The sequence below is a fragment of the Budorcas taxicolor genome, chromosome 6 (genome assembly GCF_023091745.1).
Source record: "Budorcas taxicolor isolate Tak-1 chromosome 6, Takin1.1, whole genome shotgun sequence".
Taxonomy (NCBI): domain Eukaryota; kingdom Metazoa; phylum Chordata; class Mammalia; order Artiodactyla; family Bovidae; genus Budorcas; species Budorcas taxicolor.
The window spans coordinates 71,714,402-71,858,580 of record NC_068915.1 but is presented as its reverse complement, the minus strand read 5'-3'; the positions used below and the strand labels follow the sequence as shown (position 1 = coordinate 71,858,580).

Genomic DNA, 144,179 nt, shown 5'->3' with positions numbered 1-144,179 from the left:
TGCCATATCAAAAAAAGAAGAAGAAAGGAAAACACTATGAGATCACCTCAGCTGAAGGAGAAAAAAATACTTGACTAAATTCAACACCCTTTCATGATAAAAAAAAAAAAAAACTTAACAAAATAAAAGTAGAAGAGAAGAAAACCATCTAAACATAATAAAAGTTATATATTAAAAACCCACATCAAACATCACACTCAAAGGTGAAGACTGAAAATTTTCCCCCTAATATCAGCAACAAGGCAAGGATGTCTGCTTTCAGCATTTCTATTCAACCGGATTCACTTCTATTCACCTCTCATTCTACTGGAACTTCTAGCCAGAGTATGAGGCAAGAAAAAAAAAAAGGGATCCAAATTGGAAAAAAAGATGTAAAATGATCTCTTCGGGGGACTTCTCTGGTAGTCCAGTGGTTAAGACTCCAAGCTCCCAATGCATGGGGCCCAGGTTCAATCCCTGGTTAGGAAACTAGATCTCACAAACCACAAGTAAGAGTTCACACACTGCAACTACAAGATCCTGTGTGCCGCAACTAAGACCTGGTATAGCCAAATAAATAAATAAAAATATTCTTTTAATTATCTCTTTTTGCAAATGATATGATCTTAGATGTAGAAGACCCTTTAAAATCCCACCCTAAAAGCTACCAGAACTAATAAGTGAATTCAGCAAAGTCATAGGATACAAAGTCAGAACACAAAGATCAGTTGTATTTCTATACACATATAGTGAACAATATGAATACAAAAACAACTCCATTTATAATAGTATCAAAAAGAATAAGATAAAATTAACTAAGGAGGTGTAGACTTGTACCATGAAAACTATAAAACACTTCTGAAAGAAATTAAAGATATAAATAAATGTAAACACATCCCATGTTCATGGATAAGAAGACTTGATATTGTTAAGATGTCAATACCACTCAAAGTCATCTACAGATTCAATGCAACTTCTATCAAAATTCCAACAGCATTTTTTGGCAGACATAGAAAATTCATACGAAAATTCATGTCTCTAGGAGCTCCAAAAAGCCAAAAAGATCTTGAAAAAGAAGAACAAAACTGGGAGATTCACAATTCTTGATTTCAAAATTTACTACAAAGTTATAGTAGTCCAAAAAGTGTAGTACTGGCATAAAAACAGACAGACAGACCAATGGAATACAATAGAGAGCCCAGAAATAAACTCTTGTATATAGGGGCAAGTGATTTTTGACAAGAGCACTAAGAACATTCAATGCAAAAAGAACAGAAGACTGTTGGGAAAACTTGATACCCTTATGTAGAAAAATGAAGTTGGACCCTTTCCTAACACCATACACAAAAATTAACTCAAAGTTAATCATGGGACAAAATGTTAAGACATAAAACAATAAAACTCTTAGAAGAAAACATAGGACAAGAGCTTCACAATACTGGATTTGGCAGGGATTTCTTGGATGTGACACCAATGACATAGGTAAGAAGAGAAAAAATAGACAAATTAGACTTCACGAAAATGTTTTAAATTTTGTGCATCAAAAGACACTATCTACTCAGTAACAGGCAACCATGGAATGGAAGAAAATATTTGCAAATCATGTATCTGATAAGGGACTGATAGTCAGAATATACAGAGAACTCCCAAAACTCAACAACGAAAAAGCAAACAATCTGATTCAAAAGTGGGCAAGTTCAGTTCAGTTCAGTCGCTCAGTCGTGTCCGACTCTTTGCGACCCCATGGACTACAGCAGGCCAGGCCTCCCTGTCCATCACCAACTCCCGGAGTTTACTCAAACTCATGTCCATTGAGTCGGTGATATCCAACCATCTCATCCTCTGTCATCCCCTTCTCCTCCCATCTTCAATCTTTCCCAGCATTGGGATCTTTTCAAATGAGTCAGTCCTTCGCATCAAATGGCCAAGTATTGGAGTTTCAGCTTTAGTATCAGTCCTTCCAATGAATATTCAGGACTGATTTCCTTTAGGATGGACTGGCTGGACCTCCTTCCTGTCCAAAGGACACTTAAGAGTCTTCTCCAACACCACAGTTCAAAGTTATCAATTCTTCAGGGTTCAGCTTTCTTTCAGTCCAACTCTCACATCCATACACGACTACTGGAAAAACTACAGCTTTGACTAGACGAACCTTTGATGGCAAAGTAATGTCTCTGCTTTTTAATATGCTGTCTAGGTTGATCATAGCTTTTCTTCCAAGAAGCAAGCATCAAGAGTGGGCAAAGGATTTAAAAAAATATTTTTCCAAAGAAGATAACAGGAATGGCCATAAGCACTTGATCAAGTCTTCAGGAGGAAGGGGGGACGACAGAGGATGAGACGGCTGGATGGCATCACCGACTCAATGGATGTGAGTTTGAGTTAACTCCAGGAGATGGAGATGGACAGGGAGGCCTGGCGTGCTGCAATTCATGGGGTCGCAAAGAGTCGGACACGACTGAGCGACTGAACTGAACTGAAAGTGTTCAACATAACTAATCATTAGGGAAATGCAAATCAAATCCACAGTGAGGTATCACTTTATACCTGTCAGAATGGCTATTATAAAAAAATAAAAGACAACAGGTATTGGTGAGGATGTAGAGAAATTGGAACCCTTGTTCACTATAGGTAGGGATGTAAAATGGCATAGCCACAGTGGAAAACAATAAAATTGTTCCTCAAAAAATTTAAAAACAGAATTACCATGTGATCCAGCAGTTCATTTCTGAGTATATACCCAAAAGAATTCAAAGTAGGTTCTCAAAGAGGTATTTATACACCCATGCTTACAGCAGGATTATTTACAATAGCTAAAACATGGAAGGAACCCAAGTTTTCATTGACAAATGAATAAACAAAATGTGGCATACATATACAACAGAATATTAATTGTTACAAGCAATCACCAGTGAAGCCGTGGAGAAACTGAAACCCTTGTACACTGCTGGTGGGAACTTGTATATGTTATAGTTCTAACATTAAAATGGTATAGTTAGAGAAAGATAAATATCATGCAGTATCGTAAATATCATGCAGTATCATTTATATGCAGAATCTAAAAAAATGAGTACAAATGAATATATTTACAAAACAGGGATAGAGTCACAGATGGAGAAAACAAACAGGGTTATTACCAAGAAGAAACGGGGGGAGGATAAACTGAGCGATTCAGGCTGACATACACACACTGCTGCTGCTGCTACTGCTGCTAAGTTGCTTCAGTCAGAGACGGCAGCCCACCAGGCTCCTCCATCTCTGGGATTCTCCAGGCAAGAATACTGGAGTGGGTTGCCATTTCCTTCTCCAATGCATGAAAGTGAAAGTGAAGTCGCTCAGTCGTGTCCGACTCCTAGGGACCCCATGGACTGCAGCCTACCAGGTTCCTCCATCCATGGGATTTTCCAGGCAAGAGTACTAGAGTGGGTTGCCATTGCCTTCTCCCACTACTATATATAAAATAGATAACCAATAAGAACCTACTGTATAGCACTGGGAACTCTAATCAACACTCTGTAATGACCTATATGGGAACAGAATCTAAAGCGCGGATATATGTATATGTATATCTAATTCACTTTGCTATACAGCAGAAACAAATACAACACTATAGACCAACTACATGCCAATAAAAATTAACTAAAAATAAAATAAAATGGTATAGTTAGTAAGTAAGTAAGTGTAAGTCGCTTCAGTCATGTCCAACTCTTTGTGACCCCATGGACTGTGGCCCTCCAAGGCTCCTCTCTCCATGGGATTTCCCAGGCAAGAATACTAAGTGGGTTGCCGTTTCCTTCTCCAGTGGACCTTCCCAATCCAGGGATCAAATCCGGGTCTCCTGTACTGCAGGCAGATTGTTTACCATCTGAGCCACCAGGAATGCAACAATGTCGATCAACAATATTCCAAAAAATAAAAAATAAAATGTTATAGTCCCCATGAAAAACAATTTGGCAGGCCCTCAAAAACTTAAACAATGAATTACCATACAATCCAGCAATTCCACTCCTACCTACATATCCAAAAGAAAAGAAAGCAGGGACTCAACCAGATACTTATGTAACATGTTCATAAAAGCATTATTCACAGTAACCAAAAGGTGGAAACAACCCAAACGTCCATCAACAGATGAATAAATTTTACATACATTTTATACACACACACACACAGTGGAATCTTCTTTAGCCATAAAAAGGAATGAAGATCTGATATATGCTACAACATAATGAACCTTGAAAATATTATTCTACGTGAAGTCACTCAGCCATGAAAGGACAAGCATTGTATGATTCCACTTCTGTGAGGTACCCGGAATTCACAGAGAGTTCAGAGACAGAAAGTAAAATAGAGGTTCCCAGGATGAGGAGTTATTGTTTAACAGAGACAGAGTTTCTGTTTGGAATGTAAAAAAGTTCTGGATGTGGATAATGGTAATGGTTGCCAACATTCTGAGCGTACTTAATGCTAATAAACTGTACATCTAAAAACAGTAAATTCTGTTGTAAATATTTTACCATAATAAAAATATTTTTAACATTTGAGGGAAAAAATAGAATATTGAAAATTAATGTAATATAATGAGCAAATTAAATATATACATGACCTATTAGTACAGTGTCCACATAGAATTTCCTTTCTTCTTTCCCTCCTTTCCTTCCTTCCTCTTTCTTCAGCTATACCAAACAACTAACCATTCTCAGGAAGAAAGATTCATAGGCAAGTATAATGAGAATTTAATTTTAAAAAGATAAATCATATTGTAAGGGACTGGCAGAATGAGGTAATCCAGAGCAGGGATTATAAACAATCAGCAGGCAGAATGAAAGACCAGGAGGTATTTCTATCTTCAGTAAAAGAAAATGAGGAAAAAACAAAAATGTGCAAGCCCCAAATTTGTAAGTCGTTTAGTTCTAGAACAACTCTTTACAATTATCTTAAGGATAAGATGAGTTAAATAATTCAGGTGGGGCCAGTCTCACTGGCTGTGAACCATGAGGCAAGGAGACAAGCAACACCCTGGATTCCATGCCAGCAGAAGGCCAGGGATCACATCTTACACCATCTCTGAAGGTACAGTTTATCACTCCAGCTTCCCAGCTCTGTAGACACAATTTGTGGGAAATCAGTTCAAAACTGTATGTGGCCACAGGGGAAAGGGAGGGGGATGGGATGAACTGAGAGACTGATTGACATATATACACTACTGATGACATGTGTAATATAGATAACTAATGAATACCTACATTATAGCACAGCGAACTCTACTGAATACTCTGTGGTGTCCTAAATGGGAGGGAAATCCAAAAAAAGAGGGGATACGTATATATTTGCATAGCTGATTCACTTTGCTGTACAGGAGAAATTAACACAATATTGTAAAGCAACTATACTCGAGTAAAATTTAAAAAAACAAAACCTCTATGTGAATGGTCCTCAATAAATGGTAAATCCAGATTTCCCAACCTCATGGTTCATGTTCAAGAACAAGCCAGTCATAAGCACCCTCATCTGCAGATTATTGCTCAGCTGTTTCACATCTCCAAGAAAAAGGTTTAGGGTCCAAGAAGAATGTTTGCGTTCTTCTGCCTTTCACTTGATTCAACAAAAATCATCTATAAAATAAACTTGAAGACCTCAGGAAAGACCCAGCTTATTAAGTAAGGCTTCTTTAAAAAAAAAAATCATAACGCCACTGTTATAACTGGCAGAAATGGTCTCCTAAGATGCATTCCAACTCTAATTAAAACAGAGCTTTCCCAGGGCTCTCACTTAATTTTAATTTATATTAAAATAGAAGAGTCATTCGATATATTGAACAGCCATCCTAAATCTACTGGCTTAAATGCCAAGCATCTTCCCTTGCCACAAGCTTGGAGATGGATAAAGGGCTGAGGGATAACATTCAGGATTACCCACCCACACAACGGGCTTTTTTCCAGAATATGAAGAAAACTGTTTCCTAAAATGAGATTATGCTGTGCTTAGTCAAGCTTTTTCAAAGATGCAAAGCTAAAGAGTCTTCCCATCAAGAGCCATACTTGTGGACCTAAATGAAACTGTAAGAACAACATCTATTTGGAAACTGACTTTAATCAATGTTAAAGAGCTAACTTTTCACTTAATTATACTGATGATTTGAGCTCTGGAAGAAATGCCATGTTGTTCCAAGGCTTCTTCTACTTCATTCAAAGTTTTCTAGGTTTCTCTGTCGAGAAACTTCTCACTCCACTCACTCAGCCTGACTTCCTTTTAGCACTTATCACAACCTGACACTGTTATATACATATTTGTATACTGCTTCTTGTCCCTCTCTCCCACCAGAATGTCTCTGCAGTTCAGGGGCCCTGCCTGTAGGTTTGCTCTCATATTCCAGCACCAACAACAGGACCTGGCACAGACCAAACCCTTGGAAGCACTGTCTTTGTTCACTGTTTGACTGGATAACTCTTGCTCTACGCTTTTATTTGTTGTTGTTGTTGTTCAGCTGCTAAGTTGTATCTGACTCTTTGAGACCCCATGCACTGCAGCACGCCAGGCTTCCCTGTCCTTCACCATCTCCCAGAGTTTGTTCAAACTCATGTCCATTGAGGTGGTGATGCCATCCAATCATCTCATTCTCTGTTGCTCCCTTCTCCTCCTGCCTTTAATGTTTCCCAGTGTCAGGGTCTTTTCCAGAGTCGGCTCTTTGCATCAGGTGGCCAAAGTATTACACGAAATTATTTGAGGCTCAGAGGAGTAAAGTGACTCGCCTGTGGTCACTAGGCTAGAGGGAAAGTTGGCTTTAGAACCAAGCTTAACTCCCAGTCATTCTTCCAAAGTAGATGCAATTATGCCACTCCCTGCTTTTGATAGCTCCCCAATGCTTAAAAAGTGTCAGTACTCTCTGGCCTTTCAAATCTCTCCAAATGTTGCCTGATCCACATGTCTGGTCTGGCCTCCTGCCATTCCCTTCAGTGCCTGAATGCTGCTGCCACCTCCATGTCATGGCTTCATGCTTGCTGTATCTTTGCTCATTCTGTTCCCTACCTCTGGAATACCCTTCCACTCCCTCTCCATCTGTCAAAATTCTACCCCTCCTTCAAGACCCAGATCCAATATCACCTCCTCTGTAAGCTACCTCCTTGCCTTTCCTCCTTCACCAAAACAGTCACCCCTTCATCTGAGTCCACAGCACTGGGACGTTCTCTCACAGCACATTTTACATTCTTGTCTTTCTTCTCTGCTAGCCTGAATTCTTCACATTTATATTCACTAGCACCTCCACAGTACCTGGTATGAACAGCTGGGTCAGGGAAAGGAAGAGGAACACAGGGCACATGTACTACCCTTCCATGTTCAGTATGACTGTCAACATGACCACAAGCCTTCTGGCATACTAAACGACTGTCCCAATGACCCAAATTTTAGAAAAAAATCAGTTACTGCTAGAAACGGGACATGACATCAAACACGACACATGAAATCAACTAGTGACTTGTAGATCATCATCATGTGTTCATTCATTCTGCAGCAACGTTAAAATGCTACATTCTTTTCTCAAGCTAGAAACTACAACAAAAGTTCTCATTCACGTGACCTGTATTCCCTCAACCTTTGTTCTTTTCCTGTTATGTCCACGGTGCCTAGTCCACAGTGCCCAGCCCACGGGGTGCAACACTTAACACACATTTGCTGACGTGAGATCAACTGAGTTTGTACAGTGACTCAGGCTGCACAGAACGTTGGTGGTTATGGGGCTTTTCATTAAACTTCATACTGCAGGACATTGTTATTTATTTTTGGTCTATTCCAAGGTAACCATTCAAAGATCGCTATCCTGTTTTGATTCTAGTACTTATCCTCTACCCAGGTTGTTTGTAACAGACAAAAAGCACAGAAAAATGATAATCTGGAATTACGTTTATAAACCACCCTTCTGGAAGTAACTGTGTAACTTCTCTCAAACTCCAGAATGCCCCTATTAGAAGGGTAAGCTCACGCACATTACTACCTAGTATGGGTGATCAGAGTAATCGAAGTGTCAGAGGTGGCCTGACAAAGTTGTTGTTCACAAGTTGTCACTGATAACAAACTGATAGTGACTTACACCTCTGAGCGGGCTGGGGCGGGGTGGGGGAGAATAGATCTGAAGCTACATAATGTGAACTTCTTTAAGATGGTAATCTGAGCTGCCTATGTTGATTAGGAAAATACAAATCTCAACTAGAAATAACAAATTGGGTCCTGAGGTGTTTTTTTTTTAATTTTTATTGTGGTATATTGGTTTACAACGCTGCATGAGTTTCAGGTGTACAGCAAAGTGAATCTGTTATACAAACACAGATACCCACTCTTTTTTAAGATTCTTTTCCCCGATAGGCCATTACAGAGTATTGAGTAGAGTTCCCTGTGTTAAGTAGGTCCTAGTGATATATTTTATATATAATAGTGTGTATACGGCAATCTCAATCTTCCAATTTTCCCCCAGTTTTCTTGCTTTCTATCTTTGCCAATTAAAGACTATTATGTCATAAAACTGACAGAAAGCCCCAATAGGAGGCCACAACCTTAACACCACCCAATCCTGGCTATTTCTTTTTCGATTGGAGTATCAGGCACATCCATAATTAAGAGAGGGAAACTAACAGCCTGTAAGTTCTTCCTTAGGAACACAAAAGGAATACAGCCCTAAAAGCTTGCTGCTTGTCCTCAAGGGTCATTCAAACTATCTAAATCTTCACAATAAAGTACCCATTTGACTGATCACCATATCTTATTTATCCCAGAGTTACAACTGTTAATGTCTAATTTAATGTGTTTTTCTCAGAACTAAATAAAGCTATATGGCCTCTGACCTATATAGGAAGGTAAAATAAAGCCTAAATATCAGCATTATAAACAAGGCAAAGCCCCCCTCCTACACACACACACACCTGGCATAATACCTAAATATGCAATGACTCAGGCATAGACCTTGCAACATTTGATAACTGTCAGGCACTAAATGGTCTTCTAATGGTTCAAAGAGTTCCCATCTTCCTGAACACCTAACCTATTAGCAGGGAGAGGTTACAGGCAATGGAAAGAACTCAGCTCAGTTACTTAACCTCTGAACTTGGGCTTCTCATTTGTAAAACGAAGGGCTGGTCTAGAACACTACCACCCAACAGAAATATAATGCAAGCCACATCTGTAGCTTTTATAGTCAACACAAAACACAAAATTTTCTAGTAAACACATTTTCAAAGCAGTAAAAAAAAAAAAGGTAAAATTAACTTTAATAATGCTTAAGTTAATCTGATATAGTTAAAACATTATTTCAACATGTTAAAGTATTTTTAAAATATCAATGACATATTGCCCTTTTTTTTCATACCAAGTGTTTGAAATCTGGTATGTATTTTATACTTAGGGCTCCTCCCAATTTGGACAGGCCACATTTCAAATGCCCATGGGACCAGGGACTGTACGAGACAGCACTCGTCTAGATGATCTCAGATATTTCACTTGACACTAGACGTAATTTTAATAAAGGGCATAAGAGATTTATAGATAAAGTATGCTTAGAAAAACTATAAAGTATTTTCCTGGATATTCTCAGTCTATTCATTCCCATTCAAAAGGGTGTTTTGCTTTTTTAACTTTTATTTTTTAACTCAAATGGGGTCAGATCTGCAAACGACTGAGTAGGTGGTCTGTTCCACTGTAAGCCTTACCCTTTTCTCACTGAATCACTGGCCTACAAACGTACAAGGAAGCTAAGAACATTCAAGACAACGTAAACCTGCTGACTGAAATGAGATTTCCAAAGCCCCAGAACTAGAAAAAACAACTGTTAAAAATGGGAGTTCAACAGAAGTGACAAAGAAAATGATGTGACCACCTCATTATCTTACACATATTAAGACAATGCTAGGAAACACAAAAGTACGCATGCTTTTGTAGTTGATTCTCTTAATTACTCAATATCCACTGAGGAAGATCCAGGCTGCTCTTCCCACACCGTCCTGCTTATTATTAGTCCCTTTGTGATCAACGATCTGCCTTCGCCAGATGGCTAGTCCGGGTTAAGAGCACAATATGAGATCAGAGAACAAAGCAAAGCTAACTGGCCTTCCCAGGAATTGAACCTGTGACCCTGACCTCATTAACTCTAGAAAACAGTTAACCCATCACAAACATGCCCAGGCAGCTGCATCGTAAAGAGTGCCAAGCAAGCCCACAGCATCTGTCACAATGATACTGTGGTAGAGAAAAAGTCACTCTACATTTATTAAGAACTTTTCAAAATGAAGAAAAGACAAAATGCAGTCACTGAGGGCAGCCTGAAATCATCAGCAGTGTCTGATCAGCTCGGCTGAATTCATCACAAGCTTCCCTAAGAGTATCAGCTGTGGCCCTGGCCTGAGACCACAACTGGCTTTGACAACGGGGTCCTCATGCTTCCTCTTCCAACAACAGTGGTCTTGGGGCCATGGGCTTTCCTTTTTATTTCTCCCCGGGGGGGGAAGCTGTGGGTTAACAATTACATATAAGAATTTTCACAGATTATTTATTGAATTCAGCTTATCTCAGATTTAAACAATAACTGAGTTTCTCTGTTGCCCCCCGCGACCCCACATGCTCCCCTTTTCCCCTGTTAGTGCCAGCCAACCCCTCTCCAAGGGAGTGGAGCGAGGCCAGTGGACCTCTGGGTTGGGTATTCCTACCCTCCCTAGTAAAAAGCCTTTTTGTTTTTGCAAGTGTTCCCTCCTTTCTTGTTACTGAGAATACTTCTTAGCAGCTGGTAACTACTCTAAATTCTAACAACCTGTCCCTAGTGAGCTGAGTGCTTACTTCCAATTTAAATATTTCCCAAAGTGTTTCGGGAATGTGGGTTCTGTATCTTTTCCTCAAAGACACATTTTTAAAATAGTACCAGCTTTGGAAGTAACTTTATTAAAATTTCCACGCAAACTTCAAAGTATACTGTTTCAAAAACTCTACAAACATCTGGAAGAGCTGGTGAAGATTTTAAAATTGGATTGAAACTATTTCTGCACTTCATTTTTGACATTTTATACAGAATCACCTTTCCACATGCAAACTCAACATGAAAGCTTTATATATGGATGTTCTATTTGCTTTCTTAAATATTTCTGATAACATGTGACCAAAAGCATTCAACGCACTTCCCGGGTGGTTCAGTGGTAAAGAACACACACACACACACACACACACACACACACACACACACACACACACACACACACACACACACACACACACACACACACACACACACACACACACACACAGCATTCAACATCTCTTAAAGGTTTTTACTCAGTTTTTTCATTTCCACAAAGTTACTTAAAATTAAGAGTTTGTAACCATGCACTTCTCATGTAACTGGAAATCATACATATACGTAGATACAAATTTGTATATGTATCTGCCTCGAAGGCACTAGCGCAAGTTCACATCTAAATTGATGTTCCTCTTTTTATCTCTAAGAATGTTCACATCAAGAATAAAAGTAGTACAAAATGTAATGAGAACCCAATTTGCCTGCCTGAACATAAAAAAATTAGTGACCAATAGCTAGAATGTTTCTTGATCCTCACAAAAACTATGCCAATCCACTAAGAATCAAGAGTTACACAAAAGGAATAAATTAATAAAATAAGCATAAAATATAAGCTTATGACAATTATACACAATTTCATTAGAAGCAAAAGGAATTTTTGAGGGTTCGTCTATGGATAAAATCTGATGTCCAACAATAACGGAAACAATATACTCACTTTAATCTTAATAGAAAATGATGGTTGAGGAAAATATGTGGTTTCACAAAACCACGAAATTGCTGTTCTTTGTCCAAAATATCATCATGATCTATACAAACTCTGATTTTAAAAACCTGTCAGTTTTGAAAACACCAACCTTAGTTCAACAAGTAAACTAGTTAAACATACCAGTGAAAGTTTAAAGCTCCATGCATGTGGAAGCCATATTGCAAAAGCAAGCGTGTATTTATATATCTTTAAGCCCCTTGTAATTATCTTATTTATAAGATACAACCCTATGCATCCAATCAGACAACAAAAGAGCCTGAATCTGTCAGACATAAAGGGGAAAGAAACAGTGATATCTGCCTTTCCATTGTCAAGTGTTTCTAAGTACTATTTATAGAATATATTTCCTTAATTCTTTCTCACAATATTTTTAAAAGAGGAGAAAAGTTCCAGGACCACCAAAAAAATTAAAATAGTACTAAAATTTTAAGAAACATTTGCAAGGAACTGAAATACAAAAACAAAAAAATTAATAGTACAGTTAGTGGTGGTTTCTTACAAGCACTTTACAAAATAAATACTTCAACTGCCTGGTGAGTTTGAAACAAATCAATATACTATAAAGTACTCTTTGTAGCTCTTAAGTCTTCATTTTGTGCCTTAACAAAAGCCGACATTCATTTGTAATGAAGTCTTTTTATAGTTACACGGCTATTTCATGTCTCTTCCAAAGATATATTAAACCTTTGGGTGCTCAATAAAACTGACCAATTAATTGACTCTATCATAAAAACCTGAGAAGCTATATCAAAATGTTTACATCAAAGACCAGCCAAAGTCAAAATGAAATACTGGTCTATGCAGTATGCTTTCTTACTTACTAACTTGAAAATTTTCTTCAAATGAGTCATTTCAGAGGAAACTGCAAAAGATGTACCACAACAGGTAAGTTCTCAATATTGCCATTCAAATTCATCTAAGAGAAGGAATACTACATCTTCAGAAATCACTGGGAGAACCTGAGAACAGAGGGTTGGGGCTGGAAGAGCAGAGAGCTTTGGGGTCAAAAAGAACCCTGAACTCGTGCTTCATCTCTCACTAACTTTATGACCTTGGGCAAGTTCACAAAACCTTTTTGAGTCTTAATTTCAATTATCAAATGGAAACAGAAGACCTTCTTACAAGGCTGTTACAAGCACTAAATTAGATAACGTACAAAAATAGACTGCTTAGCACAGTATCTAGACAGTAATAAATACTCAATATACGGTTATAATTACTAAGAAATGTTTAAGAATCTGTTTTCAGTGTAATTTAACATTCAAATTTCAGAAGATGTTGTAAATAATTAGAAGGAAAAATATAAAGGTTCAAAAAAAGACTTGTCTTTAATGCACTCATTAACCTGATTATCCTTAACACTAGTGCTTTTCAAACTGCAGGTCCTGGTGCATTAATGGGATGTGAAATCATTTAGTGTATTTCAACCAGCATTTCTAAATAAAACAGAATGAAAGATATAAAAATGCACTGCACACATAGGAAGTCTAAGCATTTTTTACCTAAACCTAACTTTTTTACCTAAACACATCTGTAATGTATCTGTATTATCAGATGGCAAAGTAAAACATTTTATTGTGCAAAAAAAAAGTTTAAAAGCCACTGCTTCATTACAATAATGAGAATAAAAATAATCAGCTGACACTGAATGCTTAGTTTCTACTAGACATTGTGCTAAGCATTATGCTAAGCTTTATGCTAAGCACATTATTTAATTTGATCCTGCCTCAAATCCTATAAGGCAAGTAGGTAGTTACTTACACTATTTTACAGATGAGAAAACTGAGATTTAGACATATTAAGTCACTTGCCAAAGATGCAGAGCTAACAAGTGGTAAACCCAGAGTTCAAATTTAGTCACCTGTCTCCAGAACTTTCCCAATCAACCATTCCACTTAGCGGGTGGTAAGATATAACTTTTCCTTATGTAAAAGTTATTCAAAAGGTAGACTTTTTCATGAGGTCTAATTCAAGGGAGATTTTGTGGAGGTGCAGCATATTGGGGAGAAGACAATGTGATTCAGAGATGAAAGCACCAGGCATGAGGTCCCCTTCTGTCCCTGGCACTATTGCTTCAGTGGTGAGGAGCTGGCAAGTCATTTAATCTCGCCGTGTCTGGATTTCCTCACCTACAAAACAGGAATGATAGTATCTGTCCTGCCTCCCCACAGGCCATTGTGAGAAAGTATTTGTACATATAACAAGTGAAATGTTCTACTGTGCTATTCAGTTATACGAGATGATCATTAACATGACCCAAGGGGCCCCGGTCTTCATAGAAACATACATCACACATAATCAAAACAGGAAAGTCACCAGGCTTTTATAAACTGTATGTGCAAACAGTCCATACAGTTCTTGGCACACAACAGGCCTTCAGTAAATGTTCATTAAACTAAAAGAAGTAAACCATATGCATATTTTATCTATTTGCATTTTATTTTTCATTAATTCATTCTTTCTTCAACTATTTATTGAACACCTGGTATGTACCAGACCATCCCTTACCATGGAGAATTTTTTTTTTTTTGGCCATGGCGCACTGCTTTCAGAATCTCGAGTTCCCTGGCGAGGGACTGAGCTTGTGCCCCTGCTGTGGAAGCACCAAGTCTTAACCACTGGACCACCAGGGAAGTCCCCTACCCTGGAGAATTTCATATTAATTTCAATTAATTTTCCTGAAACTGTGTAAGGGAAAATTGTAAAATACAACTTCCTCATCTAGCAATAATAATAATAACTTACATTTATTACGGTGCTTTATAGCTTGCAAAGAACTATGTGAAAGCTTTCTTTTTTACTTTTAAAAATTTTATGTTTAATTGGAGGATAATTGCTTTACAAGTTGTGTTGTTTTCTGCTGTACTACAACAATGGTGAATCTGCCGTAAGTATACTTACATCCCCTCCCTCAGTGGAAGCTTTGTTTCTCAAGCCAACTGCCTAAGTATGTCAAGTCAGTATTATCTTCCCAACTCCAAATTCAGTGCTAAGTGACTGCTAAGTCTTTAGAGTGAAAGTTTCTCCATTTCAGAGGTGACTGTAAATATAGGGGTTTGGAAGAAACTACGTTTTAATACTGGAAAAGGGCAATCTAGTAGCCTTGATTTTCTTCCCTTCACATATCTGAGCTGAAGTAATGAAACCATCCATATCACTTATGTAAGATGCATTTTTCAAAAATGTTTCTTAAAAAAAACCTGCTTTTGAAATTTTTTTTCTTACAGGTTAATTTTTTGTTGAATATATTCAACCAGGATTCAGTTTTCTCAGAATAAAGGAGGGAGTGGTGGAAGCATCTTTCCTTTGTTGATTTTTTAAAATTACTCAAAATTGACTGTTGTTTTCAGATTCCTGAGTCACATTACAATGCCAAAAAATCGTTAGCCATTTTATATATAATTCAACAACTACTACAGGTGATTTTTACAGAAGAATGATGATTTAATGACAACTTGATGAACTGAAAATTTGCTACAGGATATTGACTAAGAACCTTTTACTGAAATTGCCTTATTCTTTGTATTCTAACCACTCCCTCTCCATCAACACCACCCCTCCTCACACACGCACTCCCTCACCTACACCAGATCAGTTTCCGGGCCATTATTCTTAAAACCATATTAAAATTTCACAACACATGTTCACAGTTATTAGGTTTTCTGCCCCCTGCCACCCCGCCCATCCACTGAATCCATGTGTCTTTTAAACATTTTTTTTTTGTATTGTCTCTTAAAATGTAGAATTACGATGCCTCTATTCTGAGAACACCTCAAATGTAACCCTCTGCCCTTCTGTTTACTGATAAGCAGGAATAAAAACCATTCCCCAGCCACCGTCTCGGTAGGGTTAGGAGGTCCAATCTCGCCACTACAGAGCTCTGCAAGAAAGAACGGTTATAGAACCAGGAAAACCATCTCAAGAACCCGGGGGAGAAGATAAGGAAAACACATTTTTACATCACTGGCAGCGTGCAGTGTCCCGGCTGCAGCCCTTGTAAACAGGGAAAACCTTTGTCTTGCCTCAGCCATCAAACTGGTGGCTCATCAGAATTGGAGCAACAAGAGTTTGTGTGAAATGGCTCGGCAGAGGTTAAACAAAGCAATGCAGTTGCGGGGGGTGGTGGCGGTGGGAGGCAGGGCTGAGCCCCGGTCAGCGCCCGAGATCCCAAACGGCGAGGTCTCGCTTTGACCCCCGCCACAGCCGGGACCCGAGCCGGAGACCCCAGGACCGGATGCCGCGGCGCGGGAAGGACAGAGGGAATTTAAAGGTCCCACGCTTTCGGCAAGTTACCGGGGGCGCAGCCGGTCCGCAGGTTCCTCGCGTGGGATCCAGAGCCGCGCACACCACGCGCCTGGTGCCTCGGGGAGGGTCCGCGCCGCACGCGCGGGGACACCGCCCCGGAGTCCACGACTCGCCCAGCCGAGCCCACTAACCCAGGGCAGGGGCAAGGTCGGGAATCCCGGGCCGCCGCGGGGGCCTGGGCCGGGGGTCGCCAGGGAAAGGGAGAAGCCAGCCCGCTGCACCCATTGTCTGGCTCCGGCCGCGGGCCGGGAGAGCGCTCACCTGACGTCCCGGCCGGGAGCCGGGGCTGGGAAAGTGGCTAGATGGCGGTGGCGATCCCGCGCGGGCGGCGGGCGCCAGTGCAATGCCCGTGGCGCTCCCGCGGCACCAGCAGCCTCCGCAGCAGCACCGGCAGCGCACCCGCCTCTCAGGCGGCCACGGCCTCCATTGCTCTCCCCGCCGCCGCCGCCGCGCGGCACTGCGAGCCCGGCCCCGCGCGGCGTGGTCACATGCTCCGCCCGCGCCTCGGGCGCTCGGACCCGCGCCCGCCGCGGCCCCGCCCGGCTTCGCCCCTGGACCGCCCGGCCCTGCCACGGGGACTGGAGAGCCCGGTTTCCTTTCGAGCCCTCCAGAAAAGAAGCCGCGGGACGGCTCCCTTCCCCTGGGCGTGGTGGTGCCCAGAAATCGGAGCTGATCACAGGCAAGGGCGTGGGATTGGTCAGTGTCCTCTCCACCACTGCCGGGGATGGCCCGGCTGACCTGTGGGGTCTGAGGTTACTGTGGTGGGCTCACAGGGAGGCTTACGTGGGATAGGATCTCGGGACCATCAGTTATCACCCACCACGGGGTGCAAATCCGGCCCCCGGTACCGGGATGAGCGAGAGAGTAGGGGAGCGACCTGGACTCCCTAGGGAGTTTTCCCCTGCAGAGCCCCGACCGTAAGAATGGCATGGGGACTCCTGAAAGTCAAACAAGTTGCAAGATGCCACACAAAAGTAGAAAGGCTCGAAATTGCTTTGCTGAGTGGCTGTACATCTGAACAGAGTGACGCTGACATTGGGCGTTATTGTTCTCAGCCAGAATGAAATTAAACATTGACTTTGATATTTTAAGAAAACTATGTTTTCCTTTTGTGGCTTAACTGGAAGCACTAATAAGCCTTTCTTTTTCCCCCCGTATGTTTTGCTATGACTATTTCGGTGGAACTTGGAAATCCATTTCTGGTGATCCTTTCCTTCACAATGCATGCAGAGATGCTAAAAACAATTTTGTATCACTATTAATAAAGAAATTGAAAACAAAGCAAAAAATAAGTCCTCTGTGACAAAAGATGCAGAAGATGAGGGGTAATGCGAACAGGTGCTCAATCTTGAGTCAGATGTCCCAGTGCCAAAAACAGGACTGCTAATTTTAATATGGGTGCCTGACTTAAAGGAGCAGCTTTGACAGTGGAAAAATCTAGTGCATACTGCCTCATCCAAATGGATTGTTCTAGATGAACATTTTAATTAACTACCAGAATATGGTTGTGTATTTTTGTAAATATAGATCATTGTTCAGTATTTGCATATTCTAAATGATGTCTGCTGCTGCGTTCTTGCCTGGAGAATCCCAGGGATGGCGGAGCCTGGTGGACTGCTGTCTGTGGGGTCGCACAGAGTCGGACACAACTGAAGGGACTTAGCAGCAGCACTTCAGTCGTGTCCGACTCTGTGCAAAGCCATAGACGACAGCCCACCAGTGTCCTGTGTCGATTCGCCAGGCAAGAATACTGGAGTGAGTTGCCACTTCCTTCTCCCAAATGATGTCTGCTTTATTCCAAATAAGCACAAGGAAGAGTTTTGTGAAGGCTTGAGCAGGTTCTCCTTGATTTGATCTAGTAGCACTAGAAGCCAAAAACCAAGTCTGTGTAGAACATATAACTGAGGTCTTTTTCTTGACATATTATAATCTTGCCAAGGACATGAATACACATGCTATAAAAATTCAATTTTACATAAATCAAGTGTCGGTCTAAAGTATTTTAATTTTGCAGAGCAAGGAACACCAGATTATACATTCATAAATTATTGAAAGTGTTCTAGAGAATTTATACTAATATTAGAGCATTCCTAGCTCTAATGGATTTTGTGTCTCATGGGCCTCAGAAATCAGAAGCTATCAGGCACCACTTTTGATGGGTGCTGTTTTTTCCCCTCACTTTTCAAACATACTGCTTCCTAATTACTACATTCAGGGCTATAGAAACAGTGGTACATCAAACAGGGTTATCAGCCTGCTGTTCCACTTTTGACATGTAACACGTGGATTTTCAGAGACCATACTGCAATACAAACTAAAGGTGCAGAACAGTAAGAATTTTAAAAATACTTAACCATTTATTTAACTGCTATATTAGAGATTATAGATTCAAGAATATGAGAATGAAATTATATAGTTAAACCCATAGTTCTCAGTTCAGTTAAGCTGCTCAGCCGTGTCCAACTCTTTGCAACCCCATGGACTACAGCACACCAGGCCTCCCTGTCCATCACCAACTCCCAGAGCTTGCTCAAACTCATGTCCATCGAGTCGGTGATGCCATCCAACCATTTCCTCCTCTGCTGTCCTCTTCACCTCCTGCCTGCCATCTTTCCCAGTATCAGGAAAGATGCTTGTTTTCCAAGGAGTCAGTTCTTTGCATCAGGTGGCCAAAGTATTGGAGTTTCAGCTTCAGCATCAGTCCTTCCAATGTATATTCAGGACTGATTTCCTTTAGGATGGATTGGTTGGATCTCCTTGTAGTCCAAGGGACTCTCAAGAGTTTTCTCCAATACCACACCACCATAGTTCTTAGTTGTGGGTAATTTTTCCTCTGGGAAACATCAGGCATTTTCTGGAGACACTTTTGGTTGTCACAACCGGCTCACAGGTGCTACTACTGGCACCTAGTGGTTAGATGCCAGAGATGCTTCTAAACATCCTACAAGGCACAGAACAACCTTCCACAACCAAGAGTTCTCTGGTGAAATGTCAGTAGCGCCAAGGTTGAAAACCCTGAGGTAGACCATGGGCTTCCAGAGCCTCAAGATTTCATATTCCATCATTTCTGTGTTAGCCTCCCTATTCCTGTGTATTTACATGGAATTTTCTTCATGCTCAAGAAATGAGTACAATAGTCAAATCTTTCACTAAGAGGAGACCAATGAAATAAATAGGAGAATAATTGTGCAAATAAAATTTATACAGGTAACAAATAAAGATAGGAAGAAGCTAAACTAGTAGAAATATTGTGGTGTAGACAGTGTCTTGATTGTCCCTGGCAACTTCTTCAGAACCTTGTCATCTTCCCAACAGCCCATTGTTCTGAAAGTTTCCATTAGTCAACCATAAGGTTAGTAATTCCCTCTTGACCACTCCAAGTCAAGGGCTGCTGTGACTATTCAGAGTTCAAGGTGAATGAGGGGGACGTATTTAAATGACTCAAAGGGCAGGCAGTGACTTGGGATGGGATGAGACTTAGAAAATGCTTATCCTATCAATAGTTTTTCAGTCGCTAAGTCGTGTCCAGCTCTTTGTTATAGTACTGACTTTCTGTTCTGTGCATGAGTTTGTGAGTAATTCACTTAATTTCAGACTTTTCCACAAGTCTGTAAAACTGAGGAGAATTGTTGCATGTTACATATCTTCCATCAATTACAAAGCTATTCCTGTGATAAACCTTAATGGAAAAGAATATGAAAAAGAGGCCTTCCCTAGTGCCAATGGCTAAGGCTCTTCAATTCCAATGCAGGGAGCCCCGGTTCAATCCCTGATCAGGGAACTCAATCTCACATGCCCCAACTAAGAGTTCACATGCCACACCTAAAGATCTTGGATACCACAACTAAGATCCAGAGCAGCCAAATAAATAAATATTTTTAAAAGACTGTGAAAAAGAATGTGTATATATATATGTATGACTGAATCACTTTGCTATAGAACAAAAATCATCGCAACATTGTAAATCAAGTATATTTCAGAGACTTCTCTGGTGGTCCAGCAGTTAAGACTGCACTGCCAGTGCAGGGTCCAGGGGTTTGATCCCTGGTTGGGGAACTAAGTATATCTCAATAAAATAAAAAGTAAATTACAAAGTTATAATGATCTTAAAAACTAATGACAAAGTATAATAGGCAAATACTAATAAAAAGAAAGCACATGAAGACAACTGAATATTAATACTTCTAGCAAAACAATGTTCCAGCAAAACAATGAAGCTAGACCACTATCTCTCACCATATACAAAAATTAATTCAAAATATAGATCTAAAAGTAAGAGCCAAAAGGATAAAGCTGCTCAAACAAAGCATAGGGAGTAATCTTCACCTCCCTGGGTTAGAGAATGGTTTCTTAGATAAAACACCAATAGCAAAGGCAAAAAGGAAAAATAAAACTAGACTGCATCAAAATGTAAAGCTTTTTAAAATTTTTTTGAAGCAAATAGTATCAAGAGAGTGAAAATATGGCCCTTAAGGTAGCAAAAAAAGAGACTTCCTCTGCGTCTGAAAGCAGAGCATTCCTATAAAGCTTTCATATGCCACAGTGGTGTAAAGCAAAGCAGCGCATACCTTAGGACACATTTTGCTAACGGATGCACAAGATAAATCAAGATAAAGGAGTTAAACAACAAAGTCCTACTGTATAGCACAGAAAACTTTATTCAATATCCTATGATAAGCCATAATGGGAGAGTATATTAAAAAAGAGTGTATATATATTAACATGTATAATAACACTTTTCTGTACAGCAGTGATTAACACATTGTAAATCAACTATACTTCAATGAAAAAGATAAAGCACAGATAATCACAGACACAGTTCAGACTAATGCAGCTTGATGCCAAGATACGGTGTGTAGTTGCTGGGGAAGGATCTTCGCAGTGCCACTCGCACTGCTTGGAATGCACATCTTTTCCGTAACAGCTAGCTATAAAAAAAACGCTGAATGTTATTTTTATCTTTGCCTTTTTTTTTTGTAAAGGTGAATATCCTCTTTGGATTTCTTTCAGTCACCAAAAGCAAGTACTGATACAATGAAGTGGCATAAATCAAACTTGAAAATCAGGGGATACACGTATTTGCAAATTATATATGTATCACATAAGGGACCCGTATGCAGAATATATAAAGAACTTGTACAATTCAATAGTTTAAAAGATAAATATCTCAATTTTTAAGTGGGTAAGGGACCTCAGACAATTCTCTGACAAAAATATAAGCAAACAGCCAATAAGCACATGAAAAGATGTTCAATGCTGTTAACCATCAGGGAAATGCAAATCAAAACCACGATAAAATACCACTTTATACCACCAGGATAGCAATAATAAAAAAGAGAGATAATAACAATTGTTGGTGAGGATGTAGAAACACTGGAACCGTCAGACATCACTGGTGTAATATAAAATGGTTTGGGAAATAGTTGGCAGTTCTGAAATATGTTAAATGTGGAGGTTGCCTGTGACCCAGAAATTCCACTCCCAGGTACACACCGAAGGAAATGAAAGTATATAGCCACTCAAAACATGAATGTTTATAGTAGTATTACTTACAGTGGCCAAAAGTGGAAATGATCGAAATGTCTGTCAACTAATGAATGGATTAAACGAAAGGTGTTATTAGCCATACAAAGGAATATTTGGCAATAAAAATGAAGTACGAATACACGCTACTACACAGATAAACCTTGAAATCATGCTAAATGAAAGAAGCTAGGTGTAAAAGACCACATACTATGATTCCATTTATATCAAATGTCCATCCAGACACAAATCTATAGGGACAGTAGTAGATCATGGTTGGTGGGGAATGAGAGGGGAGAATGGAGAGTCACTCAATAGATGTGATGTTTCTAAAATTAATGATGGTAATGACTGTACAATGCTGTGAGTATACTAAAAATCATCAAATCATACAATTTAAATAGGTGTACTTTATGGAGATATATAAATTATATCTCAATAAAGCTGTTCAAAAAGAGAAGCAAGAGTAACTAACATTAATATATGACAAAAGAGATTATAAGGTGACAAGTATCGAATGTTATAAAGTACGAGCAAACAACAGAAAATAACACTCTTGAAAATTTATCTATCTAACAATAGAAATTTTGAATTATTTAATCTAAAAACTGAAAAAGAAAAGGAAAAGTTAATAATCTACAGCAATAGTGGGAGAGCTTTAAACCTTTCTTAGAAATTGACATATCACATAGACAAAGATGTGTGTGTGGTAAGTCACTTCAGTCGTGTCCAACTCTGTGCGACCCTATGGACTGTAGCCTGCCAGGCTCCCCTGTCCATGGGATTCTCCAGGCAAGAGTACTGGAATGGGTTGCCAGACCCTTCTCCACGGGATCTTCCTGACCCAGGGACCGAACCCACACCTCTTCTGTCTGCTGCATGGGCAGGTGGCTCCTTTACCACTAGTGCCACCTAGCAAGCTTGATATAAAATATATCAAGAAAGGTGTATCCAACAAACAGAAAGTATGCTTTCTGTGCAAAACCATTTGGCACAGCCACAAAAATGTACCAAGTTTTAGCACTGCCTCACAGAATCTCAATAAATTTCAAAAACTGAAATCCACGTAGGCCACATTCTGTGATTAAAATTCAATAAATTAGCAGTCTGTAACAAAATCCAACATGAAAAATTTTAAACTTCCTTTTAAATAATTCATGTTAAAAATAGAGTGATCATGCTTTCTGGTTTACCCAAAACAGTCCTAGCTTACACTTACTGTCTGGACATAATATGTATATTTCACTCTAAAAGTATCCCAATTTGGATGGTGAATTATATAATAATCACAGTTAATGAATAATCCTTAACTGAATTTGGAGTCTATTTAGAAAGCAATAACAAAAAGAAATGACAAAATACCTTGGAGGGTATAGCCCAGCGTTCTTAGAAGAAATTTAAGAAAGATTAAAAGTACACTATGACCAACCTAGACAGCATATTGAAAAGCAGAGACATTACTTTGCCAACTAAGGTCCGTCTAGTCGAGGCTATGGTTTTTCCAGTGGTCATATATGGATGTGAAGTTGGAAAGAACAAAGCTGAGTGACAAAGAATTGATGCTTTCGAACTGTGGTGTTGGAGAAGACTCTTGAGAGTCCCTTGGACTGCAAGGAGATCCAACCAGTCCATTCTGAAGGAGATCAGCCCTGGGATTTCTTTGGAGGGAATGATGCTGAAGCTGAAACTCCAGTACTTTGGCCACCTCGTGAGAAGAGTTAACTCATTGGAAAAGACTCTGATGCTGGGAGGGATTGGGGGCAGGAGGAGAAGGGGACAACAGAGGATGAGATGGCTGGATGGCATCACTGACTCGATGGACGCAAGTCTGAGTGAACTCCGGGAGATGGTAATGGACAGGGAGACCTGGTGTGCTGCGATTCAAGGGGTCGCAAAGAGTCAGACACAACTGAGCGACTGAACTGAACTGAACTGAAGTATATAACTCCAGGCTGAAAAACAAATAAAAGCAAAGAAAGCAGAAAGATGGAAGGTGTGAAAGCAAGAGTTAATGAATGAAAAACAAATCAAACAGTAGATTTGATCAGCAAAAAAAAAAAAAAAGATTCTTAGGAAAAGGTCAGTCAGTGAAGAGATACACAAAAAATAGGCATTTCACAAAAAAAGAGAAATAATTACAGTATGGATTTTTAAAAACATAGATGAGATTTTCCATAAAAAAATCTGAATTTCCAAAGCTGATTTGAGAAGGGGAGAAAATCAGGATAGCTGAATAATTTTTTTTAATAGATGAATATTTGTAGGAGAAATTTAAAATGTGGTCCAATGTTTTCTGGACTGGATGAAGCACAGTCTGGAATCAAGATTGCCAGGAGAAATATCAGTAACCTCAGATGTGTAGATGACACCACCCTTATGGTAGAAAGTGAAAGAAAACTAAAGAGCCTCTTGATGAAAGTGAAACAGGAGAATGAAAAAATTGGCTTAAAGCTCAACATTCATAAAACTAAGATCATGGCATCTGGTCCCATCACTCCATGGGAAATAGATGGGGAAACAATGGAAACAGTGACAGACTTTATTTTGGGGGCTTCAAAATCACTGCAGGTGGTGAGTGCAGCCGTGAAATTAAAAGATGCATACTCCTTGAAAGAAAAGCTATGACCAACTTAGATAACATATTAAAAAGCAGAGACATTACTTTGCCAACAAAGGTCTATCTAGTCAAAGCTATGGTTTTTCCCTTAGTCATGTATGGATGTGAGAGTTGGACTCTAAAAAAAGCTGAGCCCCAAAGAATTGATGCTTTTGAACTGTGGTGTTGGAGAAGACTCCTGTGAGTCCCTTGGACAGCAAGGAGATCCAACCAATTCATCCTAAAGGAGATCACTGGAGCCTATTATACAGAGTGAAGTAAGCCAGAAAGAAAAACACCAATATAGTATACTAACACATATATATGGAATTTAGAAAGACGGTAATGATAACCCTGTATGCGAGACAGCAAAAGAGACACAGATGTATAGAACGGACTTTTGGACTCTGTGGGAGAGGGAGAGGGTGGGATGATTTGGGAGAATGGCATTGAAACATGTATACTATCAGGTAAGAAATGAATCTCCAGTCTATGTTCGATGCAGGATACAGGATGCTTGGGGCTGGTGCACAGGGAAGATCCAGAGAGATGATAAGGGGTGGGAGGTGGGAGGGGGCTTCAGGATTGGGAACTCATGTACACCCGTGGCTGATTCATGTCAATGTATGGCAAAACCAATACAGTATTGTAAAGTAAAATAAAGTAAAAATAAAAATTAAAAAAACAATACAGTATTGTAAGGCAAAATAAAGTAAAAATAAAAATAAATAAATAAATAAAAGAAATCAGTCCTGAATGTTCATTGGAAGGACTGATGCTGAAGCTGAAACTCCAATACTTTGGCCACATGATGCAAAGAACTGACTCATTTGAAAAGATCCTGATGCTGGGAAAGATTGAATGTAGGAGGAGCAGGGGACGACAGAGGATAAGATGGGTGGATGATATTACTGACTCAACGGACATGAGTTTGAGTAAACTCCAGGAGTTGGTGATAGACAGGGAGGCCTGGTGTACTGCAGTCCAAGGGGTCACAAAGAGTTGGACACAACTGAACAACTGAACTGAACTGAATGTTTTCTTCTAAAAAAGACACCTACCCAGGTGATTTCATGAGTCAGTTCTAACAAATTTTCAGGGAGCCAACAATGCCGTGTAATCCAAAAGTTTCCAGGGCATGGGAAGAAGGCAATTTCACTACCCCTTCTAGGAAGCTAGAAAAACTATAACATCAGAGCCAGACATTGCTGCTTTCACACAAAAGATGACTAAAAGCCAGATAAAAAATCCAAATTTAATACTAGAAAATTAAGACCAGCAGTGCATTAAAAGTAATGTTACAGTTCTGGAAATGGATGGTGGTGATAGGTCTACAACATTGTGACTGTACTTAATGCCTCTGAACTATACACTTCAAAATTGTTACTATGGTACATTTCCTGTATATCTTACCAGAATAAAAAAAATAGGATTACAAGTGTTGGAGACAATTCTCTATAGAGCTGTCATTTCTGCATGTCTTTTATCACTGAGGCACAGACAATTTTTGTTCTGAACAGTCTTTTCAAGGATGCTTGTATAGGCTGAATGGTAGAAACAGTGTCACCCCAGAGCACAGGGCAGCTTTGTTTTCCATCCAATATGAGGAAGACAGGGCTTCCCTGGTGACTCAGTGGTAAAGAACATGTCTGCCCATGCTGGAGACATATGTTTGATCCTCAGGTCAGGAAGATCCCCTGGAGAAGGGAATGGCAATCCACTCCAGTATTCTTGTCTGGGAAATCCTACAGACAGAGGATCCTGGTGGAAATAGTCCATGGGTTTGCAAAAGACTGAGCAACTAAACAACTACGTAAGGAAGGTAACATCTTCTTCCAGGACAAAGGTTTACAGGTTTGCTTGAAGTCCCTTAATAGAAGAGGCTTCCTAAATCCCCATTTCTCAGCTGGGCTTTATTGTCCACTGCACGTGCAATATCCATCTGGGTCTGCCTGCGTGCTTCCTGGGGGTTTGGGGAACATGAGGGTTTGGTATAAAACTCACGCTGCCTGCTGTGTAGTAATAAAGACCTTTGTCCCTGACCCAGGAGTCTCGTGCCCTCTGACACTCAGAGAACTTGTGGTAGGCCACATACCAGGCTGTGAGCAGGACAGAGTCTCAGACCGCTTACAGTGCTCCAGTTTGGGCAACAGATGGATGGGAGCTGGGATTCCCTGGTGACCCATTGGAAAAATCCGCTATCCAATGGAGGGGATGCGGGTTTGTTGGGGAACAAAGATCCCACATGCTGGCAGTGCAGCCAAAAGAGAAAAAATTTTTAAAAAGGATAGCTGGCAGACTTGGCTCTCTGAAGAGAAAGGGTGAAGTTAGGGGACAGGCGAGATGGCACAGGAACTGATCAAAGGGAATGCTCTCACCCAAGTGTTGGGTGAGTGCGTGAGTGAGTGAAAGTCGCTCAGTCGTGTCCGACTCCTTGCAACTCCATGGACTATACAGTTCTTGGATTTCTCTAGGCCACAATACTGGACTGGGTAGCCTTTCCCTCCTCCAGGGGATCTTTCCAACCCAGGGATCGAACCCAGGTCTCCCACATTGCAGGCGAATTTTCTTTACCAGCTGAGCCACAAGGGAAGCCCCAAGTGCTGGGTGAAGGGGAGGAAATGGGAGTCCTGGCTTGCCCTTACCTATTAATACTTAGAAGCTGCACAGTGATTGGTGGGATTGAAACAAGATGTGGGACGGTATTCTCATCCTCAGTTGGGACAAGAAAGAGATGTCTTTGTGACAACGGGTGGGCAAGCCCTGTGGCCCACTCAAAAGGCAGTATATTGTAGCTGCTGGAGTAAATGCTGTTAGTGGTGACAACACGGAGCTTTGGTTCAGCCACTTGAAGTCAGAAGTCAGTGCAAAGCTTCACCTACGGGGGATATCGACTGAAAAAAAAAAGTACAACCTAAAAGTTGGGAATTATGTTTTATTTGATGGACAAAACTGAGGACTTACACCCAGAAGACAGCCTCTTAACTCATAGGGATTGCTCCACAGAGGTAAGAGAAGTGCCACAATATATAAGTTTTTGCAACAAAAAGCAGGTAGTTGGAACATCAGTAGATTCCTATTAATTTAAGAAAACCTGACATAAGTGAAGGGATTTAGTGCTTTTCTGTGCAGGGGGAGATGCAGGAGACTGGGCTCCCTGAAATTATTCCTTTGATATACATCTTAGCTCTCTAGGGCCAGCATCCTGCTTTTGTCCATCCTGAATCCCCTCAGGGTGCACAGTCCAGGGCGACTACAGTGGCAGATGGCTTGATGGCCACAACATCCTTTGCTTACTGTCATGGGGCACGTGACATTCCTGGTCCACAGGGAGGAGCTGCTCTCTCCCTCTGTGCCCTCTGATCCCACCATGCCCTAACCCTGCCCTTTTTCCTGACCTCAAGAAAGTCCTGATACTCTAAGAAACCAAATTATTGAGTCACAGTCTCATGGTCCCCAAGAAGGATTGAAGGCCCTACACACTCTGCACAAATATACCCAGGAACTTCAAGGAGTGAAGAGACTCACATTTCTCTAGCTTCTTTGAATATAGGCACCCAAGTCACCATCCTATCTGGTCCAGTGATGCTCAGATTTAACTGATGGGATTTGAGCCAGGATCTCAATGGGGAAGAGAAGCTAATTTGACCTTATGAGTGGAACTAATTCAGTGTGCCGCTGTTGCTTGTACATCTGAATGAATAGTAAGAATTGAGACGCTATATGCTTATACTGCCAACCTATAAGTGTCAAGGGCTTCCCTGGTGGCTCAGACGGTAAAGAATCCGCCTGCAGTGCGGGAGACTTGGGTTCTATCCCTGCGTTGGGAAGATCTCCTGGAGAAGGGAATGGCTATCCACTCCAGTATTCTGGCCTGGAGAATTCCATGGATAGAGGAGCTTGGCGGGCTATAGCCCACGGGGTCGCAAAGAGTTGGACATGATTGAGTGACTAACACTTTCACTTGTAAGGGTCCTTGGAGATTATCCCAGTCACAAAAGTGCAGAAAATAAAGACATGCTTATGATATGAGTTCCCTATCATTTGTCACATGTAGGTGAGCCAGGATTTAGCATGGGTGCCTTTACCCTCTGATTTCAAAGTTTTCACCCAACAGATGAAGCCCTGTTGGTTGGCAAGTCAGAAGGCTTTGTTTTAAGGTCCCTGACTAAGATCATGGCATCTGGTCCCATCACTTCATGGGAAATAGATGGGGAAACAGTGTCAGACTTTATTTTGGGGGGCTCCAAAATCACTGCAGATGGTGATTGCAGCCATGAAATTAAAAGACACTTACTCCTTGGAAGGAAAGTTATGACCAACCTAGATAGTATATTCAAAAGCAGAGACGTTACTTTGCCAACAAAGGTCCATCTAGTCAAGGCTATGGTTTTTCCACTGGTCATGTATGGATGTGAGAGTTGGACTGTGAAGAAAGCTGAGCACCAAAGAATTGATGCTTTTGAACTGTGGTGTTGGAGAAGACTCTTGAGAGTCCCATGGACTGCAAGGAGATCCAACCAGTCCATCCTAAAGGAGATCAGCCCTGGGTATTCTTTGAAAGGACTGATGCTAAAGCTGAAACTCCAGTACTTTGACCACCTCATGTGAAGAGTTGACTCATTGGAAAAGACCCTGATGCTGGGAGGGATTGGGGGCAGGAGTAGAAGGGGATGACAGAGGATGAGATGGCTGGAAGGCATCACTGACTCAATGGACATGAGTTTGAGTGAACTCCGGGAGTTGGTGATGGACAGGGAGGCCTGGCATGCTGCGATTCATGGGGTCTCGAAGAGTCGGACACGACTGAGCAACTGAACTGAACTGAACTGAACTGACTATCATACACACCAGGAGGTGGCTGATAAATTCACAGGCTTGCTTTCTAAGTGAAGTTTCTTGGACTTAAATGCGCAGATTCACAACCCTCTATTTTTCTGGCACCCCAGGAAAAAGTGCTGTGTGTCTGCTCCACTTCCCCACTCCCTGCAGCCAAAAAGATTTCGCGTCTTGGACTTTGGGGGAGCTAGAGATAGTATGTGCTTCACTTGGGCATTCTATTTGGTCCTTTATATCAGCTAACCCACAAATCAGCATTTTTTGAGTGAGGCCCAAACCAATAGCAATGAATGCTCTCTTTGTCCCCTACAAAGAGCCTACATTGCAGCCTGGCAACAAAAATCATATGGTCTGCCTGCATCAAGAAACTGCAGTGGCTGGCAATCTGACCTGTTGCTGTGCCTGTCATCCCTGTCCACGTGCTATGAAAACAGAAAAACTCACCCACTCCTGAACCATTTATTTTGCTATGCGTTGATGGCAGCTCCCAGGCAGGGACTCTGCCTTGTACATGTATGAACACACAGACGAGCACAATCTTTTAAAAATGAGATCGATACAAACTCATATGCTTCTCCTGGCAGCTGAGCGGCCTTGGGTTGCGCCATGTACAACTCTCAAGTCTACCACAACCCAATGACAGAGCCCATGGTTCTCAACCAAGCAAATGTGATCCAAATCAAGGTTAATAACAATCCCCAAATGGGAGTGACTTGTGATCTTTGGGCTGTTTGTATGTAGGGGAGAGATAGCCATCCACTCTCCATTGTGTATGAAGGTTGGTTTTTTTGCTCCTCAATTGCCCATTGGCAATGACACTAGAGATAAGCCAGTCAAAACTGCATGATTCATAGTGGATAATAGAATGACTTTAGACCACATCCTCCATGTCTTAAATAACACCCTCTGCTCCCTGTAATAGTTAACAGTTAGTTGTGTCTGGGATCCTGGGAGGTATGATTGAGGTCAGTACTGCTGGTTAGCCTCTTTCTTCCACTTTTGGAATCTTATTGATATTAGCCTTAATTAATGCTATCTGAAGCACATTGAACAGGTTTGGTCCCAGGGTCTTTTGGGCAGTTTAAGCAGGTGGTCAATGGAGTGGCATACTCAAGTTTGGCCAAGAATATATGGGGTGAAGGGATAGAATAACCTGGGAGAGGAAACTTGCCATGGACCCCTGTGTGTCCCTTTGCATTCTTATTGAGGGTGGGCTTGATTGATCTTCACCCAGGTCATTTCTCAGCACTGTGTTTACAGCAACCCTGGGCGATGAAGTGATGTATCTTTCTGGAACAAAGAACAGGCTTACCAATTGCTTGCTATAAAAGAGACTGGTTAACTAAGTTCAGCACGTTCCTAAGTGTTCCTTGGTATCCCACTCCTATAAAAGAGATAGGTTAAGTTCAGAGTTCCCAAACTGCATGCTTAGCACTCATCTGAGCCCCTCCATGTTTACCTCATGAAACTTGGGGAGGTAAGGAGAAACTGAAAACATGATGCTTATGCTGCTTGCTGCAATGAGTAATAAAGGCCTTTGTTTCTGATCCAAGAGTCTCCTATTTTATTTCTGTGTCTCAGTTCAGTTCAGTCACACAGTCGTGTCCGACTCTTTGCGACCCCAGGGACTGCAACATGCCAGGCCTCCCTGTCCATCACCAACTCCCAGAGTTTACTCAAACTTGTGTCCATTGAGTCAGTGATGCCATCCAACCATCTCATCCTCGGTCATCCCCTTCTCCTCTCACCTTCAATCTTTCCCAGCATCAGGATCTTTTCAAATGAGTCAGCTCTTCGCATCAGGTGGCCAAAGTATTGGAGTTTCAGCTTCAACATCAGTCCTTCCAATGAACACCCAAGGACTGATCTTTAGGATGGACTGGTTGGATCTCCGTGCAGTCCAAGGGACTCTCAAGAGTCTTCTCCAACACCACAATTCAAAAGCATCAATTCTTCGGTGCTCAGCTTTCTTTATAGCCCAACTCTTATATCCATACATGACTATTGGAAACACCATAGCCTTGACTAGATGGACCTTTGTTGACAAAGTAATGTCTCTGCTTTTTTTTTTAATATAAATTTATTTTAATTGGAGGTTAATTACTTTACAATATTGTATTGGTTCTCCCATACATCAGCATGAATCTGTCATAGGTATACACGTGTTCCCCATCCTGAACCCCCCTCCTTCCTCCCTCCCCGTACCATCCCTCTGGTTCATCCCCGTGCACCAGCCCCAAGCATCCAGTGTCATGCATCAAACCTGGACTGGTGATTCGTTTCATATATGATATTATACATGTTTCAGTGCCATTCTCCCAAATCATCCCACCCTCTCCCTCTCCCACAGAGTCCAAAAGACTGTTGTATACGTCTGTGTCTCTTTTGCTGTCTCGCATACAGGGTTATCATTACCATCTTTCCATATATATGCGTTAGTATACTGTATTGGTGTTTTTCTTTCTGACTTACTTCACTCTGTATAATAGGCTCCAGTTTCACCCACCTCATTAGAACTGACTCAAATGTATTCTTTTTTTTTTTTAATTTTTTAATTTACTTTGTGCCTTCTGGCTTTTATTTTATTTATTTTATTTTATTTTATTTTATTTTAAAATCATGTAAGAATTAAAGATTTTAAAATGTATTCTTTTTAATGGCTGAGTAATACTCCGTTGTGTATATGTACCCCGGCTTTCTTATCCATTCGTCTGCTGATGGACATCTAGGTTGCTTCCATGTCCTGGCTATTATAAACAGTGCTGTGATGAACATTGGGGTACACGTGTCTCTTTCAATTCTGGTTTCCTCGGTGTGTATGCCCAGCAGTGGGATTGCTGGGTCATAAGGCAGTTCTATTTCCAGTTTTTTAAGGAATCTCCACACTGTTCTCCATAGTGGCTGTACTAGTTTGCATTCCCACCAACAGTGTAAGAGGGTTCCCTTTTCTCCACACCTGTCTCTGCTTTTTAATATGCTGTCTAGGTTGGTCATAACTTTCCTTCCAAGGAATAAGCGTCTTTTAATTTCATGGCTGCAGTCACCATCTGTAGTGATTTTGGAGCCCCCCAAAATAAAGTCTGCCACTGTTTCCACTGTTTCCCCATCTATTTGCCATGAAATGATGGGACCAGATGCCATGATCTTAGTTTTCTGAATGTTGAGTTTTAAGCCAACTTTTTCACTCTTCTCTTTCACTTTTATCAAGAGGCTCTTTTAGTTCTTCTTCACTTTCTGCCAGAAGGGTTGTGTCATCTGAATATCTGAGGTTATTGATATATTTCCCGGCAATCTTGATTCCAGCTTGTGCTTCATCCAGCCCAGCATTTCTCATGATGTATTCTGCATATCAGTTAAATAAGCATGGTGACAATATACAGCCTTGACATACTCCTTTTCCTATTTGGAACCAGTCTGTTATTCCATGTCCAGTTCTAACTGTTGCTTCTTGACCAGCATAAAGATTTCTCAGAGGTAGGTCAGGTGGTCTGGTATTCCCATCTCTTTCAGAATTTTCCACAGTTTATTGTAATCCACACAGTCAAATGCTTTGGTATAGTCAATAAAGCAGAAATAGATGTTTTTCTGGACTCTTGCTTTTTCGATGATCCAGCAGATGTTGGTAATTTGATCTCTGGTTCCTCTGCCTTTTCTAAAACCAGCTTGAACACCTGGAAGTTCACAGTTCACGTATCACTGAACCCTGGCTTGGAGAATTTTGAGCATTACTTTGCTAGCGTGTGAGATGAGTGCAATTGTGCAGTAGTTTGAGCATTCTTTGGCAATTTCTGCGTCTAGGAAACACCAAGAGGTTAACTTATTAGCTTGCAACTGAGGCTTCCCTGATGGCTCAGATGGTAAAGAATCTGCCTGCAATGCAGGAGACCTGGGTTTGTTCCCTGGGTTGGGAAGATCCCATAGAGAAGGGAATGGCTACCCACTCCAGTATTCTTGCCTGGAAACACCATGAACAGAGGAGTCTGGCGGGCTACAGTCCATTGGGCCACAAAGAGTCGGACATGACTGAGTGACACACACACACACACACATTCACTTGCAACTAAGGTAAAATAAAATCCCGACCTTTACATAGTATTTGACTATCCATCAATATCTTTAACACATGTTGTTCTCATTGAGTTCTATATTCTTGCACCAAATTTCAGCATTTAAAATTTCCTTGAGTTAAATGCTTGCTTGTGAACAGTTTTATTTCCTGATTAACATAATTAAAATAACAGGTTTTCCTCTAATTACTCATACTTTAGCTGTGTCCCACATTTTTTAGTGGTTTAGTACATGATTATCAGTCTAAATTGTTTTAGCACAGGCAAGACTTGCCCATGGATACTTAAATTATAGAGAGAATAAAAGAATAAATGAGAATAAAAAGTATATGGTGGTTGTGGCAATTAAATGATTTAATATATGTAAAACTCTTAAGAAAGTGGTAAAAATAAAGTTCTATATGTGTGTATAAATCATGTTGACAGTTGCTTTTTAAAATTTATTTATTGAAGGATAATTGCTCTACAGAATTTTGTTTTCTGTCAAACCTCAGCATGAGTCAGCCATAGGTGTACATATATTCCCTCCCTGTTGAACCTCCTCTCATCTCCTGCCCCATCCCACTCCTTTAGATTGATACAGAGGCCCTGTTTGAGTTTCCTGAGCCATACAGCAAATTCCCATTGGCTATCTATTTTACATATGGTGATGTAAGTTTCCATGTTACTCTTTCCATACATCTTACCCTCTCCTCCCCTCTCCCCAGGTCCACAAGTCTATTCTCTATGTCTGTTTCTCCATTGTTGTCCTGAAAATAATTTCTTCAGTACCTGTTTCTGGATTTTGAATATATGCATTAGAATATGATATTTATCTTTCTTTCTTACTCACTTCACTGTATAATAGGTTCTAGGTTCATCCACCTCATCAGAACTGACTCAAATGTGTTCCTTTTTATGGCTGAGTAATATTCCATTGTGTATATGTACCACAACTTCTTTATCCATTCATCTGTCAATGGACATCTAGGTTGCTTCCATGTTCTAGCTATTGTAAACACTGCTGCAATGAACAATGGGATACATGTGTTTTTTTCATTTTTTATTTCCTCAGGGTATATGCCTAGGAGTGGGATTGCTGGCTCATATGGTGATTTTATTCCTAGTTTTTTAAGGACTCACCATACCATCTTCCATAGTGGCTGTATCAATTTACATTCCCACCAACAGTGCAAGAGCATTCTCTTTTCTCCACACCCTCTCCAGCATTTATTGTTTGTAGGCTTTTTGCTGATGGCCATTCTGACCAGTGTAAGGTGATATCTTATTGTGGTTTTGTTTTTCTCTAATAATGAGCAATGTTGAGTATCTTTTCATGTGTTTGTTAGCCATCTGTATATCTTCTTTGGAGAAATGTCTGTTTAAGTCTTTTTCCCACTTTTTGATTGGGTTGTTTGTTTTTCTGGCATTGAGTTGCATGAGCTGCTTGTATATTTTGGAAATTAATCCTTTGTCAGTTGTTTCATTTGCTATTATTTTCTCCTATTCTGAGGATTGTCTTTTCACCTTGCATATAGTTTCCTTTGCTGTGAAAAAGCTTTTATCAGGTCCCACTTGTTTACTTTTTATTTCCATTACTCTAGGAGGTGGGTCATAGAGGATCTTGCTTTATGTCATTGAGTGTTCTGCCTATGTTTTCCTCTAAGCGTTTTATAGTTTCTGGTCTTACGTTTAGGTCTTTAATCCATTTTGAGTTTATCTTTGTGTATGATGTTAGGAAGCGTTCTAATTTCATTCTTTTCCATGTAGCTGTCCCGTTTTCCCAGCATCATTTGTTGAAGAGTCTGTCTTTCCCCATCGTATACTCTTGACTTCTTTGTAAAAAATAAGATATCCATAGGTGCACGTTTATTTCTGGGCTTTCTATCTTGTTCCATTGGTCTATATTTCTGTTTTGTGGATAGTTCCTCTTAAGAAATGTATTTGTGTTATCCTTTCTTGCTGATTTCTAAAATACCGAGATTTGCATTTTCTCCTAACAAGTATTTTGCCTCTTCTCATGTTCTTTTCTTCTCTTTCTCTCCCATCCAGAACATTGGTGTTATACATTCTAAAATTTTTAGCCTTAATTTTTATATATTTTCTTGTCTTTGTCTCTCTTCCTTTTATTAGTAAAATAAGACTTTACCAAGTTATTTGATTATCTTTAATTCTCACATCTCTCACAGCATATTCCATACATACTTCTCTAATTCATTACTTCCTCCAAAAGTTTTTCAATGTTGATCTTCACTTGACAAACCTTCTGAGACTTTTTATGACTAAGAACATCTTTATCACACCTTCAGATTTGAATGGTAGCACAGTTAGCTGTAAAATAATAGGTTCACAATTCATTTCTTTATATATTCTGAAAATACTATGTTGCTTGTTTCCAGGGTAGTTATTGAGAAGTTTGATGTTATCTCAGTCTGTTTGAATTGCTAAAATAATTTACCAATAACTTACCATTGTAAACAATAGAAATTTCTCACAGTTCTGGAGGCAGAAGTCCAAGATAAGGGTGCCAGCATGGTTAGGTTCTGGTGAGAGCTCTTTTTTGGTTACAGATGACTAACTGACATGTTGTGTCCTCATGTGGCATAGAGGCAAGAGAGCTTTTAGGAATTCCTTTTACAAGGGCACTAATCCCATTCATGAAGGCCCTATCCTCATGACCTAATTACCTCCCAAAGGCCCCCCTCCCCTACTATCATCACATTAAGGAATAGGGTTTCCACACAAGAATTCCAGGGGATATGTTTGGTCCATAACAGATGTAAATCTGATCTTAATCCTTTTTAGGTGACTTGTTTTTTTCTCTTGAAACTTTCAAAATTATTTTGTCTTCAGTATTGTATCTAAATGTGCGTTTCCCTTCTCTACTTGGCTTTCTCTGAGCTCTTTGAAGACCTCAAACTGTTTTCCTAATTTGGGGACATTTATCTCCATTATTTCTCAGGGGTTCAAAATAATGTAAAATAATTTGTTTTCTACATTTCTTTCTACTATTTTTCATTTCTAAGGCTCATTATTACCTGTATGTTGGCACTCCTGTACATACCCTCCATAATGGTCTTTTTACATTGTTGATCTCTTTTTCTGATACCTTCTGGAAGAATCCTCAATCTTATCTTCAAGTGCACTATTTTAAAGATTTATGCCCAATCCTTCCTCAAAGAAAAATAGCAGTAGTATCAGATATCAAAACCTAACAAAAAAGCACTAATGGAAATATTAGGTATGAAAAAGGTCATAGTGAAATAAAGAAAACATGGGGATTGTTGGTACCTTGACAAGAACGGTTTGACTGGAGCAATGGGAATAAAGTGATTAGAATAGTTCAAGAAGGAAAAGTGGGATGAAATTATAACAGAAGACTCTTTTCAAGGAATTTTTGCTGCAGAGTACAAAAAATGGAATGGTAGGGTTTGCAAGGGATTTAAAATGAGAGATTAAAAATGAGAGGTATGTATACAAGTGGGAATAAGGCAATAGAGCAAAAATGACTAGGAATGAGGGCTTAATTGCAGGAGTCTTTCGAGTAGTAGAAGGAATGAACACTGGTCACAACTACACGGAATAGCTAGAGGATTGAGATGGTTCATAGATATAACACAAGAGAAGGGAGTTATATGGACACAGTGAAAAAAGAAACAAGCTGAGAGTGAGACAGAAGGAGGATAGAAGGTCTGAAATACTTGGGGGAAAAGTGTGAACTGATTAGGAAAATGTTTTAACTATTCTTACAGGGTGTTGTGGGCCTTGATTTTCAGGGCCATATTTCAAGTGAAAAGAGTCAGCATCATTGTTTTTTTCTCCAGGCATTTTCAGCAACTTAGGTACAGTTGCAGAGTAGTTAAAGTAATTTCATGTGCACAAGATTTGAGTTTTCAGTTCACAGGGACAAGGGAATTGAGAGAATATGCAAGGAAAATAATGTCTATGCTATACAAAGAGGAAACTGAGTGATGGACTTGTAGATGGGGGATAGCTGACAGAATCAACTGTCACAAGATCCTGTTAAGAGTCAAAGAATTGTCAGGATAGACATAGTAAACAGAGTTACCTAGAAAGAGGAGGAAGTAGGATGCTAATAGTTAACAAGAGTTTTGGAGGTAATGAATGACAAGATCTAGAGCTGTGTTTTCAAACTATAGGTTGAGTCCCACTAATGAGTCATGAACTCAATATGGTGGGTCAGTTTCTCAACTGGCATTTTAAAATCCGGGCCCCATATAAGAGTCATCTAGAGAAACTAAAGCTTAAAAAAAGAGCTCAACACCTCAGTTACAGAGATTCTGATTTACTTGGGCTGATGCAGGATTCAGAAATTAGTTTTTTATTAGAAAACGTCAGGTAACTCCAATATGCAAGCCTGGTTAATAACCACTGTTCCAAGAAGATATTGACATAAAGACCGAGGGTAGAAGTAATGGAGTTAAGACCGTAAGCCAGGAACTAAAATTTTCTAAGATGAAAAAAGAGAGGGGTATGAGATCAGATGTCTGATAAGTTGTAATAAGGTGAGGTAGCAGGTGACATATTCAATGATAATTAATGTAGTCAACAAACAGTATTTACAAGAGAGAAAACTGTACACACACACACAAAGCCTGTTCAACCATTTTGTAGATGGATTTCAAACAGAAACTTTGACTTCATTTCTTGTATTTTGAACTAAGTGGAAATAAATGTAAGTCAGCTAAAAAAAAGGGCCTGCAATCTGAGTTCAGAAATTTCTCCAAATCCCAACATGATAAAATTTGATTTGAATAAATAAATTGTACTTAACTTTAGAATTAGGAATATTGCTATCATTATAAAAAATTATTTGTAAGAAAGAGAAAATAAATTGACTGGAAAGTTTATTGGAAAATCTATGTCAAGCTCCATAATTTAAAATTTTTTAAAACAAATTAAAAACATCTATAAAATACATTCAGTATTTTAAGATAAAACTACTTAAAAAACTGTAATATCATGGTTATGAAAATAACAATTATGGCGAGCTATACATTTTTAATTACAGAAAACATTAAAAATAAAATATTCAACAAAATATGTCTTGCTGTTGTTTTGGGGGAAACGGGACAAATATTTAAATATTATTTACATATATTTATTAAAAGATTTTTCTTATGACATTGTAAGTAGTCCCATTTCTATGGTAGTTTGGTGTAATACATGAATTCACACACAGGAGATAGAATACATAAAATTACACAGATGGTGGAAAAGCCACATCACTCTCCAATACATACTGAATTATTGCAAAGGGCATAATCCAAACATATAGGGAATATTAATTTCAGAAAAAGAGCACTGCTCACCCCTAGGTATACACAAACATTTACAAACTTCACTTTATTAAACCAGAGGAAGAAATAAAATGTATCATAAATAACTGGTCTTCCATTTTATGTTAGTTTTTAAGTTCTTTTTAAATCATAATGAAATCTATTAAGAATAGGATTTTCTTCAAATGTGTATGGTTCAAACACGATTCATTTTTGTATGACAATCTTTTTACTTATGTTCTTATGTTAATATCTGTATATATATATATAAAGTTACAACTTTGAAATTGATTGTAAAAAGCTGCTTTCTATTTAATATGCCACAATAGGTCAGTGTTTACATACTATTCTGGAAGACTGATAAATCACAACACACAGATTTAGAAGCAGAAAACTGAGTACTATTGAATGTATATTGGAATCTTAACAAAATGTTTTACTGTATTTACCCCATATCCTTTTGCACTCAAAGTTTTAGGTTAGTACAGTGAGGAATTTTATTTACTGAAAAATATCCCAAATTTCTGTTCTATTGTTATATAAAATTCTAAATACAGCTTTTAGTTTAATTTTGATAGCATTTGTGTTATATGAAGAGTTCATGTGATAGCCAAAATAGTATAATATTGTATGTAATATATGAATGTATTTTTGCCATCATAGTTCTAGTTGGTAATGACAAATTATATATGATAACCATTATTTTATCAAGACCTCTGCTATTATAAGAATAGACCTGAATATAATCCCCTCAATGGCAGACAGCAAATTGGCAAATAATTGATTTCACATTTAGAAGAAAAGAGTTAAACATGACAGCCTAGCATCAAAGTTGATCATCCTTTGTGAACGCATTAACAATATGGGTTATAAACACAGACACAGAAACCAAATACACTTTAAAAACAAGCACTGTAAGAATATTTACATACACATATTATGGCTCACTAAGAAAAAGATTATTAAAACATAATGTGAACAATAAATTAATTCACAGTATAAACACACTCTGAGGAGTAATTTAAGTCAGGAATAATAAAAATACAGATATAACATCAGTTAGCACTATGAACATATATTCTGTTCTGTCATACATATAAAAATTTACACATAGGACAGCTCTTTTAAACCAAATTTTTTACAAAAATATTCACTGATTTAAATAAAAGTTGACAGAGGTAGAATCTGTGTCAATGTTCATGATTTTCAGGAACAAGTAATTCAAATATTTCATTACTGTTTGTCCTTTCCAACTCACGGAAAGCCAACATTCTGAAAAAGGGGGGAGAGGAAAGATGGATTAAAGAAAAAAATGATAAAATTAGTACATTCATGAAAAACAAATTCAGTAATGTTTTAACTAAAATTACAGTCTCTAATAAAAACTTGCCCACAATCAAGTTATATTTAAAAGTTAAGAAGTATTGTTCTCTATTTTAAAAGATATTCTTCTTAAATTACAAAAGCATGTCAAAGTATGAGTACTAAAAGAATGATATGCAGTGAAAAGAATGGGGTAATAGAGAATGTTAATTGAGAAAACTCACTCAAAACAAGAGCTAATATGATGTCTAGGTTTAAAATTACAAACAAGTATTGTGAATTATGTTGTCTGAGTCTTAAAATAGCATGTTTTAGGGAGAATCAAATATTTTTACAAGTATCTTAGAATTTCCCCCAGAACAAAACAAAAAAACTGATAAAAACTTATTTTGATAATTTCTATAAGAATTATATATGTATGACTATGCATGTGTGCATATTTATTACAAATCAAACATAAGAAAGAAGTATATACCAAAACGCTAATTGCTTATTTTCTCTGAGTTACAGTATTAAACATGTACATCTGGGTTCACAGCAGCATTTTCACAACAGCCAGAAGGCAGGAGCAACCCAAGTGATGAGCGGGTAAACAATTCAGCCTCAAAGGAAGGGAATTCTAAAACATACTCCCAACTTGGATTAAATCTGAAAACATTATATAGTAAGTGAAATAAGTCAGTCACAAAAAGAAACATACAGCATGATTCTACTGACATAAGGTACAAACAGTAGTCAAACTCAGAGACAGAAACTGTAACAGTAGTTGCCAGAGGCTGGGGGAAGGGAAGACTGAGGAGTCATTTAATGAGTACAGTTTCACTTGGGAAAGATAAAAAAAAAGTTCTGGAGATTGATGGTGGAGTTGATTTTTGTACAAGAGTGTCAATGTACTAACTGCCAGAGAAATATATACTTTAAAATGGTCAAAATGATAAATTTGATCTTATGTACATTTACTTCAATAAAAAAATGTAAAAAGAAAGTGATTTTGGTTTTCTTCTTTATATTTTTATATATTATGTTTTCTCAGTGAGCATTTTTTTAGATATAATAATAAAAACAGTAAAAGCAAAACTGGATTATATAATTTATTAAAGAAATTATAAATATGGCTTAATATGAATACTTCTATTCATTTATGTGTATTTATGGGGAAACCCCTTAAAATTAGCTTTGGTGACAACATTAGAAAATATGAATGGAAATGTGTTAGCAATTAACAACATCACTAGGATGCTTTGGGAATTTGTTAATGGTTGCAGATGTTTTCTGAACTACATCTACTAGAACAGAAAATGGAAAAAGTCTGGCAGGTACTCAAAAAGTTAAACATAGAGCTACCTTATGACCCAGCAAATCCAGGTACTCCCAAAGATATGAAAACAGACTAAAACAGACTCTTGTACACAAATGCTCACAGTAGCATTATTCAGAATAGCTAAGAGGTAAAAACAACCTATGTGTCCATCAACTGATGAATGGAAAAACAAAATGCAGAATAAACACAAATGAGTATTATTTAGGGATGAAAGGAATGAAGTTCTGATACACGCTACAACACAGATGAACCCTGAAGACATTACCCTAAATGAAATAAGACCGATGCAAAAGATAAATACTGTATAAATTCACTTAGATGAAAATCTGGAATAGGCTGATTTTTAGAGATAGAAAGTAGATCAGAAGTTATCAGGGGCAGGGGAAGTGAAGATGAGACTGGAGAGTTACTGCTTAATCAACAGTTTCTATTTGGGGTGATAAAAAATTTTTGTAAATAGTGCTGATGATTGTACAACATTGTGAATTTAATGCCACTGAGTTGTACACTTTACAAAATAGTGAAGAAGGCAAAGTTCATGTTATTTATATTTTATCATAAGTTAAAAAAAAGTTTTCTAATTCATCCCAGGTTTAGAGATGGCTGGTATCCACTATGTTCTAGATCAGTGGTTCTAAGTATAGTGTGGAGATCCCTGGAGTCAAGCCTCTTTTCTTAAAACTAGGGAATTACTTGCTTTTTCACTCTTATAATCTCATGAATGTAAAGATAAGTTTTCCAGAGGCGACATGATGTGAAAGGCGAGTTAGTAAATATTTCAGATCGCTGGGCTCCAGGGTCTCTGTCACAACTACTCAATTCTGCCACTGCAGAATAGCAATCTTAGACAATATGCAAACAATTGGGTGTGGCTATGGTCCAATAAAGCTTAATTTACAAGAACAGGCAGTGGGGTGGATTTGGCCCCTAGGCCCTAGTTTACCAACCCTTGATCTAAAATGCAGCTGTGATTCAAGCACAAAAAAATGTTTGTGACACAGCTGCCAAGAGGCTTTATAATGAAAAGCTGAAGCTCCATCTAATCACATTCAAATTAATGCAGCAGCTTAGAAGTTGTAAGGACACAGTGATTGCAGCCAGCACTGGGAAGTGGTCCTCAAAATGAAAGAAGAAAACACATGCTTTAATCAAATAAATAAACACAAAAGCACAGCAATCTGAAATCATTTAAACAAAGGCCTTACAAATACTAATAGACCTGGACATCAGTATATTAAAGAACAGAACATAACTAATGTTCTTATGAGGATCCTGAGTCACTAAGGAAACAAGTATTTTCTATCTATTTCTACTGAAAGAGGCCAAAAAATATAATTTTTAAAAGGACTGAGGATTGACTTTACTACTTCTTCAAGATAAGACTTGACTACCTACCTTTCACCTACCTTTCACACTCTGGGTCTGACCCATTCATTCCCATGTCCAATGTATGAGCACATCACTTTTACTCTTCTTCAAATATACTCCAGCTCTTTGCAATCACTTAGGAAAACTGACTTGCCAAAACTACTCAAGCCTGAACATATGTGTGCCCAGTGTGACCTAACAATTTCATGCCTAAGAGTATACCCCAAAGAAATGTACGGTATCTATAAGGTGCTAGAATGCTTATCATGTTTGTCTATAATAGCCCAAACTGGAAATGATCAAACGCTCATCAAAAACAGGACGAGTAAATGGACTGTGGTTAAGTTCACACAATGGAATATAATACAACAAGACTGAACCATCTACAAGTACACAGCAGTATAAATGAATCTCACAAAGGTACTGTTGAGGAAGAAAAGTCAGAAATATATTTCATTTATAAAATGTCCAGGAACACAGAAAAGGCATTTATGCTCCGAATAACCAAAACAGCTACTTTCAGAGCAGGGATTACAACCAGAAGTGAAGTGCAAGTTGCTCAGTCATGTCTGACTCTTTGTGACCCCATGAAGAGTCCATGAAATTGTCCAGGCCCAAATACTGGAGTGGAGTGGGCAGCCATTCCCTTCTCCAGGGGATCTTCCCAACCCAGGGATCAAACCCAGGTCTCCTGCACTGCAGGCACAGATTGTTTACTGTCTGAGCCAAGTATGACCAGAAGGAAGCCCAAAAGAGAGGTTATGCTTTGTTTCTTGTTCTGAGTGCAGGTTGCATTGGTGTGTTCAATCTGTAAAAATTCACTCAGCGGTATATACTATGATACAGCACTTTTCTCTATGTATTTCTGTATGTATAATTTACTTTAAAAAAATCTGTCCTAGCTTTCAATATTAAATAATATTTTCTGTCTTTGTCTATACTTTCACTATCTGTTATTTGTACCTTGAGTCTGGGACTCTATCAAATATTACACTGTGAGATTTCATATTGTCCTTTAATTTTTAAAGTAAAGTATAATTTACATACAATAAGATGCATGGATTATAAATGTTCAGTTCAATGAGATTTTACACTGATATACACTCATGTAACCATCACCACCACAATACAGCACATTCCATTACTTCCAAAAGTTCTCGACTACCTTTCTAGTCGAGACTACTTTTCCCCACTGACTCAGAAAGCAACTCTTGCAATTGTTTTAACCAGAGATTATTAGTAGTTTGCTTGTACTTGGTGCTATATAGATACCTTTCTGATAATCAGTTTATATGTTCAGGAGAATGTAAAGGAGACCTCATAGTAGAACTAAGGGGTGGCGTGCGAAGACCATGCCGACGCATCTCTTGAATTGCGCGTTCTCTGTCAGGAAAGACAAAATAAGAGATTACACCAAAAGTGGTATACAAATAAAAGGCTCTGTTATTGTTATTGGTTACATAATTTCTACTCAATTAATTAGTATTTCTACTAAATTTAAATCATGTCTTTATATAATTTTTAAGTTGTGGATAAAAGATTTCAATTAAAGGAGGATGTGCTTTAAGAGATTGTTCAAAGCTCCTCTGAATATAGATTTTTCAAAGCTGAATGGCTCCCCTCTCTGCTCCTAGTTCTCCCACTTCTTGCACATAAATCTAGCTCTCTTCCTTCTTCCTGTGTCAAAATGCCCAAGTGTTACAAGTAAAATCATCTGTGTTCTTTTATGCCTTCCTTCCCCATGTCTGGGTCTGTCCCACAAAGCATAGTGACTACGTTGCCAACTCTACTGTGGGCTGTTCAGAGTGCCTGGACTAGACTTTCTGACTTGAACTTTTCAATATCTAGGATTTCTACGTGAAGAGGAACTAAAAAGTCTCTCGATGAAAGTGAAAGTGGAGAGTGAAAAAGTTGGCTTAAAGCTCAACATTCAGAAAACAAAGATCATGGCATCTGGTCCCATCACTTCATGGGAAATAGATGGGGAAACAGTGGAAACAGTGTCAGACTTTATTTTGGGGGGCTCCAAAATCACTGCAGATGGTGACTGCAGCCATGAAATTAAAAGACGCTTACTCCTTAGAAGAAAAGTTATGACCAACCTAGACAGCATACTGAAAAGCAGAGACATTACTTTGCCAACAAAGGCCCGTCTAGTCAAGGGTATGGTTTTTCCAGTGGTCATGTATGGATGTGAGAGTTGGACTGTGAAGAAAGCTGAGCACCGAAGAATTGATGCTTTTGAACTGTGGTGTTGGAGGAGACTCTTGAGAGTCTCTTGGACTGCAAGGAGATCCAACCAGTCCATTCTGAAGGAGATCAGCCCTGGGATGCGAAGAGTTGACTCACTGGAAAAGACTCTGATGCTGGGAGGGATTGGGGGCAGGAGAAGAAGGGGACGACAGAGGATGAGATGGCTGGATGGCATCGCTGACTCGGTGGACGTGAGTCTGAGTGAACTCCAGGAGTTGGTGATAGACAGGGTGGTCTGGTGTGCTGCGATTCATGGAGTTGCAAAGAGTCGGACACAACTGAGCGACTGAACTGAACTGAACTGAAACTTTTTTTCCTTATAATCCCCTAAAATTTATTTTTAGATGTCTCCTTAAGATGTCCTACCCTCCATCAAATTTTAATACACAGATACACTGTTAATGTACTGTGGTCCTTCAGAGGGCCACAAATCACTGTTAACACCTAAGGTTTTTTTGCCACTCCTTCTTCCCCCAAGAACCCATATTATCCCCTGTGGCAATGATATTTTCTCTTTAAGAACCCATGGTTTAGCTGGATGGTAAAGAGAAGGAAAGACACAGCTACATGGGTAGACGTTTCTTTGGGGACCATGGGCAAGGAAAAGGAGAGGAATTAAGGGGGAGTCTCTAATCCAAGGAAATAAAGAGCTTGGTTTAGGACCCTTGAATTGAAGAGAATTTCAACTGTCATTAATAAATGAAAATCATCATACACATTCAGTTTAGCATACTCAGAAACTGGATCTTTTAAAGTATAAGAAATTAACATTGCTTTCATGACAAAGATGCAATCTCAGGCTTCATCTCTCTTTGAAATCATAAATATTCATTTCCTAGCAAATTTTATCTATCATCTAAATTACATACTATTTAAAAGTTTTTGATATAAATGGGTAAGAGTAAGATTAGAGAACCCAAAAAGTTGATCTAAATAAGCAATCTGACAACTACTAAAGAATGAAATCTTAGATATATTGATGTCTATGATATTAATATGGTAGGAAAGAATAATGGAAGAAAAGTTAACTTAAATTGATTCGCAAATTAGATTTGGATTTTAACTGTTAAACCAGGTCTCATTTCTATCTGTAACACTTAAGATTAAATTTTTCAACATAATAAAGCTAATGAACTGACATATAAGTGTGAAAATTACTAGCCTGCAACCAGTCCATTCTGAAGGAGATCAGCCCTGGATGTTCTTTGGAAGGAATGATGCTAAAGCTGAAGCTCCAGTACTTTGGCCACCTCATGTGAAGAGTTGACTCATTGGAAAAGACTCTGATGCTGGGAGGGGTTGGGGGCAGGAGGAGAAGGGGACGACAGAGGATGAGATGGCTGGATGGCATCATGGACTCGATGGACGTGAGTCTGAGTGAACTCCGGGAGTTGGTGATGGACAGGGAGGCCTGCTGTGCTGTGATTCATGGGGTCGCAAAGTCAGACACGACTGAGCAACTGAACTGAACTGAACTGAAGGAATATATTGTAAAGATTAAGAACACAGGGTTTATAGTTAGACAGATTTTAGTCTTGGCTCTGCTATTTACTATTTGTGTGACATTAGCTTCTAATGATAATATAGGCACAATACTAGATAGTTAATAGAATACATACATAGTATATGATATGTATTTTTTAACTGCCCTATGATCATCACTTATATAATAATTTGTATTTGGAATTTCCTGTTGGATCATAAAGTTTTGCCTCTTGTAGAATCCTTACTACTTTGTTGACTCCCTAACTAAATCCTTTGAAATAATGTCCTGATTTTGCCCTGAGGAATGCTATAGCAAATATTTATTTATATAATACTTGCTACTCTGCTATTTTATTATGGGGATAATATCTTATGCAACATGTATTGCCATTTTAGAAAAAATTACCAAAGGAATTTATCTTCCATATTAATGCCAAGAAAAGTTTGCTATTTATAAGCCATATAAAAGCCTTTTTGGAGTAGAATATAGGGAATAAATAAAAACACTGTCCAATGTTAAAAATATTTTCTTACCGTTCATATCTTTCAGTTGAAATCTGCCTTTTCAGAACATCAAGATCTGTTTGTAATTGTGCCATTTTGGCCCGGAGCATGGTGTTTTCCCGGCTTTGACTATTTCTTAAAAACAAATTTAAAAAAATCAAGTAAGTAACATATACTCTGTTTTATAGAGTTAAGTACTGTGGAATTTTGTTTTTGTTATTAATAAAACAAATGAAGGTGGCATATAAGGATAAAAGAAGACTTTTCAACAATAATTTCATAATCGTCTGGATTTCCATCACAGAGTTTTCTTTTTCATTCATCTCATTTATTTAACAAACATTTACTGAGCTTCCAGTATGTGCTACGCACTCCAGCAATGCTGGAGATGCAAATTTGAGAAGACATGAATTGTAACACTGAAATGTAGAGTATTTTTATTGGCTCTTTCTTGACTCCTACCTCAGGAGGAGTAATATTTCTCACTCCTTTTAAAAGTTAATTATTGGGACTTCTTTGGTGGTGCAGTGGCTACGAATCTGTCTGCTAATGCAGGAGACATGGGTTCAGTCCCTGGCCCAGAAGATCCCACATGTCACGGAGCAACTAAGCCTGTGTGCCACAACTACTGAGCCGACGCTCCAGAGCCCACATGCTACAGCTAATGAAGCCCGTGCGCCTAGAGCCTGCGCTCTGCAAGAGAAACAGTGCAGTAAGCCCAGCCACTGCAATGAGCTGCAGCCCCTGCTGGCCACAATTAAGAGAAAGCCTCCACGGAAGTATTGAAGACTCAGCACAGCCAAAAATAAACAAATAAGCAAAATTAATTACTCTACTCATACTGTCTATTCTGGGTTTCACTCCCTCTTCCAAAAATATGTCCAAACTTCTCCATCCTAAAAGGCACCATCATCAATCTCCTAAAAAGTAATCCATGTATTTATGAGGGTCAAATTTCATGCTTTTCAAAGTTATTTCCCCAATCCATAACATGAAACAGCCAACTCTCCCCATTCTGAAATGTTCTCCCTTTCTCTGATTTTCCTCTTTGTTCCTCAACTGTAGACATTTTTTGAAAGGTCACTCATTCACTTTCATGGGTACCATTTCTGTAGTGAACATACACAAATTACATCTCCAAACATGATATCTCTTCTGGATTTCCAACAGGAGCTGCTACATAAGCAAAATATTTTGGTTTGTTACCACTGTTCCAACTCCCATCCTCCTCTCCCCAAAAAATGAAAAAAAAAAAAAAAATTTTTTTTTTGTTCCTCCAGTATTTTTCTATCATTTTCTTTATGTTACAAGTCTATAAAAAACTATTCATATTGAAAAATTATTTGTGACAGACTATTTCCCTCACATAAGTTGAATTATGACACTTACAGTTTGCTTTCTGAAAGGGTCAACTTCTCTTTAAGTAGCTGAATTTCTGTATCCTTCTCATGGGAAGTTAAATGGGAATGAAATTCTTTATCTCTATTTGTAGCCAACAATGATTCAAGGTTTTTAATTGTATGTCTCTCACTCAACAGTTGTTTTTTTAACAGCTCTGACTCTGATTTTATATTTTCTAATTCCATTGTAACCTACAAGAACAAAGTAAGATTACTTCAGTACAATTTTAGACTTATTCTGAAATATTATCTGGAGAGCTATATACACACCAGTTGCTTTATTCTATGTACTGACTAAAGATTCTAAAATACTTTTTAAAGTATAATAAAAACATTTTATTTTCACAATAATCTTTGTTATTTTTAGTTAGGATTTATTTTGACCATAAGACTTATTCCAACCCTCATATAATTTTCTTTTGCATTATTTTGTCAAGAAAGAGTAATTAACATAAAACTCTAAAACGTGACCGCTTTATCAGCCAGGAGGCCCTTCTGGTTTATTAAATATATATATTCTCATTACACAGCCAAACCAGTTTTGAAGCTTCTCTGTCTCTGAAAATAAAGTTACTACTAAATGAGTGAAAACTAGAAACACTCATGTTTAAGAATACTCATTGGGTTGTTTAAAGTAATGTGCTTCAATTTAGGAATGCAAAGTTCCAGCTTACTCAACTTTCAAATCAGAGTAAAATTTTTACCAGGAAAAATATTCCACTTAGGGAGGAATAAGCTGCTCAATTCTTCACATAAGTCTTAAACAGAGAAAATACAGTGGGATATGTTCCTGTTCTATAATTAGAAGACTCATGTTCTAAGTACCCATCTGCTTCAAAATAGCACCTAACTTCATTATTATATTTGCCAAAGAAATCTTGGCAATGAATCTAATAGTCAAACCTAGTTGTCAAAATCCTGTAGTCAGAAGTCACTGCTCTAAAGGGGAACAAATGTATTGGGTAGTGAATGGTAAAGTAAAACAATTAGAGTAGGGCTAAATAAAATAGTATGCTACAAGACAATCTTTTTAAGTTCTCACCCTCTCAAATTCAAGATTTTTGGAATTCAATTGTTGGGTCATAATATCTTTGCCTGAATCAAGCTTAATGCAAAGTTCCCTAAGAGATGACAAATCATTTAGCACTGCTGCTTTCTCATCTTCTTGGTGTCTCAGCTCTTCTTCTAATCTAGAAATAGCTTTTGCCATTGATGAGATCTGAGATTCATAAGCATGATGTGCATTCATGTGCTGAAAATAGAAAAAGAAGTAAGTACAAAATTAAAGTAACCCAATAATTTTAAAGGTTTGAATCTGTATAGCTACAATGTCACTTTATAAAACTATAAGAGTCAATTTTTGCAATTTAAAAAAATTTTGCAATTTTAAGATACACTCAAGAAGTTCTCTGCTATTTAAAGATAGCCTATATAAAGCTTAAAAAATAAATCATGCATAATTATTAATCATGGTAACTATCTCATATATATGGAGAAGATGCAAAGATGAAAATTATTGTTTTAGGATTGTGAACATAGGCATCTCTTAAGTGAAATTTTTCCTCTATAAATTCTCTTTGTTAAAACAATGATGAAAGTAAAAGAGGAGAGTGGAAAAGATGGCTTAAAACTTAACATTCAGAAAACTAAAATCATGGCATCTGGTCCCATCACTTCATGGCAAATAGATGGGGAAACAATGGAAACTGTGACAGACTTTATTTTTTGGGCTCCAAATTCACTGCAGATGGTGACTGCAGCCATGAAATTAAAAGATGCTTGCTCCTTGGAAGAAAAGTTATGACTAATCTAGGCAGCATATTGAAAAGCAGAGACATTACTTTGCCAACAAAGGTCTGTCTAGTCAAAGCTATGGTTTTTCCAGGAGTCATGTATGGATGTGAGAGTTGGACTCTAAAGAAAGCTGAGCCCCGAAGAATTCATACTTTTGAACTGTGGTGTTGGAGGAGACTCCTGTGAGTCCCTTGCACTGCAAGGAGATCCAACCAGTCCATCCTAAAGGAGATCAATCCTGAATATTCATTGGAAAGACTGATGCTGAAGCTGAAACTTCATAACTTTGGCTACCTGATGCAAAAAAAACGACTCATTTGAAAAGCCCGATGCTGGGAAAGATTGAACGAAGGAGGAAAAGGGGACGACAGAGGATGAGATGGTTGGAATGCATCACTGACTGAATGGACATGAGTTTGAGTAGGCTCTGGGAGTTGGTGATGGACAGGGAGGCCTGGCGTGCTGCAGTCCATGGGGTCGCAAAGAGTCGGACACGACTGAGTGACTGAACTGAACAGATCAATAACATATATACTTACCACTTGTCAATTGCCTTGAGTTAAATTTTGAATTTAACTCAAAAATGGAGTTTGCTTTAAAATTATATACCTAAAGTCATAATGAAATTTAAACTAATAATAGTATACAATTTTATGAGTTTAATAACTGAAATAATGCGCAAAATTTGAAATACTTGTAAGACCCTTTTTCCTAGAATGATCCTTTTTAAAATGGAATAATAAATAAATAAATTAGTAATTATTACAATAAATGAGTAATAAATAAAAATAAATATAAAGCTCTACTTCTAGAGTTTAGGAAGAATTCCACATTTGAAAATTAAATTATTACACAGGATTTACTGAAATCATCAACATTAAAAGTCTAATGCAGTGATGTGAAGATTTCATACATTTCAACAGTTGCAGACAAATATTTGGATTTTCCAAATATTAATGAAGTAGTCAGAATTTCCCCAAATATACATACGACAATTTCATATACCACATAAGACATAACAATGACAAAGAACAGAAGAGCTAAAGAATAACTTCTGAGAATTAGGAGGTTGAGAAACATTCCTTTAGTTACATACTCAAAACAGAAAAACACAGAAATAGTGTATTAGATTCCTAGGACTGCTGTAACAAACTGCTGCAAATTATTGAACGGCTTAAAACAACACAAATTTATTCCCACACAATTTTGGAGGGTACAAGTCTGAAATTCAGATGTCGGCAGAATTGGCTTCTTCTGGAGGTTCTGAGGAACAATCTGTTCCAAGCCTCTCTCCAAACTCCTATGACTGCTGGCAATCCTCGGTGTTCCTTGCCTTGCAGACACACCACTCTGATCTCTGCCTTCATCTTCAATTGGCACTCTCCCTCGTGTATTCTGTGTCCAGACTTCTCTCGTCTCGTAAGGACATCAGTCATTGGGTTATGGCCTGACCTAGTCCAGTATGGCCTCATCTCGAATTGACTACACCTGCAAAGGCCCTATTTCCAAAAAGGTCACCTTCACAGGTACTGGTGGTTAGGATTTTAATATATTCGGGGGGGGACATAACTCTAGCAACTCTCTGGCTCCCCCAAATTCACAAGTCTTTCCCATGTGCAAAATACATTCATTCTATCCCAACATTTCTAGCATCAACTCTTAAGTCCAAAATCTGATGTAAATCAGAACGATAAAATTCTGGGAATGGTCCATCATGGGGCAAAATTCCTCTCCCTCCATGATCTGCGACAATAGAAAACAAACTACCTCCCTTTAAAATACAATGGTGGAGAAGAAATAAAATAGTCTTATTCTGAAAGGGAGAAAACAGAAGGAATCGAAGGAGTAAGTAGGTCCAGAGTAAGTCTGCACGCAAGCAGGGCAAATTTCATTAGATTTCAAGGGTCTAAAAGTAATGATCTCTATCCTGATGCTCTGTCCTTTGGGCCTGCGAGGGCAGCCACACCTCCTGGCCACAGTGGCAGGGGTGCTGCCTTATGGAGTCCAGGAGGAAACAGTCCAGTCCCCTGGGCCCGTGCTGTCTGGGCCCGTGGTAATGCAACAGCCCCACAAGCTTTTGAGCAGCCCTGCTGGCCTCCCAGTCGCTCTCAGAGTTATTCTTCCCTTTTCCTGAGGAACAGAGGTTTGTAACTCTCAGTTCAGTTCAGTTGCTCAGTCGTGTCCGGCTCTTTGGGATCCCATGGACTGCAGCATGCCAGGCCTCCAGGTCCATCATCAACTCCCAGTTTACCCAAACTCATGTCCATTGAGTTGGTGATGCCATCCAACCATCTCATCCTCTGTTGACCCCTTCTCCTCCTGCCTTCAATCTTTCCCAGCATCAGGGTCTTTTCAAATGAGTTAGCTCTTTGCATCAGGTGGCCAAATTATTGGAGTTTCAGCTTCAACATCAGTCCTTCCAATGAACGCCCAGGACTGATCTCCTTTAGGATGGACTGGTTGGATCTCCTTGCAGTCCAAGGGACTCTCAATAGTCTCCAACACCACAGTTCAAAAGCATCAATTCTTCGGCACTCAGCTTTCTTCACAGTCCAACTCTCACATCCATACATGACCACTGGAAAAACCATACCCTTGACTAGAGGGACCTTTGTTGGCAAAGTAATGTCTCTGCTTTTCAATATGCTGTCTAGGTTGGTCATAACTTTCCTTCCAAGGAGTAAGCATCTTTTCATTTTGTGGCTGCAGTCACCATCTGCAGTGATTTTTGAGCCCAAAAAACAGTCTGCCACTGTTTCTGCATCTATTTCCCATGAAGTGATGGGACCAGATGCCATGATCTTAGTTTTCTGAATGTTCAGCTTTAAGCCAACTTTTTCACTCTCCTCTTTCACTTTCATCAAGAGCCTCTTAGTTCTTCTACACTTCTGCCATAAGGGTGGTGTCATCTGTATGAGGTTATTGATATTCCTCCCAGCAATCTTGATTCCAGCCTGTGCTTCATCCAGCACAGCATTTTTCATGATGTACTCTGCATATCAGTTAAATAAGCACGGTGACAATATACAGCCTTGACATACTCCTGTTCCTACTTGGAACCAGTCTGTTGCTCCATGTCCAGTTCTAATTGTTGTTTCTTGACCAGCATACAGATTTCTCAGAGGCAAGTCAGGTGGTCTGGTATTCCCATCTCTTGAAGAATTTCCAGTTTATTGTGACCCACACAGTCAAAGGCTTTGGCATAGTCAATAAAGCAGAAATAGATGTTTTTCTGGAACTCTCTTACTTTTTCGATGATCCAGTGGATGTTGGCAATTTGATCTCTGGTTCCGCTGCCTTTTCTAAAACCAGCTTGAACATCTGAAGTTCATGGTTCACGTACTGCTGAAGCCTGGCTTGGAGCACGTGAGATGAATGCAATTGTGCTGTAGTTTGAGCATTCTTTGGAATTGCCTTTCTTTGGGATTGGAACGAAAATTGACCTTTTCCAGTCCTGCGGCCACTGCTGAGTTTTCCAAATTTTCTGCCATATTGAATGCAGCATGTTCACAGCATCATCTTTTAGGATTTGAAAGAGCTCAACTAGAATTCCATCACCTCCACTAGCTTTGTTCGTAGTGATGCTCCCTAAGGTTCACTTGACTTCACATTCCAGGATGTCTGGCTCTAGGTGAGTGATCACACCATGTGACTATCTGGGTCGTGAAGATCTTTTTTGTACAGTTCTTCTGTGTGTTCTTGCCACCTCTTCTTAATATCTTCTGCTTCTGTTAAGTCCATACCATTTCTGTTTTTTATTGAGCCCATCTTTGCATGAAATGTTCCCTTGGTATCTCTAATTTTCTTGAAGAGATCTCTAGTCTTTCCCATTCTATTGTTTTCCTCCATTTCTTTGCACTGATCACTGAGGAAGGCTTTTTTTAATCTCTCCTTGCTATTCTTTGGAAGTCTACTGACCTGTTTTCTGCTTGTAAGATCCAAGGAGTTCAGCCTTCCTTTCAATCATCCTATTTCTGTCCCTTTCAGCCCAGGCTGACAGTGTTTCTGCTGAGATGACTGGCTGGATCTATGGGTCACTCACCTAATTGCTTCATCAAGAGGTTGTCCAGCCACAGTCTCAGCCCTGCCTCCAAAACACCCTATCTGTACAGGTTAGAACTTGTCCAAATCATTGAGTCCTGGCTCCTCTCTTGCTTAGCAATTCCTTCCTCAATCTGTCTCTTTCCTTCACATATTACTATAAACAGCAGGAAAACTCAGCCTGCACCTTTCATACTTTGCTTGGAAATTTTCTCAACTAAATATCCAAGTTCATCACTTTTAAGTTCTACTTTCCTAAGAGCAGACCATACTTCAGCCAAGTACTCTGCCATTTTCTAAGAATCACCTTTCCTCCAGCATCCAAAAACATGTTCCTCAACTGCATCTGAGACCGCAGTGGGAGAAACATTCTTATGTCTGGACAACTTCCATTCATAATGATTTACGTATTTTGTAAATAATAGAAGTTATCTCTATAGCTTTCTTGTTTTTTTGAGTCCTCACCTTTAATGTCTACCTTTCTACCAACAGTCTTTTGAAGGTAATCAAGTCTTTTCTATCAGTCACTCAAAACCCTTCCAGAATGTAACTGTTACCCAATTCCAAAGACCCTTTTAGTTTGTTACAGCAGCATCCCACTTCCTGATACCAACGTCTGTATTTGTTTCCTAATGCTGCCATAACAAATTACCACAAACTAGCTAGCTTAAAACACAGAAACGCATTCCCTCCCAGTTGTGGGGCCTCATGTCTGAAATCCAGGTTGTCAGCAGGATTGGTTCCTTCTAGACGTTCTGTGGGAGACCCTGTTCCATGCCTCTCTCCAGCTATGGTGATTGCTGGCCATCTGTGGGGTTCCTTGTGTTGGTAGACACTTCATTTCAATCTCTGCCTCTGTCTTCATGTGGCATTCTCCCCTGGGCCTTCTGTGTCTGAATCGCCCTTATTTTATAAGGACACCAGTTACTAGTTTAGGGTCCACCCTACCCAGCAGGATCTCATTTTAACTTGATTATATCTGCACAGACACTATTTCCAAACAGAAGTCACACTCACAGGTTCTCAGAGCTAGGACCTAAATATATTTGGCATTGGGTGGGGTTGGGGGGGCACGGTGCATAATTCTACACACTACGAGTAATCAAGTTTCTTCTAAAAAATGAAGACCAACTATACTACTCCACCAACAAAATGAAAGGAGAACCAATAACCAACAGTTCTACATCAATCTAACTTACTAACAATTCCTATATTTTAACTCAACTCAAAATTTTATTAAGAGATTTTTATTAGACTCTCTTTATGGGAAAAGTTTGTCTAAATCCACATGCAAAAGAATGAAATTGGAACCTTATCTTATTTCATATATAAAAATTAACTCAAAATGGGCCAAAGACCTTAACATAAGAGCTGAAACTATAAAACTCATAGGAAAAAAAAGGGAAAAGCTTTGTGATGTTGGATTTAGCTATGATTTCTTAGATATGACACCAAAAATACAGGCAAAAAGAAACAAATAAATTGGATTTCATCAAAATTTAAAACTTCTCTACATTAAGGATAAGATTGAGTGACAAGGTAAGCCACTAGATGGGAGAAAATATTCACAAGTCACATATCTAATAAAGGAGAAATATTTAGAATATAACAACAACTCCTAAAACTCAACAACAAAAAACAACTTGATTTTAAAAAACAGGCAAAGGATTTAAATAGATATTTCATCAAAAACATATACAAATGTCCAATTAACACAAAAAATATGCTCAACATCACTAATCATTAAGAAAATACAAGTCAAAACCAAACTGAAATACTACTTCACTCCCAGTGGGAAGGCTATTATTAAAAACAAACAAACCACACACACACCAACAGAAAAAACAAGCATTGGTAAAGATGTGGAGAAACTAGAACCCTAACATTGCAGGTAGAAATGTAAAATGGTACAGACCCTGTGAAAAGCTGTATGGCAGTTACACACAAAAAATCAAACACAAAATCATAATATGATCTAGTAATTCAATGTCTAGGTATATCTTAAAGAACAGGAACCAAAGACCTGAACAGACATTGTATGCCCGTGTTTAGCAGCATTATTCTCAATAGCCAAAGATGGAAATAAAGCAAACGTTCATTGACAAATAAATGGATAAACAAAATGTGGTATATACAAAAAATGGGATATTATTTAGCCTTAAAAAGAAATGAAATTCTGACACATGCCACAACATGGGTGAACCTTAAGATTTAAGTGAACCTTAGGGCTAAATGAAATAGCCAAATTCACAGGAAAGTAGAATGGTGGTTGTCAGAGGCTGGGGGAAGTGAGTGGAAAGTTAGTATTCAATGGGTACAGAGTTTTAGGTGGAGAAGATGAAAACATTCTTTTTTTGTTTGTTTGGTTTTTTTTTGAAAACATTCTGAAGAAGGATGGTGGTACACTTAAAATGGTAAATTTGATGTTATGTGTATTTTACTACAATAGAAAAGTAATGGAGCTCTCTTAAGCAAATTATCAGAATTAATGACGAAAGATTACCATTCAATTTGATTTTACCAATGTTTAAACCTCATTTTGATAAAGTGCCTCTGAATGTTTTCTGTTTTACTAAATTATGTCTGTACAAGAAAAATATTATATAAATATTACCTCCTGAATTTCTTTTTCTAGCAGCTCCACTCTCTCTCGAAGGTGTCTCCTCTCTGTGTCTATAGAGAGAAGTTCCAGTCGAACTGAGCTGCTTTCTCCCTCAGCTTGATGGGCTTTGACTTCCCAGTCTTCAGCGCGGTTATGAAGCATCTGAAATCTATCTAACAAATCTTGATTTTCTTTTTCCTGGTTTAATCACAGTTAAATTGTTTCTAAATTAGTAATGGTCACTCACTGAAAACCCATGTCATAAACATACAACACATTAGGATTTTGCTTTAATTTAGGAAGCATAAGCCATCTGTGCAGATACTATACTACATAAGACATGTAAGGAAATATACAAGGACAACAGGCAAAATCTCCACTTTCATATGTTAATATCTAATATTAATATGAGACAGAATAAACATGAAAAAGTTAAAACAAAATCAGTCTTAAAGTCAACCTAAACAATGTTTTTTTCACCTTAGCAGCCATTAAGCTCTCCCATCGTGACACTTCAGTTATGTAATTATGAACTCTACTCTTCATTTCTTCTTTTTCTTGCACTGCTGCTTCTAATTCCAATGAAATTTGCTATATATCAGAAAATTGAAGACAATATAAAATGAATGTAGCACCTAATGAGTTCTACTATGTTCAAACAGCTCTTTCTGAATTTGGGGACTAACAGAGAGTAAGAAAAAAGGAAAACTGTCCTTAAGTATTATTTTCACATGTTTTTTTGACTGATCTTGACTTTTTAACCAATTATTACCATGTATCTCCCACAATATAACTGACCACATATCTGGTACTTAAACTAAGAGCTCAGGGATTAATATTTTTAAAAATTTATATATCAGCAATGTGCTCGATATAATGAGTAATTTTAAAAATGTAAAATATTTAAAATAAGAAAATCACTGGTTTTCTTGGTATGATCCTTTAAAAAAACTCACACAAACAAACCCAATACCTTTCAGTATTTGCCATTCTAAAATATTCATTAATTAGCTTAGAGGTAGGTAATCTCTAAGCCACTGGAAGTAAGTACAAATAATTAAAATCTACCATGGGTCTTTAAAACACAGCAACTTTGCCTTGGGAGTGATACTGAGGTCCTCATGCAGTAGACTGACAATGACTTCTGCCATAGAGAACACCACGCTCCCAGATTCAGGATTCCTTGCAACAAAGCCTACAATGGTGTCTGATGGTTTATTACTGGTATAATATACAGCAGTATTCTAAGCCACATTTTAAAATACCTTTATAAACAATATTCTCCTTAAAGAGTTATTTCTTTTGTTGCTCATATTTATATAATTAAAATTTAGAAGACATAATATTTAGAGTTTTAAAATTTAGCAAACATTGAATATATTGTAAAACTGTGTATTATGAAACTATCAAAGTTTATGTACTGTGCTCATACCTGGTTTTCTCTTGCCATTGTAGCCAGATCATCCTGTAATCTTCTGTTTTCCTTAAAAGACATTTCTTTAGATCTTCCTACTTCATCAAGTTCTTTGTGAGCTGCATCAAGCTGGCGCCGGAGGCTGCTTATCTCATGGTCCCGATTAATCAATGTTTCCTTTAGGTGGCTGTTACATGAGTGGGGTAGCAATAATAAAGAAAGCTTTTTGGAAAATTTAGTTCATTTAAAAGGAAACTATTTTACTCTGAATTAAATATACTAAGAATGCAAGAAATTACAACTATGCAACCTATGGATTGGGATAAAATATTTGCAAATAATACAACTGCTGGTGCTGCTAAGTCACTTCAGTCGTGTCCGACTCTGTGCAACCCCTGGCAGCTCACCAGGCTCTGCCATCCCTGGGATTCTCCAGGCAAGAACACTGGAGTGGTTTGCCATCTCCTTCTCCATTGCGTGAAAGTGAAAAGTGAAAGTGAAGTCGCTCAGTTGCATCAGACTCATAGCGACCCCATGGACTGCAGCCTACCAGGCTCCTCCATCCATGGGATTTTCTAGGCAAGAGTACTGATAAGCACATAATTTCCAAAATCTACCAACAGCTCATACAACTCAATAACAACAACAAAAAAAATCAAGCAATCCAATTGAAAAATGGGCAGAAAACCTAAATAGACATTTCTCCAAAGAAGTACAGCTGACCAATAGGCACATGAAAAGAGGCTCAACATCACTAATTATTAGAGAAATGCAAATCAAAACTAAAATGAAGTACCACCTCATACCAGTCAGAATTGGCCATCATTAAAAAGTCTACAAGTAATAAAAGTGGAGAGTGTGTGGAGAAAAGGGAATTCTCTTACACTGTTGTTGGGAATGTAAACTGGTGCAACCACTACTGAAAATCGTATGGAGGCTCCTCAAAAAAACTAAAGAGTTATCATATAATCCAGCAATCTTACTCCTGGGCATATACCCGGACAAAACTATAATTTGAGAAGATACATGCATCTCTATGTTCAAAGCAGTACTATTTACAATAGCCAAGACATGGAAGCAACCTAACTGTCCACAGACAGATGAACAGATAAAAAACATGTGGTATACACATACACACACACACACACACACACACACACACACACAATAGAATATTACTCAGCAATTTAAAAAATGAAATAATGCCATTTGCAGCAACATGGATGGACCTGGAGATTATGAGAAGCTAAGTGAAATAAGTCAGAAAGAAAAAGACAAATACCATATGATATCACCTCCATGTGGAATCTAAAGTATGAGACAAATGAACATATTTGTGAAACAGAAACAGACTCACAGACATGGAGAACACACTTGTAGTCGCTAAGTGGGAGGAGGTTGGGAAGGGAAGGACTGGGAGTTTGGGATTAACAGTTGCAAATGAATGTATCGAGAATGGATAAACAACAAGATCCTACTGGGTAACACAGGGAACTATATTCAATATCCTATAGTAAACCATAATGGAAAAGAATATGATAAAGAATATATACATATAACTGAATCACTTTCCTGTATAGCAGAAATTAACGCAACACTGTAAATCAACTATACTTCAATAAAACAGAAAAAGAAATGACAACTACTGAATTAAGACACTAATTAATTAGGTGAAGAAGACATTTTAGATCTCCACCAATCATTATGTGAAAAAAGTCTTAAAATACATTTATTATTATAAAATTAAAGTAAAAACAGAAGATTTTCAAGTGTTAGTAGAACATAAATGATTCAATCGGTAAATATTTACTTAAATGTTTTAGGTCCCTACTATTATATAATATGTTGCTGAGTCATGTCTGACTCTTTGTGACCCTAGGGATTATAGCCTGCCAGGTTCCTCTGTCCATGGGATTCTCCAGGCAAGAATACTGAAGTGGGATGCCATTTACTTCTCTAAGGCCTCTTCCTGACCGGTGGATTGAACCTGTGTCTCCTGCATTGCAGGCAGATTCTTTACCACTGAGCCATGAGGGAGGCCAAAATAATATGTAAGGGTATATAAAAAAAATGCAATTAGTGCTTTTTTTCTTGAAGTAGCGAGACTAGACACAAAATGTAAAATCTTGTAACCGTACTTAAAAAGGTTTAGATGTGGAATAAATTCAGTACTAGCTGCTGAGGTAATCTGTTTTGATGATCAGGGCCTGCACAGGATAACTGCCGTAGAAATAAGGAGTAAGTAGGTATGTAAAGGAAAAGTTACTAAGACATAACTGTTTAGATGTCGATGACAGAGGAAGGGAGAAAGTTAGAGGATAACAATTTCTATGTAGGAGATTGAGAAAATGATAATTGCCACTGGCAAAATAGGAAAAGTGAAAAGAGAAATTTTCCTATTGCCAGACTGCTACCCAAATAGATAATGCTGCATTCACTGAAAATTTCTTAAAAAGCTGGATGCCATTCCATCAATTACTTACTTCAGAGAGGATTCATACTCTGAGACTGTTATCTTCATCTGCGTAATAGTTTTTTCCTACAGAAATTATAAAAATATATCAGATTCTAAACCATTCATGTAGAAGGATCTCCAGTTGAATTCTAAAATTTATCACATTTATATAGTTTAAATTCAATCATATAACATGTTATAAAAGAAGGCTCTAAGTAAAGATATTTCCATGTACCAATTATATTTCACATATTGGCATATTTCTACCCACTCTAAGAATCTGAATTGTTCCTTGAGTTTGCTGTAATCATATATAATAAAATTGTATTCTATAAATAGAATTGTTAAAAATTCAAATTATTGGGATAAAATGAAATTTAAGCATATTAGAAGAGATGGCTCTGGGTCTTGGGAACTCAGGCATGGTTCTTATGAAATAAGAACCGTATACCTTGTAAAGCAATTATCCTTCAATTATAAAAAAAAACTGCATATATGAAACAGAATAAGATTTTCTGTTCAGAGAGCACATAATATTACTTAATAGTCCCATACTTTACTAGCTAGGTTTTCATGTAAGTTTGCAATCTTTTCTGTCTTCTCATCCACAGTCTCCTGAAGGATGTCTTTTTCTTTATCAATAACACCAATGGTCTTCTTCATTACATGAGCCTCTTCATTCTGTGAAGTCATCCTGAGGTGTAGTTTACCTATAAATGAAAAGAAATGTTTCTTAGACAAAGTAAATTAGGATCAGCAAAAACAAAATTTAAGAACACTTACCTATTTTTTCCTCCAGTATTTTAACTTGTGCTTGGGCTGATTCAAGTTCACTTCTTTTCATGTTAAGTCGGTGCTGATAATCCTCAACTGACCGCTGTAGTTGCTCATTTAGTAGCCTAAAGAGTCAGTGGATAAAAACAAATGGGATTCTTTATTTCTGGTGGGAGTAACATTTAAAAAAATGAAAGATCTTAAAAAATAGTTTGCTTATTTTAAAAGCGTCTTTAATTTCTCATTTTAAAGCTCTTTCAGTATAATCAATGGCATTACATTATATATATTAGTCTTTTCTTCAAAATATTCCATCTTCCTAAAAAATAATATAGTGTAAAAATAAAATTAATTGTACTTTTTCTAGAGGTTTCCTTGTAGTTTTAAAGCTTTTCTCAGTTTTCTATTATCAACTCTCTTTCTCTTAAAACTTATTTCCAACAGTCAAGGCAAAGTCCTATTTTTATAGAATGGCCTCATACTTCAAGATTCTGACCATCCTGACCAGTGAGCTTTTAATTCTGCTTCCTATTCTGAATATTCTGAATACCAGACCATCTTACCTGTCTTCTGAGAAATGTGTAGGCAGGTCAAGAAGCAACAGTTAGAACCAGACATGGAACAAGAGGTTGGTTCAAAATTGGGAAAGGAGTGCATCGAGGCTGTATATTGTCACTCTACTTATTTAACTTAAAGGAAGAGTACATTATGTGAAATGCTGGGCTAGATGACTCACAAGCTGGAATCAAGACTGCCAGGAGAAATATCAACAACCTCAGATATGCAGATGATACCATCCTAATGGCAGAAAGTGAAGAGGAACTAAAGAGACTCTTGACAAAGGTGAAAGAACAGAGTAAAAAAGTTGGCTTAAAACTTGACATTCAAAAAAGAAGATCATGGCATTCAGTCCCATCACTTCATGGCAAATAGATGAGGCAACAATGGAAAACAGTGAGAGACTCTTCTTGTGCTCCAAAAATCACTGTAAATGGTGACTGCAGCCATGAAATTAAAAGACACTTGATCCCTGGAAGAAAAGCTATGTCAAACCTAGACAGTGTATTAAAAAGCAGAGACTTCACTTTGCTGACAAAGGCCTGCAGCATCAAAGCTATGGTTTTTCCAGTAGTCATGTACAGATGTGAGAACTGGACCATAAAGAGGGCTAAGCGCCCAGGAACTGATGCTTTTGAACTGTTGGAGAAGACTTTTGAGAGTCCTTTGGACGGCAAGGAGATCCAACCAGTCAATTCTAAAGGAAAACAACCTTGAATATTCATTAGAATGACTGCTGTTGAAGCTGAAGCTCCAATATTTCGGCCACCTGATGTGAAGAGCTGACTCACGGGAAAAGACCCTGATGCTAGGAAAGATTGAGGGCAGGAGAAGGTGGCAACAGAGAATGAGAAGGTTGGATAGCATCACCGAATCAATGGACATGAGTAAACTCTGGGAGATAGTGAAGGACAGGGAAGACTGGCGTGATGCAGTCCATGGGGCTGCAAAGAGTTGGACACAACTGAGCAACAACAACTTCTGAATACAGACACGAACCAGAATAAGAGAGGCCATTCCATTTAGGCTGCTTTCCATCTTAGGATGTACATAGCGCCTTGCAAGAAAACAAGAGGGGGAGAAAGAAGTTTCCATCTTAGTTCTTCCTAAATAGTATTTCTTAATTAAACAAACACAGCAAGTTCTTGGTCTTACTACACTGTTTGTTCTGATTTTGTGTAACAAGTGTTTCCTAAATCTGGCCACTGTTCTCCAAGCTCGTTGCCACTCTTTGACTCCTGGTACATTGTCTCCACTGTTCTCCATCAGTCTCTTAAGTCTCCAAATCCACCTTCCCTACTTTTGCCATAGTTCACTTCCTAACAGGCATGTTACTCATGTCACTCCCTTGGTTAAAAATTTCTGTCTATTCTCCACGTTTATACGGTAAAATCCATTCACTCTTAGTTATCATAGTATGTTCTTTACAACCTGAGTCCAACCTGTAGATACCGTCTACCTGGGCCATACTGACCTCCTTACCATTTTTTAGACACATCACCTTTTAGACTCTGTAATAAATAGTCTGATTTTAGATTTCTTTGAAAGAAGAATGAGAATAACAATGATACAGTTAGCAAAATTTTAGCAGTTCTACACTATGGAGAACAAATACTGGGTTGACCAAAACGGTGAGGGTTTTTCGTAAGATATCACAGAAAAACCCCAAGGAACTTTTTGGCCAACCCAATATAGATTTGGCTCCAGACCACCCCAGTAAAGAGAATATGGCAATAAAGTGAGTCACGTGGATTTTTGGTTTCTCAGGGCATATAAAAGTTATGTTTAAGACTCACAAACATAGAAAACAAAACTATAGCTACCAAAGGAAAAGGGGGAGGGGTAAATTAGGAGTCTGGGATTAGCAGATAAAAACTAGTATATTTAAAATAGATAAACAACAAGGTCCTACAAACTAGTATGTAGAAAACAGATAAACAACAAGGTCCTATAGCACAGAGAACTATATTCAATATCTTATAAACCATAACAGAAAGGAATATGAAATATATATGTGTATATATATAAATATATATATATTAAATCACTTTACCGTACACTGAATCACTTTGCTATATACCAGAAACTAACACAGCATTGTAAATCAACTATACTTCAGTAGGAAATAAAATTAAAATTCAAAGCCATTAAAAAATAAGTAAATTTAAAAAAAGCTGTGTTTAGATTATACTGTAGTCTGTTAAGTGTGCATTACATCTGAAAAATCAATGCACATACCTTAATTAAAAAAAACTTTATTTCTCAAAAATACTAACCATGGTCTGGGCCTTCAGTTAATTGCTATAATAGTCAAAGCTCACTGAAGACAGATCATCATAACAAATATAATAATAATGAGTTTGAAATATTGAAAGAATTACCAAAATGCGACACAGAAACACAAAGTGACCAAATGCTGTTGGAAATATGTCACCAATAAACTGGCTTGACACAGGACTACCAAAAACCTTCAATTTGTAAAAAACACAACATCGGTAAAGAGCAATAAATTGAAGCACAGTAAGACAAAGTATGCCTGTATCTATTAGGGAGATGTCTGAAGGAGGCAGATACAAAAATTTGCCTGTAACCATATCAATCTACGAGTCTTTAAAAGTACAGGTACTCAAAACCTACCCAGATTCACACAGTAAATAAAAACCTCCCGAGATCAGTCCCTCAATACATACTTTACAAAGGCTCCCCCAGTGATTCTGTTGTAAGGGTAGCTTTGAGAACTACTGCTTTTCAAAGACTTAGCCCAAAACACCACTGTTACGAACCATAAATAGTCACAAGCTAATTCTCAGAAGTGAAATAAAACTTCAGTAAACTTACCTAAGAGAGTTCATCTCTGTTTTCTGATGAGATGAGTCACCAGCCACATGGCTAAGTTTTTGAGCTTGGAATTTTGCTTTTTTCTCTAAAGACTCCATTGTTTCTTTCATTATAAATATTTTAGACTTTAATTCACATTTTTCGTTTTCAAGCTATAATTTTAAAAATTAATAGGGATATGTCTCAGTTTCTTTTCCTTAAGCACTCTTTAATAATATTTCTGGGTGAAAACTAAGGAAATAAATTAGATTTTAAAATACATTAAAAATCATGTTTTAATGTATTTATACTTTAGGTTCTAAATGTAAGAGCAGGTAAACAAATTTATCTCTCCTCTTCAATATCACTGAAATCAAAGAAAAAAGGAAAGGCAAGAAAAGAAAAGAGTATGTCCGTAACAGCAATGAAACAGGAAGGGAAAACACCAGCAGAAAAAAATTTCTAAAAAAAGTAGATAGTACTGAATGGAAGAAAAATCAGGACAGAAAATACTACAACTCAACACAAAATGGACAAGACTTACATAAAGTGAACATTTTCCTCAAGAGCACAAAACACAACCTGACAATGTAGACACACCATGTTTCGGAAGGGGAACACAGTATTGGAAATGGATTAAAATTTCCTAAAATAATTGTAAATTCCATGAAATTTCAGTAAGAATCCTAACAAAATCTTTTTAAACTAGATAAGTGACTTAAGATTTCACTCTAAAATTTATTTAGGGGAAAAGAAAGTTAAGGAAAAAAACAGTAAAAACTGGAGGGAAAAAGAATGCAGCTAGACCTGTTTTCTGAGATATCAAAATAAATTTAAAAGCTACTGTAATTAAAACAATATGAATTTCACATGTGGACAAGCAAACATATCCCTGATGTAAATTTTAAAAAGGTAGCATTTTAAGAAAGTGGAAAAGAATAAACTCTTTAAAAACTAGAGTTGGGACAGCCACTCACTGGAGACAAAAAATAAGATAGATTTCTATTTCATTTCATATACAAAAATAAATTCTAGATGTAATAAGGATCTATCTATAAAACTCAAAACCAAGAAATACTAGTGATAAATTTAAGTCTTCCAGTGAAGATGGCAGACTGACCACACATGTTTTCATCTCCTCTTCCTCTAGAAACAGTGCTAAAATGACAGTAAACAGGGTTAATAATATTATACTCTTAAGGACAAAGAGAGCAAGAAAGAAAATAAGGGTGAACTGGTGACTGCAGTAACTTGTAGGAATGTTCACTGCAGCACTTTTACAATAGCCAAGACAGGGAAGCAACCTACATTCCCACTGATAGAGGAATAAAGAAGAGGTGGTACACATATACAGTGGATTATTACTCAGCCGTTTAAAAGAATGAACTAATGCCATTTGCAACAACACGGATGGACCTAGAGAGTGTCACGCTAAGTAAGTCAGACAGAGAAGGAGAAACACTGTATGTCATCCCTTATACGTGGAATCTAAAAAGAAATGATACAAATGAATTTACTTACAAAACAGAAAGAGACTCCTAGACTGAGAAAACAATCTTAGGGTTGCCAGGGTGAAGGGACAGTTAGGGAGTTTGGGAAGGTCACGTACATATTGCTATATTCAAAATGGATAACCAACAAGGACCTATTGTATAGACATGGAACTCTCCTCAATGTTATGTGCCAGCCTGGATGGGAGGGGGATTTGGGAGAGAATGGACACGTATATATATATGACTGGGTCCTTTCCCTGTTCACCTGAAACTACTACAGCACTGTTAATCAGGTATACCTGAATACAAAATAAATTTAAAGTCTGAAGAAAAAAAAAAACTTGCGAAAGACAAAGAGTAGACAGAATAGTGGTTCAGAGTGGGAAAAAAATACAATCTAAAGCAGTTAGATTATTTGGTGTCAACTAATGATGTTGACACTAAATAATTTTCTGTTGTGGGGGGGCTGTCCTGTGTATTGCAGGTTGTTTAACAGTTATCTCTGCCCTCTGCTTACTAGATTCAAGAAGCACTTTCCCCCCTTAATTGTGACAGACAAAATTCTCCAGATATTGCCACATATCTCTTAGGAGGCAGAACTAACCCCACTTGATAATCACTGACCTGCAATGACTACAGTCAGGAATACCAGTAAGAGGTCAGCTGACTTACACTGAAGCTGAACACATGAAGCCATGAAGTGGTGGGGGAGGGTCACAAGGAAAACTGAACAAGGAGACTGGCTGCAAGTCTATAACTGGGATGTGCATATGAGCATTCCAGGTACTTAGTATGACACTCTCTAGGTCCATCCGTGTTGTTGCAAATGACACTAGTTCATTCTTTTAAACGGCTGAGTAATATTCCACTGTATATGTGTACCACCTCTTCTTTATTCCTCTATCAGTTATCTCTTCTAGAAAGTTCTATTGGAAATCAAAAATACATAAAAAATCAATAGAAGGGCTAAAAGATAAAGCTGAGTCAATCTCCCAAAAAGTGAGAAAGTCAAAGAGAAAATAAAGAAGAAGGGATAAGAACATCAGATATTTTTAGGAAGTCTAAAACCAACTAATAATAGTTTCAGAGAGAGAAAATAGAATATAGTAAATTACCAAAGAAATGAAAACAGGAGTTAAAGAGAGAAAACTGTAAAACTTTCCAGAAATAAAGACATGTCATGTACAAAGGACTCGGTAACTGAACAGCATCAGACATCTCAAAGAAAGCTGAAAGACAAATGAAGGACAATATTCAAAACTTTTAGTGAAAATAATTTTCCAATTCAGACTGCCATATGCCGAAGCCAAATCATAAATTTGAAAGTCGAATAAAAGCATTTTCAAACAAATAGACTAGCAACAAAATTTCCTCCCATGTATTCTTTTTCAGGAAACTGCTGGAGAAGGTACTATGCCAGAAGAAGGAACAAACCAAGAAAGAAGAAAACATGAGGTTCAACATAGGCGGGGCAGACAGGGAAAGTCTTATGAAGACAGCTATGGAGAGACATAGTCCATAATGAAGCAAGAAGATAGAAAGCTCAAGAAGGAAAGTCTTTAGGGGGGAAAGGACCAGAACTGATAGGTTTGAAAACAAAAAATATTGAAAGGCACATGGCAGAAATAAAGTCCTTGATAAAAACACAAAATGAAACAAAACAAAGCAATGAATAACTCTAGCAAAGTGGTCTACAAGAAAAATGGCAAGAGTAATACTGTCCCACTTGGCTGAGTCATAAACCATGAGAAGTCTTAGCAATATAAACAGTAACTATTAAAGAGAGGAAAACATCTAATTAAACTATGTTAATGTAATGGGGGAAGAAAAGGGGAGTGCTAAGCGATCAACTACCATCCTGGAGACTCACTCAATAACCTTAAATCCGTAAATAGCACAATCAGTTATTTAGAAACAGGGAGGTAAACACCAGGAAAAGAAGTTAAACAGCTGTGGATGGTAATCTGTGGGATAGGGAAGTGAGAAGGAAAAAAAAATTGCACTAAAAATTCCAGAATTCTTATACTACAAACAAAAGTACATGCACGGTATAAAGATTAAAAACATGAATCACCTGGCTTTAAAAAGGCTACGTGAACCTTTGAAACTACTGTGAGCAGTCTCCAATCACATCCCCTAATCCTTGCCCACAATAACTATCTTGAGTCTTGAGTTTCTCATTTCTTGCTTGTCTTAGCACACCACATCTGTATGAACCTCCAAACAACATACAGTTTATGTGAGCATGTTTTGGAATCATACTGCATGTTTTCTTTCTTCTTCTTCTTTTGAAAAATAATTTGTTTGGGCTGTATCCAGTCTTTGTTGCTGTGTGGGCTTTCCTCTAGTTGTGGAGAGCAGGGGCTACTCTCTAGCTGAGGTGCTCGGGCTTCTCATTGTAGTGGCTTCTCCTGCTGTAGAGCATGGGCTCTAGGGCACCACAGGGTTTAGCAGCTGCAGCACATGGGCTCAGCAGTCATGGTTCCTGGGCTCTAGAGCACAGGCTCAAATACTTGCAGCACCCAGGTTTAGCTGCTCTGCACCATGTGTGATCTTCCCAGATCAGAAATCAAACCCATATCTCCTGCAATGGCAGGTGGATTCTTTACCACTGAGCCACCAAGGAGGCCCCTGCATGCTCTCTTCAACGTATTTGTAAGATTCATGCGTGCTGACGGTTGTGCCTACTGTTTTTCCTTTTTGCTGCTCTGTAACACTCCATTGTATGACTTACCACTCTATCTATTTTCCTCACAACTGACATCTAGATTGTTTTCTATTTTCTGTCAGTGGGCAAACATTTTAGGTTTCGTGAGCCTTATGGTCCATTGCCACTACGCTACTCTAACACAAAAACAGCTGTAGACAATGTATTAACAAATGAGCACGGCTGTGTTCCAATAAAAGCTTTACTGCAAAAACAGACTGGAGGCCAGATTAGTCTAGGGGCCATAGATTATTGACTTTGATTCAGGGTTCAATGGATTTGTTGACTAATAAGAGTAATCTATTGGCCAACCTAGAACAATGTCAATTATTCTTCAAAAAGGTACCAGTTGGCACTCTCAGAAGCTTCACATACTCACTAATAAAACTAGCCATACCTTGTTAACTTATGATGACCTGAAAGATGTGAAATGATTTTATTTTGATTTTAATTGGCATTTCCTGTATTTTTAAGGTAGAACCTTTCTATATTAACCATTTATAATTTCTTCTACCATGAAGTGTCAATTCACAACTTCTGTTGCATTTTTTTAGATTAAATGTACAGCAAGTTGTTCTCTCAATTAGTGGCTGTCTTTTCAATTTATAGCTATTTGATAAAGTTATTGCTGAGAGCCGAAGAATTGATGGCTTTTGAACTGTGGTGTTGGAGAAGACTCTTGAGAGTCCCTTGGACTGCAGGGAGATCCAACCAGTCCACCCTAAAGGAGATCAGTCCTGCATGTTCACTGGAAGGACTGATGCTGAAGCTGAAACTCCAATACTTTGGCCACCTGATGCGAAGAGCTGACTCACTGGAGAAGACCCTGATTCTGGGATGGATTGGGGGCAGAAGGAGAAGGGGATGACAGAGGATGAGATGGCTGAATGGCATCACCGACTTGATGGACATGAGTTTGGGTAAACTCCGGGAGTTGGTGATAGACAGGGAGGCCTGGCATGCTGCGATTCGTGGGGTTGCAAAGAGTCAGACACAACTGAGCGACTGAAAGGAACTGAACTGATAAAGATATTCCTGTCAATGTGGTCCTATTCATGTTTTCTTTAAAGGAGTAAACTTGTTTGTGTCTTCTTTAGGAGCAAACACTCTGGAATCAGATACCTGCTAGGCTGTATGATCTTGGGCAAGCTTCCCCTCTGCCTCACTTTCCTTATCTGTGAAATAAGGATAATATTAGCACTTACTGCTTATAGTTGTTGTGAGAATTAAAATTATATGTGTATGAATATATATAAAATGTTGAGAAAACTACCTGACACACCGTAAATGCTATGTAAATGACTGCTATTATTTTTCTGCTAAGGTAAAAAAGATTTTCTCTTGTATTTTCCTTTAAAATTTGGAGTTATTTCTTGAACACAAGGATGCAAGTAACCCTGAACTGATTTTTGAGTTTGGTATATATTTTAGGTAGGATCCAATTCCTTTTTTACATACATATATATGAAGTCAATTGTCCCAAAAACAAGTGAAGTGAAGTGAAAGTGGCTCAAGTGTCTCTGACTCTTTGCAAGTCTATGGAATCTTCCAGGCCAGAATACTGGACTGGGTAGCTATTCCCTCTCCAAGGGATCCTCTGCACCCAGGGATCAAACCCAGATTTCCCACATTGCCGGTGGATTCTTTACCAGCTGAGCCACCAAGGAAGCCCATCCCAGAAACATTGTTACTGAATAATTCTCTTATCCTGTTGATCTGAGTCCTCTATATATCAAATTTCCATAATTTGTGGGTTTGCTTTCTACTGGTTTTATCACTCTTAATCCCTGAGCACTACCACCCTATCTTAAATACTGACTCTAAAGCCTTCATATCTAGTAGGACAAGTTCCACAGTGTATTTTTCTTCAAAATTTCTTTGTGATTCCTAACTCTCTGCTTCCACGTAAATTTTTAAATCTATTGTCAGTTTTTACACACACACACACACACACACACACACACACATACATCACGTTCTTGGGATTTCAGATGAAACTACATCAACTCTACAGATGAATTTGGGGAGGATTTACATTTTTTTACAAACATGGTATCTGTTACGTTTTTAATAAACTGTCACCTTTTTAATAAACCTGATACAGCACTCCATTTATTTAGATCTTCCTTAATGTCTTAATAAGGTTATAAAATGTTTTCTATTAAGATCCTTCAAAATTATACACAAGCATCTTGTATTATTTCTTGCTATAAAAATGGTATGGATTTTCTTTTTATCTATATTGATTTGTCATGCTACTGTAATTCACTGTGCATTCTGAATCAGAGGATTTCTGTATTTCCCATAATACCTAGAAAAGTATCAGTTATTATGTCATGAAATACAGCCTCTCCCACAGAATATATTCTATTATAATCTCCTAGAATTCTGACTAAATAAATGTTGGACACTTTCACTTTATTCTCTAAGGCTTTAAACTTATTTTATATTTTCTATCTCCTACTATCTTTTCACTTTGGCCACCTCATGTGAAGACTTGACTCATTGGAAGAGACTCTGATGCTGGGAGGGACTGGGGGCAGGAGGAGAAGGGGACAACAGAGGATGAGATGACTGAATGGCATCACTGACTCGATGGACGTGAGTCTGAGTGAACTCTGGGAGTTGGTGATGGACAGGGAGGCCTGGCATGCTGCGATTCATGGGGTCACAGAGTCGGACACGACTGAGCGACTGAACTGAACTGAACTCTCTTTTCAATGACTTCTAGTACTTCAGATATATTTTCCAGTTTATTAAGTCATGCTTTCAGATTCTGGGCAGGCTAGAGTGATAGGCACCCTTAATAACTAAAAATTTAGGCAAAATACATGGAAAAATGGTTTTAAAAGACACTGGGCATCAGGCAATGATGTATGAGACCCTTAAGAGACTGAATACGTGAACCGTGAACTTCCAGATGTTCAAGCTGGTTTTAGAAAACGCAGAGGAACCAGAGATCAAATTGCCAACATCAGCTGGATCGTGGAAAAAGCAAGAGAGTTCCAGAAAAACATCTATTTCTGCTTTATTGACTATGCCAAAGCCTTTGACTGTGTGGATCACAATCAACTGTGGAAAATTCTGAAAGAGATGAGAATACCAGTTTGCCTGACCTGCCTCTTGGGAAACCTATATGCAGGTCAGGAAGCAACAGTTAGAACTGGACATGGAACAACAGACTGGTTCCAAATAGGAAAAGGAGTATGTCAAGGCTGTATATTGTCACCCTGCTTATTGAACTTATATGCAGAGTACATCATGAGAAACACTGGGCTGGAGGAAGCACAAGCTGGAATCAAGATTGCCAGGAGAAATATCAATAACCTCAGATATGCAGATGACACCACCTTTATGGCAGAAAGTGAAGAGGAACTAAAAAGCCTCTTGATGAAAGTGAAAGTGGAGAGTGAAAAAGTTAGCTTAAAGCTCAACTTACAGAAAACGAAGATCACTGCATCTGGTCCCTCACTTCATGAGAAATAGATAGGGAAACTGTGTCAGAGTTTATTTTGGGAGGCCCCAAAATCACTGCAGATGGTGATTGCAACCATGAAATTAAAAGACGCTTGCTCCTTAGAAGGAAAGTTATGACCAACCTAGACAGCATATTCAAAAGCAGAGACATTACTTTGCCGACTAAGGTCCATCTAGTCAAGGCTATGGTTTTTCCAGTGGTCATATATGGATGTGAGAGTTGGATTATAAAGAAAGCTGAGCACCAAAGAATTGATGCTTTTGAACTGTGGTGTTGGAGAAGACTCTTGAGAGTCCCTTGGACTGCAAGGAGATCCAACCAGTCCATCCTAAAGGAGATCAGTCTTGGGTGTTCATTGGAAGGGCTGATGCTGAAGCTGAAACTCCAATACTTTGGCCACCTCATGGGAAGAGCTGACTCTTTGGAAAAGACCCTGATGCTGGGAGAGATTGGGGGCAGGAGGAGAAGGGGATGACAGAGGAAGACGGCTGGATGGCATCACCGACTCAGTGCACGTGAGTGTGGGTGAACTCCAGGAGTTTGTAATGGACAGGGAGGCTTGGCATGCTGCAATTCATGAGGTCGCAAAGAGTTGGACACAACTGAGCGACTGAACTGAAATGAACTGAACTGAAGAGACAGGAAATAAATGAGACGAGCCCTATCACTCACTGTTCCAGCTTACTGCTGGAAGAATTTCTAGGCTGTGGCACAGGAAAAGGAACCCAGCTGGACTTGGTGGTTCCCCTAAATTCAGACTATAGGACTGAGAGTCAAGGGAGGCCAGAGCAGTTAGAATTTATAGGGCAGATACTAGAGGAGTAAGAGCACAGGGTTAGAGCTCCAGAGATCTACAAGAGTGCCCCTGAATCTTCAGCTGAGCAGAAGCTCAGCCCACAAAAAGCTACCCAAGGCCAGGGAAAGAGCCATCAAAGAACTAGAGGGAACTGTACTGAGGGCTTGTGCCAAGTCAGGAATAGTTTCTTCCCATCAGTCATTTGCAAACCTCATAATTCATGGGTCAACAGGTAGCAAGTATACCCAAAAAGATTTGGTCTCAACAGTAAAACAAAATTAGTCCAAAACTAAATGCTCCTCTAGTCCCACCTAATTAAGCTTAAAAGCAAAACCAAAAAGGATCAAGCTACTTCCATCTGACCTAACTGTATCATAGAACAAACTTCAAGAGTGTTTCTAGGAATATAAGCTCTCCAGCAACCAAAAAAATAAAATAGACAATGTCTGACATCCAATCTAAAATTACTGGGAATGAAAGAAGCAGGAAAATAACAACCTAAGTGAAAGAGGTAAAAAATCAACTGGTCCAGGACTGATTGAAACAGATGATAGAATTAGTAGATAAATAAAAACAGTGAAGACATGGAAAAGGAAATTAGCCAAAAAAAAACACAGTGAGAAAAAAAAAAACTATCAAAACACTTAAGAATTTGTTAAAAACCCTATCTCTAGTGAGAGCAATAAGGAATGAAAAGGAATTTCACTTTTACTCTAAGCCTATATTACGTGATTTTTTTGTTTAAAAAAACAAAAGAGCAAACAACTATCAAAGCTAACACTTAACGAACGCTTATGATATGGCAGTGAATATTCTAGGTTTTTGATGTGTATTAATTCATTTAATTTTCACAAAAACTCTAAGAAATAAGTTTGAGTACCATTTCTATCTTACAAAGAAATTAACGGATTAAAAAGTTTAAGAAATTTGCCTACAGAAAACAGATGACAGAGATGTATCAATATGAACCCATGTAGTCAATCTTCAGAGTACATACTCCTAGTCAGTCACCGATACACAGCTTCTCTAAAATATTATCTTGTAATTTTAAAAACATACAGTACATTAAAATAAAATTGAAATAGTCATTCATACAATAAAATATACCCCAAATCCAGTTCGACAAATTACCTGGTGATTAACACATGTCAAATGCTCAATAGTTTTCTCTAATTCTGATTTTCCAAAAATACTCATTTCCTGGAGATGCTGTAAGAGAATTTTATAGAAGATGTTCATAAGCAATGCAATTCTATAGCACTATTTTGTCTTTTTATAACACAGAAATGCTTTAGAAAGAAAATCACTAGAAATTTTACAAAAATGATACTTTCAGTTGAAAACAAAAACAAGAGTTCTTCATCTTTTACACTCTACCTCCATGTGTGACCGTGACAGAAGACACAGACTGATATGGGTTCATTTATAAAGATTTATACGGATCAATCCATTAGCACAACCATAAAGGGAAAAACCCAGCAGATTAAGCAAGCCCAGAAGTATGCCCTCGTGAGAGGAGACGTAAGAGGAACAGACTACAAAGGAACAACAGATGGGATCAGGAAGACACAGAAAACAGACTACTACAGGGTGACGCAAGAGCTCAAAGTTTCAAGAGTGAGCTGGTCAATAATATAAACACCAGTGTTGTTATTTTTGGTTATATTAACTTATCTGACTCTTGTTGATGCTAAGTCCAAGACAAATAATAATGCTGGTGCTCTGCGAGAATTTTTCACGCCAATTCTTACTTCCATCCATGTTATTCATTAAAAATGGGCTTCCCTTGTGGCTCAAATGGTAAAGAATCTATCTGCCTACAATGCAAGAGAACCAGATCCCTGGATCAGGAAGACCCCTGGGGAAGGAAATGACAATCCACTCCAGTATCTCTGCCAGGAGAATTACATGGACAGAGGAGGCTGGTGGGCTCCAGTCCATGGGGTCACAAAGAGTTGAACACAACTGACACTTTGACTACTATTTATTAAAAATAAGTTAAGACATCTGATGTTTGGATTATATATTTCATTGAAAACGTCACTCTGCTGTAGGCCTTTTTTTATTTACTAAATCATTCAGCCAGTACTGAGTACATGTTATATACCAAGCACCAAGTAACATATGAGGGATACAGTAAAACAGATAAAGTCTCTGATGTCATAGACATTATAGTCTAGTAAAGATAAACCTCAAACAAGATATTAAAATAAAATTCATGAATATTTTGCTAGGAAAAGGAACTTGAAGGCAACATATTGGAAGGGAATCAGAGATCCAGAGTTCACTTTCTATGCAAGGAAATGACTAACCTGGCTCTAAAGGATGAATAGAAATCAGCCAGGTGAGGAGACTGAAAGGGATAAAGGAGTTTTCAATAGCCTATGTTAAAGACAGGGGCATGAGAAAGTCCATTAAGCCTGGAGTTGAGAAAATGAGGGGTGGGGAGTAGGGAGGGCTGAGCTTGACCATGATGTAGCAAGGGCCAATCACGAAAGTCCCTGAGAACAGTTAATGGATTTTAAAACAGGAAGTGAAGTAAGCAGATTTATATCTTTGAACAATGACTCTGACTTCAGTGTAAAATACAGATTTAAGAGGCCACTGGTACACTAGTGAAGCAGAGAGAATAATGGCCAGAACAGGATGGTAGCAGGGGAATAGAAACAAGCAAAGTGATGCAAGAGAAACCATTGTGAGCTCAGGAGCCAGAGTCTTTGTGACTTCATTAGCTGGGTAATCTTGGGCAAATCATTATTACTATTTTTTTATTAAGGTATAGTTAATTCACAATATTACATAGGTCTTAGGTGTACAACGTAATAGTTCACAGTTTTTAAAGATTTACTCCATTTATGATTATAAAATACCAGCTGTATTTGCTGTGCTGTACAATATATTCTTGTAGCTTGTTTATTTTATACAAACTCATCAGTACCTCTTTTAACTTTTTTTTTTTTTAATTTTGTATTTGCCCACATCACAGCATATAGAATCCTAGTTCCCAGACCAGGGATCAAATCCACATCCACTGTTTTGAAAGTGCAGTCTTAACCACTGGACAACCAGGGAAATCTAATTCCCTACCCCATCTTGCCCCTCCCCCCACCCCCTCCCCACCAGTAACCACTAGTTTGTTTTCTGTATCTGTGAGTGAGTCTTTCAGACTAGCTTGTTTCATTTTTTTTAGATTCCACATGTAAGTGATAACATAAAGTATTTGTTTTCCTCTGACTTATCTCACTAAGCATAATGCCTTCCAAGTCCACCCATGTTGTTGCAAATGGCAAAATTTAGTTCTTTTTTATGGCCAAGTGGTACTCCATTGAATATACATACTACAGTGTCCTTATTCATTCACTGATGGACACTTCAGTTGCTTTCATATCTTGGGAACTATAAATAATGCTGCTATGAACATATATCTTTCAAATTACTGTTTTTATTTTCTTAAGGCATATACCCAGGAGTAGAATTGCTGGATCATATATTATTATAGATCTATTTTTAGGTTTTTGAGGAATCTTCAAACTGTTTTCCACAGTAGCTACATGAATTTACAATATCAACAGTATACAAGCATTCCCTTTTCTCTACATTCCTGTCAACATTTGCTCTTTGTGGTCTTTTTGACAACAGCCACTCTGACAGGTATAAAGGTGATACCTCATTGTGGTTTTGAGTTTCATTTCTCTGATGATCAGCGATGTTGAGCATCTTTTCACGTGTCTGTTGGTTCAGCAAATTATTTAAACTCACTGTAACTCAGATACTGCATCTGTAAGCATTGCCTACTGAAAAGGCAACTGTGAAGATTTACTGACAAAGCCCTTGTAAAACGCACTGAGAACGGAGTTTCCCACATGGAAAGGGCATAACACATGTTACGTATTATTAGAGGTAGCTCAGTAGGATTCTGTGATTAAATGAGAGATAGGAGTTTTCAGGAAGAGAGGACTCGGTGATGATGCCTGGGCAGTGAAATAACAGGAAACTAGTAGAGGAGACTTAATGACTGAGAGGATTAGTTGAGTTTTTACATAAAAAATCTGTTGTAAACTCATAAATCCTGCCTCCTGTACTCCAGAAAGAGTCTGGTAATGAGTGTCACCTTTTCTGAGTTTTTGGTACTACTGTACTTTTTTAACCTACTTTTACATTCCTTAGTCATTTCAACAGATATGAAGGATAAATCAGTAGCTTGTACTAAAAGTTGCCATAATGCACAGAAGTTTTCCATTTGGTAACTGCAACACTTATTTTTATAAAAAAAGCACTTTCTGGAAGGCAATTTTCCAGAAGATTCAAATGAAAAGTACACTGTTGGGGCAAAACTTTAACTGAAAATCTATGACATAAAGACCACCTTTATAATACTTAAAAGTTCTTACTCTTAACTTTAGGTACTAATTTCTAAACATCAATAATATTTATTGGAAGTAAACTATGGACTCCATAATAGTAACACTAAGAGTTAACATTGAGTTCTTTTAATGTACTGAGCACTGTTAAGTGCTTTATGTATGTTAACATTTTGGAGAGATTATGAAATAAAATACTGCCCCTAGATATGACACCAAAAGCACAAACAAAAGAAAAAAATTAAATTGGACTTCATCAAAATTTTAAAATATCTGTGCTTCAAATAACTGTACTAAAAAAATGAGAAGACTACCCACAGAATGAGGGAGGGAAAATATCTGCAAATCATATATCTGATAAGGGGATTGTATTGAGAATATATAAAGTATTCTTACAACTCAGTAAGATAATCCAATTCAAAAAAAATGAGCAATGGATCTGAATAGACATTTCCCTAAAGAAGATATACAAGTGGCCAAATAAACGTATAAAAATAAGCACTTTAGTCATCGGGGAAATGCAAATCAAAATTAAAAAGGATACTGCTTCACACTCACCAGCATGATGATAACAAAAAAGATAGATAGTAACAAATACTGGTAAGGATGCAGAGAAATTAGAACTCTAACCCCTGCCAGTGGGACTAAAAATAGCAGAAACACTTTGGAAAAACAGCTTGGCAGTTGCTCAAATGATTAAAGTTATCGGTATGACTCTAGGTATACATCTAAGACAAAAGAAAACATACCGGCACAAAAAGTTGTATACAAATGTTCACAGCACCATTATTCGTAACAGCTGAAGAGCAGAAACCACCCCAATGATAAAGAAAATGTTGTCTATCCATACAATGGAATATTACCCCATAATATGAAGTAATAAAGTACTGATACATATGACCTAACACATGGACCTTGAAAATATTATGCTAAGTTAGAGAAGCCAGACAAAAACAAAAAAAACACATACTGAATGGTTCAATTTACATGAAACGTCCAGAGTGGGTAAATCTAGAGATAGAATGTAGTGGCTGTCTAGGCCTGAGGAGGCTGGGAGATGTTAAGAGTGACTGCTAACCAGTACAAGAGTTTCTTTTTGAGGTAATGAACATGCTCTAAAAGTGACTGTGGGGATGGCTGAACAAGTCTGTGGATATACTAAAAACTAATGAATTATACACTTTAAATGGGTAAATTCTATGGTATGTGAATATCTCAATGAAGCTTTTTTTAAGGAAAAAGAAAAAAAGATAACCTCCCTCCATATGAGGGAATTCCTATTGAGATCAGAGTTGGTTATCTTCTATAAAGAAACAGAGAATAAATGTTTTAGGCTTTGTGGATCATACAATTTTTACTGCAATTACTCAACTCTGCCACTGCAACATGTAAATGAATGAGTATTCCCACTAGTAAGTATTATCAACAATGAAATCTGAATTTCACAATTTTCATGTGTCATGAAATGTTCTTCTTTAGATTTTTTCAATGATTTAAAAATGTAAAAACCATTCTTAGTACATTGGCCATATAAAAACAGTGTTCTGGATTTGGCTGATGGGCCATGGTTTGCCAACTCCTGATCTAGATTCAAAATAGTCATATCACAGGAAAACATAAAAAAAGACCTCCCTTTTTCTCAATAAATTACCTTTTAAAAATAAGTCAATCTAATTACTTACTTTTAACTTGTCTTTTAAAGCTTCCTTTTCTGCCATAATCCTTCTTAAGTCAGATAATGCAAGTTCTTTTTCCTTTTCTATAAGACTAACAGTATTATGTGAGACTGTAGTTTGGGTAGAGTCTTGTCTTAGTGCAGATAATTCTTCCTGAGCCTTAAAGTAGTAAAAGATATAAATTAAAAAACACTGGATATGCTCCCAGTTAAAAAAAGGAAAACTAAACATATGCTACTTTTGCTCTCTTCCCAAATGCCACCAAAATGAGAGTAAATGGATTCGAGTAATAATAGTAATAATTAAAACAAAAAGACAAGAAGATGGAGAGAAGTGCCAACCATAAAATTTTGAAAGCCGAATAGCAGATGGACAACTACTAATTAAGTAAGCAGACCCAAGAAAGCTGAAATCTAAGCCAACTGCAGGAAAAGTCCAGAAAGTAGATCAATTTGTACCGCAGAATCCCAAAAAAACTAGAAAAGTAAAAAAAGCTTCTTCAACTTGGCCTTTTAACTCATATATCTTTCTCTTCCTCTCAAAATAGCAATAGGATTTCATGGGAGATTGGTATGAGAACAAATTTTGGTGATAAACACCATGCTTTGCTCAGATTCACCTTGCCTTCTGACAACTGAGGCTTGTAACTGGTCCAACCTATAGTGAATTTTCCCTCCCTATCCCTCAAAGCTAAGTCCTTCATATCCAATGTATCCAATTAGTTAGTGCTACCCACTGTAAGATACACATAACCCAACATGATTGAATCCCAAGGAAACACTTGACTCAGAGTCAGGCTGAGACCCATTCAGTAGTTTGAGAAATAGGGAATTATCCCAAAGTGACCTGACCCATAGACAGGCTAGAAAAGAGGAAAAAAAGAAAAATAGGAATCTCTGCTTTGGGAACAGGATGATAGTAGAAACTACTAACTATGAAGGAATATCCCTAAGATCCATACACCACAGTAATATAAAGGATATACAGGTTCCATTATAGTTAACTGGTGTTACACAATCAATATCTTACTTCATTATATAAGACACTTAGTTTATCTCTTTCTGCTGTCAATAATTTAACATTGGACTGTATATCCACCATGTGCTTTTCAAATCTTTCTAGCATACGCTGAAGTTCGTCTCTTTCTCTTGTGATGAGATCGATATCCGAGTCGTAATCACCCTGAAACATAATTCAAGACAGAAGTTATCATTTGTTGTAATTATCACCACATGGTTGCCACAAGGATGCTGATGACGAGACTGACTGAAAGATGCGAACAGACAAAAAGAACACAACGTCCTTTAATGTAATTAAGGAACACAATTATTAATCTATAAGGAGAGCAGGAGAGAGAATGCTGGCAATACTGGGGCAAATTTCCAGGCCTTCAAGTTCCTGGCAAGAGACCCAGCTGCCACTGATCCTACTTGGTTAGATCCCAGCAGATGCTTCAACTGTCATTCTCCCCCAGTTGTTTATACTGGTGTTGTAACTAAAGTATAATCCCCAGATCGGAAGCATGCAGTATCTGGGGACGTGCAAGGCATGCAAATTTTGAGGTATATCCCAGACCTACCCAATCAGAAACTTTGGGGACAGGGCCCAGTAACTGGTTTTTCAAGCCCTCCAGGTGATTCTGATTCATTTGGAGTTGGGAATCACTAGTTTATAACCCTCTCCACTCACCCAGTACAAGTAACTCTAACAGCCTAGTGCATTCCTCAGTGTTTTCTGAGACTAAATCCAAGATCAATTTCTCAGGCATACCATCCCCCAACTGTCCCAGCACCAAACCTATGTGAGGTCTATTTTTCTGCAATCAGATAAATATAAATATTTCTACCAGACGATGTACATTAGGATATTCACTAAATAAGCAAGTACTTCCAACATTCCTAAAACAAGATTATGCCTATTATTCCATTACAACTTAAAAAAAGAAAAAAAACCATTAACTTCATAGCTACTGTAGAAAATAAATATGGTAGATGTATACTTGGGGTCTATGCTATACTAATGTTCAAGTACTATATGCAGAAGCCCCAGATAGTGACAATCTGGTATTATGCTACATTGGAAAGCATCGTGATCTATGTTAATATCTACTATGCACACACCATGTCCAAAGACACTTGGTAAATGGTAAATATCTGTGAAGTATCCTTCACCTGCCACTTGGAAATAAGTTATCCTCTTGGTTAAGCAAGAAAAGTCAAGGGAAAATGAATGAGAATAGCTATCTGGACACCCTGAAGGACAAAATGTATCTGTATTACAGGATAAAAGCAATTAGGGTGAGGACTTAATTAACAAATAATGATAAAAGAAAACCTATAACTTAACCATATTTAAATAAAAATATTTTTACAGAAAGGAGGTGATATGCCTAGATTTTAGAAAAGAAGAGCTCAATGAATAAGGATTTGACAGTCTGTTTTCATTATTGTCTCGGTCTCAGCTTAAATGCCACTCTCTGTAAGGAGTCCTTCCAGATTCTCCAATCTAATTTAGATCTCCCTCCATATACTCTCATAGCATTCTGAATATTTCCCGTATTCTTTCCTCATTAACACTTACTATAAATGAGATTATAAAGTTATTTACACAACTGGGTGTTAATGTGTCTTTATCACTAAAACCAGAGATCAAACTGCTAACATTCACTGGGTCATAGGAAAAGCAAGAGAACTAAAAAAAAAAAACCTGCTTCACTGACTATGCTAAAGTCTTTGACTGTATGGATCATATGGAGCACAACAAACTGTGGAAAATTCTTAAAGAGATGGGAGTTCCAGAGCACCTTACCTGTCTCCTGAGAAACCTGTATGCAGGTAAAGAAGTAATAGTTAGAACCGGACATGGAACAACAGATTGGTTCAAAATTGGGAAAGGAGTACATCAAGTTTGTATATTGTCACTCTGCTTATTTAACTTATATGCAGAGTACATCATGCAAAATGCCAGGATGGATGACTCGCAAACTGGAATCAAGACTGCCAGGAGAAATATCAACAATCTCAAACATGCAGATGTTACCGACCTAATGACAGAGAGTGAAGAGGAACTAAAGAGTCTCTTTATGACGGTGAAAGAAGAAAGTGAAAAAGCTGGCTTAAAACTCAACATTCAATAAACTAAGATCATGGCATCTGGTCCCATCACTCCATGGCAAACAGGTGCAGAGAAAGTGGAAAGAGTGACAGATTTTATTTTCTTGGGCTCCAAAATCACTGTGGATGGTGACTGCAGCCATGAAATCAAAAGATGCTTGCTCCTTGGAAGAAGCTATGACAAACCTAGACAGGGTATTAAAAAGAGAGATATCACTTCACTGACAAAGGTCTGTATAGTCAAGGCTAGTTTTCCAGTAGTCATGTACAGATGTGAGAGTTGAACCATAAAGAAGGCTGAGATGAGAGCTCAGGAATTGATGTTTTCGAATTGTGATGCTGGAGAAGACTCCTGAGAATCCCTTGGACAGCAAGGAGATCCAACCACTCAATTCTAACGGAAATCAACCCTGAATATTCACTGGAAGGACTTATGCTAAAGCTGAAGCTCCAATACTTTGGCCACCTGGTGTGAAGAGCAAACTCATTGGAAAAGACCCTGATGCCAGGAAAGACAGAAGGCAGGAGGAGAAGGGGATGACAGAAGACGAGACGGTTGGATGGTATCACTGACTCAATGGACATGAGTTTGAGAAAGCTCCAGAAGATGGTGAAGGACAGGGAAGCCTGGTGTGCTACAGTCCATGGGGTCACAAAGAGTCAGATGTGACTTACGGACTGATCCACCACCACCACCACTAAAATGCAAATGCCCTCAGAGACACAGTAGGTCCTTCTCACCACATCTTTGGAGCTTAGCATGTAATTCAGTAAAATGAATGAATTCCCCACTTCTCTAAATATGTCTTGTATGTATGTATTTGTGTTAATAATTCCCTTTTGTCACTCCATTTTTCCTAAACACAGACACACACGCACCCAAACTCATGCACACATACCCACAATGCTAGAAACAGAATAGGAAATAGGTCTTCTTTATCTTGTATCCTGGATGCCACATTCATAGCATGCTCTCAGTATACATCTACTGAATTAAACCTAACTTTCTACCTACCCCTGATGTGCTTTGGAGAAGGAAATGGCAACCCACTCCAGTGTTCTTGCCTGGAGAATCCCAGGGACAGAGGAGCCTGGTGGGCTGCTGTCTATGGGGTCGCAGAGTCGGACATGACTGAAGCAATAGCAACAGCAGACGTGCTTTGAACCAGCAAATAATAAAGAAATAAAACATTTACTAGGAACTAGGTGTTATGTTGGACCCTTATACATAATTATGTCATGTAATCTTCATTTGAGGTTGTAGACACATTCCTCACTTTGCAAATGAGGAAGCCAGGGCTCCATGAGATAGGTAACTTGTCTAAGGCCATAAAGCCAGTGTGTGGAGCTGAAGCTTCTATAAGGTTTCCAACTCCAAAGCATTTCCCATTACACTACACTCAAAACTCACATCTGGAAGTCTGGTGAGTATAAGGTCAAAGAGACCAGTGCTGTCCCTACACAGATAACACAGAACCATTGGGTATCTTGTTGACAAAAATCACTGATATGAAAAATGTCAATACTTTTTCTGAGTTGCAGCAATCCCAGGAAACTCTGCCCAACAATTTGCTATAAAAAGCAGGGGTTGAAAACTCAGCCTGTACCAAATCTAGCTTGAGAGAGGTTTATGCTGTCTGCCAACGACTGTTTCTAAGCATGTTTAAAACACCCAGTTTTAGGCTGGAATTTACTCCTTAGTTCACAGCACTCACACCCATTCACTCCACCCATTTCACTCATGTACATCACCCATTATTCCCTACAACGCCTGAAATTTACTACTGGGACTCTAAAATGCTACCAAGGTCCCAACTTTTCTAAACTTTACAAAATGAATTATGTCAGGTATCATTAGAACTTTCAAGAAACTAAATAAGATGAAGGGGGTAAGGCCTCTCCTGATTTTACCTGTACCTAACCTGTATCTCAACTTATCTTTCAACCAAGCAAACAAATCCAATATTTAAAAGTATTGAGACACTTATCCACTTAGTTCTACTTAATAAGTTGATTAAACTAATCAACATTTTTGAAGAAGACTGTTCTACACAATGAAGGTGATCAATTCAGTGATTTATTTTTCTTGATTCCTAAGTATACATGGAGCTTAAAAAAAAACTCAGTATATATAAATTAACTTACACTGTATGTTCCCACCAATTCATTGTGCTCTTAACAGATAACAAAGCACAGTGTTTAAACTAACACTCTAAATCAAATTCAGTCATGAGCCAATGAGGTTAAAAAGCAGTCTAATCAGAAAATGTCTCAAAACCACTTGGCAGTAGGCAGAAGATCTTCAGGAAAAAGATGACAGAGTTGGGAAATGCAGCCAAGTCTAAAATCAAATGTCCTGAGTTTTAATGACTGTACTTCCAACTTCTCTAATTTTATCCAGTATATAGATAATGTTAGGGTCATAGAAGCCCCCAGGAATACTCTAATTCCAACGTTTAAAAGAAAGAAAAATCTAAAGAACCCAAATGATAGTCATAAAATGTTGAAAATAATTAAGACATAAAATGAGGACATGTTTTTACTCTTTTATGCTGCTAAGTCACTTCAGTCATGTCCGACTCTGTGCAACCCCAGAGATGGCAGCCCACCAGGCTCCCCTGTCCCTGGGATTCTCCAGGCAAGAACACTGGAGTGGGTTGCCATTTCCTTCTCCAATGCACGAAAGTGAAAGTGAAGTCGCTCAGTCGTGTCCGACTCCTAGCGACCCCATGGACTGCAGCCCACCAGGCTCCTCTGTCCATGGGATTTTCCAGGCAAGAGTACTGGAGTGGGGTGCCATTGCCTTCTCCTTTACTCTCTTATGCATCATCGTTAACTTAATACATCTTTAGACCATCAAGTTGCAAATGTGGTTGTGGTGGACAAAGGGGATGATCTGTCCAGTGCTCACTGCCATCATTTACCCTTTCCTGTTGCACAGTTATCATGGAAGATGCCTGGTCTGGAAAATGTGGCCTGCCTTTCTGACGGGTTCAAGGCTGGGAATGGCATGAAGCCACGTAGCCTGCCATATAGACAAAGCCACTCTACTCAGAGAGAGAAAATGCAGCTGATACCAAAAGTAAAGATTAGAAAGAGAGGAAGTGTCCAGTAGCAGGAGTTCCTGGATTCAGTTTCTGGAAGCTCAGATGCCCCTGCACTCTTCCCATATATATAATTAGCTACTTAATCTCCCTTAATTTCCAGGAATCAGTACGTTATACTTTGTTCTTAAGTAGTTTTCCTAATTAATGCAGTGTTCCTTAAGTCACAGAAGGTCACAGAAGGTCACAGAAGGTCACAGAAGACTACAAAAATGAAAATTAAGAAAGACTTCTTAAAAATAAGTATGAGTAACATTACATTATTACAATAATAAATCAAAAGTTTGCTCATAAAGATCTTTCTTGCCTTATCAAACACTCACAAAGAGATATTACCTTTTCTAGTGTTTTAAATACTGGCATTTTTTCACATGTAGAATGACTTCTAGAGCAAGATCTTCGCTGTATTATATGTTGGAGTTTTTCTAGTTCTTTCTTATAAAAATCTCGTTCATCTTCTATACCTTTCAGAAATGTATCTAAACGAGAAGGTGACTTGTCTCCTCGTTTAATTCCGTGTTCTAGTCTCATCCTCTCAACTTCCACAGTGAGTTCTCTTTCTGCAAATTACAGTAATAAAATCTTAAAACAATGTTGCATATAAAAGTATTGAGACACTTATCCACTTAGTTCTACTTAATAAGTTGATTAAACTAATCAACATTTTTGTTGATTAGCCAAATAAATTATATCAATCAGCCAAATAAATTATATCAATAATTTTTACAATGAAAGCTACTAAAAATCATTAGCTGTTTTGCATATCACCTACAACTGCCAAATATCAAAGAGGTAAATGCTGAAAGAGGAAAAAAAAAACCAAAAATGGTATTAAAACTTTAAATAAAATCCAGTAAGTCAAGTGCTGCTTTTGTCATATACAGTCTGAGTACTATTTAGTACTACACAGTGAACAATAAATTATCACATGGCACTTACTCTCTGGTGACCTGAAAATGCACTAAAAGAAAATTTACCTGTTAAAACTGGTTATAATATGTGTGACTTTAACATTAAGCTTAAATTTAACATAGTATACACAAAACAACTAGTCTTTCCTTAAACAAGAGGAATTATTCGCGTTTACCATAGAAATTACCTTTTCAGGAGTCAAAAGTCGCCTGTGCATGTGCATGCATGCTAAGTCGCTTCAGTCGTGTCTGACTCCTGGCAACCCCATGGACTGTAGCCCACCAGGCTCCTCTGTCCACGGGATTCTCCAGGCAAGAATATCGGAGTGGGTAGCCATGCCCTCCTCCAGTGGATCTTACCAACCCAGGGATGGAACCCCCATCTTTCATGTCTCCTGCACTGGCAGGCAGGTATTTCACCTGTAGGACCACCTGGGAAGCCAAAAGTTGCCTAATATTGGCAATTTTGTACAGCTCACTCTAATTTAACTGATGTTCCTTACAATTCAAAAGCATGAAGTGATTTTCAAGACATATTCCGATTCACTTACAATCTTCTTTCATTCATTTGACAGATAATTACTGAGCATTTACTGTATGTCCAGCATGAGCTAAGAATACAAGTATGAAAAACATGCCCAAGGTCAAATAATTATTCTAATTGTAGCAGGACAAGAGCCACAAAAGAACAGCATGCAATACAATCCAGAGGATGAATAGCAGAATTCATTCTAAGGAGTGACCAGAGGTTAAGAAAGCAAGAAAGCTGAAGGAATGGGCAAACACCTTAAACAGTAAGTCAAATAAACTGATGAATGAGAAGTATTCACTGTATTTAGCATAATGGAGGTGACAGGTGACCTTAACAAGAGCAGTTTTATTGATGAAGTAGAGGAGAGAAGCAAACTGGAGTGGACTGAGGTGCTAAACGGAGAAGGAAATGGCAACCCACTCCAGTATTCTTGCCTGGAGAATCTCTTGCCTAGAGAACAGATTGGAGGCAGTGGCCTATCATAAAAGCCAAATGGCTGTGCTCTAACAGGGAAGATAAGGGTGGACAAGTTCAAGATCTGGGGACAGGAAACATGGAATGCCTCCCTGACAGCTTGTTCTTTTAGGAAAACTGAGGTAAGATCATCTACTCCGAATGGGTTTATATGTTCCCTGCAGAGTGGGAGATCAAACAGTAAGGAATACAGAGTAAGATCTCCATATCTCACTGAAAGGGGCACTGTGGTTCGGGACCATGTAACTTCCAATGCTATTGCTACTGTCTGGGGCACACGCTTGCTCCTTGGAAGAAAAGTTATGACCAACCTAGAAAGCATATTCGGAGAAGGCAATGGCAACCCACTCCAGTACTCTTGCCTGGAAAATCCCATGGACGGAGGAACCTGGTAGGCTGCAGTCCATGGGGTCGCTAAGCGTTGGGCACAACTGAGTGACTTTACTTTCACTTTTCACTTTCACACATTGGAGAAGGAAATGGCAACCCACTCCAGTATTCTTGCCTGGAGAATCCCAGGGACAGAGAAGCCTGATGGGCTGCCGTCTATGGGGTCGCATAGAGTTGGACACAACTGAAGCGACTTAGCAGATAGCATATTAAAAAGCAGAGACATTACTTTGCCAACAAAGGTTCGTCTAGTCAAAGCTATGGTTTTTCCAGTGGTCATGTATGGGTATGAGAGTTGGCCTGTTAAGAAGGCTGAGTGCCGAAGAATTGATGCTTTAGAACTGTGGTGCTGGAGCAGACTCTTGAGAGTCCCTTGGACTGCAAGGAGATCCAACCAGTCCATCCTAAAGGAAATCAGTCCTGAATATTCACTGGAATGACTGATGCTGAAGCTGAAACCCCTACTTTGGCCACCTGATGTGCAGAGCTGAATAATTGGAAAAGACCCTGATGCTGGGAAAGACTGAAGGCAGGAGAAGAAGGGGACGACAGAGGATGAAATGGTTGGATGGCATCACCGACTCAATGGAACTGAGTTTGAGTAAACTCCAGGAGTTGGTGATGGACAAGGAGGCCTGGTGTGCTGCAGTCCATGGGGTCTTAAAGAGTCGGATACGATTGAGTGACTGAACTGAACTCAACTGGGGCACGTGCAAGCAGTGCTTAGCTGCTCATGAGTAAATGTTTTAGTTGATCCATGGCTGGATTGTGGGTAGGAGGATGCATTCAAAACAAAGAAACAAGGGAGTTTCAGGTATCTGAAAGATTATGCTGAAATGGCAGGATAGAAATAGCATAAAAGGAAGTAAAATTGCAAACCTTCTAATGTAGGCCTCAGTTCAGTTCAGTTCATTTCAGTCACTCAGTCATGTCCGACTCTGCGACCCCATGAATTGCAGCACGCCAAGCCTCCCTGTCCATCGCCAACTCCTGGAGTTCACTCAAACTCACGTCCATTGAGTTGGTGATGCCATCCAGCCATCTCATCCTCTGTCGTCCCCTTTCCTCCTGCCCCCAACCCCTCCCAGCATCCCCTAAGCACTTTAATAATATATGAACTCATTTAATCCTCGTAACAACCTTTTTTGGGTTAGGTGCCATCTTAACCACACAGATAGGGAAACTGAAGCAACATTGAGTAACATGCTCAAGTCATACAGCTGGTTAAGCAGAGAAGGGGTCAGATAGATTAATCCCATAGATGCTAAAGAGCCTAGGATACAGCATCTTCTTAAAATAGCACACTGGCTTTCCTTCACTTCCTCAGACACATGGAGTTTGATGGCACCAGGATTCTGCACTTGCCATCCCCTCTGCCTGGAAAATTGCCCCAGATTGTCATATGGCTTGGTTTCCATCACTAAGCCCTTTGATCAGCTGATCTGTAGCATACCCTCCCATTTTATTTAATGCCTTTACCATCTGAAATTAATTTCTTCACTTATGTGCTACCAGTTTGTCTCCCTAACTAGATTAAAGCCTCCACAAGAGCAGTGGGCCTGTGTATCTTGTTTACCTTATGTATCTCAGCACTACAGGCTCACAAACATTTGTCAAATGAAGGGATGAATTCTTACATGTTCCTTAAACCAATTCATTTAGGATAAGGTACCTGGCAGAAAGTTAGCCTATTTCAAGTGTGTAAGAGTGTGTGTGTACCTGAAGGTGATAAAACTGAATTTACTTAAAAAGATTCTGTACTTCAATTTCCCACTATTTCATAATGGTGTTCCTCATAGTCTTGATTCTATTATCATGTGTCTCAAAGAAAGACAAATTTACACTGGAAAATATTCAATCGGGGTTCCCTGTACCAACTAGTCAGAATATAAAAGGTAAGGTCCTTGAGGGAGAGAGATTTTCTACTAAATCTCAGTGCCTAGTCTGGTTTCTGATACACAGCAAACACTCAACAAATATTTATTGAATGAATAAATAAAAAAGAAACATCATCTACTACTAAAAATAAAACATTAAGAGGAAATCATACTTTTTAAGTTATTAACATTTTATATTTTACCTGTAACTGCAAAACTTTCGATTTTTTTGTTAAGTCTTTGCTTTTCCTGTTCAAGCTGATGAACAACAGTTTCCAGGTCTGATTTTATAAGGAGTTCATCACTCAGTCTCTCCTTTTCTTTATGACATAAGCTTAATTCCTGAAAATTTTAATACTAAAATTAAGATTTCTAGCAACTTTACAAAACATGAAAACACATTTATTTAAGAGTAATTCACATACACACACTTTTAGTCAGTCAAATATATATCATTTCAATTAAAGTTAATTCTCAGTTGAGGCTAAAAGCATCATAAAACCCAAACTCAACAGTGTTCCTTTCTAAAGTAGTAGAATTATTGGATTTTATTTTCTTTTAATTTGTTTAGCACATTGTCTTTCAAAAAAGTGAATACAACTTGTTCAATAAAAAATTTTTAACTGTTTTTTTCTAAAGAAAAGCAAAAGTAAAGACGGTGCTCTAAGACTACCACAGGTATACATAAGCACAGGGTTACTCTCAGTCTCACCCGCACAACGGGGATAAAACCAGCACCTGGACACTGAGGGTTCATCTATGAGTGATTCATCTATAGATTCATCTATGGCTGATTCTATGAATGTGAAACACTCTGTACAGTGTCTAGCACATGGCAAGTACTTAATAACTGTTAGCTAATAATATTGTCAGCATTTATCTTAAAAATACATAAAATTTAATACCAATGGAAAAAATAAGAAAGGTCAGAAAGTAACTACATCTTGCTGTCAGGCAACAATATTGAAACTTGGTCACAGTTCAGAGTCAATATTATAAATCACATACAACTGCAAACAGTGTGCATTACAAACAGCAGTGAACAAACAGCAAAAATTCCTGTCCTCACGGAGCTTACACTATAGTGAAAACATCATCAAAACGTCTACTTTACATTTCATGACTTCATGGGACAATTTTATGTATCTATGAAACTCAAGAGTGGACAGTATCTAGCAGGTTTAGCTAATTATTCAGTGTTCAGCTGAACGGACTACCTGATAAAGTAGTTGGATAAAACAGAAAGTCATTGTGATACGCTGTTCATAGTGAACATACAAAAACCAGTAAAGTATGTGAACACCTACTGTGAGCCAGTGTATCACAAAAGGCTTCGCTTTTTAATTTGCCTCATGACTGCCACCAGAATACGAGACTGTAAAGAGTATAATTAATGAGAAAACTTGGAAGTGAGTACTAGTCTTTGTTTCCAATATTAATGGAGACTCATCCAATTTAACAAGCTATTAAAAAATCCTCAATAATCTATCAGGTGACCACTTAGGAATTTCTACTTGTACGCAAGACATTCTTTCTGCCGGTTCTAGACTATAAGATTATATCTAGGTTAGGCTACATTCAGGTTTTTGCTGGGATGCTTACTAGTTTTCTCATTTGAAGACCACCAGAATGAACAATATGACTAGTAAGATGGTTTGTACTGCCAAGCAAAATAATTAAAAGAAAACTGAGTTTTTTAAAAATAAAGGTCAACCATTTTATCAAGTAATTATCAGTTTTTAGTTTTAATATTAGTAAACTGGTGAGTCATGAAGTCATTTTAAATAATATAAAATTCCTAACAGGCTTTCCAAATTTGAGTGTAACTTGCTACCTATTATATATGAGATTAAAGAAATATACAAATAAACATACTGACTGAAATAAGTGAGAGAAAGACAAATATCATATGGTATTGCTTATATATGGAATCTAAAAAATGGGTACAAATGAATTTATCTACGAAACAGATATACAGTTATAGCTGTAGCAAACAAACTAACAGTTAGCCGGGGGTAGGCAGGGAGAGGGATAAATTGGGAGATTGGGAGTGACATATATACACTACTATATATAAAATAGAAAATTAATAAGGACCTACTGTATAGTACAAGGAACTCTACTGAATACTCTGTAATGGCCTATATATATAAAAGAATCTATAAAAAAGAGTGGATATATGTGTGTTATGACTGACTCACTCTGCTGTACATCTGAAACTAACACAGCATGATAAATCAATTCTATTACAATAAATTTTTTTTAATTTCTAGAAATATAAAAAAGAATTATAAAATATAAATGTAACCATATATATAATACAATGGGATATTACTAGCCATAAAAAAGAAGTAATGACACATGCTATGATACCCATGAACCTTGAAAACAATGGGTTAAGTGGAAGTCTCACATAAAAGGTTACATATTGTATAATTTCATTTACACAGAATATCTAGAACAGGCAAACTGTAGATGACAGAGACAGAAAGCAGATTTGTGGTTGTCAGAGGTGGAGCAGAGGAAAATGAGGAGTGACTGCTAATGGGTATGAGGTTTCTTTTTGGAGTGATTAAAATGTTCTGGAATTAGTAGTGATGGCTGCACTACTTTGTATCTATACCAAAACTGCTGGACTGTACACTTAAAACAGTAAATATTATGATAGGTAAATTATAAGTAGTAAAAAAAAATGTAAAATAAAACATAAAATTTTCCTTAATGAAAATTCTAGCAATTCAATACAAAACCTACTCACCAGTTGAAGTTTTCCCATCGTTTCTTCAAGATTCCGCATTTCAGAAAGTTTTTTTTTAATCTCTTTCTAGGAATAAAAAGCTTATTAGGCACATACCTAAAAGTCAAGAATACTTAACACTAAGTGACAGTGAAAATGGGGCCAAGTCATTTCTGAGTAATTTATGTTCCCTGTCATCAGTGAGAGCTAAAGCTTTAGCCAGCTCTATGCCTCAGTTTCAATGAAGAGGAGGCAAAGTTTAGGTTTCTCTTTAATTTCTGGTATCCTGAATGCTTATAGGGACCTATTTGTGACATGTGCAACAAGAGAGCCCCTTGAAAATCTTCTTCTGTCTGTATACTTGTAGGACTTTTCCTGAGCCTTGATTTTTAGGATTCCTCTTACGGCCCTGTCATTTCCTGACTTTCCTATCCTATTTGCTCTTTCACCACCCACTACTATCAACCTGTGCCGTGCTTAGTCGCTCAGTTGTGTCCAACTCTTGGCTACCCCATGGACTGTAGCCCACCACGCTCCTCTGTCCATGGAATTCTCCAGGCAAGAATACTGGAGAGGGTTGCCATGCCCTCATCCAGGAGACGATCCACCTGGATCCTCTGAATGGCAACTAAGAGTGCTGAATGCAAGGATTAAAATATTATGACCTAACAGGAATCTTTTACTGAGACAAGTGGTCATTCTCGACTACTGCCAATGTGACATGTGAAACTGTGTTCAGTATGTTGTGCACACATGACAGAATATGCAAAAGAAAGTAGAAAAGGAAAGCAATGAGAAACAGAAATACTGCAAAGAAACTAAAGTCACAAAAGCAAAATTAAAACAACTAATTGAGACTTCCCTGGTGGCCCAATGGCTAAGACTCCATGCTCCCAATGCAGGGGGCCCAGGTTTGATCCCTGGTCAGGGAACTTGATCCCACATGCCACAACTAAGACCTGGTAAAATAAACAATTTAAGAAAATTGCACTAATTATGTTTTCTTCATTTTCAAGGTCATTTTGGCTATTCTGGGTCCCTTGAGATCCATATGAATTTTAGGATTTTTTTTTCCTATTTCTGTAAAAAAAAAATATCACTGGGATCTGGAGAGGGATCACACTGAATCTGTAGATTGTTTTGGGTAGTAGGGACATTCAAACAATAAAGTCTTCCAATCCATGAACACAGGATATCTTTCCGTTTATTTCTGTCTCTAAATTCTTTCAGCAGTGTTTTATAGTTTTCAGTATACAAGTCTTCTGCCTCCTTGGTTAAGTTTATCCCTGAGATCTTTATTCTTTTTGACACTATTGTAAATAGGATTATTTTCTTAATTTTTTTTGGATTTTAATATAGAAATGCACCCAGATTCTTATGCAATGATTTTGTATCCTGCAAGTTTGCTGAATTTATTAGTTTTTTTTTTTTTTTTTTATTGGCATCTTTAGGGTTTTCTACACATATCACCTCATCTGGAAACAAAACTTTACTTCTTTATTTCCCATTTGAATGCCTTTTACTTCTTTTTCTTGCCTAATTCCTCTGGCCAAGACTTCCAGTACTATGTTGAACAGAAGTAGGGAGAATGGACATCCTAGTCTTGTTTCTAATCTTAAAGGAAAAGGTTTCAGTCTTTCATCACTGGGTATGATGTTAGCTGTCCGACGACTGAGCGACTTCACTTTCACTTTTCACTTTCATGCATTGGAGAAGGAAATGGCAACCCACTCCAGTATTCTTGCCTGGAGAATCCCAGGGACGGGGGAGCCTGGCGGGCTGCCGTCTATGGGGTCGCACAGAGTCGAACACGACTGAAGTGACTTAGCAGCAGCAGCAGCGGGCTTTTATTATGTTGAGGTAGTTTCCTTCTATTCTACTAATTAATGGAGATGACACTGTATAAGATTAATTTATTTTATTTAGTTGATGTAAAGTAGTGATCTTAAAATTATTAATAGGTTATACTCATGCTTGGGATAATATAAAGATTATTCAATATTATGCAAAACTATCATATACATACAGTTTTATGAAATCCATATCTGGATTCTTAATTTGCAAATATCCTTCTTAAAAATTATCTACCTGAAAACCTGTGGTCTAGGTATTATGTGAATTCTTCTTTCCCACCTACCCTTCCACAATTGCCTTTTGCCCATTTTTCAAGAGAAAGGCAAGCTTCTAATTTCATACTATATCTCTACATATAAAAAACTTCTGAAGTACCAGACAACACCTGAAATGTTGGGGCTAGTCAAAGCCTTTAATTAAGATGCTATTTTCTCCCATTATATCTTTCTAAAAGATGTATTTTCAGTACAATTTTACTTTTTTATTTGATAAGTATTTACCGACATTTGTGCTACATCTGTCACTTTGATCCCCTGACTACTAATAATTATAATAACACGTTTTACAGGAAAATGCTAACATTCTGAACCTTATAGTCACAGGATATTTTTAAATTTAAAAAATTTCAATTCATGTATGTTTTTAATTGCAGAGACATTTGATAGTTATCATAAAAAGATATTCAAGCATAAAATATATTACAATAAGATAAAAAATATGTATGTATCTTATTAGATACAATTTTGTGGGGATTTCAAGAAGGGTCATATGGATTCTATTGGCTATATTTATACGAACAATATGACAATTTTATTTTAAGAAATCAATCTTTACAACTGATTAGAAATTATATCCTTTGCATCTATTTAAAGATGAAAAATGTTAGCTTCCAACTTAAAAATGTGCAAGGACATACATAGTTTCAAAAAATACCTTTAAAGGGTTTGTGAGCATACAATGACCTAGAGGACAAACTTCAGAAGCCTGCTCATAATGCAGAGAAAGGACAGATGAAAATCTTGAATGAAAAGAGGAAGGAATTTGGAGAATTGCCATAAGAATAGATGTGCTTCAGAAAGACACGTGAACAACTGGACAAAGTGCAAACATTTAGAGCATGTAAATAACACTTAAAAAAAACTTGAATTATAAAACAAACTAAAAGACCTGGATAGGATACAGAAAGAACTCAAGCTCACTCCTCTCTAGGAGAATTAACGAGCACCCCCATAGCCTAGATGTACCTTTGCTTCCTCAAGTTCTTTGTCAGCAGTCTTGAGCACTTCTTCTTTATGTCTTTCCAATTGCTGCGCTAACTGGTCTATTTCAGTTAATTCCTGGCAGAGTTTTTCATTTTTGTTACTTAAATTAACAACTTCAGATGTTACTGTTTCCTTGGTTTCCATAAGCTCTTGTATATGCTTTTCCAGGTCTTTATTAGCTTGCTGAAGAAAGTCAACCTAAATTGAATTTGTAATTCATAAGTTAATAAATTGGAAAATTATCAAATACTGAACTTTCAAAAGATTTCAAAATACTGTGTTTTTTAAAATACTGAAAGTTAAAACTCCAGCTAGTTTACATTTTCAAATTTATATTGTCTTGATTTGTAAAACTGCTGATGTGTGGTTTAATAAAAATATATATATGTCTTCAGTTTTCAAGCATGGAAGGAAAGGATAAGTAAGAAATTTGTGTGAACCTTTTCCCAACATAGAGTTCTAAATATCTGACAAGATTACCATTATGATGATAATATTAGTCTGGAGTGCTGTACCATACAGTAGCCACTAGCATCTGCATATGGCTACTAAGCACTTAAAATGTGGCTAGTCCAGAGGTGTGCTATAATTACAAAGAGGAATCCAAAGACTTAGTATAAAAAAACAGTACAATATGCCAATGATATTTGACAACACCGACTACATGTTGAAACGATAATATTTTGGATATATTTAAGTAGATACATTATTAAATTAATTTCACTTGTTTTGTTTTTACTTTTTTTAATCAGACTACTAGGAAATTTTAAATGACATATGTGGCTCATATCCTATTTCTACTGATCAGCACTGCTCAAGAGCTTTGCTAATATTTGGGACTTAATCTACTCTGGCTGCAGTCCAGGCAGCAGTGATATCTAAATTTCTAAAGATCATATGGAAACAACCTAATGTCCATGACAGATGAATGGATAAAGATGATGTAGTGTGTGTGTGTGTGTGTGTGTGTGTGTCTGTGTGTACAACAGAATATTATTCAGCCATAAAAAAGAATGGAATAATGCCATTTATAGACACATGGGTGGACCCAGTGATTATCATACTAAATGAAGTCAGAAAGAAGACAAATACCATATAATATCACTTATATGTGGAATAAAAAAAATACAAATGAACTTATTTACAAAACAGAAACAGACTCAAAGACACAGAAAACAAACTTATGGGTACCAAAGGAAAGAGGGGATTGGGGAGGGGTAAATTAGGAGTTTGGGATTAGCAGATACAAACTATTGTATATAAAACAAAGTCCTACCATATAGCACAGGGAACTATATTCAATAACATGTAATAAAACACAATGGAAGGACTTTCCTAGTGGTCCAGTAGTTAAGAATCCACTTGCCAAAGCAGGGGACACTAGTTCAACCTCTCATCCAGAAACTAGGATCCCACATGCCACGGGGCAACTAAGCCTGAAAAATGCAACTAGTGAGCCCACCCGCTGCAAGTACTAAAGACTGTGTGCCCTAGAGCTCAAGCTTGGCAAGAAGAGAAGCCACCTCAACAAGAAGCCTGCGCACTGCAACTAGAGAGCAGCCCCGACCGTCGAAACCAAAGCCCATGTGCAGCACAGAAGACCTGGTGCAGTCAAAAACAAAAAACACAATGGAAAAGAATATGGAAAATATTACACACATAATATGGATAACTGAATCACTTTGCTGCATACCAGAAACTAACACACACTGTAACTCAACTATATTTCGGTTAGGAAAAAAATTTTTCTAAAGGTCATTTGTCATGTTTCACAGAAGTCCCTTGCTCTTTCATTCTTAGGTCAAACGCATGGCAAGGCAAACTACTACAGAGTTAAATAGAAACTCTAGGTTTAATTTTTATATTTATTTTTAAAATAATATTTTTTATATTATAAAGGAAATACAAATTTTGAAAAAATTTTGAAAATTTTTGAGAAAATCATAGAGAAGACTATGTCACCACACAAAGATAAACCTTTATTAGTGTATTTTGGCATAGTTTCTTCTAGTGTTTTCTCTCTCTGAATGTATATACACAATTTTTAAAGCAAATTGAGGATTACTTTTTACCTATAGTTTATTCTCTTCTTTTAAACACATAACACTGTGGTATATCAATTCCTACACCTCATTAAATATAAAAACAGGATTTTTCAACAGCTGTACCCAATTTTGGATACTCTGACTCTATGAAATTTTTTCTGCCGTAGACAACACCCAACTAAACAACCCTTTCACCTTTATAAACCCAAAGACCATTAAAAACACTTACAACTTTATATGCTCAGTGAAATAATTATAAGTCATTACCTGAATATTTAAATGAGCAATAAGCTTTTCGTTGGCTTTATTTCTAGTCTCCAGAGAAAGGATATCAGAGGAGCGACCCCCATCCAGTGCAATCGACAGTCGTTCTATCTCTCGTTCTCTAAGTTCAATCTGAAAACATAAAGTCGTGCTATCATTTTCAAAGATATGGTCTTGAACTGAAATGATTAACACTGGACAAATGTTTATTTGAATATACTTCCATTTTTCTTATGGCCCACGATGTATACAAAAGATTAACACTCATATATGTTACTGACACATAAATGGTATTATGAGATCCATTTACGCAGAGCAAAAATATACACAAAATCTCAACTTAAGAATTGTTAACACAGGTTTCATAAGTATTTTTATTGAAGCGATTCTTTCCAATTTTATGTTTTGTTTCTTCTCTCCTCTAAGATTTTCTCAATGTTTATACAAAAAGAAACTAAGTCCTGGAACTGAGTCTGAACTACTTCAGTGCCTGGTGAAATAAATGGGAGATAAACAAATGAATATAAAACAAAAAGGCAATGATTTGCTACTGAAACTCAGTATGAAACAGGATATGAGGCTGGAATGAATTTGCTTTACTATCTACTATGTAGAAAAAAACAGATATACAATCAAAAACATCAGTACCAACCATGAATTCCCACGCAAGAATCTAGAAAAACACACACTTTCAAACTTTGGTCTTCTTTTCAAAAAAAAAAAAAAAATCGAAAACAAAAACCAAGTATTCAATTTAACAAACAATTATTGAGCATAGTTCTAAATATACAAAGATGAACAAAACATGATCCCTTACTTTCAGGAACACACAGCTTTACAGGAAAAGCAAGAAGTAAGCCAATAACTGCTTTAATATGTTGTTCCATGATACAATAATAGAAACAGGTAAACAGTACCAAAGTAGTCAAGGGAATAAATAAGTCCAAAAAAGTTATAAAATATGCTAGGCAGAGAAGAAAGGAGGGATATTCCAGGCAGTGACAGGGAAGCACAAGGCAACACGATATGTTTAAGGGAGCAGAAATGACTCGGTATGACTGAATTATAACATGCAAGGGAAATTAACAGTTGGAGATGAGTCCAAAGAATTAGGCAGGAACTAACTATGGTAAGCACTGCATACTTCACTAGGGAGAAATATTATTCAGGACTAAAGGGTAAATGTGATAAGAATAGGACCAGAAGCAAGGAGACCTACTGTAGGAACGTACAAGAGATGATTAGAGCCTAAAAAACAGTGGGACGGGACAGAACAGAATACGTAAGTTTAAGAACTGATAGAACATGGTGAGTGGTATGTGACAGGCAGAGAATGAGATATATAAAGACTACAGAATGCTGGCTTGGGTGGATACTGAAGCTTCCAATCAAAGTTGAGGATACAGGAGGAGAAACAAATGTGAGACAGAAGCTGGAAAGTTCAGCACTAGGCCTATGTGTACAGACACCATTCATCCAAGTGGAAATGCCAGTGTCAAGCTGGGCATATCAGAATGGAACTCAGCAGAGAAGTGTCAGCCTGAGAGATTGGGGAGTCATCAATATTCAGGTAATAAACTAAGAGAGTAGACGAGACTATCTGAGAAAACATGGAGAGGAGAAGTCAAAGAACCTTGGGGATCGGTGATATTTTAGGGAGCAGGCAGACAAAAGAGCAAAGATGATATTATAAGAGGCTAAAAAAAAAAGGCAAGAAAAGGAAAACCGAAAGAAAATGAAGCCACAGAAGAGTTTCAAAGAGAAATCATCAATAATGTCAAATACTGCAGAGTGAGTCAGGAAAATGAAGACTTAAAAGTATCCTTCTGGATGCAGCAATTAATGTCAACGGTAACAGTAACTAGACCAACTTATATAGTGGGGGACAGAAGCCAACAGAAGGTTAAGAAGTGAACAGGACGTGAAGAAGTAGGGAAAGAAGAGTAAGACACCCTTTAGAGAAGTATGCATCAGGGAGAAGAAGGCCTTAGTTAGCAAGAGGGGAAAGGTAATTCAAAGATTTTTTAAGGGGTATTAGCGATGATGATAAAAGCATCTCCTCACACGTACTGTTATGAAGACTGAAAAAAATTTATAGCCATTAAAATCGCCATATAAGTTTGTTAAAGAATAACTGATTAAAGCAATATCCTAAGGAGAAGAGAGGGAATGGGGCCAAGTGCACGATACCTTAAACAGGAAGAATATCATCCTACCCATTAAGTCTTAAGGAGAACCTGTGAATACTGCTCATTTTAAAGGCAGAGATAGGAAACTGAAAAAGAAGATGATATCCTGAGAAGGAGGGTGTTACAGGCCATGGAAAGAGCTTGAAGAGAACAGTAAAATCTGGAATACATGCTGAGAAGAACAGAACAAACTCCCACAAAAAAAAAAACCTGATAGAGAATAGAGTAGACTCAGTCAAGATTGATAACCACTTAAATTGGTGATTTCAATCAGAATGGTTAGGCTATTTTCTTCAAACACCTCAGCCACCTCACGGAGACAACAGAGACTGGTCAGTTTATGTTCATAAAGTACTTAGAAAAAAATGTGATGAAAGAATGACTGAATATAAATTGAAAAATATTAATTAATATTCATCTCATATGCATATTTGATATGTTCAACATCTCTCCATAAAGTAAGTTTTTTGGATGACATTACTACAATTCCTTTTAACTCCATTTTATCCAAGTGATCGTCAAAGTACTTCATAAACTTAGCACTTATACCAATACATAAGTTACATCTATATTGGTATGTGCATATTTCTTTACTCCAAAAAAACGTAGTTATGTGCAGAATATGGAAAACATGTTACCTGATTTAAACTTCAGTAAGCATATTAAGAAAGAAAGCCTGTAACTACCCAAATCAGAATTTAGCCAAGACACCAAAAGAAAGTATAAAAGAACAAAGCTTGTTCAAAGTTTTCATGTAACCCTGAATCTATTCATTCCCTTGCTTCTTTAGAAAACTGTCGTATGGGGTACTAGTGCTTACAGAGAAAACATTCAACAAGCATGGTAACTCAGAAGAGTTACTTTCAAAGACATATTCAAAACGATAAAATCTACAGAAAGGGTAAAAAATGTTTTTTAAAATACTATTATAAAGCATAATACAATTCAAATAAAATACCTCTTGAGATGGAAACAGTTAATATGGTTATAATATTTGGGGAGATGTATGATTCACCTAAAAAAAAAACAAACTTACTATTCACCTCAATGCATAATGCAGGGAATGGACTGAAGGTTCTGAAGTCATCTAAGCCATTCCATCTATAAATTCTATTAACGAATTTACTAAAAGCTGTATTAAAAACTCAGTTATCAGAAATATTAAACATAACCCAATTCTATTTACAGTCATAGCACACTCACCTCAATCCCAACTAGGCAAATAAAAAAATCCTACCTGCTTGTTATAATCTCTCAGTTCACTTTCCATCATTGCTAACTTCTCTTGTAACTGGCAGACTTCTTGTTGAAGTTCTTGAATTCTGAAACATGTAAATTATAAGTAACGTCAATATATTTTTGATAAGAAATACAAAATAACAAAAGTGAAATTAGATGCCTTCTTTTAAAAACCCTCAACTTTTTGTTTCTCAGTGAGGCAGGAGGTGCTGTGCCGAAGGGTTCCCAGGCCACAGCACAGAGTGCATCATCTTAGAGATTCAATTCTATAAGAACAGATACAAAGCTGAGTGGTAAATAATCTGAAACTCAGATACATTATGTCTCCTACAAATTCTTCTGGGTACTGTTGCCAATTCTTAGGTTCAGGGAACTAAGCATCGAGTCCCAAACTCACAATACTATTAAGTGAAATGAGGGACTACATGTTTTCTGACCCCACATGGCCCTGCATTTTCTAAGGAACTATCTTATAATCTTAGAGAGAAGAAAAATACTGAGAAATACCAATTTTCCAGGTAACTACAGCAAAAAAAAAAACCCAAAACTACTCTTTCCTGGAACTTATTAATTCCAAGAGAATTAAGATTTGTCTAAATCATCTGAATTATATGAATCCTAAATGTACTGTACTACATCACACTTTGCCAAGCATTAACAAAACAAGTCACAATCACTTTCATACTGGAAAAATAAAGCCTGAAGCCAGGTTTAATTTTAAGAGAGCTTTTCCATAGGGGAGATAGAGTACGGCTGAACACTGCTTGTACCTGCTATTAGTAGCACTAGAACCAACATTACCCACTAACCTATGAGTAGGAGAGCAGTACGTGTGCAACCACACTCATCTACGTGTGAATGACTCTAAATACTATTAAACGTGCATGTGCAAATTCAACAAATAAGATAATCAAGAGACTAATGCTCCCTATGATGGCTTGATAGAAAAGAAGATGATTAAGGCAAAGAAAAAGACAGAAAATTATACACATGTTGTTCAGCCACTGTCGTGTGCAGCTCTTGGCGACCCCATGGACTGCAGCATCCCAGGCCCCACTGTTTCTCACCATCTCCCAGAATTTGCCCAAGTTCATGTCCATTGAATCGAATACATATAGGGCCCTCTAAAACTCGGTAAATAATACTAACATATTGTCTAAGTCCTAGTTTATAAGCACCAGAAAAACAAAATACAAAATATTTCATGGGTGAAGTCAAGTAAATGTATAAATACAGGTACAAAATATTGTGTGAGAATAACTGAGCTAAAGACCCTAATTAGTCCCCCAACCAATGTCTTTCTTAATTGCTACAGAGATTAAAAATAAAGTTGAAAACTCTCTCATATTGTCTACATAATCTACAAAGTAAAAAGCTAGCTGCACTAACCATTTCCACGAGTGTATTCTGTACTTTACACTGTTTCTGCAGCCGTGACCAGAGAGGCTGTCACTAGTGCTCTCTCACTCCTCTGTACCGTTTAAGATGTTCTCAGTGGCATTCTGTGCATTTCCCCTTGTCTCATCTTCTTACCGGGTTGTAAGCTTCTCAAAAGTTGCATCTTTACATCCCGAGAACACCTACCTAGCCTTTTCCAAAGAGTTTACTGAAGTTATAATTAAAATAGAATTTACATCTGATTCCAAGTGAAGGAAACACCAACATACAAAGCTAGAGAATCATGAAGCAAAAATTTAAAAGCCAGTTACAAGTCTACTCATGCTACTGGCATCTGAGAAAAATCTGAAGTAACAGACAGTCTGTAGAAGATTTACTTGGGTGATAAAGCTGAGTGTCAAAGCAACTCTACTAGAATAGGCTCTAGGTGGCACTAAACTGTTTTCAAGCAAATATAGACAGAAACCTCAGATATATGATATACTTGAAATCAAATTTCAAAACAAGTGAAAACTTTCTATATTCAGAATATATTCAGGAAGCGTGTACTGAATGCTTGTGCAAAGTTCTGTGCTACACACGAGATAGGCTAGTTAAGACAAAACCCTACTATCAAGAAACTTAGGGCTAACCAAGTGATCGGTTAAAGCCAACAGAGAATTCTTTAATGCACCTGTTATCAGCCACGTGCAGGAGGTCTGCAATGTAAGGGTCATCTGGCTGAGGAACCGGATATGAACTGATTTCAGAGGGAGGGACTGGTTCATCAATCTGCATCCGCTGGCGCCTGAAAGCAATATTTCTTTTCTTGCCACCTAAAAAAAAAAAGCAAATGTGTATTTCAAAAAACTGAAAACAAAACACTGTCTTAGAATTAAATACTTTAGAAGGCTAGCCTTTTTGTTATAAAGCATGTCTCTAGCTCTTATTACATAAGAGCCAGGTCAAATGTTTTCTCCCTTATATATAAACACCCACCTGATCTTAAAGTAAACGACTCATTTCTGAAAACCTCAACAAGACATGGTTAGAAAGCAAGCTTCATTTTCTGCATGCTTGGTATATATGCCCAGATTTAATCTGTTCCTTCACGAGATGGAGAGCAAACTCTGGCAAGATTAAAAGCTGAGTGTGCCTTGTGGTACATAACAGAGCTCAAGAAGTCATCAACAGCAGAAAACTGTCAAATGAGAAGCTGAAGGCAATGATAACTAAAATAAACATGTTTATTAAGCAAGGCCAAAGGAGCAGATAACTGAAACTTTAGGAATCAAAATTAGTATGTAGCAGAATATGTATCCTGAATTAATGGGGAATTTTCTTAATTATCCTTAAAACCAGCAGGCGTAATTTCTTTTGATGACTAGATATATCCCATCTTGGCCCAAACCACAAGGATAATTTACCTTTTCCAGTACCTGGCCCAGATTAGACATATACTTGAAAACTAACTGACCCTCACACAGAACAATCAACCCACAACCCTGTCTTCCTTAGAATCCTAACAAGTTTTTTCATACTCTTCGCTTCTTGTTTTGAGGATGAAGAAACTAGGTCAGAAGTATTTAATTGACCTGCTTGTAGTTACACACCTGAACAAGGTAAACCACTTTCTTCTTCCCTTATCTCCTGGTTTTCCTCCTTGGTTGCTCCTTCTCAGTTTCTTTCAAAGACCCTCTTCTTCCATCTGTGCCTTAAAAGACAATTTCCTAGGGTCTGTCTTGGGTTCTCCTCTCTTTCCAATCTACATAATCTCACTAGTAACTCCTACCACATTCAAAGCTTCCATTCTCAGGATATTCCAATGATTTCCAAATGTGAATCTCCATCTAGGACCATATTTCACGGCATACTAGGAGTTTCAATGTGAATGTCCCGTGGATATAACATACTTAACAAACCGTTTGTAAACAGTGGACTTCTGTTTTCCATATTCCCTATCTTAAGAAATAGTACCAGGGCATCCTCGGTGGTCTCGTGGTTAAGACTAGGGACTCAGGTTTGATCCCTGGTTAAGGAACTAACATCCCACATGCCCCATGGTGCAGCCAAAAAAAGAAAGAAAGAAATAATATCCTCATTCATCCACTCATTCACTTCAAATTTGGAAATTCCTCTACATCCCAAGTTTACTAAATTTATCCATCACTAAATTTTAGAGATTACACCTCCTAAATCACTCTTGATTTAGGCTCATTCTTTTCTCAGAAAATCTAATTATCCTCCTTTTTTTGGTTTTCTTAATCTTTTAGTTACTTCTGAGATTCTCTCCCACATTTCCCCAGCTTTTCTGCCTTTGGCTCACGCTCCTCCCTCTCCCAGCTTATTTTCTGCCATTTCAAGTCCCACGGATTCCTCCCTGATCCTGGCCTCCCAGCTTGCAGTTCTTCAATTCTCAGAGTCTCCTCTTCACTCAGCTACAGGCACACAGTAACATGATTAAGCCTGGACTGTGTCACCAGATAGAACTGAGCCAGCTTCCATATCTTCAACTCTCTTCTGATGGCAATCTTCATTCTGACCAAATTACTACTGGTCCTCACCATGTTCTTTAATCCCTCAGTCTCTACCAAGTCTCATAATTCAGTACCGGCCTTCACCTCCTTTGCTTCCATAACCTTAGTCTCACGGTTTAGACACCTCCACGATCGGGAGATTCTTCCATCAACTCTGAGCCTGGAGAACCACTACTTCTGCATATGGCCCATCAGTTCTGTTTTCTTCCTTGAGAGCTACTGAGCATAAGGCTAAGAAGAGTAAAACTAAGAAACAACAGGTGTATCATTTTCAAAGTCTTTAGAGTATGAAGTATTTTTATAATTAATAATGATGATAGAAATAAGATAATAATAGATAATAGAAAATTATTAAGATAATAATAGAAAAAAGAATTCAAACTAATAATAAAGGAAATAAAACCCTAGGCACTGAGGTTAGACAACTTATACCTAAGAAGTTTACTGTTATGTAAGTTTCTAAGCACATGTATAGAATATAAGCTGGGTCTTCAGAAATAAATTTTAAAGGTTTTGTAACTATCCAAATATATCTTTTCAAATACTAAAGTCTAAAGCATGAGTACCCAAAGTCCCATTTCAGACAACAGTTTTAACATGTTTAAAACATTAGATGTATATGATTTGTTTTGACAGGGAACAGATTCACCTGGAGTTTGAACTACAGCTTGCAAATTCTTTTCTTGAAGCTGCTGAATTTTCTCATTCTTAGCTTTGCTTTCTTTCTCCATAAGTTTGAGTTTATGAACATATTGATTATTTAGAAATTTCAGATCAGCTGTTTCACGTGCACACTTTTTCAATGTGGTTTTCAACTCTTAAAATGAAAAAGATTTAAAGAGTATTTTATACATCAAGAAGTTCTTCCATTCCATAAAACAAAAAAAGTCACAATAATTTGAAAGGCTCCACCTGATTCTTATATGCTTTGTTAGACGGTTATAACTTTTCTACCACCATTAACAAAACTGCAAATAAGTCACTAAGCACAAAAAGGAATTATATTTTTCTTCTGTGGTGAGCCTAATATGAGCTTTTGATCCAGTAAATTGGATACGAAGCTAAGGGATTATCAATTCATGCCAAGTATTAGCCAGGGCTTTCTACTAAATACAAGAAGATTTTATAATAAGTTAGCCATATAATTTAGCCTTTGCCTAGTACCTCTGAAATCATTCTATCTTCCAGATCAAAAACAGGGTATAAAAGAATCAGAACAATAGATATACAGCTTTTTCTCAGAAACACAGAAGTTGTTACAAGAACATTTTTCTTCAGTACCAGCATTTAATATTTTCTACAGCAACTTTTGGGCTTCCCAGGTGCCACAGTTGGTAAAGAATCTGCCTGCCAACGCAGGAGACACAAGAGACACGGGTTCAATCCCTGGGTTGGGAAGATCCCCTGGTGAAGTAAAAGTCAACCCACTCCAGTATTCTTGCCTGGAAAATTCCATGGACAGAGAAAACTGGTGGGCTGCAGTTCACAGGGTCACAAAAAGCCAAACACAACTGAGCGCACACCACCACCATTACAGCAATTTTAATTCTAAAAATTTAATCCACATTCAGTGAAGATGAATATAAATTGTGGAATGCAAATTTATTTTTCTTTTGGAAACTCTTCAACATACCCTATGCTACTGCTACTGCTAAGTCACTTCAGTCGTGTCTGACTCTGTCCGACCCCAGAGACAGCAGCCTACCAGGCTCCCCCGTCCCTGGGATTCTCCAGGCAAGAACACTGGAGTGGCTTGCCATTTCCTTCTCCAATGCATGAAAGTGAAAAGTGAAAGTGAAGTCGCTCAGTTGTGTCCAACCCTCAGCGACCCCATGGACTGCAGCCTTCCAGGCTCCTCCGTCCATGGGATTTTCCAGGCAAGAGTACTGGAGTGGGGTGCCATTGCCTTCTCCGCAACATACCCTATAATATTTCAGAAACTGTCAGTAGGAAGACTATCACATTTTCTAACCAATAGTTTCAAAGGTAGACTAGGATTTCCCACATATAAAATGAAAAGGGCAAAAATTTCAAAAGTCACAAAAATTTACCTTTAATATGTTGACCTGATTGTTCTCTCAGTTTCATTAATTCCAGGTATAATTCATTATTTTCCTTATTCAACCTTGCATTTTCAAGTTTATAAGGTTCCAATACAAAATCAAAATTGGCACTCTCTTTTTCCGCTTTCACAGCAGATAATTTTGATTTCCGAAGACTTTCTGTTGTATGAACTAGATCACTAATATTAAAGAATGGAAAATGCAAATACAAGAAAACATTCTATTAACTTTTAATAACTAAAAACAGATTTCTAAAAGGACTTAAATGTTAATACTAAGTGAGATCAAATCAAAAATCAGACATACAAAAACAAACATGAGAGGTCTTTCAAGGTACTAGGAAGGTCTCAAAACTTTCCCGGCATAATTAAGTTATAAAGCATACACACATAGGCAGAATCATCTTTCAACCTGGTCTCACTCATCCCCCATGTTTAATTAGTCACCTGTGGAATCTGTGAACCTTATTTGGTCATTTAACATTTACTGAATGCCTGCTACATGCTAAGTGTCAGGGACGCAACAAATACGGATCAGTTCCCAACCTCTAAGAACACAGATGAACACAATATTCACTACATCAACATTTACTGGGCAGGGAACATGGTAAAGAACCCACTGACATGGAGCTTATATCCTACTAACAATTTGTCAGAAGTTACAGTACTATGTGATAAACTCAATAAATATTTTAGTGCTAACCATGTGTTCAGCCTGTCCTAGGTATGGCAGTGAAACAGTCAGTTTCTAGTTTCTTGGAGTTTGCATTCTAATGGGAAGGTAAAACAAATTTCTAACAATAATAACAGCTAAGGTAACGTGCAGCATATGTGACAAAGAGCTGCAGGCCATACAGCTAACTGAGCATAAAGACAAAGCAGGAAGGAGAGGAGAAAGAGACTTTACAGGCAGATAGAACAGCATATGGAGAGACCAAGGGTGAGAGTGAACACGTGTTCAGGAGCTTCAGGTGGTTCACACAGGGAAGGTGAAGGAGTGTGAAATCACTGGGGAAAATGCTTGTCAGTTTCTAGGGAAGTTAAACATACTTCCACCCTGTAATTCTGAATTGCTGACCAAGAACTAGATAAAGAAGGATTCTGGAGGCCATACTAGAGACCACAAAGTATCTTTCATCCATTTGCTTCTTTTCACCATTATCACTTATAGTCCTAACTGCAAAAACTTCCTAGACCATTTCTCTGCTCTAGTTAGCCTCAAATCACAGTACTAGGATTTATGTGGAAAAGAATAAAAATGACAAAGAATCTTTCAGTTAAATTAACACGTTAACAGCTAAAGTCATGATCAACCACCTTAGAGAAGCATTATAAATGTGTAGCAATTAGACCAGTGACTAACATATCATGTCAACTGCATTTCAATAAAATAAAAACCAGTGAATAAAGCAGCTACAGAACTCCTAACTAGATCAGAAAATCACATTAAAAATTGTACTTTTACTCACAGACAAAACTCTCAGAAACATTTACTGTAAATAGTATAGTGTGAATGGTGACCCTAGAGTTATTGCAACATGGAGAAGAGAGAAGCTTCAGATGATTTAAGGACTTTTAAAAAGTCTACCCATTTCTGTAACTAAAGCATGAAGCTCAATTAGAAACTAGATAAACGGGATTCAGGGTCACACAGGTTTGCAATAGTCTTTTCATCTTTACCTGAAAAGTTTTTCTACCAAAGGTATACAGTCCACTGTCAGAGTCTGGCGGTATCCCAACTGATCCAATCTTTTCCTAATATTAAGATACTTTCTTTCTGCAGCTGTAGTCATCTTGTGTTCCAAACTAGGTTTATTCACTTCCAAAAATTAAAATCCTATAAGAAAAGAGTGAAACATCATTCTATTATCAGTTATTATTATTTAATGTTTTTTAAAAATATTATTTTAATACGAAGCAATTATTTTTTTGTTTCTTTTCAGGCAGACAGCCCTCTAGAATATTTAGACTGATTTAAATCCAATGCTAATGATATCCATGTTGCTGCATTAAAATAAATATCCCCTCATAAACTTAATATGCAGAAGTTAAAACATTTATAAAACCTCTAGAAAAAAGAAAGAAGAATATTTTTCCAAGCCTGAGACAGGCAGAGAATACTTAGAGAAGCCTCTTTTAAGTTTTTCTTTTAAATATAAAAGAGAAACTTGATAAATTGGATTTCTTCAAATTAAAAATGTCTGCTCATCAAAATATATCCTTTTATTTGAAAAATAAAAACTTAAAAGAGTAAGAGAAACATATGCATAATATCTAACAAAGAATTTGTATATAAAATACAGAAAGAACCCTTACGATTCAACAATAAAGACAACCCAATAAGAAATGCAAGGCTAAGATTTGCAAAAGATATCTGAATGAGAATAATCATATGAAAAGGTGCTTAATACCACTAGACATCAGAGAAATACAAATTAAACCACAATGAAATATAATTCTGTCCATGCTAGAATGGCTAAAATTAAAGGTACAATACTAAATGTCTTCAAGGACTTGGAGTAACAGGAATTTTCACATTGCTACAGGAGTGTGAAATCACTGTGGAAAAAGTCTGTGGGAGGGAGGCTCAAGAGGGACAGGATATATAAGTACTCATAACTGATTCACATTGTTGTACAGCAAAACCCAACACAACACTGTAAAGCAATTATCCTCCAATTAAAAATAAATTTTAAAATGTGGCACTTTCTTATAAAGTTAAACATACCTCTAGCCTATGACTGTGTAATTCTAGTCCAAGGTATTTACTCAAGAAAATGAAAATAAACATCTGCAAAGAGACTCTACAAGAATATCTGAAGCATCTTTATTCATAATAGCTCCAAACTGGAAACAAACTATACAGAAGAAGGATAAGTACACTATACTTAAACAATGTAATATCACTCAAGAATAAAACAGAACTGGCACGTGTCAACAGCATGGATGAATTTAAAAACACTATCTGAGCATTAGAAGCCATGATTATATGAAGTTCAAGAACAGGCAAAATTAAACTATGTACATAGAAATTAGAACAGCTGTCACCCAGGGCCATGGGGGTAGTTGGAGCCTGACTGGAAGGGCATGAGGGAGCTTTCGTGGGTAATGAAAATACTGTGGTAATGGGGACAGACACCACATCAATGTATACATTTATCAAAGCTTTTCAAATAGCATATGTAAATTTTACTTACATTAAAAAAGAAAGACCCCAACATGTGTCTCTGGACATCTTTTTATCCTCGTCTTTTCAAATATCTATGAATATATCATCTATCAATGCACCCTAAAATGGAGTTATCCAAAGATCCCTTCTTTAAAAAAAAATGCTCTTTTCTAACTTTGCCAGGTAAATATGGTCCTAGTACTCATATTTCTAAATCAAACAAGAACTTTGTTTTACATCGGTATTGCTCTTCACAATTTATATAAAACATGCATGGATATGAATATATGCAAAATTTGATCCTCACAACTACTATGAGGGGAAAAGGGTCAAGGACACCCTCCACATTCAAAGATGAGGAAAGGCTGCCTAGAGAGAGTAACTTTTTCCAAATCACAAGGCCACTAAGAAGGTGGGTAGTCAGGTCTCCTGAGTCCTGACCCACTACTCAGGTTTCTGTATTATGCCGCCTCAACTTAGTACCACTCCTTGATAACTCCTTCCTACAAATCTCTCCTCCACATTCTTGTTAGCCTTTTCTCTGAATGACGTTCCCATTCCATACTAGGTTCTTTCTAGGTTCCTTCCACAAGAAGTACCTGACTGATGCAGGGTGTTCTAGAAAAAGTCCTGAAGAAGTCAGAAGTGCACCTGTCGGACCAAGAACTAGCTGCTGCTGCTGCTAAGTCGCTTCAGTCGTGTCCGACTCTGTGCGACGCCAGAGACGGCAGCCCACCAGGCTCCCCTGTCCCTGGGATTCTCCAGGCAAGAACACTGGAGTGGCTTGCCATTTCCTTCTCCAATGCATGAAAGTGAAAAGTGAAAGTGAAGTCACTCAGTCTGTCTGACTCTTCGCGACCCCATGGACTGCAGCCTTCCAGGCTCCTCCATCCATGGGATTTTCCAGGCAAGAGTACTGGAGTGGGGTGCCATTGCCTTCTCCGAAGAACTAGCAGGGCCTCACAATTCAAACATGTCTCTTTTTTTGTCTGGTACCAACTTTGGTTACCCCAAATACACCCTCACATCCTTCTGAGAGACAATATAAGTAAGTATTAAAAAAAAAATCAACAGATACGACAGATGAAAAAGATTAAAATCCTCCCAGGAAGGACAAAAAAACATGTATTAGGCTTTCCCCACCCATGCATGGGCTGCTGTCCTTCACCAACACAACACGCCCATCTACATCATCCCAACACTGCGGCCATACTGAAAGGTTTCCAGCAGAACCACATAAAAGGTAAAGTTTGGAGGTCCTCCAAGCAAACGTTTTTGGAACTACCCGCCTGCTTAACTCTGGGGAGTTTACGGCTGAAAGCCAGTGCACCTTATTTTTACAAAAGTATCCTGTGCGTGTGTGTGTGTGTGTAATCTCCTATGTATATAATATATATGCACAAGGGCTAGAAAAACAAAACACCCCAAACCAACATTAACTAGGTTATCTCGCGAGTCCTCCCTCACTGAACTAAAAACAGTAGAGAGTGGAAGAGGGGATGTTTACTAAGGTGCTGGACAAAGGTTAATAAATGACTCGTCCTAGGCTTTGGGGCACTTTTGTTTTACAAAGAGCCTGTATGATTCTTATACGAAAGGGTATTTTAACTTTTAAATCAACCCATCAGTCTGTAGGAGGCGGATCTGCTGGAACCGCACAGACCCGCGGCGATCGCGGCCGGAGGAAGCAAGAGCCCGGGCAACCCCAGGCCGACCTCCGGGCCGCAGTTCCGCTGTCGGGTGTTGAAGGGAAGGAGGTGTCCGCAGCGAGGCGACACGAACTCCGCGCCCCGGCCGCCCGCCCGGGGCCCACTTCCTCCCGAGGCCGCGCGGCCTCCCTCCCGGCAGCGCCCGGGCCAGGCCCGCGGGGACCGCCCGGGAGGCGGAGGCGCCGCCGGGCCCAGCCCAGCCCTCCCGCCCCGCGCCGCGCTCACCCGCAGCCCCGGCCGCCGCTCCCTCTGCCTGCGGTCGCATCTTCCCTCGCGCCTCGCCTCCCTCGCTGGCTCCTTCCGCCCAGACACCGGCTTCAGCGCTAGGACAGTTTGAAAATGGCGCGGAGAGACGATCGGGGCCGGCGCGGAGGAGGTGCCGCGGTTGCCTCGGTAACGGGAGCGGCCGACGTTTCGCCGCGCGCAGCGGGGACGCGCCCGACCGGGATGGCGGCGCTAGGCCCCGGTGCCCGGAAACGCAACGGCCCGCACGGCGCGAGGCCGCGGCGCCCCCTGGCGGCCGGCGAACCCCTAACCTCAGCGGGTGCCGGCGATAGGACTCCAAGTCCATCGCGTGCCTCGCTTGACCTTGTTGGCGCGGGGTTAAAATCCTGCCCGGCCCTGGTCCCTACCGCGGATCAGCCTTCACCCGTTAGGGGGACGCCTTCACCTAAACTCCAACGACAGGCGCAATTGCAACTTTCCCTGTCAGCCACCCAACACAATTAACTGTTGCTCCCACACCCATGCCCAGATGTGTAGATCCTTATAATATACTCAACCCGCTATGATGATATAACATCATGATGTTTCGATCCCGTCAGTTATAACTCATCCCTTCAAAACGTAATTATTTGTATGTCTCTTCCTGCCGTCCCCAATTGTGAATTCCTGGAGTAAGAGATTATTTTACTCAGCTATGTTTCTCTAGCACTAACCGCTATTAACATTTGTGAATGGAATTAAATTCAAATCAACTAGTTTTACAGAGCTTGTTCATAAACAGAACACACATGGTCAAATTGTAGAATTCTGTTTCTCGCGTGAAAACTTCTGGATGATCAGAGACGAGCTCATTTCCTCCTTTCTGATTACTGCTCTGGCAAGTAGGACTTTCATTCTGAAAATGTATTGTCTTTGCATATTCAGTTCAGTTGCTCAGTCGCCTCCGACTCTTTGCAACCCAATGAACTGCAGCAACGCCAGGCCTCCCTGTCCATCACCAACTCCCGGAGTTCACCCAAACTCATGTGCATCGAGTCGGTGATACCATCCTTCCATCTCATCCTCTGTTCCTTTCTCCTCCAGCCCCCAATCCTTCCCAGCATCAGTCTTTACCAATGAGTCAGTTCTTCACATGTTACCTAACTGCTTTGTGGGTTGTGAATAATTTGTACCCATTGTTTTAACCATTTCCATTGTGTCTTGTCTGCCTTCCAGCATGCTTTTAAAAAAGTTTTTTTGTGGAATTTCTAAGAGGAAGTGAGTTAAGCTCTGTAGATGGCTTTTGTAGTCTTGAAGATGTACATTTAAATACATTTTTTTCCTGAACAACAAATATCTTTTTTAAAATCACAGCAACATGACTACGCAGTGGCCATCCAGTCCAGATAACTCTTTGTCCCAAATGCATAGCAGTTAGAAAATGTAAGAACCAAAGTCAAAGAAATTTTGAAAGGTAAGTGGGATACTGAAGTTATAGACCAGTTTTGCTCCAGGTAACATGGAAGACCAGAGCAAGTTCACTGTTGGACTGCAAGGCCTGGGGTCAGTGTCCCTGGTGCACATCTAAAGTTGTTGCTCCTCACCACCCAGGTCCTAGGCTTTAGGGGAGCATCAGGGCTAGGGAAGCAGAAAGAAGTAGAGACTGAGCTTGCTCTGGGCTCTCCCCAAATCACCAGGGGACAGGAGTCCTGAATTGGGGGTCAATCCTGGTAGGCCTACCCTCAAAATTGATAATCAGAAGGAGGTAGAGCCAGATTAGACCCAGGTCTCCGGAATTGCAGGCAGATTCTTTACCATCTGAGCCACCAGGGAAGCCCATGAGTACTGGAGTAGGTAGCCTATCCCTTCTCTGGGGGAACTTCCTGACCCAGGAATCCAAAGGGGGTTTCCTGCATTGCAGGTGGATTCTTTACCAGCTGAGCTACGAGGGAAGCCCCAGAGAAAAAGAACCTTTCTCTGAAAATGAGCTTGCAAACCAAAAACAATCAAGAAATCTGATGCTAACATAAGCCAACAAAATAAAACATCAAAACATGAATTCTTGGGCTTCCTGGTAGCTCAGTGGTAAAGAATCTGCCTGCCAGTGCAGGAGACATGGTTTAATCCCTGATCCAGGAAGATTCCGCATACCTCAGAGCAACTAAGTCCATGCGCGACAACTGCTGAGCCTGTCCTCTAGAGCCTGGGAGATGCAGCTACTGAGCCCGTGTGCCCCAGCTGTTGAAGCCCGCGTGTCCTCAAGCCCGTGCTCCCCAGCAGGAGAAGCCACCTCAGTGAAAAGCCCAAACAGCAACTAGAGAGCAGCCCTCACTCGCCACAACTATAGAAAAGCTGCACAGCAACAAAGACCCAGCACAGCCAACAATAAATAAATAAATAAATAATTTAAAACCCATGAATTCTCTCTAGATCAAACAGGCTGATGAAATTTTAAAATGCATATATTTAAAGTGATCTGGATCAAAGTTTTTCAACGCATTTTGGACATTTTGGGCTGAATAATTCTTTGTTTCAGAGGGCCTGTCCTGTGTATTGTAGAATGTCGAGTAGCATTCCTGGCTTCTATCCACTAGATGCCAGTACCATCCACCAAGTTGTGACAACCAAAAATCTCTCCAGATATTGCTGACTGTCCCTTGGGAGGCAAAACCACTCCTGGCTGAGAATTACTGGTCTAGCTAGATGGAAGAATTAACTGCCATTAGAAAGAACAAGAATTGTTAAATGAAACAAGAACAGATGCATATGAGAGAGAACCAGTCAGAAATCTGGAAATTAAAATTATAGTCATCAAAAACTTCACATTATTAAGTGGAATGAAATGTAGATTATAGTTAAAAGAATCAGAGAATTTACCTAGAACCCATTTCTTTGCCGACAAATATATTTAGAACACAATTAAGAAATACAAATACTAGCTTGAGAGATTCAAAAGAGGCACTTGAGGGAATAGCAGCTATGGCAAGCAGACCTCCCCACCAAAGATATCCACACCCAAATTTCTGGAACCTATGAATATGTTACATTATTTGGCAAGAGGGACTTTACAGATGTAATTAAGGTTGTTAAAGGCCTAAAAATAGGCAGATTGTCCTGAATTTTTCAGGTGGGCCCAATGTATTTGCACAAACCCTTAAAAGCAAACAAGTGTGAGCAGGACTTGACAGATGTTGGGGGTCTGAAGATGGTGGGTGCATGTGATGAGTGCGGGGATCCTAGGAGAGCTGAAGGAGGCTAACAGCCCGCAGGGACTCGTGAACCTCAGCCCCAGGAACAGGGAACTGAGTGCCTGCCAACAACTGGAATGGACGAGGAAGCAGATTTCTTCCTCTATTTTCTTACCTCCAGGTAAAAACTCAGACTGCTGAAACCTTGATTTTGACAGCAGAGCCCACTTGGACTTCTGACCTACAGAACTATGAGATAATAAATTTTGTTGTCTTAAGCTGCTATGTTTATGGTGACTTGTTACTGTAGGAAAAGAAAAAAACGTTTCAGCAGAGAAGCAAGATTTGAAGAGATGATAGCTAAGAATTTTCCAGAACTGAATCAAGGTACAAATCTTCAGATGAAAAATTTGCATCATTCTAGTTAAAGATGGCAGATTAAATGTATACGTTAACTTTAGCCTCTCTCCCTTCCTCCCTCCCTCATTGCTTCCTTCTCTTCATCCCTCTCTCCTTCATCCTTCTAGAATGATAAAGGAATTTTAAAGATATGTTTTAAAAGGCTTTAGAACAAAGAGAATAGCAGTGGAGACAAGATCAATAAAATTTCGGGGCTGGCAAGCAGTTGTCAGCAGGAAACTGACTTCTCAGGCTTGAAAAATTTGAATCCCAACCAGCAGTGGGGAAAGTGAAGAAGCCACCTAACTATTCTGCAGAGATCTCAAAGGCCCGGGGACTGGGGGCACCAGGTAGCCCTGCTGGAGCCAACAGCGCACAGCTGGTTTTGGTAGAATGCTTCCTGCTGTCTTGCTCCGTAGACAGTCTGGAGCTGGTTTTGTGTGGTTTCACCTTCTCCAGGAGTAGATGCCTTCCTCCTGACTTTTGTTAGTTCATTACAGGTCCGCAGCAGGATGGATCAGTGGCAGGCTAAGCAAGCTCTGTGGGTAACACAAACAGGCATTATTCATACTGGACATCAGCAAGTTATTTACTGACTGCTATCAGTGTGTGAGCCTCTCCAAATAGTAAGGAGAAAGATGACTGAGAAAGCTTCTAGACATGGTAGTACACAAGCTTGGTGTGTATGGCTCTTGCTCGCTTGGTGTGTGGGGTGTGGAAGATAGGGATTTCCTAGACTCTGGGCTTTGACACTGATTCTATTAAGTCCATTTTGTCCCTTCCATACTTTTACTCCCTGTTTTAGCTTCCTCAGCTGCCGTTATGTGCATGCGAGCGTGCTAAGTCACTTCAGTCGTGTCTGACTTTTTGCAACTCTATGGATTGTAGCCCGCCAGGCTTCTCTGCCCATGGGATTCTCCAGACAAGAATACTGGATGAGTTGCTGTGCTCTCCTCCAGGGGATCTTTCCTAGCCAGGGAGCGAACCCACGTCTCCTATGTCTCCTGCATTGGCAGGTGGGTTCTTTACCATCAGCACCACCTGGGAAGCCCATGGCTGCCCTTATACATGATCACAAACTAGGTGGTACCACAATAGAAATGTATCCTCTCAGGGGTCTGGAGACCAGATGTCTGAAATCAAAGTGTTGTCATGGCTGTGCTCCCTCTAGAAGTTCTGGAGGGGTGTCCTTCCCTCCCTTGTCCAGCTCGTGGTGGCTGTGGCATTCTCTGGCTTCCTTAGTTTGTGACAACATCACTCCCATTTCTGCCTCCACCTTTTCTTCTCCTCTGTATCTTTGAATCTCCCACATCTTTTTTTTTTTTTTAAGATTTGTTAATATTTTTGATGGGTACCATTTTTAAAGTCTTTATTGAATTTGTTACAATATTATTTCTGTTTTCTGCTTTGGTGTTTTGGCCCTGAGGCATGTGGGATCTTAGTTCCCCAACCAGGGCTTGAACCTGCACTCTCTGCATTGCAAGGCTCAGTTTTAACCACTGGACCATCAGAGAAATCCTCTGTTAGTTAGTTTAGTTGCTCAGTCGTGTCTAACTCTTTGTGACCCCATGGACTGCAGCAGGCCAGGCTTCCCTGTCCATCATCAACTCCCATGAGCTTGCTCAAACTCATGTCCATCAAGTCAGTGATGCCATCCAACCATCTCATCCTCTGCCATCCCCTTCTCCTCCTGCCTTCAGTCTTTCCCAGCATCAGGGTCTTTTCCCATGGATCAGTTCTTCGCATCAGGCGACCGAAGTTTCAGCTTTGGAGTTTCAGCTTCAGCATCAGTCCTTCCAATGAATATTCAGGACTGATTTCTTTTAGGATTGACTGGTTGGACCTCCTTGCAGTCCAAGGGACTCTCAAGAGTCTTCTCCAACAGCACAGTTCAAAAGCATCAATTTTCTACAGTCCAAATCTCACTTCCATACATGACTACTGGAGAAACCATAGCTTTGACTAGACAGACCTTTGTTGGCAAAGTAATGTCTCTGCTTTTTAATATGCTGCCTAGGTCGGTCATAGCTTTTCTTCCAAGGGGCAAGTGTCTTTTAATTTCATGGCTGCAATCACCATCTGCAGTGATTTTGGAGCCCAGAAAAATAAAGTTTCTCACTGTTTCCATTGTTTCCCCATCTATTTGCCATGAAGTGATGGGACCAGATGCCATGATCTTCATTTTTTGAATGTTGACTTTTAAATCAGTTTTTTTTACCTTTCACTTTCATCAAGAGGCTCTTTAGTTCTTCTTTGCTTTCTGCCATAAGGGTGGTGTGTATAAAGACACTTATCATTGGATTGCTCTTTATAGCATTGGATCTTGCTTCTATCACCAGTCACATCCACAACTGGGTATTGTTTTTACTTTGGCTCCATCCCTTCATTCTTTCTGGACTTATTTCTCCATTGATCTCCAGTAGCATATTGGGCACCTAATGACCTGGGGAGTTCCTCTTTTGGTATCCTATCATTTTGCCTTTTCATACTGTTCATGGGGTTCTCAAGGCAAGAATACTGAAGTGGCTTGCCATTCCCTTCTCCAGTGGACCACGCTCTGTCAGCTCTCTCCACCATGACCTGCCCGTCTTGGGTTGCCCCGCAGGCATGGCTTGGTTTCATTGAGTTAGACGAGGCTGTGGTCCTAGTGTGATTAGATTGACTAGTTTTCTGTGAGTATGGTTTCAGTGTGTCTACTCTCTGATGCCCTCTTGCAACACCTACCATCTTACTTGGGTTTCTCTTACCTTGGGCGTGGGGTATCTCTTCACGGCTGCTCCAGCAAAGCACAGCCGCTGCTCCTTACCTTGGACGAAGGGTATCTCCTTACCAATGCCGTTCCTGACCTTCAACGTGGGATAGCTCCTCTAGGCCCTCCTGTGCCTGCACAGCCACCACTCCTCGGGATGCTCCTCCCGGCCACCGGCTCTGGCCTCGGGCTCGGGATGGCTCCTCAGGGTCACCTCCCTTGGCCTCGGGTGTGAGGTGGCTTCTCCTGGTCGCCCCTGACCTCGGACGCGGGGTGTCTCCTCCCGGCCGCCCCTAACCTCGGATGCGGGGTAGCTCCTCTCGGCCGCCGCCCTGACCTCGGACGCTGGGTGTCTCCTCCCAGCCACGACCCAGATAATCATGATGATGTGATTACTAATCTAGAACCAGAAATCTTGGAAAGTGAAGTCAAGTGGGCCTTAGAAAGCATCACTACGAACAAAGCTAGTGGAGGTGATGGAATTCCAGTGGAGCTGTTTCAAATCCTGAAAGTTGATGCTGTGAAAGTGCTGAACTCAATATGCCAGCAAATTTGGAAAACTCAGCAGTGGCCACAGGACTGGAAAAGGTCAGTTTTCATTCCAATCCCAAAGAAAGGCAATGCCAAAGAATGCTCAAACTACCACACAATTGCACTCATCTCACATGCTAGTAAAGTAATGCTCAAAATTCTCCAACCAGGCTTCAGCAATACGTGAACCATGAACTTCCTGATGTTCAAGCTGGTTGTAGAAAAGGCAGAGGAACCAGAGATCAAATTGCCAACATCCGCTGGATCATCAAAGAAGCAAGAGAGTTCCAGAAAAACATCTATTTCTGCTTTATTGACTATGCCAAAGCCTTTGACTGTGTGGATCACAATAAACTGTGGAAAATTCTGAAAGAGATGGCAATACCAGATCACCTGACCTGCCTCTTGAGAAATCTGTATGCAGGTCAGGAAGCAACAGTTAGAACTGGACATGGAACAACAGACTGGTTCCAAATAGGGAAAGGAGTATGTCAAGGCTGTATATTGTCACCCTGCTTGTTTAACTTATATGCAGAGTACATCATGAGAAACGCTGGACTGGAAGAAACACAAGGTGGAATCAAGATTGCTGGGAGAAATATCAATAACCTCAGATATGCAGATGACACCACCCTTATGGCAGAAAGTGAAGAGGAAATAAAAAGCCTCTTGATGAAAGTGAAAGAGGAGAGCGAAAAAGTTGGCTTAAAGCTCAACATTCAGAAAACGAAGATCATGGCATCTGGTCCCATCACTTCATGGGAAATAGATGGAGAAACAGTGGAAACAGGGTCAGACTTTATTTTTGGGGGCTCCAAAATCACTGCAGATGGTGACTGCAGCCATGAAATTAAAAGACGTTTACTCCTTGGAAGGAAATTTACGACCAACCTAGATAGTATATTCAAAAGCATAGACATTACTTTGCCAACTAAGGTCCATCTAGTCAAGGCTATGGTTTTTCCAGTGGTCATGTATGGATGTGAGAGTTGGACTGTGAAGAAGGCTGAGTGCCAAAGGATTGATGCTTTTGTACTGTGGTGTTAGAGAAGACTTGAGAGTCCTTTGGACTGCAAGGAGATCCAACCAGTCCATTCTGAAGGAGATCAACCCTGGGATATCTTTGGAAGGAATGATGCTAAAAGCTGAAGCTCCAGTACTTTGGCCACCTCATGCCAAGAGCTGACTCATTGGAAAAGACTCTGATGCTGGGAGGGATTGGGGGCAGGAGGAGAAGGGGACGACCGAGGATGAGATGGCTGAATGGCATCACTGACTCAATGGACGTGAGTCTGAATGAACTCTGGGAGTTGGTGATGGACAGGGAGGCCTGGCGTGCTGCGATTCATGGGGTCGCAAATAGTCGGACACGACTGACCAACAGAACTGACTGACTGACTGACTATCATTGGATTTAGGACCCACCCAGATAATCCAGGTAATCTCTTCACCTCAAGGTCTTTAACTTAATTACATCTACTAAGATCCTTTTTCCAAATAAGGTAACATTTACTTGTTCTGGGGATTAGGACATGGACTTATCTCTTGGGGGGGCTACCGTTCACACCACCATATCCCCCTAGTTTTTGACATTTTTATTTAGTCTGGGTGAGCAGGAAGACAAAAGACTGTATCAAATAGCCTATAGAGCCTTACACTTGCATAGAGGTTTTTCGTTTCTTGTTTCCTTCTTTTTTTTCCTCCTTCACTCCCTCTTTGTTTCACTGAAAAGCTGAAAGCTTTCCACCTTGGCTTATTTGTTTAGTTATGACTGAGGTGAGAGAGGGATGGAGGAGGCAGTCTAGGTAAAAGTGAAAGAATTCAATGAAGTGTAAAAGCATTTTCCTACCATCCCTGTAGAGCGAACTAGAGCAGCCCAGCAAAATACGAAATAGCCTCTCATCAAAAGTGAAATAATAAAGCCAGCCTCTAGGGAAAATATCACATATTACCAAATACGTATTTTTAAACACTAGATCATATTGTGAGTGACTTCATGCTGAGTTCCCAAGAGGTAAAAGGAAATTGCATTGGACTGAGTGAACAGCAGAGTCTCATCTTCCCTCTCAGTCTCCCCGGATAGCATAAAGTATTGTAAAATAGTGGGCAAAACTGCCCAGATTATTCCAATTGTGTTTTTCCTTTCTTCTTATTTTTATAGTCCTTGGCTGAGAGCATGTCAATGAATTTAAATGAGTGCTTTGTGATAGAACTCTATGTAGTGTTAAGGGTTGAATTATGTCCTCCCTGAAATTCATATGTTGAAGTCCTAGCCCCTCAGAGTGTGATCTTATTTGGAAATAGAGTCATTGCAGGTGTCACTGATTAAGATGAAGTCACACTGGTATAGAATGGACCCCTAATCCAGTATGCCTGATGTACTGGTAAAAAGAACACACTATATGAAGAGAAATAGACACATGCAGAGAAAAGACAACATGAAGGCACAGAAGCAGACTTTCCTGGTGGTTCAGTGGTAAAGAATCCACCTGTCAATGCAGGAAATGCTGGAGGTGTGGGCTGAATCCCTGGGTCAGGAAGATCCCCTGGAGAAGAACATGGCAACTCACTCCAGCATTCTTGCCTGGGAAATCCCGTGGACAGAGGAGCCTGGTGGGTTACAGTCAATGGGGTTACAAAGATTGGGACATGACTGAGTGACTGAGCACCAGCACCACCACACCTGAACCACTGAAGCTGATTTAACTGGAGTCAGGATTGACAAACAAAGCTAGTGGAAGTGATGGAATTCCAGTTGAGCTGTTTCAAATCCTGAAAGATGATGCTTTGAAAGTGCTGCACTCAATATGCCAGCAAATTGGGAAACTCAACAGAGGCCACAGGACTGGAAAAGGTTAGTTTTCATTCCAATTCCAAAGAAAGGCAATGCCAAAGAATGCTCAAACTACCGTACAATTGCACTCATCTCACATGCTAGTAAAGTAATGCTCAAAATTCTCCAACCAGGCTTCAGCAATACATGAACCGTGAACTTCCTGATGTTCAAGCTGGTTGTAGAAAAGGCAGAGGAACCAGAGATCAAATTGCCAACATCCGCTGGTTCATCAAAGAAGCAAGAGAGTTCCAGAAAAACATCTATTTCTGCTTTATTGACTATGCCAAAGCCTTTGACTGTGTGGATCACAATAAACTGTGGAAAATTCTGAAAGAGTTGGGAATACCAGATCACCTGATCTGCCTCTTGAGAAATCTGTATGCAGGTCAGGAAGCAACAGTTAGAACTGGACATGGAACAACAGACTGGTTCCAAATAGGGAAAGGAGTATGTCAAGGCTGTATATTGTCACCCTGCTTATTTAACTTATATGCAGAGTACATCATGAGAAACGCTGGACTGGAAGAAACACAAGGTGGAATCAAGATTGCTGGGAGAAATATCAATAACCTCAGATATGCAGATGACACCACCCTTATGGCAGAAAGTGAAGAGGAAATAAAAAGCCTCTTGATGAAAGTGAAAGAGGAGAGCGAAAAAGTTGGCTTAAAGCTCAACATTCAGAAAACGAAGATCATGGCATCCGGTCCCATCACTTCATGGGAAATAGATGGGGAAACAGTGGAAACAGGGTCAGACTTTATTTTGGGGGGCTCCAAAATCACTGCAGATGGTGAATTTCATGCAGCCATGAAATTAAAAGACGCTTACTCCTTGGAAGGAAAGTTATGACCAACCTAGATAGTATATTCAAAAGCAGAGACATTACTTTGCCAACTAAGGTCCGTCTAGTCAAGGCTATGGTTTTTCCAGTGGTCATGTGTGGATGTGAGAGTTGGACTGTGAAGAAGGCTGAGTGCCGAAGAATTGATGCTTTTGAACTGTGGTGTTGGAGAAGACTCTTGAGAGTCCCTTGGACTGCAAGGAGATCCAACCAGTCCATTCTGAAGGAGATCAGCCCTGGGATTTCTTTGGAAGGAATGATGCTAAAGCTGAAGCTCCAGTACTTTGGCCACCTCATGCAAAGAGTTGACTCTTTGGAAAAGACTCTGATGCTGGGAGGGATTGGGGGCAGGAGGAGAAGGGGATGACAGAGGATGAGATGGCTGGAAGGCATCACTGACTCGATGGACATGAATCTGAGTGAACTCCGGGAGTTGGTGATGGACAGGGAGGCCTGGTGTGCTGCGATTCATGGGGTTGCAAAGAGTCGGACACGACTGAGCGACTGAATTGAACTGAACTGAGGATTGTTGAGCAAAGGGAGAAAATGTGAATTAGATATTAGGTTACTGGGCTGAAGAAGAGTTCACAGTTCAGATTCTGGGTGAAATAGATGAGAGTATCTGGAATTCAGATCCCCACCAGAATCAATGCTGGGTACTTGGTCCCTCCAGCCACACTAGCTTAAACAATCTTGAGCCAGTGCTCCCATCTGGGAAACCACTTCTCAAAAAAGTAGGGAACATCTGGGAATTAGAAATGACTGTCTGTACTTGATTACTTCTTTAAATCTAGTATTCAGTTTAACTCTGTGGGTCCTCCTTGCCTTGGGCTTCCTGTGGAAAATATGTTCTTCACTCTCAAGAGAAACTTAGATGAGGCCTGTCATTTCAACACATTCTTAGTGTATGTCTCCAATATTTCTGGTTCCCATGACCAACCAAGTTTGTAGAGATTTCAGACATCCCAAAGATGTATGTTTCTGTTTGGATTGATGCTCTGCCTGTTCTACCATAGTAGCCTTATCTATATCCTTGCTTGCTCTAGAAAATACTTGAATAAGAAACACTGCTGCTGAAGCAGCTTATTTTTTAAAAAAAGAAGAAAGAAGAGTAACTTCCACAAGTCAGGAACTCATCTTTAAGCAGTTTCAAATGAATAGATAGTCTTTCTATTTTTGCTGTTTTGGGTATCAGCTTTTGGGGACTCTCAGAATTTACTGTCCCAGCTCAAACATTTCCATTAGAAAGCGGGCTGCTAGCTCCGGGGGCTTCCCCTCAAAGTCCATAGTTCAGCTAGTGCAGAATGAATGTCTGCTTTGAATCAAAGCACCTGGTGTCAGGGGCTCATTGTGTTGGCAGCGAACCCCAGAAAGAAAATCCTTTTCCATTCTCCCCATCTCTGATGCTTCATGGGGTATCAAGAGTCTTGGCTGTTTGCATTCCCTTTCAGAGAAAAGGTCCCCTGCCTTTCTCTGTCTGGTTTGGAACTTCCCTTTCCTGGCACATTTCTGGACTGCATGTATATGCATAGCTACTTATTCATTTGTGAAACCTAATCACTTACCCACTGGGAGAGGCTAGCGTTTGTTTTGAAGAAGCATTGTTTTGAAGTAAGTCAGAAAGAGAAAGACAAATACCCTAGGATATCACTTATATAGGAAATCTAAAATATGATCCAAATGAATCTGTCTGTGAAACAGAAGCAGAGTCAAGGACATAGAGAATAGATTGGTGGTTTCCAAGGAGGAAGTGGGCGGGAGAGGGTAAAAGTAGGAGTTTGGGATTAGATGATGAGAACTGGTAAATATGGAATGAATGGACAATAGAGTCCTACTGTATGGCACAGGGAACTATATTCAATATCCTGTGATAAACCATAATGGAAAAAATATGAAAAAGAATATATGTGTGTGTGTGTGTGTGTAACTGAGTTACTTTGCTGTACAGCAGTAATTAATACATTGTGGTTCAACTATACTTTGATAATAAATGAAGTATAAAAAAGAAGCATTCATGATCCAGTGGTTAAGACTCTGTCCTTTCAATGTAGAGGGTACAGGTTGGATTCCTGGTCAGGAAACTAAAGATCCCATATGCTGCACATTGAGGCCAAAAAATTGAAAAACACAAAATTTAAGGGACTTCCCTGGTGGTCCACTGGCTGAGACTTTGCACTCCCAATGCAGGGGCCAGCATTCAGTTCCTGGTCAGAGAACTAGATTCCACATGCAGCTTCCTGCTGAAACTAAGAGTTCACAGGCTGCATGCTGCAATGAAGACCTGGCACAGCCAAATAAATAAACATATTTCTTTAAAGAAGCATTGTTTCTTAGGAGGGTAATTTCTATCTGGATTTTGAAGGGAGCGTGATTATACGCCCCCTCCTTTACCTCTCACTTTTTAATAAAAGATAAAATCAGATCTTGAAGCTGTTGGGTCATGGTTCTTCAGAATGCTTCTACCCTGGGGGCGTTTCCGGTTCTAGTTCCAGCTTCTCCATCTAGTATTGGAGTTCCTTGAAGCGGTCTCTCTCACAGACACTTCTTACTGAAGACTCTGAGGATGACTGACACATTCTTGGTTTTTGAAATAATCATTCACGTCACTTCCCCAAACTCGGGGGTTTAAATTCCTTCCTCTGGGCTGGTTTTGGAGATGGATCTCTTTTGACACAGCTTAGATTTAGGAGTCTTTTGAGTCTCAATTCAGACAGTCTGTGGTGCAGCCCTACCAAATTATTCTGTATGAATGCCCCATGGAAAATGTTACCAAGTTGAAACACATTTTCTGGCATATTTAAACTCTCATCCTGACTCGGCCATAAAAAAGAATGAAATAATGCCATTTTCAGCAACATGGATGGACCTAGAGATTATACTAAGTGAAGTAAGTCAGAGACAAACACTACCTAATATCATTTACATGTAGAATCTAAAAAATAGTAAAAATGAATTTATTTACAAAACAGAAACAGACTCACAGACGTAGAAAGGAAACTTATGGTTACCAAAGAGGAAAGGTGGGGGAAGGGGGATAAATTGGGAGCATAGGATTGGTAGATGCTAACTACTATATATAAAATAAACAGCAGGGTTTATTGTGTAGCACAGGGAACTATATTCAATATCTTGTAATAAACTATAATGCAAAAGAATTAGGAAAATGTGGATTCACATATATATATAAACAGATAACTTTGGTGTACACCTGAAGCTAACAAAATATTGTAAATCAACTATCTTTCCATTAAAACAAAGCAAAGCGAAGCTCTCACCCTGCCTCCTTTCTGAGTGGGAGGTTGGCAGAGAGCTGCTGTAATGCTGGAGTCATTTGGCCACACTGAAATGCCCAAAGAGAGTGCTTGCCAGTGCTTAAAACCAAAATCCCTGGACACTTCAAAATTAGAGAATCCGGTGAATTTAGCACAGAATATCCATTCTTCCTCCAGTGCACCCCCAAATACTCTCTATCTTAATGTTAAAACAAAGCAAAGCAAAAACTGGAAGCTCACACCAAGGGTGATTTTCATGTAAAACCAGATGAGTGGTGGGATGCTGTAGAGAATAAAGGGCGAGCTGTGCGGTGAGCCACCTGTGACCAGGTCACTGAGGACTGGGGCTCAGTGCTCTTTACCTGAGATGGAGCCCATCTCTTCCCACCTGGGTGAGGCCATCCTCTGTTCCCCTAGGGATCAACCATGAGGATGTCCTACAGAGCCTGGAGGACATACATATTCAGGTGTCCATTATAAGCATTTTTTCACTATTACACATATTTTAAACACCCTTTCCTGTCTTAGTGCCACCAGTGGCCCAGTTCCATTCATTCTGAGTAGAAAAGCAGAGACTGCCAGTACTTTTCTTAGGCTTCCCTTCCTCTCCATCCATATGGAATTTCCCCTACCCTTCCTGTCCATTTCACTGTTGTGGATGGATTTCAGAGCTTGAATTTTACCCGATATACAGTGGAGAATTATTCAACATGTTTTAAACTGAAAATTGCAAGATGAAATTAGCCTGGGGAAAGTGAATCTGAGTAGTAGACGAATGGAAGGGTGAATGGTGCAGAGAACAATATTATCTAGGACAAGAGGTTATTTTAACGATGAGATTAAGGCCTGAGGGAAAAGTAAGAAATACTACAAAGAAAGAGTGGGCAGGGCACAGTGAGGGGTCAGCCTCTTGAAGAGAAGTAGTGGAAGGAATCCAGGCAAATGTTAAGGTTTTGAGTTTCAGAAACTGAAGAATGTGCTATCATGCAGCCCCCTGGGTATAGAGTCAGGAGGCCACCTTGAAATGTGATGGGGGGCTTCTTTGGTGGTCTAGTGGTTAAGAATCTGCCTTGCAATGCAAGGGACACAGTTTAGATTCCCTGGTCTGGGAAGATCCCAAATGCCGTGGGGCAACAAAACAAGGCCTGTGCGCCAGAACTACTGAGCCCTTGAGCTGCTACAAGAGAAGACATTGCAATGAGAAATTGCAATGAAGAGTAGCCCTGACTCGCCTCAACTAGAGAAAGTTCTCATGCAGCAAAGACCTACCACAGCCATAATAATAATAATAATATCAATCAATCTTTTAGAAAAAGAAAAAGAAATGTATTGGGGCAGGAAAGGGGTAAGAGGTGGATGGTAAGTGTGGTCTGGGAGGTAAGAGGCTCAATGTAGTGCGAAAAATGTCCTGGCATGGCACAATAAGAAAGATGTTCGGTCTTTTTCCTCAGTCCTGGAACAAGGCATCTGAAGTTCTTGGAACTTCTTGAGTGACAGGATAAGAGGAGCAACTTTGTTCGAATGAGATGACTCCAGCAGGACTCTCCGTCGCTGCAGGATGGGGCTGGCCACCAGAAAGGCCAAGCCTTGATTAGAAGCTTGGAATTTTCAGCCCCACCCCTAGTCTCTAAAAGTGAGAGAGGGGCTGGAGAGTGAGTTAACCACTAAGAGCCAATGATTTAAGCAATCATGCCTGTCTACTGAAATCTATAACAACCCAACACTTCGGGAATCAGAAAGCCTCTAGGTTGGTGAACACATCAGGAACAGGAAGGGCGGAGTTCCTCAAGAGGGCCTGGGCTCTCCCTGCCCCTTCCCTGCTTCCTCGCCCTGTTCATCTTTCCCATTTTGGCTGTTCTTGAAGTGTATGCTTGCTAGTAAACTGGTATAGTAGGAATGTGTCTTCCTGAGTTTTGTTCTAATAAATTATCTAACCTGATAGGGGGTTATTCAGTTCAGTTCAGTTCAGTTCAGTCGCTCAGTCGTGTCCGACTCTTTGTGACCCCATGAATCACAGCACGCCAGGCCTCCCTGTCCCTCACCATCTCCCGGAGTTCACTCAGACTCACGTCCATCGAGTCCATGATGCCATCCAGCCATCTCATCCTCGGTCGTCCCCTTCTCCTCCTGCCCCCAATCCCTCCCAGCATCAGAGTCTTTTCCAATGCTTCAGCTCTTCGCCTGAGGTGGCCAAAGTACTGGAGCTTCAGCCTTAGCATCATTCCTTCCAAAGAAATCCCAGGGTTGATCTCCTTCAGAATGGGAACCCCCAATTTATAGCTGGTCAGTGAGAGGTATGCGGGCCCCAGAACTTGTGACAGGCGTCAGAAGTAGGACTGTCCTGTAGCACTGAGCCCTTAACCTGTGGGGTCTGTACTAACTCCAAGTAGTTCATGTCACAATTGACATGGAGTTTTGGACCAACTGGTGTTCAGAGAGTTGGAGATGTGGTTTTGGAAAAGATACCATGTATTTGAATGTTAGGAGGAGGAAAAAACAACAACAACAACAACAAAGTCTCATTTGGTGTTTAAAATGTTGTAAGTAAAGAAAACTCACCAGGAAAGAGTTGGCTGTATGCAGGTAACATTAAGGAGAAATCTAGAAGTAAACTGAGGCTTCTCTTTCAGGTTTCTGCTCTATATTTTTGAAACATATTCTATATATCTGGATGTTGCTGACTCTAATGTTGTCATGGATTATTTTGTTTCCCCTTTTAGACTGTGAGCTCCTGACAGTATACAGAAGACTAATGGGTTCTTCTTTGTGTCCATAACTCAGGCAGAGTGTCTGGCATTTAATGTGAGATCAGGAAGTATGAATTGAATTGAACAGAACTGAATGGAACTGGGTGAACCTGGCCTCCATACAAGTCCAGCATATAGCACAGCTGCCTCCTTTCAGTGACTGGCCTGAAGATGGACCTAAAAAACATCAGCATTACTGCCAACTAATTCAGGTCCTTTTGTTTAAGCAGCAGGGACTTAATTTCCTGTTGCCACAAGTGTAGGTCTGGCTGGCAATCTGATCATTTACTGGCAGTTAAGGATAATGGTACTTAACGAGAAATGTGAATAACCTCAGATATGGAGATGATACCACCCTTATGGCAAAAAGCAAAGAGGAACTAATGAAGATGAAAGAGGAGAGTGAAAAAGCTGCTTAAAACTCAGCATTCAAAAAATAAGGATCATGGCATCTGGTCCCATCACTTCATGGCACATAGATGGGGAAACAATGGAAACAGTGAGAGACTTTATTTTTCTGGGCTCCAAAATCACTGCAGATGGTGATTGCAGCCATAAAATTAAAAGACACTTGCTCCTTGGGAGAAAAGCTTTGACCAATCTAGACAGCATATTAAAAAGCAGAGTTATTACTTTGCTGACAAAGGTCCATACAGTCAAAGCTATGGTTTTTCCAGTAGACATGTATGGATGTGAGTGATGGACCATAAAGAAAGCTGAGTGCTGAAGAATTGATGTTTTTGAACTGTGGTGTTAGAGAAGATTCTTGAGAGTTCCTTGGACTGCAAGAAGATTAAACCAGTCAATCCTAAAGGAAATCAGTCCTGAATATTCATTGGAAGGACTGATGCTGAAGCTCCAGTACTTTGGCCACCTGATGCAAAGAACTGACTCGTTAGAAAAGACCCTAAAGCTGGGAAAGACTGAAGCCAGGAGGAGAAGTGCAACAGAGAATGAGATGGTTGGATGGCATCACCAACTCGATGGATATGAGTTTGAGTAAACTCCAGGAGTTGGTGATGGACAGGAAGGCCTTGGGTTCTGCAGTCCATGGGATTATAAAGAGTCAGGCACGACTGAGCAACTGAACTGAACTGAAGGATAATGGTTACAATAGTTCCAGTCTGTCTGGAGACTTGCAGTGAGCCTCTGTAGTGACTTAGCTACAAAATGTTAAGAAAAGCTGTTCTTTAGCAGCAGAGACACTGGGAAAATTACTGTCAAAAAGGGAGAGGCCCTTTTAAAAGCACAATGCCAAAGCATCTTGATGATGGAATACTTTATTTTGTAAGACATCAGACTGCTCATTTCATAATGTTAATGCAGGGAGCTACTTCTCTTAATCCCCTTTTGTAGATAGGCATCAAGCAACAAAGGTTTACTGTATAGCATAGGGAACTATAGTCAATATCTTATAATAACTTATGATGGAAAATAATTTTAAAAATAATAAATGTGTATTTGTATAACTGAATCACCTTGCTCTGCACCTGAAATATTGTAAGTCAACTATACTTCAATAAAAATATATATATATTTTTTAAAAATTCCCTTTTGGAGTCAGTAAGAGGAAGGATAAGAGTGGGGGCTCTGCATGAATAAAAAGATTGATAAACATTATATATTTTGAAAATATTCTACATGCTCTAACTTTCAAAAGAACCTTCAATAGATCTATGGCCAAAAGACAAAGGATAAACTGGGGAAAATGTTACAACTATTTCCATAGATCTAATATATAAAAAACTCCTATAAATTGATAGCAAAATGACTAACATGATAGAATATATCAGGAAAACAATTTTTAAATGGGAAAGGTATGAAAATTCAATTGCTCAAGCAGTTCTTTAATCTTGTGACAAGAGAAACTCACTGAAAGTAAGAGATATAAATTAAACAATAGACATGTGAAGGATGAGTAGGTAGCCAAATGAAAGATGGAGTAAGACAAGTGAAGAGGCTAATAAACTAATAATAGCCATTGGGTACTGAGTGCTTGCTAGGTTCTGTTCTAAGTGCTATGCATGCTTTACAGGTATTATTTCATTTAATCACTATAATAACCCAATAAAATAGGAAGTATTGATATCCACCTTTTACAGACAAGATTAAATAATTTACTAGAAATCACAATGTAAGTGATAAAGTCTTGACTTCAACTCCAGAAGTTAAAACAACTCTGAATTTGGCAGACTATCAAGGAAGAGAACTCTACAGGATAATGGCTAGAAAGAGAATATTCAGATGACGATCAATTAAACTTGGTGGAGATTTAGAATTGTCAGGGTCCTAAAATCTCAAACAGACCAACTTTCTAAATCAAATGCAAATTTCTTCTGCGAATCCTCCAACAGATGGCCATCGCAGCTGCCACCTGACTATTTCCAATGACAAGAGGACGCACTACTTTGCAAAGCAGCTCATTGTGTTGCTGAAATCTCTGTTAGAAAAAGTCTTATTTATACGATGCTAAAATATGCCTCTTCTTGTATGTGAGAAATCAAAAGAAAGTGAATCTTTCCCGTTATCTGTGGGATGACCTACCAGAGTACTCAGATTCTTCCACCTTTGCTCACATGATATGGTTTCCAAGCCCATCACTTCTCCAGCTATCTCCTTTAGATTAGAAATACTCTAGTTTCTCGGTTTTCTCATTGAAATGTACCCAGAAATGATTGAATCAGATTAGGACTGAGGCCAGAGGTATATCTGTTTCCTTTGCTATATCTGCACAGTACTTTCAACCTATTCCAACGTGTCCTAGTATCACTGAGTCACATTCTCCAGTGAAGAACCATGCATGAGCCTCTTTCTACAGCTGATTGGTTTTTAATATCTATATTTATTTATATTATCCTGAATGCAAATATGGGGTTTCTGGAGCTGAGATCAGTTTTTATAACATCAATTACTATCTTTGCCCAGGGTAAGATGAATGGAGTCAGATGCTCCCTTGTATGTACTTGACTCTGTACTGCAGGAGAGTAATCCCCTACCCCAATAAGAATCTCAGGGATGAGAGGAAAGGGAGAGAAAGGGAGGGAAAGCTCTTCTGCCTAATTAACACTAATTTTCCTTGGGAAGATAAGGGAAAGGTCCGGTACTCTTACCTTCTGGAATATAAATAGATGTCTCTGGGGGAAGGAAGACAAGTGAAGCCTCTCTGGTTTACAGGTCCTGATTCCAGATTTTTTTCCCCATTTGAAATGTAAACACATACCTCCAGGGAGGTAAATCTTTCCAGAGTCGTCTCACTATCTATTCTGTCATAGTCATAATTTAACTTCCAATGCTTGTTAAGCCAGGTTCTGGTAAAACTTGCTTGGAAAGTCCTAACTGTAGAAACATGAAAATACTCACTTGCTGACTTGGGCTCCAAATCTGTCTGTCTCTCTCTCTGTCTCTTTGTCATTCTCTCACTTCTCATGGTTTCCAGGGAGTCAGCCTGAGTACCAATCAATATGGGCTTCCCCGGTGGCTCAGACAGTAAAGAATCTGCTTTCAATTCAGGGGACCAGGGTTTGACCCCTGGGTTAGGAAGATCTCCTGGAGAATGGAATGGCAACCCACTCTAGGATTCTTGCCTGGGAAATTCCATGGAAAGGGGATACTGGCGGGCTATTAGTTTGTAGGGTCACAAAGAGTCAAACACAACTGCGTGACTAACACTTTTACTTTTCACCAGTCAACATGCATTTGACTAAGCATCAGAATGCGTGACTAAGAAGTGGTTAGGTAATAAAAGCATTTCATGGTCTCACTTGACAAAATGAAGAAGTGAAGTGAAGTGAAGTTGCTCAGTCGTGTCCGACTCTTTGCGACCCCATGGACTGTAGCCTACAAGGCTCCTCTGTCCATGGAATTTTCCAGGCAAGAGTACTGGAGTGGGTTGCCATTTCCTTCTCCAGGGGATCTTCCCAACCCAGGGATCAAACCCAGGTCTCCCGCATTGCAGGCAGACGCTTCACCGTCTGAGCCACCAGGGAAGCCCACTCAACAAAATACCTACAGTACTTTGTACAGTAGCGAGTATAGTTTAACACAGTAGCCAGTCCTGCTTTGGTTTGCAGTTCAGTGGAGCCATCAAGGACCTGACAGCTGTCCTGCTTCCACTCTTTCTTCTCAGTAGGTGAATTTCATCCTCGGACCTTTTGCCTGTGGTCACAAGATAGCTGCCACAAGTCTAAGAAACGGGCCTGCATGTATCAGCACCCAAAACAAGAAGTGAGGGCAGGCAACAGGGATTTGATGACAAGGTTTTTTCCTCATAGGCCTCTTTCTCATCAAAGAGAAATGTCTCCCAGCAGCAACTGGTGGAGTTTCCTTTATGGGCCAGAACCAGGTTCCAGGCCCAACCCTAGAGCAGTCATTGGCCGCTGAAACGTGAATCGGTTATGACGTGGTCTCACACCAAGCTAGGGTTCTATTAACAAGTGTTAGAAGTAATCCATGAATTTTTGGAGAAATTCTCTCCTCATCTCAAATCAAGAGAACCAAGACATAAATTTGTGCCCCCCTGAACAAAGGAGAGAACCGTCAGTTAAGGGTGCCCTTTCAAACTTTGTGGTACCTTTTCCACACAAGATGTGAGATCTTGGTTCCTGTACCAGATCCTGTGAATTGTGTCGCTTGGCATCCACTCCAGGCTTCTGACATTTCTGAGAGGCTAGAAAGCTGAGGGTTGTGTTTCCCAGACTGCCTTCAGCAGGGGTCCCACCATTACCTGCAGCTATGTGAGACTCACCTTAGGAACCAGATGGAGGAGGGAAAGCGTGGGATGGAGGCATCCACTTGGCTGCATGGGTGGTGCAGCAGGCAGCTTCAGGCACTGCTGGCAGCCCTGTTGTTCAGTAGCTCAGTCATGTTCAACTCTGTGCGACCCCATGCACTGCAGCACTCCGGGCTTCCCTGCCCTTCAGCATCTCCTGGAGTTTGCTCTAACTCATGTCCATTGTGTTGGTGATGCCATCCAACCATGTCATCCCCTTCTCCTCCTGTCTTTGATCTTTCCCAGCATCAGGGCCTTTACCAATGAGTCAGCTGTTTGCATCAGGTGGCCAAAGTATTGGAGATTCAGCTTCAGCATCAGTCCTTCCAATGAATATTCAGGATTGATTTCCTTCAGGACTGCCTGACCACAAAGGAGGTGTGATCTTGGGAGTGCGAGCTGTTTCTAGAAGCATTTCCTAGAGCCTGTTCTTCCAACCTTTGCATAAAATTTTGTAAGTGTCTTACAACTTGGTTTTAAGTCCATTTCCATTGAAATGGGATCTAGAGGGATTTCCCTGGCCTACAACTAAACCCTAACAGAAAAAGGTCCTGTCTAGGAAGGTCTGCAGGAAGACTAGGAGTCTTGTGCTGAGGGAAGCTGGGGCTGCTGCCTGTCCGGGGCCAGAGGAAGGAGTAAGAGACCAATGAGATGCATTGACTCCTGGCAGGTGAGCTGCAGGTGACAGACACTCAGCGAAGGAAGGAGTGTCTCTAAAGCATTCGAAACAATGAAGAAAGAGTCAGGTTTAAACACCTGAGAGCAGAAGCTGGTGCCCAGAAATGCTGGTCAAGTAAGAACTTCCCAGCCTCTTCCCTCCTCTCCCTCCTTTAGCAGTTTGGATAGAGGAGGAATTGAAGTGGGCCTGGGGAAAGAGAAAGCAAGGGTCACTTCCACTTCTTTCTCTGCCCAAGTTGGGCCCAAGCTGGCAAAGGGTGAGAATATTGACTACTGAGCCATGTTTCAAGTTCTGCTTATGACAGGGAACTGCCATAGGCATTTCAATGATGGACCAAGGACTTATTCCACTTCACAGACACCAAAAAAAATCATGGGTTCTGCCTCAGTTATTATCCAGGGCCAAGAAGAACTGGATGTGAGGAAATAAAACTTATATTTTGAGCCCTTCTAAGCAAACTATATACTTCTTATCTAAACCTCTGATATAAATAAGCATGGTGACTTCTTTTGGCTTTTTTTTTTCTCAAAGTCAGGAAAAATCATGTGAAGAGGAAGTTTCTGATACACAGGAAACCTGCCTTACCTCACTCTTCCTAACTCACCGAAATTGGGTGATAGAGAACAGAATTTTCAGGAACAGCCTCTACAGAGATTTAGGGTCTCAAAGAAGCGTTACGGTTGTTGTTCAGTCGCTAAGTCCTGTCCAACTCTTCGCGGCCCCATGGACTGCAGCATGCCAGGCTTTCCTGTCCTTCACTACCTCTTGGAGTTTACTCAAACTCATGTGTTCCCTGGTAGCTCAGATGATAAAGAATCCGCTTGCAATGCAGGAGACCGCAGTTCAATTCTTGGGTCGGGAAGATCCTCTGGAGAGGGATAGGCTACCCGCTCCAGTAACCTTGGGCTTCCCTGGGGGCTCAGATGGAAAAGAATCCACCTGCAATGCTGGAGATCTGGGTTTGAGCCCTAGGTTGGGAAGATCCCCTAGAGAGGGGAATGGCTATCCACTCCAGTATTCTGACCTGGAGAATCCCGTGGACTGTACAGTCCACGGGGTCGCAAAGAGTCAGACACAAATGAGTGACTTTCACTTTCACGTTCATGTCCATTGAGTTAATGATGCCATCCAACCATCTCATCCTCTTTGCCCCCTTCTCCTCCTGTCCTCATTCTTTCTCAGCATCAAGGTCTTTTCCAGTGAGTTGGTTCTTCACATTAGGTGGCCAAAGTATTGGAGTTTCAGCTTCTGCATCAGTCTTTCCAATGAATATTCAGGGTTGATTTCCTTTAGGATTGACTGAATCTCCTTGCCATCCAAGGGACTCTCAAGAGTCTTCTTTAGCACCACAGTTTGAAAGCATCAGTTCTTCAGTGCTCAGATTTCTTTTGATGTTTAAAAATGTTCAAGGGAAAAAATGCTCAAGGAGAGTTTTAGAAATCATTGGAGGCCCAACCAGTGATATTTTAAGGAATATCCTTAAGTTTTCAGTTGATGACATGCCCAGTCATTTCAAAATCAACCATGCTCTCTCTCAGCCCCTCAGCACATGTGCATTGATTTCACTGGGAGGACCAAATCCTGGGGGGATATTCTGTGGGTCTGATCTGATACATTAATTATTTCTGTGCACAGAGCTCCCATAGGGAGCTGAATCATAATTGATTTTTAGACTTACTTAGCAGGACTGTGAATTTAACTTACATCACATCTCAGAAGTTTGGAGCAAGTGTGGTCCTTTGTTAACTAGTCCAGCCTTCTTCCCCCATCCCTACCTGCTGGTAAGGAGTAAAAACAGTTAACAAAATCTAACCGAGTAATTGAAATACATTTCATGAGGGATGTTAGAATGTCTAGGAAGATAAGAGCACAGTCGGTCAGATTTCTCACCCTCTGGGCTCTAAGATGTGAACAGGTTGTGTGCACGTGGGGGTGGAAGGCTGCCTGACCTTGCAGCTGAGGAAGACTGTGGTCCATGGGAACCTCTGCTAGGTCTGCCTGGTTGTTCTTGGTGTCTCTGGCATTGCAGCTGATGCCTGTGTCAGGTGTGATGTCTGGGTCTCCTTCTGTTCCTAGTTGGCCCTCTCTGACTCTCTCTGCCTCCTCAGGGCTTCTCCCAAAACAACCTGTTCTTCTGACTTCCGGCTGTGACTTCCACCTCCTCCCAGCCCATCCTGCAGGCCCTTACCTACCTCACTGGCACTGGGGATCCCCACCAGATTCTCAGCGAGTCTCAGTCACAGGACCCAGTGAAGAGAGTATAGCCAATTCTAAAGTTAAACCTTATGACCTCCCTCTGTCTGGTCATGCTGGACCCTCCAGGGTTGATATGAAGCAGCCTGAAATGAGGCCTCTTCTCAGAGTCTCAAATGGGGAGTGGAGATAAGAACTTCCTTCCACCTTAGATGTCTTCCCCAATTTCATATCACCTGCCTGGGCTGTGTCTGGCAGCTCTGTTCCTCTGTTGCTCTTTTCTTCCCACACTCCTGGGGCTGAAGAGTAATGGCTTCCCTCTCTGTTCTTCTGTAACACACCTCAGTTCCACTCCAAGAGAGAAATGACTGAGCCATGTCATCTAGGCTATCAAATGAATGGAGGATGAAGGCAGATGAAAGAATTTAGAAAATCCCTTCCCAATATAATAGCCTGGCTTTTAAACTATTGTTTAGCTGTACAATCTTATTTTGAAGGTTGTGCATGCATGCTAAGTGGCTTCAGTTGTGTCCGACACTTTGCAACCCTGTGCTTCTCTGTCCGTGGGATTCTCCAGGCAAGAATATTGGAGTGGGTTGCCATATCCTTCTCCAGGGGATCTTCCCGACGCAGGCATTGAACATGCATCTCTCATGTCTCCTGCAGTGGCTGGTGGGTTCTTTATCACTAGTGCCATGTAGGACTTCCCTTAAGGTCAGAAACTGAGTGTTAGTTATGTCTTTCTCTTTGCATTACATGTAAATTGCTTAGAGCAGTGCCTGGTGCCTGGTAAGCAATCAATAGTCTCATTTTGTAAAAGATCTTTTAGTATCCTGAGACTGGTTGATGTCTTTGACTAACACGTAGAAGAATATGTGCTAGGAAAAGCAAAAGAGAAAAACCATGTTGACAATGTCTAATATATTAACCTTATTAACATTTCATTTTCAGTTCAGTTCAGTCGCTCAGTTGTGTCCGACTCTTTGCGACCCCATGAATTGCAGCACGCCAGGCCTCCCTGTCCATCACCAACTCCCGGAGTTCACTCAGATTCATGTCCATTGAGTCAGTGATGCCATCCAGCCATCTCATCCTCTGTCGTCCCCTTCTCCTCCTGCCCCCAATCCCTCCCAGCATCAGAGTCTTTTCCAAAGAGTCAACTCTTTGCATGAGGTGGCCAAAGTACTGGAGTTTCAGCTTTAGCATCATTCCTTCCAAAGAAATCCCAGGGCTGATCTCCTTCAGAATGGACTGGTTGGATCTCCTTGCAGTCCAAGGGACTCTCAAGAGTCTTCTCCAACACCACAGTTCAAAAGCATCAATTCTTTGGCGCTCAGCCTTCTTCACAGTCCAACTCTCACATCCATACATGACCAGTGGAAAAACCATAGCCTTGACTAGACGGACCTTAGTTGGCAAAGTAATGTCTCTGCTTTTGAATATGCTATCTAGGTTGGTCATAACTTTTCTTCCAAGGAGTAAGCGTCTTTTAATTTCATGGCTGCAGTCACCATCTGCAGTGATTTTGGAGCCCAGAAAAATAAAGTCTGATACTGTTTCCACTGTTTCCCCATCTATTTCCCATGGCACTATTTCCCATGAATCAGACCGGATGCCATGATCTTCGTTTTCTGAATGTTGAGCTTTAAGCCAACTTTTTCACTCTCCTCTTTCACTTTCATCAAGAGGCTTTTTAGTTTCATTTTACCATATTTCAAAATTACCAACTAGTATATGCTTGTAGAGGAATTAAAAATATATAGGAAATTACAAATCTAAAGTCCCAATAAAATTTTAAAATTTCATTTGTTCTGTTCTGCTATTTTACACTTTTCCCTAAAAACAATGACTGTAAGCATTTTGGTTGGATATTTTTACTTGCCTATCTCTACCATTACACTATGAGTTTTTGATCTTGTCTTTGTAGCCCTACAGGTCGTTAGTGTTTGATGAATGAATAAATGATTGAAAAATGAATTATCAAATAATATAAGTAAATGAAATATCTTTAAAATGTATTGTTATGTAAACTCGTTAAGATGCTACTTTAGTTACTTTTTGGACTTTCTTCATAGGATTACATGTGAATCAAATACAACAGTGATTTAATTATGATGCTTTGTTTACAGTATTCTTTTAAATGCTTCCATGATGCTTCAGGAACCTTATACTAAGTAATAGAATGAGAAGTTTGGATGATGACAAGGCATTTCATTAAGGCGTTTATGTTTTTATGTGACTATCTGATCTTGTAGGAGTAATGCCCAGAGATTTCATGGCTTATTATATTTTTGATGTGTTATAAAGCATAGCCAATACATACTCTGTTATCTAATATGCTCAAGTAAAATGAACTGTGGTGATTGATCATTTGGATTTGTCAATGTTTTAAAAAGTAGTAATACAATTCTAAATTAAAAAAGACATAACTTTGGCAGTCTGATTAAAATGAAGGAAGAGACATACCAATCTAGTGAATAGATTACTGGTGTTATGAGTAAGAAACAGGACCCAGTTCATATCTAGTTTCCAGGATCAGTGAATGAGGTTCTTTCCCAGGTCATTTAGCAGAATTTGTTGATAACGTCTAAGATATTAACCTTATTAACATTTCTTAGAAGGCTGGTTGAGGCTAGAAGCCTTCTTCTGTGCTTTGCCTCATAGGATTTTGAAAGGCTAATGAAACAACATTAGCAAGTTACTAAGGACTTTGTGGGTAATGGCTTCACAGACAAAGGCCTTGATAGACTTCCTCTTTGTGACCCCATGAATCACAGCACACCAGGCCACCCTGCCCATCACCAACTCCTGGAGTTTACCCAAACTCAGGTCCATCAAGTCGGTGATGCCATCCAGCCATCTCATCTTCTCTCGCCCCCTTCTCCTCCTGTCCCCAATCCCTCCCACTATTCAGGTCTTTTCCAATGAGTCAACTCTTCGCATGAGATGGCCAAAGTACTGGAGTTTCAGCTTCAGCATCAGTCCTTCCAATGAACACCCAGGACTTATCCCCTTTAGGATGGGCTGGTTGGATCTCCTTGCAGTCCAAGGGACTCTCGAGAGTCTTCTCCCACACCACAGTTCAAACGCGTCAATTCTTCGGCGCTCAGCTTTCTTTATAATCTAACTCTCACATCCATACATGACCACTGGAAAAACCATAGCCTTGACTAGACAGACCTTAGTTGGCAAAGTCATGTCTCTGCTTTTGAATATGCTGTCTAGGTTGGTCATAGCTTTCCTTCCAAGGAGTAAGCATCTTTTAATTTCATGGTTGCAATCACCATCTGCAGTGATTTTGGAGCCCCCCAAAATAAAAGTCTGACACTGTTTCCATTGTTTCCCCATCTATTTCCCATGAAGTAATGGGACTGGATGCCATGATCTTCGTTTTCTGAATGTTGAGCTTAAGCCAACTTTTTTGCTCTCTTCTTTCACTTTCATCAAGAAGGTTTTTAGTTCTTCTTCACTTTCTGACATAAGGGTGGTGTCATCTGCATATCTGAGGTTATTGACATTTCTCCCAGCAATCTTGATTCCAGCTTGTGCTTCTTCCTGCCCAATGTTTCTCATGATGTACTCTGCATATAAGTTAAATAAGCACAGTGACAATATACAGCCTTGACGTACTCCTTTTCCTATTTGGAATCAGCCTGTTGTTTCATGTCCAGTTCTAACTGTTGTTTCCTGACCTGCATACAGGTTTCTCAAGACGCAGGTCAGGTGGTCTGGTATTCCCATCTCTTTCAGAATTTTCCACAGTTTATTGTCTGCATTAACTGGGGATCTTCAGTGGCAAGGTATAGAAACTAACTTTAACTAACGTAAGGGCTCCCTACTACTCCCCATCTGCAATATGGGAAGAATACTGGGTGATTCACAGAATTAGAAGAGAACCACTTGATCTTGGGAAGATCAAAAACAAGGGTAACTTTGGAGATCTTTATAGAAGACATTTATGGGTGTTCTCTTTTGGTGTGAAACGGGAATGATTTAACTCTAAATACCTTCATTCAAGCAGTGTCACCTGCCCAAGATTCACACTGCTGGCAGAGATGGAGAGTCTGATTAGCCCAGCTCATCCAATCATCTGCCTAATCTTTGTAGAGCATGGGGACTGTGATGGATAATCTTACAGGAGCCAAATGATCCTACTGTGATACAGGAAGAGACACAATCCATGTCTAGATTATTGTGATTAATTTTATTTCCCCTGATGCAATATTATCATTTTTCAGGCAGAAAAGACAATCTATGGTACAAGACAAGGCTAAGAGGCAGGACATTATTAAGACAAGGGACCCAGAGAATAAGCAGAGAAATCACAATTCTTAGAATGATGATGCCCTAGGAAGAGGTACATAATTTCAGCCTCCATCAGTAAAAGTTAAAGTATTCATCTCTTGCACTCTTTTAGCTGTTCCTCTGCTCTCCTCTACTTAGAGAACTGCTCCCTGTGATAAACTTTATGGTTTGAACAATCTTACAGCAGATAACTCCTCCTGAATAAACAAATATGGAAATGAATTTTTATGAACACAAGTTATATGTAGTTCATTTCATTTATAGCTATAGTTAAATAAACTTGGCTTTAAAAAAACTAAGTAAAATTATAATGAGTGAATTTTAATACATACCACTTCAAGATTTTTTTTTTCAAATTAAATTTAGGGTCTACAAACTGTCTTAGGAAAGCAGGTGGTGGTTTGGATTAAATTTTGTATTATTCCCCTACTTAGAAACCCTTTTAGAGAGTTCTCTTTCCCTAAGTGCTACAGTATTGACTGGTCAACCTGACCTCAAAGTAGTTGCAGAGGATCAATGTTGGCTTAATTATAGCTTGGCAAAGATTGGGAGGCAAGATAAGAGCTGTTGGTCCAGAAAAACAACCCAAGATAAAGGGTTCTTTTAAACTATAGCAAAAGCAGGATATGTTGTATCTAACAAAACTACATAAAATTTCTGCCAAGCAACTCTCAGACCTTTCTGCACATATTTTTAAATCATCTGCAAAACTATAATGATCATGATTGTGTAATGAAAATTAAATAGAAACCTCTAAAGATTAACAGTAACATATGGATAATCATTAAAGAAATTACATTCAATACCCTAAATTTTCATACAATTGCACCTACTCTGTTTATATACATATTATTTTTTGACATGTTTGCATGTTTTAATACACAAATATCATTCCATGTTTTACTTTTTTCTTTGATGGCTTAGGTAATCCTCCTACTTCATGATCACAGCAGCCATGGTTTTCATTATCTCCTATCACAACATACCAAGAAGGAAGAAGATATAGAGGCTAAATACCTTGTATGCCTTAGGAACCTTCTTTTTTTTTCAGGATGGACAATCTCTTTGGGGATCTCTTAGCAGACTTCCTCCTAGATCTCACTGACTAGAGCTGGGTTTACACAAACATGTACTCCTCAGTCAAACATAGGCAAAGGAGAGCTGGACTGTCATGGCCAGCTGAGGCCAGGGCAAGCATGGTGCCCATTATGATTTGAGAGGCTTGTAAAAACTTGGGCCCATCTTCAGAGATTCATGTTTATTTGGCTAGAGTAGGGTGCAGATATCAGGGTTTTTAAACATTTCCCAACAACTCTAATATGCAGCAGGTCAGGATCCAAGGGTCTATGGCCAGCTTTTCCACTTTTGTCTGGTCTGTTCCTACTCTGTAAAAAGCAGAGCTCTGTTAGCAAGGAGGAGCAGGCAGACCCCATAGCTCACAGTGTCTGCCAGAGGAACTGACAGTAGATTAAGTAAACCCACCTCCCTAAGACAGCATATCTGAAATCTACAGAAGACATTGTTCATTTAGGCCCTCCATGAATTTAATTCGTCAGTCTTTATAGAATGTATAGCACTGTGAAGACCCTGTATACGTATAAGGTAAAAACTGGGAGTAGAGCACACTTTATCTTGTAAGTCCAATTTCCTTGTAACAACCTTCACTCAGCACCTAGAATGAGATCCACATCTAGTTACATTAGGCGCTAGGTTCAAGCAGAGAACAAGAGCCTCTGCCCTAATGCAACTTACTTTCAAGAATACGGTTGTGCTCTAAACATTGAAGAGAATTGTAAAGAAATACATGTGATGGTTTCCTCCTTCCATGAATTAACAATTCAAGTCTGCCTGTTCACTTTCTACTTTTTAAACTCAGTATTTGTTAAGTACGTACATGTTTTAGACAGATACGGTTAAACAAAATAATTCTAGTCATAAAGACTGCAGGCTTAGAGATATGGGAGATATACTAAAGAAGTATAAAGACAAACATATTTCATATTGTACTAAGTGCCATGAAGGACAAGAATAGGCTCTTATGAGAGAGTTACAGGGTAATATAATTGAAATGAAAGGCGATCCAGAAAGGCTAATTGTTTAAAGTGAGATGGAGACAAATATAAAATTCAGATTAAAGCACATTCCTTCAATTTCTTAATTTCTTTTCCACTACCTTCTCTAGCTAATTACGCTGGAACTTCTTGAAAGACTCACCATGTTGCAAGTGAAATTGATAGAGATGTTATCTCAGAGAAGCTGCCTTCTCAAGATTTTTGGGCAAGACATGTGCTCATAGACTGATGTTTCCTTGTCTTGCTTGCTCTATTCTCCATTGTTTCTTATCACCTGATTTTCCTTTTTTTTCATATATTCCTCTCCCCCTTTCCATCTGCCCCACTGTCTTTTGTCTTCCTCTTTTCAAAATATGAATTACTCCTAAATGCACTTAGTACTATACTCACTCAGAAATTAAGTTAGCATTACACCATGCTTGGAGAAGGAAATGGAAACCCACTCTAGAATTCTTGCCTGGAAAATCCCATGGACAGAGAAGCCTGGTAGGCTACAACCCGTGAGGTTGCAAAGAGATGGACATGACTAAGCACCTACACATACCAGCATACCATATCATGGTGGTGCCAAATATTAAAAACTGAGAACTCTTAAAACCAAAAGCACACATGTGAGCTATCTTCCAAAGGACCAAACAAAAAAAACAACAAAAACCCCCCAAATTATACTAATTGGTTCAGAGGTATGAATGAAGCAGCCTACACCATTGTAACTGACTATGCCAAAGCCTTTGACTGTGTGGATAACAAAAAACTGTGGAAAATTCTTCAAGACATGGGAATACCAGACCACCTGGCCTGCCTCTTGAGAAATCTGTATGCAGAGGATGAGATGGTTGGATGGCATCACCGGCTCAATGGACATGAGTTTGAGTAAACTCCAGGAGTTGGAGATGGACACGGAGGCCTGGTGTGCTGCAGTCCATGGGGTCACAAAAAGTCGGACACGACTGAGTGACTGAATTGAACTGACACCACTGTAAAACTTTGCAACTTCAGCTGTGAGTTATAGACCTGTAGCATTGATATTACCTGGTATCTTGCTAAAAATGCAGAGTCTTAGATCACACAAAACCTGTATTTTAATAAGATTCTTGGTTGTTTCATATGTAAAGTTGGGGACTTGCAGATGCAGAGGATCCCAGAACACAGAATAGAGTTCAGTTCAGTTCAGTCACTCAGACATATCCAACTCTTTGCAACTCCATGAACCGCAGCACACCAGGCCTCCCTGTCCATCACCAACTCCTGGAGTCCACCCAAACCCATGTCCATCGAGTTGGTGATGCCATCCAACCATCTCATCCTCCGTCATCCCCTTCTCCTCCTGCCCTCAATCTTTCCCAGCATCAGGGTTATGAGAATTAACAATCTTACTTCTTAGACACCACTGTATATTTAACCTTCTTGGCATAGCCATTTTTGCTTTCCCAGCACTTTTTCATTTCTTTATATTCTCTAAATTATCATATGTTGCTCTTCTCCTATCCCATCTGTAGCATACAATATTACAGATGTCTAAG

The 144,179-nt window shown here is 39.1% G+C and overlaps 1 protein-coding gene across 1 annotated transcript; it reads right to left on the bottom strand.

Moving 5' to 3' along the window:
- Positions 1 to 43,699: 43,699 nt before the first annotated feature.
- Positions 43,700 to 108,784, bottom strand: CEP135 (centrosomal protein 135). The gene is made up of 24 exons (XM_052642222.1): positions 108,672 to 108,784; positions 106,981 to 107,171; positions 105,579 to 105,746; positions 103,087 to 103,228; positions 101,014 to 101,098; positions 97,591 to 97,719; positions 95,261 to 95,476; positions 92,184 to 92,249; positions 89,629 to 89,767; positions 85,578 to 85,801; positions 80,054 to 80,206; positions 79,031 to 79,183; positions 74,119 to 74,196; positions 64,535 to 64,686; positions 61,148 to 61,263; positions 60,920 to 61,074; positions 60,393 to 60,448; positions 57,928 to 58,096; positions 56,976 to 57,086; positions 56,508 to 56,693; positions 49,101 to 49,310; positions 48,048 to 48,250; positions 46,689 to 46,793; positions 43,700 to 43,799 (listed from the first exon to the last, which is right to left on the bottom strand). Exons 1-24 carry the CDS (start codon positions 108,782 to 108,784, stop codon positions 43,700 to 43,702), a joined length of 3,420 nt encoding a protein of 1,139 aa, XP_052498182.1.
- Between the last annotated feature and the right edge of the window lie 35,395 nt (positions 108,785 to 144,179).

What these genes read in the sequence shown, in the direction of transcription:
- CEP135 (XM_052642222.1), bottom strand. Translation starts at nt 108,784, where the DNA reads ATGACTACAGCTGCAGAAAGAAAGTATCTTAATATTAGGAAAAGATTG. An exon ending in CTGCACGTGGCTGATAACAG is followed by an intron (nt 101,099 to 103,086) that starts GTGCATTAAAGA and finishes TACATGTTTCAG; the next exon opens with AATTCAAGAACTTCAACAAG. An exon ending in GAGTATGAATCCTCTCTGAA is followed by an intron (nt 58,097 to 60,392) that starts GTAAGTAATTGA and finishes CTCATGTAACAG; the next exon opens with CCACCTAAAGGAAACATTGA.